Consider the following 144,179-nt stretch of genomic DNA (forward strand, 5'->3'; position numbering starts at 1 on the left):
AAATGGTGGTACTTGAAGTGTTGACTAGATGGACGAACGGACACACAGACAGATGCATGGATGGGCGCACCGATGGATGCATGGATGGACGCAGGGGCGGATGCATGGACGAACACAGGGATGGATGCATGGATGGATGTGCGGATGCACGAACAGACGCACACACGGACTGGCGGATGGACACACGGACGGTCACACTGACGGATGCATAAATGAATGGAAGCTAGAACGAATGGACGGACGGATGCTTCGCCCACTCTCCAGCATTAAACCCGTGGATATGCTGCCATTTTTTTAATACTGAAATTTTGCTGCTGATGTAACTTGACGTTTCTTTTATAGAAGCAAGCTTCTTATGCTCGTTTCTTGTTGCACAGCGGCGCTCGGCGGCTGTCGTGTGAACCACTGTTTCGGGCGTACACTTCTTCAGTCGCCACTCATAGCAACGTCGGTGGTGATTCCAACAATGCCCACTAAATGGAGCGCTGTCGGCAACGGTGGTAAACAAAACGTCGCTTTTCTATGGCCCACGTGCTCGTCTTCTCGCGACTACGTCTACTTCCTTCTCGTCACTTTGTAGGCACGGCAGCACGGGGGAAGTTCTTAAGATGAGTGTTACGCAGAGGTACCCATATTCTCTTAAGGCCGCCTGCCTGCCTGCTTTCAATCCTGTTTAAAACAGCCTGATACCTACTCGTCCGACATTTATGAGCGGTAGACATTTGACTCGTGGCTGTGGTCAGTATGGTTTCACGGGCCAGGTGATTAACGTGCCGATCATCGTGGCCAACACTGTGCAGTGCCGGCCGCGGAACTTGCCCGCAACGCTGCCTTCGACGTACACAACATGAACCGGTTCAATAACAAGCCTTGCTACAGAAATGGCCTCGCCAAGATCCGCACGATGCACCTCCGAGGAAACTCTTCTATCATCATTCCCTTTGTGTATATGGCAGTGATGTTTCTGAAGACATAACTCCAGGGTCATAGACAGAGTTCACATGCGACAAAAAGTCAAGTATAGTCCGGTGGCCGTATTCGCAAAACTTCGCGCACGTAATTGCAATATGTCATTGGTCAGGTGGCTGCCACAATATAACCTCCAGTGTCAGAATGGCTAAGAATGCTCCTTTCTGAAGTATATTTAACGTAAGGTGTTTTTGGGCAGAGGGCCTACGAGTATTCCTATAAGACGCGCATTTAGCATCCCATATAACGCAGGTACTCAAAGGAAGCAGACCTTGCATCAAATCAAAGGATGCCGACTCAACGCATGCTAGAGTAATGTGACTGCATTTCAAAGAAGCGGTTCAGGAGAAAAAAAAACTCTTCCTACCATTTCCCCGAGGAAATGGAGGTACAGAGTCACTATACACATAGTCGCAAAGTCGGTAATCTAAGATGCGGAGCCTACTCGGCCGTACGCCTGTTCTGCAATGCATGCCAGCACTTACGTAAATGAAATCACGCATGGAAATTCCCGATGGGCCAGATGCACTGGGTCCTGCATTAGATGCTCAGGTATCTACCCCCGCTCCCACCTTCTATCGTGAACGTACTTTCTAAAAGAGTTCCAGTCCCACTGCAGTCACAACAAAGTGTTTCGGTGATGCTACGTTTGCCGATCCGTTTGCTACACTTAAACGACGCAGCTTGGGTAAGACGTTGAGATTGTGGATGCTTCACTTTATCCAATAAAAGTACACGTGTGCTTAAGAACTTAGGGACTGCCACCGGCTAATGCAATAGTGTTGTCAGGTGTGCGTAATAAATTTTAAAATAGTAAGTGTGATTGCGAATGCTGCATACTTTAAATACCTATTAAGGACCCTCTACGCTTTTGGTATAGTATAGCTTCGTTCAGCGTGATAGACGTAGAACTTTACTCTCGTTGTTCTAATACTCCAATCAAAGTAATGAATCCCGCAAACAAAACAATGACAGAAGGGAGAGAGGAGACGGCAGAGAGATCATAAGAAACGGGCATTGCATTATGTTTGTTAACGTCTCTTCCTTTAGTCATTGTCCTCATTGTGCCATTCAACGCTTTTGATCTTGAACTGGCACGCACAATTGTCAGCCATTACTCGCATGAGGACAACTGTTAGACTTAGGAATAGAGAGCGTATATACTCAAAATGCTGTTTATCCATCACGTATTCGTAGACTATCGTATAATTTTGCTTGAGAAAGTTCAAGTATACGAATAGCTCGAGAAACGCTTGTTTATTCAAAGGACTAATTATGCTAGCCACAGCTAGTGATTCGCCGCGAGGTTTTAAGCACCTGCCTCCGTAGTGCTGACGAGAAGAGGCATGTAATTCTCACTTCTCAGAGGAAACATGTTTGTGGTCATATTTATAATGGTATATTGGAGTGCAATATTACAGTTTAAGTCACAACCCTATAATATATGAACTTGAAGAAGCCTCATTGTCTCAAGGATGAAAAATCTGCACTTTGGTATGAAAAACGGTTTTATCTGTATACCCATACAACAAACAATGGGACGCGTGAATCCATTGTACTCTGTTTGACACCATCTTTCACATTTGTCAGTTTTCAACACCATGCGTTCACAACTGAAAGCCTTCTTTTCGGACAATAGATACCATATCGTGAGGGGTGACAGCAGGGCTGCCTGATTTCTAAGTATGGTTGGGTTTATATTTTCTCTAGATATGACCCTCAAGTGGTGACACCTATAAGGTTCACCCATTCCTACAGTCGACTCGGAATTTCGAAGACGGAGCCTGTCATACGCCTTCTTATGGCAGGCCTGAACAGTTTTATATAAGTTTAATCACCATCCTATGAGCATCCTAACGCAGCCTCCTAATTTATAGCGTCGCCTATTCACATCTGTAGAGATTAGACCGAGGGAATAATCTTACTGAGAGATGTCAGGTGATTGAGCTGACTCACAAAATGCCGAACATTGAGAACGTTTTCCATTACTCAGCCCGATGAAAAGTTTGGGAAAGTAGATAACGCAAAGAACAACTGCATCACAGCCAATTATATATACGCATAACATCTTTGAAAGCAAGATACCATAAAGAAAAATTATGACAGAGTCAATCACACGTGACTGCCTTTTGCGAACTTCTAAATAGGTGGATTGAAATATTTTTTAAAGAATGAACATGAAAGTGAGGTTATGACCTCTCGATTGACGCTCGTGCAGTAAAACTACACCTACGGGTAGGAATGAGTCAGCTTAGGCGTAATAAAGTGAACTCTCAAACACGGATATCGGTAATTTCATCATCATAAGTTTATTATGAGAAGGTAAAATCCATACCAAAAATTTCATATATATATGTCGTCTCCAAAATTCAGCGCTTGGCGTCCCAGGTGTATTTGTCGTATTTTGCTGACCTCAGCTGAGCGTATTTCACTAATTGATTTGATTGATTTGTGAGGTTTAACGTCCCAAAACCACCATATGACTATGAGAGACGCCGTAGTGGAGGGCTCAGGAAATGTTGACCACCTGGGGTTCTTTAACGTGCACCCGAATCAGAGCACATGGGCCTACGACATTTCCGCCTCCATCGGAAATGCAGCCGCCGTAGCCGGGATTTGAATCCGCGACCTGCGGGGAGCATAATTCGCTGAAACTTAATGTATGAAAACTCTGACTTCTCCAGAGGACAGTGTAGCTCATTTCCACCAAGTACAAACTACATAGTCTTCCCAAAGTCTCAGTACACGTCATCGAAATCGGGGTCACTTTCACGGGGAGTTTGATAAAGTGTCACCATCCATGTTTTCTTTTCGGACGTTTTAGAGCGAAAGCTGTTACGAGATCAAAACTCGGGTCACGAACGGCGCTATAGTTGTCCGCTGTCACCACCATCACCGGTGTCCGTAAGCACGTCGCACAAATCTAAAAAAAAAAACTCTAGTACAAATGTCACAGCGGGGCTCGAGCCCGGGTCCGCTGGGTGCCAGCCCAGTATTCTACCACTGAACCCCGCCGGTGCCTGGGACTCCCTCGCAAACTTGCCTTAGGCAGGCTTTATGTCGGGAAAGCAAACACGTTACTATGACTTATAAAGCGTTTTGCAACAGCGAAAGAACAATCAGTCGCCGCAAAATGCGAATAGCGTCACCAGTGGGTCCAACAACAACTTGTCGCCAGTGCCAATAGGGCAGTAGAAGCCAGAGGGTTCCTGGACTAAGGAGTCCTCCCACCTCAGTGTGACACCGGGCATATCATGGGGCATTGTTTCAAAATAAACATTTACTTCTCTCTCTCTTCTCGCAAGTGCCTAGTGGATGCCATGATTCTCAGTAGAATGACGAATAATAGCATAGCGAATGCCAGCCTACTATCCAAAAAATGTGGCAGATCCCACGTACCAGGGAATCGACGTAATGAGAAGCATACAGATGGAAAATGACCATGTTGCAATTTTTTTTATTCAGCGACACGTCATTTCATGACGCTAAATATATGTACAAATGTTGCACGCAAAGATATACGTTGAAGTGTGGCAGATGTTGGTATAACCAGCGTGCACTCGCAAAACGATGGCAACTGGAACATGCGTGTTAGCAACCACAGAAGCCGATATGAAGCGTTCATTCTCGCGAGGATGTTGGCCGTGGACACTGCTACATAAATCAACTTCAGCGCATGAAAACTAGCCACAATTGACGTTAAGCCGACGTGACAGCTGTATCAGAGGAGTACATACGCAATGTTTGAAAAATTGGGTAGGCAGCACTGCAACGTCTATTGACCTTTCACGAAGATTAGCGTCTATTTGGAAATAGCTCCGGCACCTGGCGTACATTTGTGGAAAATGCTTCATTGCCACGCAGAATGCTAGGGTTTGATTCAGCTGGAACCCTGACATTTGTTCTTTGCATTCGTCGGGTAGACGCTACTGATGTCGGGTATATTTAACTCTCGCACGTGAAAATTGCCGATCTGACTTCTCGTCATTCCTAGGTAGATACTAAGTGTCAATCACCTGTGGCATATACCCGCACACCAGCGGCACATACCCACTCGTGGGTATGTGCCACTGTCTGGCGGGAAGTCTTTGACAATGTAGGTGACGGGATTGTGACATTATTCGTGTCTTGATCAGCGAGTCGTATTCGTCAAATCATCTTACCCTCCCATGCTAATTTTGGTTCCCGCCAAGGGGGTGACCACGAGAGCAGCCAAACGTAAGCGGCTAGATTGATCAATCAACCGATAAATAGATAGATAGATAGATAGATAGATATGTAGATAGACAGATAGACAGACAGACAGACAGACAGATAGATAGATAGATAGATAGATAGATAGATAGATAGATAGATAGATAGATACGCTCAAAGTCGCCGAAGTTCGCGAAGGAATGCTTCGCATTCAAAATTTTTAATAATAATGCTGTAGTTGGTATCGAGTAAGCGTGCTTGCAGCAGTTACCCAATGAGTATTTTGAAAAGCTCTGAAATACCGCTCTTCTAGCTTTCACTGTGACTCTGCTGCGCCTTCAGCGCAGGCCTGGCGTTTTTCTCGCTCACCAAACGTCTTCCCGTCAAAAGCATGGTGACCTTGGTACTGTGACACACTATCTTATTAATAGAAATATTCCATTTCCTCCTTAGCATCCCTTTACGCTGTATATGATGAAGGAGCTAAAAAGTAAAATGTTTATTTGAATGTAGGTTGTCTCGATCACAAATCTTTAAATTGGTATTATTACTTTCTTGTAACTTTTCTATAATTCAATATATAATAATTTTATATGCCATCCCTTTTGTTTATCAATTACTCAATACATCACAAAGCGCCTAGAATGCGTGTGAGTATTACATATGAGCCACTGCTACCACAAGCACCACCACCACCACCATCATCATCATCATCATCATCGTCATCATCATCTATAACAGCCAGAAGTGCCAGGACAGAATGTGTGAGCCTTTACGCCGCCTATTCGGTCGTTAAGGAGTCACCGTGTTTTCTCACATAAAACGATTGCCACGGAGTGAGTAAGCTGTCATAGAACTTTACTGGAATTGTAGGAGATGCTTATATGCATGATTGGTATAAATCACTTTAATAGGCAGAGGATTATGTTCATAATGCCTTTTTAGTGCCGTCATACACTCATCTCCACCTTCATGCCTTCATCATCGGAGACTAGCTGAAAACGGTGCTCGTGATCAAGTATGGCCGCGTAAAAGGCGAAAGGTCATTTTGAGGCGCATCTTACTTCCTCGCTTGGGCGTGTGAAGGACACTAACCCCCGTATTCAGAAACGCTCCTTGACTTGCCACCGCCTTCAATGCAGCGCGTTTGTGCTGCTTTGGCACCGCCTAAGGACCGCGCATTCGAGATGCATTTGTGCTGCCACTGAAGGCGGCGGAAAGTCGTGTTCAAGTCAAGGAGCGTTTCTCCATGCGAGAGTAAGTGGAGCTGTGAACTGAGCTCTCACTTTCTTTTCGTGCTCGCGTGATGTACGTTGCTCGGCCTTCTCAAAAGACTGATCATAAATTGCCCACTCATTCTTATTCTATTGTAATATAGTTAGAGTTCTTTTTTAAGAAATACCTGTGTGAGAGGCGGCGCTGTTGGTTTTCAGTACAGAATCGACGTCTTCAATGAGCGAAAGTTCACGATAGATGCAAATGAGCAAAGTATAAGTATGTTTGTTTTATGTGAGAATCGAACCATTGCCTCCCGCATGGCGAGCAAGTGTTCTACCAAACCACCACGCTAGTGGGGGAAGATGATGCGCAAAACCCTATAATAATGTATGTATGAGAGGTAGTCTCCAAGACGGCAAGTAATGTTACGCTGCGGAATCATAGAATCGTGCCAGGCATGAAAACGAATTGGTTGCGCCACGAGTGGTTCCTTAAAGCTGCCCACCAACAGCAAGAAGATCAGCTGCGCAGATATGCTCGGCATTTGCAAAAATAAAAATATGCATTCAGCTGCACGCCATTGCGCCTGGAGTTAAGGCGCGTTCACACTTGGCCTCGAAGTGAGCGAAAGCTGCAGAAGTCCCACGAAATTCACTCGCTTCGCCGACGGACAGGCCGCAAAACCACGCCACGAGGCCGGCGCAAAGCAATTGGTCCGAGACTGGTTTTTCCGCCACGCGATACCGGATCGTCTTTCCGCTTTGCGGATTTGGCTGCACCAGCTCAAGTCATATTATCTAACTAACCGGCTGGAAATACAACATGGTGTCAAATCAGTCGGTGGCGGCTCGCGTTGGTGCGATTGCAAACCACCCGTGCAGCGAAACAATGTTGAGGGCCTCGACAAGCATGCGTTAATCGACGGCCTGGTTTGAATTAAGATCATCGAGAAAACTAGAAGTAGAAGATGGAGCACCAGCAACGAGTCAGCATGCCCCAACGTATCTCATTTTTGCACAGACGGCTGAATCCGCCGTCAACGCTGCCGGTGCATTTGCTCGGGTCGTTCCTGCCGGTTTATCTCCCGAAACAACGTTTGAAGAGGTGCAAACTATTTTTTAAAAACAATACTCTTTCTAGGGGACCTTCAGCGCCGAAATATTGGTCTGTCTGTCTGTCTGTCTGTCTGTCTGTATACTTGTCTGTTTGTCCGCGATAACGATACCCCAAACAGCACCAAACGATACCTCAAACGGCCAACCCCATCTGCAGCGCCCAGCAAAGTTGCTCAAGATTCAGCATTCATACTTGTGCGATTGTCAATTAAAAAAACACTTATTGCGTATATCTGAGGCAACATAACAACACGTTGATATTTTGCATGTGTGTCTTTATAGTAGAGGTGGTACACATAAGTAATTCTAAGGACCATAGCGTTTATCACGCTGCGCTCACTGTGAAACGCGATGCTCAAAAAGGCAAGTGTTTCCAACGCTTTGTTAAGGCGACACGGTGGTGGTACCTGCCCGTCGCTTTGCGTTCTACACCTCATTGCCTCAGAGACAGGCGCGCACGTCTTCCTTCGTTTTCGAAGATAACTGCCAGATAGCACTCATGTCTCCCGTGTGACGTGACTTGATGCGCTCGTTCGCCTCCGCTGCACGCTCGAGCCACTCTAATGCAGCGCTTCCAAAATACAATTATTTCACCGATGTTCTCGCGCAGAACATTAAATAAACTTTTTGTTCACTCTCTCCACACGCAGGACTATCGTCTTTCGACGACATTTGCAGTGAAACATACAGATATGCGGCCAATTTTTTAAGTGCGAAGCATTTCTTAGCGAACTTCGGCGTCTTTGAGCGTATCTATCTATCTATCTATCTATCTATCTATCTATCTATCTATCTATCTATCTATCTATCTATCTATCTATCTATCTATCTATCTATCTATCTATCTATCTATCTATTTGTCTATCTATCTATCTATCTATCTATCTATCTATCTATCTATCTATCTATCTATCTATCTATCTATCTATCCGCCTACAATTTTTAACTCTCCTGGCCTGTTTCAATAACGGTATCGATACCACAATTGGTATGGCATAACGTTACTGTATGACGAACATATTTGACCAGTCAAAACATCAAAATTATGACTTGTATGTCATGAATGTCATGCTTTACATTTCATGGTCCTGCAGCTCCTGCGGTGGTTTCGTTCACACGGCATGTTGCAAAACTGGTATCGTATGACATGATTCCATGGCAAACACAAGCGACAGACCTTAACATGAAAATCATGACACGCAAGTCATGTAACAACTTGACTACATGACACGCTCATGATGCGCTCATGGCCGTTTCGCTAGCGGTGCATATACCAAACTTGGTATTACGGTACGTGAATGGATGACGAATCTATATAACTGCTGCAAATATGGATGATTATCATTAGATGCTTGTCATGTAACAACACGACTACATGCTACGCTCACGATGTGCACATGGCCGTTTCGCTAGCTTCACATGTACCAAAGTAGTTATTACGCGACGTGAATGGAATACATAGGTAAATGACAGATCCATACATGATAATCATGACTTGCGTGTCATGTAACAACATGACTACATGCCACACTCATGATGTGCTCGCGGCTATTTCGCTAGCTCCACATATACCAAATTTGGTGTTACGTGACGTCAATGAATGACGAAATATATGACCAGTGCAAACATAATAATCCTGACACACGCTTCATCTAAGAAGAAGGCAATATACCACGCTCATAGCGTGCTCGTGGCCGTTTCGCTAGCTTCACATATAAAAAATGTGCAAATAACGTCATGTATATAGATGACGAAGGTAAACGACAATCTCAAAGTAGCTAACATGGCGGTGGTGGTGGCATGCACGCGTGGCAGAAAGAGTGCGAACATTGTTAGTGAGCGCGGATTCGGTTTACGGGCCGCTCTGCCGTTTTCGTTTTCGCTTTTCTTCTCAAGTGCGAATGTGCTAATAAAGTAGATATTCTAGAATTATTTGTTATAATAAATTGTTTGGACAAACGCTTGAGCACGAGCGTTCAGTTACTTGCAGCGTGGTTGAAGACAAGTTCTTAGGGGCCTGCGAAATCACGTGGGGCGTTCTACTCTTGAAGGTGAAGATGAAGCGTCCTTCAAACTTTGTTTGTTTAAAAATTGTTACGTGTCGAATAAAACTAGCAAAAGCGACCATCTGCTACTTTGGCACTGGAGTCGGCGTCAACAATATAGACGTGCAAAGAATATTTACCAAGCAATGATTTCCGCCAATGATGTCATAGGCTGATGATCTCCTTCATGACAATGGCGTCTACAGTAGGTCATGGTCATCACTAGAGGCCAGATTTACAGGCACTAAAAAGTGTATTTTAGCTGCCAAAGACAGGCAAGTAAAACAAAGCTTTACGCCTTCAAAGTTCTAAATATAGACACAATAAATTTCCGAAAAAGTTGAAATTACTTAAAACAAAGACAACGGTGACTTGCGTTTACGACAAGAAGAAAAAATCATCTAAAGATAGCACAAAGGCACCAACGGTTGAACTTGGGCATGCATTTCCCGTGATTAGCATATTAAGTTCTTTCATTTTATTGTCTAGCATTGTGATCCAAGTGACCAGCGTCCAATAAATACTCTCCTGGGAGTCTTTCCTTTCGTTGTGGCTGGGAAGGGCAGCACTGGAGCACATGACCTATTCACTGATACCCCAGAAGAGACATGCCAGGTCTAATCACGTAGGATCAATTTCTCGCCTGTCGGTGAACGCCTTCAAAGGCCCCTCACTAGGTTTGATTATTTCGAGCTGACAAGCGTAATGGATTCACTGGGCCCTTGGGATTGTGCCTGTTAAGATGTCCAACGCTACATGTAGAAGAAAAACGCTAAACTTCTACTGATTGCCACTTGCCCTTCTCGCGGGCATGCACCCCAAAACGGAGGCAGTAACGTACAGCAAGGAATGGTCCTGCTTTTACGCCACTCCTTTACGTTGAAAGTGGCGCTCTGACGTCGCTCACCGTACACTCTTTACCAGAACTTGGTTTAATGCTAGCTTTATCTACAAAAACAGACGAAAAATGCCCCGTCTCTTGAATATATCTGCATGCATTTTAAACGGTACATTATTAGGAGCGTTGCACGTTACAATACTCTAGCTGGCATGTGTACTTTGTGTGTTCGGTTGGTTAGCATGACTGAGGAGTACTTTGGTTCGGGCTAGCTGCTTCATATCATTTTGAAAAGGAAGCGAAAAGGCAGAGAGAAAAGAAAGACGGTGCTCTTTGTCCTTTCGTTCTCCTGTGTCTTTGCGCTGCACCTTCAAAACGGCTGTAATGAATGAAAGCTGAGAACAATGATAAAACACGCAAATTGAATGTCAGCTTGTTATTAGTTTTATTTTTGTTTTCAATGGCCGCGAAGGGCTATACACTGATCAGCCCTTGTTTCGCGTGCGCCTCGGTGTACCAGGGGCTGCGGTGCTCCGCTTCTGACCCGAATGACACGGGTTAGATTTCGGCCGTGGCAGGCTCATCTAGATGGAGGCGAAAAGGTAGATGCCCGAGTAATGCGCAATGACAGTGCATGCTAAAGAACACCAGATCGTCAAAAATTACAGAGACCTTCGTTACGGCATCCCTCATACTCATATAATGTTGTTTTCACGTAAAACCGCACATACTACTACTGATAATACTGATACTATATACTAATGCTACTACTACTACTACCCCATTTCGCTTGTGATCATCTTCTCGTCGTTCCTGCATCATGCCTTCGCAAACCCTGACAACGCTTAGTTTCTGTGTTTCGTCTCTGACCACAGTTTCAGCGGAGCGACATTCGTGTATCGTGGTCACGATACATGCCAGCCTCTACAAACGTACGTGCACTGACTGATCCATCCCAGACAGAAACTGGTAACACACAACACAGAACGCCAAAACGACACAGCATCGATGGCGTATATACGTGCACAACTAGGCTGGGGCACGTCATGCACGCGTGACCTTGCTTGCGCAAGATGTTCTTGGAGTCTATGCATCATGTGATCCTCCAGCCCCGATCCTGAAGACAGCAGGGAAGAAATTAGGCTCGCGATGGCTACACGGGACAAGAGGCCAGGGATTCAAGCTTGTCTCTTCACATCATGATGTTGTCACTCGTAGCGAACCAATTTGAAAAATCACCGTAATAGAAAGCTTTTCATTGGGCCTGCAAGAACTTCTAGTGTCTAATTACAACTTTTTATGTCAGCTAGAAAGGGGTGCTTAAAGAAGTAAAAACAGCCACGTGCACATCACATTTGTTATCCGAAGGCGCTGCAGCAGATGGGTTACAATGTCAAAGAAAACACGCCTTCATTGACGAAACAATATAAATGTTAGACCTGATACAACATTCTAAAATCCTGATTACCATGGCATGCAGAGGACTGTTTAGGTACATTGATTTATGAATGCGAGTTTTACCGTGAAATGCTTGACATAATAGCTGTAACCGCAGCTTAGTTCAGCGTTAATGATAGTTAATCCTGTCCTAGTTTATTTTTTATTTTGGTGCAGCCGTCCTTTTTTGAGTAACGGCTTAGGACGAAACTTGCAGCCCCGTTCTGTATTTTTTCAAGTTGGTCACTTGAAAACATATGCCAAGGATTCTCATACGGCACAAGCGTATTCAGGTATATGATGATAAAATGCACCGCTGATTGTAAACATGCCGGCACCCATCTCAGGCTTCGCTGTATAAAGTACAATGATTTGGCGGCCTTCGCTACTACTGAATCAACATGAAGTTTACATGAATGACCCTTCGTAGTTCTTGATTCGTGGCCACGTATAACCGCGGCTGCACAGAAAAAACTCGCAGTTATTTTCCCACCGCAACACCCCGGTTTTCAGGGCTGTTCTTCAGTTCCTTCATGACATTGTACAGCTGTCTGTAGAGTACGTAGTCTGTTGAGTACGAAGTTCAGTACGAAGTACTCGAAATTGTCAAACACTTTTTCTAAATATTTTTCCCCTATATTTATTTCTCTCTTCTCATTCGCCTGCAGACGCTGAGACGTGCATCTACTCAGGGCTGCAGCAACAGCCTTTTGCACTTCTCATGCTCCTCCAGCAATCGCTCATGTCAGCTGTGTGGCATATGGTGGACAGCAAGTGCCATTTCACTGCAGTTGGTGGTTGTTTTGCGGAAGTTGTTAGAACTAGAGGCTTTCCTTCAACCTCGTAGTATTTTTAAATACCAATGGTACCTTTTTTACATGAATAACTGTTTCAAACCACGCTCGACAACAAAATTTGAGCCTAAATGGCACTCATATAGGCGCTGATTTGGGAAATAGGCATTTATAGGCACTTATATGCATTCAGGCACGAACACTAAAAATTGGCAATTATAGGCACTATAAAAACACTATAAGAGGCCTTCTTAACCCCTAACTCAAGCTCGTATATCAAAACGGCACAATAGGAAGGCAAGGAACAAAACAGGCATTTGCCTATAATCCGGTCTATAGTCATCACTGAGCCCATTGCGGACCAAATGCCTCTTCCATTTTCCTCCAATCAATCCAATGTAGTGCTTTCTGAAGAGATCTCATTGCCCACCAAACTTTCTGCCACATTATCGTGGATTGTGTAATGCCATCACGACGTGACTGTGACTTAATATAACGAGATGGTACAGGACGATGTCACGCGTAATATCATTTCCTGTACAATGACAATCTGGTTACGGAAGCAATGCAAACCTACGGGAGGTGCGTACTACTTCCAATGCCGCAGTTCTCAGAAGCAAAGTAAAAGTTACGTTGGGTGGTGGCAGCTTTAAATGATAAGGGAGGGGGCTAATACAGATGACTGAGAAGAAAAGATGAGGACGGCTTTCTCCGTCAAGTGATCTTTGTCACATACATAAAAACTGTGTTCGTTTTCTTTTTTTTTGCCAGCTAAAATCTCTTGTGTTGAGGAGTGGGTGTAAAGCGTAGGGAGGATTTTTAGTGTTTGTGTGCTTAGGGGCCTCCTCGTCCAGATTTCTGTCCTCAAAATAAACTTTGTAGGCGCAGTGCGTTTTTTTAAAGTTTGCCGCAGTGATCTCGCGTGTTCAGAACAAACAAACTACAATAAATAAAGACTGAAAGTTCGTTGAAGTAGTGACGTCGACGCGAAAGATCGCTCTCGAATTCCGAATCGAACTCAGCACCAGCCAAGCGTGCACATCTGCAGAAACTAAAATAGCAAAAGTTGGGAGCAAGTAAAGGCATCTGCCATGCACGTGAAAATGCATTTAAACTAGGCTGCTGACGCCGGCCGTAACTTTGGTGCCATTGGCGCACTGCTGTCTGCGATTCCGTAAATCAGGGTTCCGTTCCGGGAAAGCCTGAAATACAGAACATCAGGGCAAGGGTGTTTCTGAAAGTGAAGTTAGGCAGGATAAAAAAAACAAGAGGAAAACTAAATTGCGTCTGAAAAGATTTCAAGGTGGCTTTTCGGTTCATTCCACCGGCACCGGCTAGGTAAATGAGAGCAGAAGTGTTGCCGGTGTAAGTTTAGGTGAACGAAAACTGGTATTGGTATAAAGGACTGGAAATAATGTAGTTAGGGCACCGTTGAAAAGCACTCACACTGTCGTTAAGACTAATTGTGATTTACTGATTGTGGTGAATGCAGCACACAACCTGATCCGTAAGCAAGCATTATTTTGAAGTTAGTATTTAGCCGCAGACTTTCCATCAGAGAGAATATATAGTTGCGTTATTTATTCGACGATCTGCGACATCCGCCTTATTTCCCCGTTAGGCTTTTAGCACGACAGCGCAGTGCTCTACCGCAGTTGACTACGAAGTACTCGAAATCGTTAAACACTTTTTCTAAACACAGCGCCCTCTCTCGATAAAGTACCAAGTTCTGTATATTGTTACTACTTTCTCCAAACAAGCATGCCTGAGAAACCCTATTATTTACGGGATTTCACATGGAAAGGCACAGAAAGGTTGTATGCCACGTCATTGGGGATGGTTCCGGAATCCGCGACCGTATTTTGTCCTTCAACGTAAATAGGTGAAGCGGTGTACATGAGCTCCTAACATTAGGTCGGCATATAATGTCACCTTCTATGGCGGAAGTCGAACTGGAGACCTTCGGGAGAAAAGCCGAGCATCATCAACACTAAACCAGCTAGGCAGACATCTTGTATTCCTTCATTTTTTTGTCGTGTGTCGAATGTTTACGCTACGTTATCGCATGCCCAACCTCGTGCTCCTGTCAGATAGGAAAAAGTTGAACAGTACATCTTGCTTCAGACGATACTTTGACAAGTCAACTTGCCGGTGTCATAGTAAGAACTGTCTGACCCTCGCGAAGCATAGTTTACTTCTCGTAACCTTTCCGCAAACAAAATTTTTCTTGCAACATTTTTAAAATTTTTTCTTGACGAGTGCCTCAACAAACATTCGTACGCAACAAATGAACAGTCATGTAGATTTTTTTTATATCTCAATAAAGAAACTTTATTCACTTTTACATTATCAATTATTTAACAGAAAACTCCTCGCAGCTTCCCAGTGCACTACTAAGGTTCTGAGTATTGTTATATAGAGGAAAGATGGTCTATGTTCGACTACACGCCACCATTTACTGGGTAAAGGTTATGGTATCGTACTGATGCCCGCATACGTCAAAGTGCTGTATCGCGCTGACTTCGGAACTACGTTTGGGCTCATCAGCCGCCTCGTGCACACAGCTCTTCGTAGACTGGAGACGACTACAATAGTATGCCTTTGGATTAACCCCTGTTGTTACTTGTGGTCATGGCCCGCGCTCGCTACGTTACTTCACTACGGAACGAGAAATAACTGCTCGCGAATGTCTTTATTTTTAGACAAAGTACTTGTCGTTCTATCTGTTGAAAAAATGGAGCAGTGCCTGAAATTCTATACGGATGAGTTGATAGAGAGGCAAACTGCTCCTATCGTGCAGGTACCAAGAAGTGAGAATGTAGACTAATTTTGCCGTCTAGGAGGCAATGATGGCGTGATATGGTGACGCGACCACATTAGGATGGTTTCGCAACATTTGCATTACGCCTCCGAGAGGGAACGCCGACGCAAGACGCTGGTCAATTTTCACATTTGTTTTTTATAGCATTACAAACATTGCACTTATGGACATATATTTAGTTTTCAACGTATGCTACATTGAAGCTGCATTGAAACGTTGCCTGGATACCACTAGCGACCACTTCCTGAACATCCGCCGGTAGTAATATGTGTATTGTCACTTGTAGAAGTTTATCTTACAGTTTTCACTACAAATATGGCGGTAAGCAGATGCACAGACGACAGGCAGATGTACGTGTAACTGGTCCTAATGTACATATCTCTGCCTAAGTGCTGTTAAGTATACTCGGAGTCAGATGTTGTATAAGTGGGATGATTAGCCTTCTAGATGTGATGGGTCTGGCGCTTAAATAAGCTGACCACATAACTGCACCAACCTAGTGGTAAATAGGATCAACAAGTCGAGTTTGGCGGTTGCTTAATGGCACGTGCTTTTGTCGATGCATTGCAAAAAATAACAGTTAGAATGCCACTTTCCCGGATTAGTGGCAATCGCCTTATTTAGGCCTAGTGAATGGCAGTCATTAGTTCGCGCAACTTCAATAATGCAACACAAGTAACGAGGAACCTGAAAGTTTACACCGAAGAAGTCCCGGACAAAGGAAGTCGGCTAAGCCATTTGCGGCCTAATTGCAACGCGGTACACGTTCACAGAAGGCCCACACGTGTGATTCTCGTCCAGGCTAAGAACCTTCAATGTGCACCCGGAAGGGCCACTGGTGTAATTGCGCAAATGCCGAGTCACTCATCATAGGTCCGCCGTTTTTGTCGTTTGCAGACCGTATATATCCTGAAGTACACTGCAATAAAATACGGTAAATTAGTTTTGACATCTTCCAGAGGCATAGCCAGGGAGTGGCGCACCAGGCCTGTGCCCTCCTTCCCAATATTCTTTTGGCATGGCAGGCAGAGTAATTATTCACCAATTCAGCCCCCCCCCTCCCCCTCCTAGTGGAAAACATTATGCCTACGCCTCTGCCCTATGCACACCCCTTTCTAACGCTTAACGTGTTTTTTTGCCTAGATTTCGTGAATATGATTATAATTTATGTATTTCTATGTTTATCAGACGTTCAAGGTTGCAGCTGAATCGGCGCTGCGGAAAGGTTCCCATTCCCATGTATGCTGCGGCTGCTCTTACTCAAAGCTTTTGGGAAAAAGAAACTTCTCTCACACCAGTGATGCAGCGGACGAAACGGAAAAAAGACACTCGCATGAATAGAACAATGAGGAGCCTATGCAGCACAAACTTTTCACTGTCAATGTTTAGAAGCGCTGTCTTAATAATAGGTGTAAAATATCACTGTTTTACGATGTAGAAATTGAACAGATTGCGCGAGAAATCGCTTTCAATACTGGTTTTGCTATCGGCTCGTGAGTTTTGTACGAAAATGAACCGTCAGCAACTTAATAACTGTGATTTAACAGCAGCGAGCTGTTTTTTTTTTATGCGACGCATTTCTCAATGAACCGAATACTTTTCGAGAATCGCTATCTATCTATCTATCTATCTATCTATCTATCTATCTATCTATCTATCTATCTATCTATCTATCTATCTATCTATCTATCTATCTATCTATCTATCTATCTATCTGTCTGTCTGTCTGTCTGTCTGTCTGTCTGTCTGTCTGTCTGTCTGTCTGTCTGTCTGTCTGCCTGTCTGTCTGTCTGTCTGTCTGTCTGTCTGTCTGTCTGTCTGTCTGAGTGCTGTCGTGTGCCCTCTTGACACGGTAACGACCAACATTAGCACAGGAGAGCATGAGGACACGCCGAACACGATTGTCTGGTAAGAACATGAGTAACTCGAAAATACTGATGTGTGTTTTGAAACATTTTCCTCCAATCAGGTGTGGCACGTACCCGGAATATACTGGCCATAGCATGCAGGTGCCACAGGTGATTTTGCCTAGCCAGGAACGGCGTAGAAAGTGTTTCATTTTCCGAGACTGTGCAGTGAAACAATATAGTGTGGAATGGCCGAACAGTTAGCAGGTAAACAGTAGCGCAGACGTTCGCGATGTTTGCGTGTATTTAAAAAACGTTTTTTCCCCGATTCCGCATACTTTTTACTCAACTATGGCAGACCGATGACTCGTCTAGAAACACAATGCTGCAGGTCTCAACAGGTATTGAACCAAGACTCTCTGCGTGGCTGTCAAGTTTTCTTCCATAGAACAACGTCGAGCTTTTACACTGCTATTGAAAAAGGCGCTGAGGGCGAGAATCATGTAGGCGCATCACGGTTGTTGTGGCGGCTGCGTTTTTAGTTCTGGCGTGGTAATTTTAAAACGAAGTAAAAGAAACATTCCTTTCGTGCTCCGTGATGCAGGTATCACCTCTGCTTCAAGTGGATATCGTTCCAATAGATAATCTTTTTTTTATTACACTCGAGTAAATGTGGCAAATGCACTCCTATGACACAGCAAACTATGGAATAACGAATGCGACACGAGACTTTCACACCATCATAAGCGAAATGCGAATAGCACCGTCGTATGCGCTTCGTTTTAACGAAGCTGACGTCTATTCTGTATTATGTATGCGGACGTTAAGTAGGACGATAGCTTGCCTATTTAACTTGAGTGCCGTTAGGTCGCCTGGTAAGCGCACGATCAACACACAATTACTCTATTGGCTAAAACAAGTCGCTGCACTTTATAACGCATGAGTACAAGCCACAAAGAAAAGTGCCGCACAGACAGCTACTGAAGACTGCTTAACATGAAACCGATTCCCAGAATGCGAGGGATCTGCCGAGTATTTTGCAAAGTCGGAATCGGTTATATCCTGGCAATTAGACTTTATAATTTCCAATGCGTGCCTGTTAAAACAATTTTTTTTAAGAGTAAAGTGCTCCAAGGTCGGGGACACAAGAAGAAAATGACATGAGCACTATTTGTGAAATCTTTTGGGAACCTTTGACACAAAATTTTCTTCTTCCTGTATGTATGCTTGTTTGTCCGCTTGTGATGGTACCTTAAACGGCACCAACCGACACTCCAAACGGTCGACCCTATCCGCAGCGCCGACCAATATTGCTCCAGGTTCAGCGTCCATACTTGTGGGATTGTCAATTAAAAAAAGCAATTATTGTGCATATTTGAGGCACCATAACAACACGTCAATATCCAATATGTGTGTCTTCTACTAGAAAAGGCATACGTAAGCAATTATAAGGACCGTAGCGTTTATCACGCTGCGCTGACATTGTAACACGACGCTCAAAAAGGCAAGTGTTTCTAACGCTTTGCTAAGACGACACGGTGTCAGCACTTACCCATCGCCTCGCGTTCTACACCTTATCGCCTCCAAGACGGGCGCACACGCCAAGCGCTTCGTTTCCCAAGATAACAGCTAGATAGCGCTCATGTCTCACGCGTGACGTGACTCGATGCGCTCGTTCACCTCCGCTGCACGCTCGAAGTGCTCTGACGCAGCGCCTTCAGAATACCATTAACCGAATTTCTCGCGCAGAAAATCCAATAAAGGTTTTGTTCACTCTCTCCACACGCAAGATTGGGCAATATTTGCAGTGTAAAGTGTCGATAATGGCCAATTTTTCTTTCTTTTTTTCATTTTCATACATGTAGATACGCATACTTATACGGAGAGTGACGGCGACGCCGATGCCGGGGGGAAAATCTGGCCGAGAGTGTCCATTAATTGCTATCGCTATAAAACAATGAAGTGAGGGGTGGGGAGAGAGCTGGCGGCTGGGGCACCGCCGAGCGTAATTGAATCATGAGGCGTTGGACGGGAGGAGAGAGGAGTATGCCACCGTCGTAGTTCCACATGACGAATACCCATGAAGTAGAAGTGCGGTTACGCGAAGAATAGTAAAAAAAAATATCTCGGTGACACAGTATATATACTGTAACGACACAGTTGTAGAGGCGTGTTTCTTATTATTGTGCCACATGCGCTTGTAATCATCCAAGCTGCTTTAAAAATAGTGCGGCATTGTTAAGTTTGACGCTCTGACTAAACAAAGTTTGAAGTTTTAAAAACAGCGTCTGGAATAAAACGTGCTCTATTTTCGTAAAAAGAGGTAATTTCATTCCCATTGATTCCGTGCTGAAGGTACTTAATTCCATTGTCATTCCAGTCCTCCAAGTGTTGTGCTCATTCTATTCCCATTTTATTCAAGGGTCGGGAAAATGAGGAATTATTCCGGAACCATTCCAATCATGGAGTGGCAGCTTTGAAACACTGCTTTCTACACAATTAAACTTGGAAGAAATTTTCTAACACGTCTGTGCTTCGAAATATCTCGTCACAAGGTTTAATTGTGAGTTTCAAGATTACGCATGCAAGACAGCGAGAACTGGCGAATAGCTCCTCCTCAATGGGTCGCGTTAGTTGAGTGCATCGTTTAATCTGACAGCGGGTCGAAGGCGTAGGCACATATTATAATTGCTACCCCTTTACTCCCAAATGGCGATAATAAGCATAGACGGTTCGTCACAAGGGGGCGGAACGTTGCGCCTTTCTTTACCGCCTTGCATGCAAATACGCATGCAAGGCGGTGAAGAAATGCAAGCCACAATCACACTTTGCCGCGGCATATCTCGGAGCACATACACGATAAGAGAATTGTTCCAAGTGTAACTGTGTAGAAAAGCGACGGCCTTCAACTTTTAATACATATATGCGTGCTTGCTGCAGTGACTGAAAAGTTCATTTTAACGCTCAGTTATTTGGGTTACCGAGAGTCACAGTTATTGTATCACTTTGGGTCCCCCTGAGTAGAAAAGTTACGTATAAAGACTTTTTTGATGTTCTTCCTATGCAGTGCTGAATTTTAAGAGAGACACAAAGCCTAACTTTCAATATCCGGTATATATAACATGACACTTCAAAGTTTTCACATTCTCATTTTGCCCTGTTAACGAATTTCTTCATCATTTAAAACGCCTGCTCGTTGTAGTCGCAGCAGTCAATTATGGGCATGCCGCTGCGTGTTTTGGACACTCAATAAAACCAACACTGGTTGCGTCTCTTGATTAATCCAAGCCTCGCGCGACGCTTGATTGAAGCGCGCCTCGTTAGGGAGACCAGTGCCCAATTTGGCATCGGATGTGCATTTTCATCATGATGACAAGAGCGCGGAACGTACCATGAAAAGCAAGCAGTTGCCGGGGAAAGTTTTTCCGGAAAAATTATATAACTTGCTTGCTCATTTGCAAAGTTGCCTGAATCAACGATGCTACGAGTAGCCATCGTCGAGATGCGAGGGATATTAAAGTGAAGCAGCAATATTGCTAAGTAAAGCTGATGGAGGCCACATACAAAAAAAGCTTGGAGAACCAATTTTCGGCTAAATTAATAACCAGACTTGTTTAGCGTATTGGCATCGAAAAAAAATGGAGATGGCGCACAAATAACAATGCATACAGGCGTATAATGTCTCCGAAAATTCGGCGTATACCACGTACCATGAGAATCGATGTTATACGAAGCATGCAGGGAGAAGGTGACCGTGCTGTAATTTGTTTCTTGAGTGATTCGTTATGGAACGACGGCAAATACATGAGCAAACCCTGCACGCGCAGATATATCTTCAGCAGTTGTAGATGTTCTTACAACCAGTTTTTTTGCACTTGCCCAACAGTGCCAACAGGCACAAGAGTATCATCGACACCAGAAGCGATAGGCTGAAATAAAGCGCTTCCGCTCGCGAGAAAGGTAGCTCTGGACACACTTATATCAACCAACTTCAACGCATAACACCTACATGCAATTGACGATAACGCTACGTGATGGCTGTATCAAGGGGGTACATACGTAATGTTTCAAAAATTGGTAATCTAGCACTGCAACCCCAATTGACGTTTCAGAAACATTAGGGTCTGTTAGAAAAGTAGTTCCAAACCTGGCGTGGCTCTATGGCGGAATGCCTGGTTGCTACGCAGCATGCTTTTGTTATATTCCTGTAAAGAACCTGACATTTATTCCCTTGCTTTTGTTGGGGGAACACTGCCCCTGTCAGGTTTTTCCTAACACTCACGCGTTAAAATTATCCGCAGTTTATCTCCTAGTTCCTTGATCGATACTAAGTGTCAGTTACGTGTGGCAGATACCTTCATACCACCAGTGGAACATACCCGATCGCGGGTATGTGCTACCGTCTAGCAGGAAGTGTTTGACGATTTCGCGACAGGATTGCGACAATATTCATGCATTGACCAGCAAGTCATATTTCTCAAACCATGTTACCCTCCCATACTAATCTTTACTCACCCCAAGTTTAGGCGGTAATCACGAGAGCATGCAGACGTAAGCGGCTAGTAGGATAGATAGATAGATCGATAGATAGATAGATAGATAGATAGATAGATAGATAGACAGACAGATAGATAGATAGATAGATAGACAGATAGATAGATAGATAGATAGACAGATAGATAGATAGATAGATAGATAGATAGATAGATAGATAGATAGACAGATAGATAGATAGATAGACAGACAGACAGACAGACAGACAGACAGACAGACAGACAGACAGACAGACAGATAGATAGATAGATAGATAGATAGATAGATAGATAGATAGATAGATAGATAGATAGATAGATAGATAGATAGATAGATAGATAGACGTCAAAAGTGCTTGCAGTACGCGAAAAAATGCTTCGAATTCAACAAAACCGATAAATATAAAAGATTTCTCCTCAAAAACAAGGTGACTTCTGTATAAAACAAACATGGATCCTGTTTTGTTCGTTTCAAACAATCGCGTTTTGGCGGTGAAGGGGTTTAGTAAATCGTCAAAGCGTTCTTTGTGAGTTGATTCAAAAAGTTTCATCATCATAAACGTCCATGTGCCACAAAAATTGAATAATTCCCAATATCGACAACTGGTCCAATAAAATTGAAGGAGGCAAGATTTTGCTCAACAAGGAACGGCTACGAAGCGATCCCAAAAACCCCGAGTACGTAAATACGAGAACATGCTAGGAAATAGGAAAGACAACGGCGACTGCGACAAATCCCAAACGCCATGCGAGGCCTACACGAAGTATTATGTGCTCGCAGATGTATGACAAGTGAAAACGCTTGGCTGTGATGAGATCATCTTTCTCTAGAGTTTCAATAACCGTATCGTGCCTGTGACTGCGTGTGGTTTACCTAAAACTCTCCGCACAAAGAGTCAACGTGGAAACATCTCATCGCGTCACAGCTAAAGCATACCAACAGCCAAGAAGCAGCATAGAACCGGCGTCACCTGACTAAGTCTAGTAATAACCTAGAAGCGATTGAACTTGTTTTAAGAATTGTCAAATTTAGCACTACATGAAAAATGGAGATGTTTTCGCTAAGCCTTGCGTGGCTCAGTGCAAGCGTTTACTTTTTTCTCTTGCTTTTTGTGCGAAACAGGTTTTACTTGAAACCAATGTTTCTGGCTGTTGATTAGATAATATGCATCGTGTGCAAAAGGAACACCGGGATTTTTGAAATTCATTTTATTTTCTCGATACTGACAGTAATAAAAATGAAATCGCAACAACCATTGTCACTGCACGCGACTCCCCACAGTGAAAGGTTTTTCGGCTTTCGTATTGGTAGCAGTAGAAGGGTTTTGAATATTGTTTAAATCTACAAAAGCTCATTGTACAATTTGCCTTAATAAGTGCAAAATAATAGCCACTTAAATTTTGAGAAGTGCTTTGCAATGAAGGTGATGCAAAGAGAGACTTAGTGACAGCTTGTGTGTGTTGTCTGCTAGTGCCATTTTTCTCACTTCAGACAAAGAATTATTTATTAAAGCTTTGTATAACATTTAGAAGCAAAGTGTATTAGTCAATGTACCGGCTTTATGTTTGATACTAACGTTTCCAGGCTGGTCAACATGCCTGTCTTTTCTTTTGCCCCTGTTCATTCCTAACACTTCGGGGCGAAAGCCACAGTATGACTGAATCAGCCATATTTTTTTCAAAATATGCCTAAATTACGGTAGGTAATTTTTTTCATTATTTGTGGCCGCTGTATATATAGTGTATAGTATATGCACATATCTAATATGTAATCTGAATACAATGATCTTAACAAGTTTCGAGCTTTGAGATAAATGCGGGAATTTTTAGCCGTATTCATCACGGTCGGAAAAATGTCGGTAGGCATTAGTCTGTCCAGAAACAAACAAACAAAATCATTATTGCTGCAGTTTGTAATGTTCATTCCTAGCTAAAGGTATTGTAATGCAGAAAACAATAACACACATTTCAGATTAAATACGCCGGCCGTCAGATGTTATAGAATGGATCAATGCAATGTAGCGCAATGTAATATTAATCTGCAAGTTATCTTGCACTACAGTTTTGCTTGCACGCGGCGATGTCGGCAGTATTTCATTGTATCACGCACGGTTGTATGGAGGAAAATATCGCTTTGCTGAGTATTTCTCAAGTCAAGGTATATTTTCCTCGGTGTGAATAATGTAGCCCGGAAAACAAACACGTGACTTTAGATATGCTGCTATACGCCAGTAATTGAATTTTCATGATTTGCATAGAGCCGGACTAGAAAATTCAAACAGTAAACGACAATAAAACCGAAGTGTATATTGGTAAATAGGAACTATTTGCATAGAGTTGGAGTAGAAAATTCGAACAGTAAACGACAATAAAACTGAGATGTATGTTTATATATACTAACTATAGGGTTCAAATCGAGAGAAAAAGTACAGCTGGAATCAACAAAGCATAAATGCGTATCCAGAATCATGGCTTAAAGCTGGGAATTTGTGCAAACTCAAATCGTTTCACCTCACAAGCGCAATTTTTTTTAATCCTCGAACCGCTACTCGCAGTTTGTAGTATTGATTTTTGTGCACCGTTCATTCTTTCGGGAGGGGAGCTAACTAAGCCAGCAGACGAAAGGAATTTGAATACGTTCATTCTTTCGGGAGGGGAGCTAACTAAGCCAGCAGACGAAAGGAATTTGAATACTTAAATAGCGGAACATTGATTCGTATAGTCATTACAAGTTGGCAGCGCAAACAAACGGGACCAAGTGTGATGGTTCCACTGCCAAGTTGTTAGAACAAATGTATTCCAAACTAGTACGGCAGTCCACTCTTCTGCAAAACACCGTATGTTGTATACTTAGATGACCCAACCTTATGTACACGCCAGAGTTAATTTCACCCGACCACCAATATTCACCGCCAGAAACACAGGCAGACACACTCCTTCTAATTAAAACTTTTTTTATCCAGCAGTCATCAGCTCCAGGTGCGTGTGGGAGGAGGTCTTTCCGATGCGCTTACGCAGCGTCGAGCAAGCTCTTTGGGGGTTGGGTGCAGCCTTTGATGCGCGCCGATAGGGCTGAAATATCAACTATCGGCGGTAGCATAACGTGTAACTCAACTTGAGCGTGAACTGTTTTCCGGAGCACGGCTTCATGAACACACGCGCACTGCAGGGAATGAAAGTTTCGGCAGCGCTGTTCGAGTTTACCTGAAAATGGTTGTGGATAACACTAGCCCGCCTAAAGGTATTTATTGGTACAGAGCTTGGAAAACGGGGGGATTCGAATGAGTTACGGAGATTGCAACTACCGTTGCTCCGTGGCGTCTGCCTAGCCAGCGTCACTCCTCATTTCTCTATATGTAACCTCCACCACCCCCTTCGAAAGGAAGACAAATAGTCGCGAACCAGCAGCCCTCTTGCGCAGAACAGGGCTGGAGTCTTTAGTGTGGCATATTTCTATGGTAGCAGGCCCTTCTTTTATAGAACTTGGAACCAGCGAGCGATCATTTCAAAGTGTCACGAAGAACGATTCACGGCCTATGACGAGCTGCTGATGACACGCGCACTTTCATTCGGAGGCGATGCGTATGAGAAATCGAGCCTCGTGGTTTGAAATGCTGACTTTGGGCATGTCAAACGGGAAAACTTTTATCGTGCACGTGTGATGATATCATGCGCGTAGATGTGCAATCCAGTGTGTGTGCCCACATAGTCTAACATATGCGGGATGGAAGCTTCATTAATTGGTTCAGTGAGCAGGCTCAGGAATGGCCTATTGCATGACTTGTACTCAAAATCATCGGTTAATTTGCCCCGGTGTTGCGTTATGATGTAGGCTCCTGGGCTCTGCCAGCCGATGTCGAAACGTGGCGCGTACACTTCCTCTGGCTGAGTGTGACACAAGCCCAAGCCATAGCAGCACCTGTGATCCGATTCAACCTACATCCGAAATTAATGAAAGTGAATCGCCGCGTCTCAGCCTGCGTAAGCCGGGATTACATTCCCGGAGTCGTATAAAACAATAATAGCAGTGACCTACAGTGCGGCATGCGATAAGCGTATGTATTGCACCGAGAGAAAAATTGGAAATTTCGAAATGTCATTTTTATATGTATGACGCATAATTATTGAGAATATTTGGAATATTTTTACCCTACTCACTAAAATCATTGTCATCGTTACATGCATTCAAACATGAACTTGAAAAGTTTATCTTGTATAACAAGGCTGATAAGAATAAAGTTTTATAATGTAAAAGTGTAATTAGAAACTTTCAGCTTGGTTTTCTTCTATGCCCTGCTTATTGCACTTCGATAACTGAATATTTTCTACTTGTGTCGCTTTGAGCGTGTTAAATTGACAGCATTTCTTAGTGAACTTCGGTGACATTGAGCATATCTATCTATCTATCTATCTATCTATCTATCTATCTATCTATCTATCTATCTATCTATCTATCTATCTATCTATCTATCTATCTATCTATCTATCTATCTATCTGTCTGTCTGTCTGTCTGTCTGTCTATCTATCTATCTATCTATCTATCTATCTATCTATCTATCTATCTATCTATCTATCTATCTATCTATCTATCTATCTATCTATCTATCTATCTATCTATCTATCTATCTATATATCCGCTTACGTTTGCGTGCTCACGGAGTTACCCCCTTAACTTGGCGTGAACCGAAATTAGCATGGGAGCGTAAGATGGTTTGACGAGTATGACGCGCTGGTCAGGACATGAATAATGTCACAGTCCCGTCGTGTATGTCTTCAAACACTTCCTGACAGACAGTGACACATACCCATGAGAGGGTTATGTGCCGCTGGTATGCGGGTATGTGCTACAGGTGATTGTTACTTGATATCTACTCAGGAACAACGAGAACACACATGGGCAATCTAGCGCGTGAGCTTTAAGGAATACCCGGCATTGGTAGCGTATACCAGACGATTGCAAAGAATAAGTGTCAGGGTCCCAGCTGGAGTCAAAGCCACGCATTCTGCGTGGCAATGAAGCATTTTGCCACTGAGCTACGCCAGGTCTCGGAAAGTGTTTTCAAATAGACTCTAATCTTCGTGAAACGTCAATCATTTATTGCACTGCGGCCTACCCAATTTTATAAACATTACATAAGTATTCCTTTTATACAGCTGTCAGGTCAGGTTAACGTGAATTGTGGTTAGTTTCCATGCCTTGAAGTTGATTTGTGTAGCAGTGTCCAGGGCCAGGATCCTCGCGAGCATCAGCGCTTCAGATCATCTTGTGGTGTTGCTAATGCGCATGTTTCGGTTGGCATCGCTGTGCAAATGCAAACAACTGTTTATATTAACATCTGCAACTCTTCAACATATGTCTGTGCAACAACAATAATATTGGTTAATGACTACGTATTGAGACTGTGAACCCAAGTATGACTTCATTAGGTTAATGGTGTAGCCACGTACACCATAGTCCTCTAATGCCGCTAAAAGAATGTGTTAATTTACACAGTCATGGGCTTTGCTGAAATTGACAAAAATACCAAGAATTAAAAGCAGTACCTCATAATTATTTAATATATGTTCATTTTGTAGAAGTAGCGCATGTGCCGTAGAGCTGTTTTGTGTTAAGCTATATTGACAGACAGTTATTATGAACTTTTTCAGAAAAACCGTTGAGACGAATGCTGATTAGTTGCTCTAAACCCTTAGAACAGTATGGAAGTATAGACACTGGCATGCGGTTTCCCAATTTGTTCGCATCTCCTTTCTTTATAAGAACGCCCGCTAATTGCGTATCAGCAGAAAACTATGCTGGCGTAAATGCGGTGTTATATATTTACGTTAAACATGGCGTAATAATGTCGCAAACATAGTTCATTGGCCGACTCTGGATATTGTGCGCATCAACACTACCCGTGTTTTTCATCTTTCTACATGTGAAGAAGAAAAACCCTTAGTTCAAACCTGCTTGTTTTTATAATAAAGTTTATTCTCCTCCTCCTCATGTGTTGGTGTGAAAAAAATATAAATGATCTTAGTTTGTCGAATCCAGAGATTTCCGCATTGAACGTCAATGCAAAACTAATATCTGGTCTCCAAAATATCCACTTGGATCATGTTAGTCATTAAGGGCTCCTTTCCGCGTTACAGTATTGCTCCGATAAATATGCTGCAGTAACAAAATTTTTACTTTATTTTTTGTGTATTTAGTCTTGTTGCCACGCTCTATCAAAGTTTGTTTCAGCAGGCCTATAGTGAACGTAACAGGCCAATTCTTTATAATCAGCTTGCAAAGTGAGACGTATTCTTAACAATATTAACATAGGCATTGTTCAGATTGATGAAAATGTATTTATTCATTGTGAATCAATTAATTTCTACTCATCACAGCCAACCATGGGCTATCTCTGGAGTGATGACAAAACACTACATATTCATTGCTGGCAGAAAACTGGTCATTGGCGAAGAGCGAAGAGTTTTCAGGGGCCATGCGTTTGAACGTCCACTTGGTGAGGGTAAGTGGCTATATATTTGTATATTGTGATTTTAGAGGGAGATGAAAAGGCATTTGGAGTTTTCAACTACAGATGCAGCTATATGCAGTAAATAACCACGCAGAAACGAGTGTGAGCAGCCACATTATGAATATGCAAAAAAAATCTTCTACAGTTTTTGTTATAAATAATTTTACACGGTGTGGTGGCAATCATATTGAGAAAAATTTTGTTGCCAGCAAATTACTACGTGACGTCTCTCTGGGGCAAACGAATTAAAACTAGTACTCCCTATGCTCGTAGTTTAGCTCTTGGAGTTACTCAGCTTGAGCATTTTTTATCATTCATCCCTCGATCTGCGTCTAAACCACTGCATGTATCTCAGCGATGCCATGTGCCGCGCAAGCCTGAGATCGAACGAGCGCGCCGCCGAAAAGTCTGCTAAATCTTTGCAGAAGTTGCCTCGAGATGACGCTGCAGCCACTGCTTGTCGGCGCGCCCCATTGGTCCATAATCTCGCAATCGTTTTCCCCTTCGCTCGATTTTAACCCTCCTCCACTCCCGGTTCTTGCGCTCTTGGTCTGAACACTTCCCGAAGCATCAAGTAGATCGTGGCCGGCAATGCAGGCGCACGAAAGCGCAAGGGAGCACCAGTGACAACGTAGCAGCAGACGACGTGATCCCGCATCACAGCCTCTCTGCTCCGAGGTGCCTGCTCGCTTCTACCACTGAGCATTGATTCATCCTGTCGTCAAAAGTCAGCTCGGAAGTCAGCTGCGCTTAGTGACAGGACATTTTTGTACAAGTACAGCTGGCTATGTTTTGGAAGTAGGAAAATTCCGAAGTTGGGACTTACAGCTGGGACACATAAACTGCTTGGTGGAGACAAAAGAAACTGAAGTTCTGAGATAGCCGACAGTTTTGTTCAAGTGGAGCTAGGGACTTTGCCGTAGATTCTGGCCCATAAAGGACGTGAACTTTTTTACGCCACTGCAACGGTTCCATATTTGTTGGGGCAGTGTTGTGTGAAGCATACGTCAAGAAGAGACAACTACGTGGAACGTCAGTGACAAGCTCTGCTTATTCTGTTGGTCCTTGGGCCATCGCCTCGTGGAGGTAAGCCTTTTATTATGCACCAAAGTTAGAGGATGCCGCCATGTATTCGGTGTTGTGACAAAATATTTGACAGCGATGAACGTAGACAATAATCTACGCAAAAGACATTGGTAGTGTATTAAAGTACACCTTACGTGCCGCTGGCCTCATGTGCATTCCGAAAAAAAGCAGAAATGGGGAAGATTTCACGATGCCAATTTCTTATCGCTGGTGACGCAGTTTTTTTTTCTTTTCTAAGCACCTGTTTTATTTTTTCGTTCTGAAGTTCTTTCGAAGAATAAAGAAGTTGACAATTATCCCATTCAGGACAACACAATAGTCTCAGCCTCCTTTTTTCTCAATTTAAAAGTGCTAGGGCACCCACTCATGAAACCGTGGTGACCGCTAAAAAATGCTGCTGTTTCTGTCAGCTGCGTTCGCTTTTTGTACATAAAACTTATTCCTTTTATCTTAATTTTATTCGGTTCGCTCTTGCGAATTTTAGAAGGAGGGTGGTATTTCATTGCTCCGTACGAGTAGGCTTTTTCACTTACCGTCATTGACAGGTGGATTTTCACTTACGAAACTGTGCTTTATTTCTTTGCAAGCCGGTGGCATGAAAGTATTTTTTTATCTCCAAAATGCTGCAATGCAAAAAAAAAAACTAAGTGCACCATTTTGACCAATTGAACGAAATTCGTCCAGCAAAAAAAAAAATTATGGAAGGAACGTTTACGTTGGAGAAATTGGCTATGATAGGAGAGAAGAGAAAAGAAAAAGCTAATATGGATGAAATGATTTCATTTATATAGTCTCATTCAAAAAAGTGAACCTTTGAAGTGAATAGGATGACTTTCACTTTTGCAAACGTTGAAGTTTCGCGTCCGTCCGCAATGGTAAATGCTCCATCTTCACAGGAACGCGTGTTATCATTCATTAACACTATGAAATATATTATTCAATAGAAACTTCCATAACATTCTCTTACACTTACCAACATATTTTTATGTGAATAATACATTTAAAGCCGCCAATATCTACTTCGTAGACAGCACACACTTAAGGGTGTCGATAATTAAACACTGTCGGTTGAAAGTAATCCTGAAATGCGTTGTTTCAGTGTTGAAACAAGACCAGAATTAAATGATACGATTGTCGTGTGATATAGTTGATGTAAATTAAATATTATCTCATATCAGGCTATATATAACTTTTCCTCCAGATCTAAAGCCCCAAACCCAATGCAGGGCATCTCCTTTTCTCCCATGCATTTCAAGCTCGCTCGGTCAAAAGTGGAACACACGAGGTGCAGTGACTATAAAAAAAATGAATCGCTAAACCATGCTTAGAACTTTGAGCGAATTCAGTTTCTTTACATAAATTAACATTGAATACTTTGATACCACTCAGCAGTCACGTTTGGAATTTGAAATTGCTTTCAAGCCGGATACTTTGAACCTTGTAAGCTGAATATTCAGTGCTTCGAACCAAGTAAGAACACGAAAGAGCCTCATTTAGAAAATTATAACGTGACAGCGTATTATAGCCCTGTTTGTATTGCCTTCGCAATCACAAGTCCGCCTTCCCTTTTCGGTACACACCGCAACAGTGCTACAAGGAAATGGACGACTGAGCGCGGGGCACTGACCGTTTCAAGCTATTATATATTACTTGCTTCAAGCACAGCGTTGAAATGCGTACTACATCATGATGATTCCTTTTACAAAATGGCGAAGTAGGCACTACGCCTCCGTCAGGCTACAAGCGTACCTGCACAGCTTCACATACTGCAGATGCTGTTTGCTGCTCATCAAAACTAATCACACCTGTAGGCGTTGTCCTAGGTGTAGCTGTAAACCACCAACCCTTTGTTCCAATTCACATGTCCTGACGCCCATCGCGATCATGCGAGTCCCCCACGCAACAATAGATGCGCGAACGCGTCTTCCTTCAACATACAGTACGTGTACGGTTCGTTTCTTCCAGAAGCTTCTTCAAGCTGTAGCATGTCGCTGCTGTTTTAAAGAGCAACTTACTGCGTAGAACACCTCTGTTCTATTCGTGCCAAAGCCTAGGATTTTTATTATCATCTATCTTGAATTTTTACTCTCGGAGATTGGAGATATTGTCGCTGGCCACCAAAGACGCCGACATCGACACGGGAATTTCTGTGGAACGAGATCTTTAACGCTATAGTGTTAAAATAGACTCCTCAAGCATATAGTTGTTCTTCGAAGCAAAGTAAATAAGGTTGCCAAGAACTATTTTTTCGAATTCAATTGAGAAAGAACCCAGTTGGGATGTTTTTCGCGTTCGTCATACAATTTTGCTTATAAATTCATGAAAAAATGTTAGTCTTGTTAAAGTGCTTCCACACAGTGCTGGGTAGAAGTACTTACTGAGAGAAGTATTGAGTAATACAGAAAACGTAATACATATGCTAGATTTTCAAATGCATATATTGTGGTAACTTTGCTTTGAGGTAAGGGGATATTTCAAAGATACATTTGCAACATAACGAAACAAAGTATCTAAGAAATCATTTACAGGAATACAGAAAGCGAAATACTTATATATTTCAGGGATGCTGAGCTTGCCGAAACACATTATTGAAATGCATCATAAAGCTGCCAATAATGTTTCTGTGTAGTGAAGCTTGTAAGCAAAGAATACTGCTCTTTTAAATACGAAACCTGAGTAAATATAGATCAAACAATGATTTATTTTACGCAGATGATGTGCTTTGCTGACAGAGATTTCCGGTTATTTGCATTTAGGCAAATGGAGTTTCTGAAGTTTGACGTCTGTTGGCAGCCTTGGTTCAGATTCGAGACAAGACCCGCAAACTGATGGAATATCTGGGCACCTGAAAAAAATTGGGGCTGCTGCATCAACTTCAAGAGATGAAGACTTTATCAGTGATACAACAAATATTCCCACTCTGATTCGGCGGTTCATGCGTCGAGCGCATACCCTTATAAGCCAGTTCGTGCGTGTATGGCATTTTCGCCACCCTCTCTTTGTAACCGAACGATGTCATGCCTTTAGTTAACCCCTAAAAGTCTTCCTCTCCCAGTTTCAAACACGTCATATCATTTCCTGCAAAAAGGGGTAACGAGATAGCCGTGTCCTGTAGAGTATCACGATACAATTCGTACAATGTTTATGTATTTGACGATAAGAACACATTATTTTCAAATGTATCTCGATATAAAAGTACAATTACTCAAAAGCATCACCAAAATATTATCACAAAGCTCTTGTATTACTATACAGCTTAGACCTGCTTCCCCATTAGGCGCGCTAAGCAGTGTAAATCTTGAAAGGGATTGCTACAAAAAATCACAGAATGGTTTCTAAAGCACGGATATAAGGTAACATTTCTTGAGAACACGCGAAATAAACGCTAAAATCCCTGCCCAGACTTAAACAGACTTAGACAGACTGTCCAGACTTAAATTGAACAAATTTCTTACGACAAATGAACATCAGCGAGCCGACAAAAGCGGCAGTTTCAGAACGTGAAGCACGTTCCATCATCCCCCTGTTCAGCGCCCTGTTTGTTGTAACTAAGAGCCGGCCGCAGATAGTTGTGAGTGCTTTTTCTATGCACCAGCAAAGCAAGAAAAGCAACAGTGCCACCCATAAGGACTATAGGAAGGGTTTGCCATTCGTCGCGAGGCAGACTAATTTTCCGGCTTGCTGAAACGCCCATCACCCGTGAAACAGAGACGCGATTGTTGGATGATTGCGCTAATTAAAAAATTTTTCTCATTTTTCGCCAATCTACCTTCACTCTAAAACGAGGTTGCGGTGTCCAAGTTCGCATATGCCACAGAAAAAAAATCAATAATTTTTTTTCGCTGTGAACAAGGCGCTGCGCAAAACACTCGCACGCGCCCAAGCGCAAAAAGACGAACGTAAGAAACGTTCGAAGGTGAAAAACAAGTGCTTAAATTTTGTGAGTAATGGTGTTTTGATTGTATAGCAACCACACCCTTTAACTCTCAAAATATGGCCTTAGCATTAAACACACTAATCAGGAATATACTTTGGTACGTTCAACTGTGACATCGCTTTCCACTTGATTTTCACCGGTTCGCATTTGTGTAATTTCATGCGTAGTTGTGCGCTTATTTAAAAATTGATTTTCGTCCCTGGTAATGCACACGCGAAAGTGTTTTCATTTGACACACTTTTAGCAAAGTACGCATGCGCGAATTTCACAGGCAGGCCCTATATACGTAAGTACTATTCATTATTGCTCCACTTTAGAGCCATTCGAAGTTGCTTAAAGGGACACATTCTAGGCTGCTTACAGGGCGCAAGTCAACTATATAGATAGATATGTGGAGATTAACGTCCCGAAACCACTATATGAATATGAGAGACGCCGTAGCGGAGGGCTCCGGATATTTCCGGCACCTGGGGTTCTTTGACGAGCACCCGAATATGAGCACACGGACCTACAACATTGCCGCCTCCATTGGAAATGCAGCAGCCGAGGCCGGGATTCGATCGCGCGACCTGTGGGTCAGCAGCCGAGTATCTTAGCCACTAGACCACGACGGCAGGGCAAAAATTTGAGGAAAATGCACAAGAACACATGCTCCGCAGTAGGCCATTGTCAAAATGATTCCGATGTCATCAGACGGACCACCTTAAATTATGCGCTAGCAATCGGTCTATCTATACTAACTAAATAAAGAGCCTTCTGCGCATGAAGAGACGCAATAAAATGCTGCTTGTTCACTTCTGTTTGATTTATGAAAAAAACAAACAACGTCGGATGTTACTACGGAAAAAGGCGCGAATGGCTCAAAAATTCAATTTTCGCGGAGTCGCACTACACAGGTGGTGCCATCTAGCAGAACGCAGTTTAACAAAAAAAATGACTACATTCTCAGAGCCAATGTTGGGAAACTGATCAATGGCCGTTGTTGCTACTGTGGCTTCAGCTGGATTTGGTCTGCTGCTACTTGCGCAGTAAAGCCTGGCAACGTTGTGCACTGCAACAGTGACGTCAGTCGGTCCGGTCAGTCCACTTCTTGAGGCGGGTAATTTGAAGTGCGCTAACCCGATACGGACCAATCAAACCTGGTTATATATCAAAGTAGTCCTTTCTTTGCACAAAAGTAACACTACGAGGTTTCCGGATCACTACTTTAACAGTGAACGTCGACCTAATAGTTACCTTTAGTGTCTATTTAATATTTTCCTGTCGCAGATAAACAACGTGGTATTCAGGGCAGCTTCCTACATCTCCCTCCTCCGCCTTGGTTTGGCAATTTCGACTGCCTGCGTATGAATGCGTGCTCTATTCGTTGCTAGAACTCACCAATGTTTTAATAAATCACTTGAATAACGAGCGTAAACAGTGATTGTTACAAAACGCTACAATTAGTGGCAAACTCAAGCCTCGTTTGTTTTCTATAACAACAGGGTCTCACAAATGTGAGATCACGTAATACTTCTCGTATTTGTCAGCAAGAAACACATGCGCTGGGATAGGTGTATAGCATACGACGCCTCCACCCACTTTATGCTGCTTTGTGTGGACATGGTTTATGTCCTCTCCTCGCTATAGAGAGTGAAAAAAAATATTTTTATGGTTAGAAAGTACCAGCACATTTTAACGGCCACTTCACCTCCTCAGAAGCTAGCGTTAAATACTTGGGTATTACTTTCCATAACGACCACACATAGGCTACTCACGTTACCAATCTTACCAATGCCACTAATCGTACTTTAGGCTGTCTTAAGCTAAATCTAAGACATGCATCTCCTCCAGTGAAATTACAAGCCTCTAAAGCACTAATCCAGCCTAAATTAAAATATGATTGCTCTGTCTGGCATCCCCCTGAACGCGTTCTAATCGATTTAATAAAATCAGTACAAAACCAAGCGACGAGATTTATTTATTCTGTTTATTTTTACTCGACAACTCTAGCTTAAAACAAAAGACAGGTCTAACTACTCTTCCGGAAAATCACAAGGCTTTCACTCTTTCATAGGTTTTTTTCATGTCCTACGTAACTGTTCTCCCATTAATCCAGCTCATCGCATCTCTCAACGCACCAGCCATGATAAAGCCCTTACACCCTCTTCGTGCTCGCACCGCCATGCATCTGCAATCATTCTTTGTCAAGACTGCCCTCGACTTGAACAATCTTCCCACAGACTCCGTCATTCACACCAGCCATGCTCGATTTCAACAACTCTGTTGAGTCACACTTTGTAAATAATAACTTACTTGTTTGTTTTTCCTACTTTCCATGTAAAACGCTGTGATGTGTACAGAGTCCTTAAGGTATATTCAATAAAATAAAATAAAACAACGTTTGCACAGCTTTTTGTTACAAATCTTCGGAAATGTGTCACCCAGACGCGTGCATATACCTTTATAAAGAAACAATACGCGCAAAGAGAAACGCGATATTTCAGAACAAAACTCTGTAAGCGCTGACTATATCCATGAAACTACACTTCTGTGGTGGCCCCACCTGCCATTTCCACACATGATGAGGCTCTACGTGAAAGAAAATGCCCTGAGTCGTTCGTTATTTTTTCTATGTTGGTTACCTGAAAGCTTGATCACGCATGTGCTTCCACTGGTCTCGCTATGCCAGGCCACGTTTCGTCATTCCACAATACTCCCCAATACTCCACAATACTGCGCGTTCACGACGGGCCTTCATAAACAAGCTCGGCTTCCCGTAGTCCTCTCTCATTTATTTAACCGTGAATTGTCGTTACATATGAACTGCAATGTACCCAGTACACCCCGTGCACGCGAACATTCTTCTGCGCCAGGAAGCAGCCTTAAAACGCAATGGCCTTGTGAGAGAAATGAGAAAAAATTGGCAGTTCTCACGTACCTTGGAATCGACGCTAAGCGAAGCATGCGCAGGGAAGGTGACCATGTTGCAATTTTTTTATTTTGAACGACACGTCATGAAATTACGCTAAACATATGTGCAAAAGTTGCGCGCACAGACATATGTTTCAGAGTTGCTGTTTATATAACCAGTTGTTTACACTTGCACAATGATATCAACTGGAACATGCGTATATTAGCACACCAAAAGCTGATATGAATCGCGGATGCTCGCGAAGATGCTGGCCCGAGACACTGCTAAATAAATCAACTTCAGCGCATGGCACTGAACCATAATGACGTTAACCCGACATAACCGCTGTAACAAAGGAGTAATATTTTTAAAAGTGGGTAGGCAGCACTGCGACCACTATTGAAGTTTCACGAAGATTAGCGTCTATTTGTAAAGTAGTTCCGAGACCTGGCGTAGCTCTGTGGAAGAATGCTTGACTGCCACGCAGAATGCTTGGTTTCGATTCTTGCTGGAACCCTGAAGTTTGTTATTTGCAAACGCTGCTTATGTCCGGTTTTCCTTAACACTGGCATTTATTCTATGCCTTCATTGAGTCGACGCTACCAATCTCGGGTATTGCTTAGCGCTCACGCGCTAAAATTGCGCATGTGTGTTCTCGTCGTTTCTGGGTAGATACTAAGCGTCAATCACCTGTGGCACATACCAGCGGCACATACACGCTCGTGGGTATGCGCCACTGTCTGGCGGGAAGTGTTTGACGACATACGCGACGGGAAGGGGACATTATTTATGTTCTGACAACCGCGTCATATTTCTCAAGCCATCTTACTCTCCCATGCTAATTTTGGTTCACGCCAAGTTAAGGGGGTGACCACGAGAGTACCCAAACGTAAGCGGCTAGATAGATAGATAGATAGATAGATAGATAGATAGATAGATAGATAGATAGATAGATAGATAAATAGATAAATAGATAGATAGATAGATACGCTCAAAGTCACCGAAGTTGGCTAAGGAATGCTTCGCATTTAAAACTGCAGGCAGACGCTGTGACATTATCGAGCACCACGGCGGTGTAGCGGTTACGATGCTTGGCTGCTGACCTTAAGGTTGTGGGTCTGACTCCAGCCATGGTGGTCGTATCACAATTAACACAAAGTGTTGGAGGCCCGTGTACTGTGCCATATCAGTTCACCTAATGGACATGAGATGGTAAAAAAGTTCCGGAACTTTCCACGGAATTGTCCCTGAACCATGTTGCATTTTCCACGTACCATTCTAGACATCATTATTATCGCATTATCCTTGACTTCTATTACGAATCAGTTCAAAAGAAAAGTGCAGCTATTTGAAAATTTTTAAAAGCACATGCAGAGCATGCGATGAGCTATGAACCACGCAGTGCCTTTTCGTGCTTTTCTTAATCGAGTGACATCTTTTTTTTTTACAGTCCTAGCGGCCTATGTCGGTAAAAGTGGGCTGAGAAGTGACAGCTAGATAGTGCCCTTTGGCCACTGCACGGTGTCCATACTTATGTAAGGAACGAAGAACAAATGCATAAAACAAGCCCACACACACAATCGTTGATTGGCAGGATGGCTAGCTACGAAGCGTTTATGGCTGCGCCGACACAGCACGGAACGAAGAAAAATTACGACAGGAGGTTTTTACGAGGCCTTTCCCGCGTGTTCCGTTTGATGTGCCCTCAATTGTTTCTTCTCTATGCGCGGGCCACTCTTCGTGCCACCACTGAGGAGATGTCCGCACCAAAAAAGGCGAAAAAACAAAACCTGCACTCGTCAGAAAAACGAACAGCCATTTACGGGGGCAGGCCGTATACTCGCGAACGGACGGATGGTCGTTCATATCGTCCAGGATTCGCTTCACTTATTATTTTTCCGGCAATGCGAGCGCACGTGCGAAAAAAAAGATCGAGCAACTGAAGTGGGAAGTAAGAAGACCGTTCTGAGAACGCAACACACGTTCGTGCTTTGCACTGTACGTCCGCGGTGCCCGCTGCTTCGCTGAGAGGATTGCCTTCGCGCGAGAGGAAAAGGAATCGGAGCAACAGCCGAGTCGGTCGTGAAAGTGCTCATTTGCTGTTCGCAACGGCCGTTTACGGCATCCAGGAAATGACCTTTAGCGGTTCACGCTTCCTTACTATCGTGACACCCTCGCCTACATTTCGTTGCTTGAGATTTAGCCAGGTCTTATAGCGCCGCCAAGTGTTCTTGTAACGTGTCATGCCGTCCATCGCTGCGATCTGTTTGCCCTTTATCGTGAAATACCTAGCGAGATGATAAGACTTAGAGAGAGATGGCATTGCCAGTGAAACATCGCGAAGTCACTTACTGCTTCCCACTTCCGATATAAGCCACACGGAAATCGATACCAGAGTCACTGCACAAGCTCTGAATGCTGTTGGAGGTTAGTTTGTTGGCACCTCTCAAAATTAAGGCTCTTTAGGCTAGACGTCCTATGCTTTTGTAACCCGACTGTTGGGTTCTGTGCGCCATGTGAATCATTCCCGCGAGCTAGTAATATGTGTATCACACGAGAACAACATGAGAAATGATTGGCGGAGAACTGAATTTCGACAACCCACCGTGGAGATCGAGTGATTAAAGCACTACACTGCTGGCCTGAAGACGGTAGAGTCGAATCCCTGCCCTGGAAGCTGCATTGCAACGGATGTGAAATGCTGCCGGTCCGTGTGTTCAGATTCAGGTGCATGTTAACGAAGCCTGAGTGGTCCTAATTTTTGGAGCGCTTCATTGCTGCTTCCCACATAGTGATATTGTGACTTTGAGATGTAGAACATTGTAATATTGAAATTTAACATTCGTATAATCTTCTTGAATAAATATATGAATTGCGCTCGGAAACATCTCTGTATTTGAATGACATTTAAATTACATATGCTTCTGTAGAGTAATTACGAAAATGTATAAAAATGTGTACATTTTGTAAGAAAAAAACTTTATTTTGTGTAGGAATTCAAATTTATATATTCACGTAAGCCTTATAAAAAGCAGATGAAATTATGTGGAATTTCAGAGACACAATTACAATTATTGGAATGGTATTCAAATTTCATGCGTGGCCACAAGAGTCCACCGCAAATAGAAGAAAGATATATTCATTCGAAAAAAACATGCCACTCTCGTAATAAGAGACAGATATTTTCACTAAAAGGCGGTGGGTTTGTTTCGTTCTCGTTCTGTATGCCCATTTCGGCCGTATAGCTTCCATGAAACCCTTTAATGAAGAAATCTAGGCGTTCGAACAATCACACTGAATACAGACCCCGCCAACGATCATTTGAACATTGTGCCATGCGCAATCGTACTTTTTGCAATCAACTTTCCCCACACATTTTAATTATACGTTTTACCTTTGTTACAATATGCCGGTGACGTTTACAAAAAAGTGACGGCTATGACTTGGAGAAGGGAGAAGAACAATGAGAGAACCCACAGGAAGGTTACCGAGGCATATGCCCGGTCGGCTGCCCTATGCTGTGGATATGATAAAGTGGAGAGAGAGGGAATAATGTTAATGGGGGGCTGGAGAGGTTTGCCTGGTTTTTCACCTGACAGGCTACTCCTGGTACCGGGTGATGACAATGATATATACAATGATACACACACAACACATACAGTTACATACACGCATAACAGTCACAAGCGAAGTGTAAAGATGAGAAAGAGAGAGCGGAGACACAGAAGAAAAATAGATGAGAAAATTGTCAGTAAATGGGCTGTTGTAGCGTGTGGTACCACTGCTGCATAAGCAGCTGCGGCCCTCCACAAAATTTAAGGGCGTTCACATAGGCCCCTAGTCTCCAGATAGTGCAAAAAAGGCTTTGACTGCTTTGTGAACCCAACAAAATAGAGGACGGTGCTCCAGCTGCATCTTATCTGCCAACGAGGAGGATCATACGTCTTGGATGGCGTTAGGCTTGCACCGAAACAATTCTGTTGTAGTTACTGGGTGCAAAAAGGTCACTGCAATTGTGGCACAGCCTACGTTTGCGAAAAGGGCGTGCTTTTCAAACACAGCGAAGCAACAACTGAGACGCTTATTTGCGTTCATCTGTACCTGTGAGTACATTGCGTGCGTCATTTGTGAGTCAGAAACGCGGGGCACGTTTCAATCTGCTTGCCAATCTGCGCGTGACCTTCCAATTTGTACCTAACGCACTCATTTCTTCATCTTTGCGGGAAACCTGTGACTTTTTTTCTCAATCCTAAAAGCCCCCGTAAAGAACGTTATCGAGGCGCACCTTAGTTCATTGCGCTCACATCTGGGAGTCGTCAGATTTAACAGAGAGTTTCTCAGTATGTTCAAGGACCGTCGTATAGGTTGAAAGTGGAAAACAAAAGTTGCAGATAGTCTATCATAGTAGAATTTAATGCGAAAAGCAGGGGCGAAGAACTTCACACATACCGAGCGATGTGTAGACTGATGCGTGGCAAAAAATGCGTAACGAGGTTCACTGTCACGCTGGATCCAATTAAAATAGCTTTCTTGAACGCCAGCCACTAAATGCACCCTTCTTTGTTAACATTCGTATATCATAACCATTTACCATTTGCACAACTTATATGTGGATGTTCCTCCATAAAACTGTCGTTTCCGAGCGTTATTCGCGTGAGGTTCTTCCTTCAGCCCTGTTTTTTTTTTTGCGGTAAATTGCAGTACTCTGAGGCTCCAAGTCACCCGACAAGCCTCTATTAGTAGCGCACATCTTTTGTGCAATAGATGTCTATTTAGGAAGAAAAGATAAAGAAATGTCAACGATGACCGGGTGTGCGGGTGAGACACAGATGGGATTGGCCGCGCACACACTGTTTTTCTAACCTTGACTCGAAGCAGCCCCCTATAGGCGAGCTTCAAGAAAACAAGTCAAGATTCCCTATCTAGCAAGCCTCTTCATCATGCGGTCGTTCAATTACACAGCGCTTCATGGCGGTTTTTTACCATTGTCCTTTTGGCCTACTTGGTGTAGTCATACAGGGATGCTCGGCATTCTGGACGGGTAACACGGGGGCGTGTCGCGATTGAATTTTTCCCTTATGATCAAAGAGGCAGTGCGTCCATTCCTTTATGAATCGAATGACGACCCTTCCTGCGGTGGTGCATGGCAAAGCACACAGTATTAACTACTGTCCTATGCGGAAGATGTCGATGCCCTGGAAGGAACGCTGAAGTAACAGACGTCATCGGCGAATGTTTACTCAAGCATATTGCCTCTACCTTGCCAATCGAATCTTGTAGTCTGGGCTACTTGATACGGGATGGAATAGAGGAAGAATGTGGAGAAATACAACGCTGGGTAACTCGCCCTTGGTAATCAGACTAGTCTTTTCCAATAGCATCCCGACTCACGTTGCGCGGGTGGCGACCTCATTACGAGAGAGAATAAAACGACGTGCCCTTGCTTTTTATGGCGCACCGAGTAACATTATTCGGTGCATTATTGGAGTGCCTTCTGTTCAGCCTCTTCTTTTCTCTTTGCTGTATTACATCGAGTTTCACGGCATCGTGCCTCAAATACCTTTCGCTTTAGATTGCTTGGTTTTCTTCACCCACCCATCGAGAATGTCGAGGTTCTGCCACAAATTAACTAAACAAATCGCAACTTTTTATTTGCGGCTACTGCGTATTACTTTGAACACCGTTATGAAAAATATGATCCCGGACTTTGATCACGAATGTCCGACGCTGTGTTTATAATACCGCCTGTGGGCTTGTGTTGATGAGTTATAATTGTCACACATTTTTTCACACTGCATTACATTCCTTGTACACTCTTTCATGAGCCCATACTAAAATTCTCGTCATCTATGTTTTGAAACTTATTATACTCTTCTCAAAGAGTTGTGTGAGACGCGATGCTCCTAGGAGTCTCGCATCCCATGATGAAGCGCATTAAGCGGCCTTACTATTTCTTCATCTCCTCTGCAACACTACGCTCTAAACGAAACGGGGGAGCGAGAATGAAACAGGCTTCGTTTCTCATGTTGAGAGCAGTGACTTTTTCCTTTGCGGACGGCTTAGGCGTCGTGACTTCTTGGAGCGAACGTCAGCAGAGAAGCGTTTATATGTAGTCATGCGCACGTGTGCTCACGTAGAGTTACGCAGTGTCTCCGTGCATAGCAGATCAGCAGAAAATTTTCATAATACGTACGGCGGCTTCTATATTTCCACATCTTTTCGCGCTAAATGAGAGGTCTCAGACTATCTAGTCCTACCCGGCGTCGGCCTGTCAAGTGCGATTACCTGTGTGAAGAAATTATGCAGGCAGTGCACGAATGACGTTTATTGTTTTGTTTTATGTGTATGCTAGTATCTGCGCGTTTTAACCACGCAAGTATTTCACGATGGTGTACACCAAGACATCGCGTAATTTCGTCACTAATATGGCGTTACGCATTCTCTTCCAACGTATTATAAAGAAAACAATTACAGGGAAAGGTTCATTTGGCAGGCATCAAACTCACGCGCCTTCACTCCGCATCACGCGGCGAAAAACGACTAGGCCACAAAAGCTACGTTTTTCAGCATACTAACAGGGTGCATTTATATAGACCTTGTACTGCTTATTGCACGTAAATCTCGCAGACACTTTTCGTTATTACTCGTGACATGGCGCGAAGAGCCCGAAAGCCACGCTTTAAATGGCAACCACGCCATTCCTCTGCCCTACAGTACGTCGTCGCCAGTGGGCGCACACTTATCTGCTGTTGGGAGTAGGTTATTGGCATTTTGCATTCACCACAAGTTTTCGTTGATAATACAAAGTATACATGAAGGTCACTTCGCTCACATGTATCGGGCGCGTTTCATAAAGCAGGCAGCAGCTCAAACACGTAGAACTAACAACTGCAACACTGGTTTGCGCTTAGTCTATGTGTGTTCTTTCAATGCGTTCTTCGTACTTGAGAAGTTTGCTGAATGCATCGAGTTGTTTGCCATTTATGGTGTAACATTCAGATTTGTAGCTATTGCAGTCATTGCTTCGTCCTTGCAGCGAAGCACTCCACAATAAATGCTCAATCAGCTCTGTGAAAGCACGTTTCACCTTCATGTTGCCCCGCTGCAGTGGTGTAGTGTCTCAGGTACTCAGCTGCTAGCCTGCAGATCGCGGGATCGAATCCGGGCAACGGCGGCTGTATTTTCGGTGGAGGCGAAAATGCTGCAGGAAATATTCTCAGAATTGGGTGCACGTTAAGGAAACCCATGGGTGGTCCAAATTTTTGAAGCCTTCACTAAGGCATCTTTCATAATCATGTTGTAGTTTTGGAACGTGAAACCCCACATATCGATCAAATCATCGCCTTCATGTTAAAACGATACCTAAAATGGAAGGATCAGCCATATTTTTTCTCACTCGTAGTGCGAGGTGCGGTGCATCATTTCATGTGTCTCACGTATTCGTAAACGTTCGCACACAATCTCGTTGTAATGCCTGCATCACAAAGCAGTTGTGCAACATATTGGACACTTTAGAATGTGCAGCATGCTTTCTGATGTTTCTTTTTATGTTTTTTTAGGCTTTCACTAGAATGACAAGCGCCCGCACCTTTAGTTTGACCAAGTCTTCTTTTAAAAGGCTGGATTACAAATGTAAGAAAATTTTGTGGTAGTTTTGGCATGTTAAACCCCACTAAATTATCAATCAAAATATACAAAAAACGTTAAACTGCATCATGATTCTACATTACCAAAAAAAAAATCTAATCACTTTGCGAAATCAACCATCAATTTCAGTTGTATTGAATTACGTGCTCCATGACCAAAAGCTATTATGCACGCGTGCATAATGTAGCTTTCGTGAACGTGACTGTTTCGGCATTTTGAATTTCAACAAAATGCACTTTTAGTTGCAGCTACCCGTACTAGAGCCCTGCTAACACTCACTCGCCTTTGTGGAAAGTTAATTCAAATCAACAGTAGTAGTAACCACCATGAAAACAATAATGACGGCGCATGTTGACCTCAAGCTGACACACTAGGCGAATGCCATGACGTAACTGTAGGGAAGGCGTATGCAGATATAAGAAAATAAATGATTACGAATGAAGTCCTTAAGCCCGCACGATGTCCGTTGACTGTGTCGCCGAAGGTCGCCGTCCGACCGAAACGCAGGTGTTACCTATATATACCATACATGCAGCGTTCCTACGATGGCTATGGTTTGAAAGGACACCACACCTTGTTCTTCCGTTTGTCCGTCTGGCCATCAGTACATCTGTCCGTCCCTCCTCCCTTTCGTCCGTGCACGTGTTCTTCCGTTCATTCGTCTATTCATCCGTTCGTGCATCTGTCTATATGTTCGTGCGTGAATCCGTCCATTCGTTCATCTTTTGTCTTTTGTACTATTAGGTGACTTCAACGTATACATTATAAGCCATAAGACCTAGCTAGCTTCGCTCCTTCATCAGGAATAACTTCGTGGATCGGCTGCCACGTTTTATTTATTTTTCTGATATATGTATTCTTTCCGTGGGGTGTTAATAAATTATCTCTGTCCGCCAGAAGGACATTTGGTTGTATAGCGTATATATATAGGCCTTCTCATGCATTATTTTTTATAATAAAACATCTCAAATACGAGGCTTCTCCGGTGTTCATTCACGGCTACATTATGTGGAGGAACTCTCGCGTAACGTACCGTATAGTCAAAGCATATATTACACACACAGCAAAAACGTTCTTACCACAGATTGTTATCAAGATTAATTGTGACGGAACAACGTAAAACATCACAAAGCACAAACCCCATAGTTGTCGGCGACTTCATAAATATTGTGCTCTTTAGGACCTAGTTTCGTCCAAACCTCTCGATTCGCTTCGTGGAGATGCGTGGATTTTTTCAACTAGTTTTAAATCGCATAAGATGGCGCCAGCTACAACCTACTTTATGGCAGTGGTGTTCTCACACATCTAGCTTCTCATTTATCGTAAAACATCCTTATACCAAATTATTTCTCTGTTTAGGAGAGCAAGGGCTACCCCATTTCTTTTGTTAAGTTTGTAGCAGAACGCTGATCCATTTAGCGGGAAACATGTATTTGAGTCCAGGAGCTCGAGGCAAATGCATTCAAGAAACCAAACTTGTTCCCAAAATCTCACACTCTTAGAAAACAACACACTTAGTGATAACAAAAGCACTGGCAGGTAATGTCCTGAAGGCATCTCGGAGCTGTCCGGAGCGGTCTCGCAATGCTATTTCTGATCCCAGAGGCATCATGCTCTCACTTAATGATAGCGTGCTCATTTAGCGCCCACGTCATCCATGAAACTGTGTATAACGGTTCTTAAAGCAGCGCCACTTTGTCGGCGCTGACACATATTTGCACTGATCACGCGTTTATTAACGATCGTACTCGTAACACGTCTAATGGGCACTAATACTCACGTCACTACGCATGTCTCCATCAGTCCCCTTTCGCCGCTCATTCTGGCTAACGGCGTCGTAGAAGACGCGACCCTTCTTGCAAGCTCAGCTCTACGCGGGTAATCACGTGAACAATTTGCGGAATGTCCTTCAGCAAAACCAAAATACTCTATAGAAGTGCACACTGTAGCGGTGGCATCAATGAATCTGCTGTCTTATAGTATTTGCAGCCGCCATTTATTAGTGTTCGGTAGGCTACGCAGAGGTGTTTTGCAAGTGATAGGATGAGTCAGCTGATTGCGCTGGTAATACGGGTGTGCACAAATTCTCTATCTCACAGAGAAAAGATATTGAGAGACAAGGTGGTGAGCCAGGTTGAACCAGGTTTGCTACCCCGTCTGCGGCTTCTTGCGTGCTTGCGGTGTCTTTTGATGGTCGCTAATTCTTTTGTGCGCGCTCCATCGCGGTGAACCAGCGCCTGGATTGCACGCCACCGTTTGAAATGGGCAACCTGCCCTTATTTGAGTGCTCACTTGTGAAATTGATACAGTCGCGTAATGAAAAAAAAAAGACCTATATCGCTTTCATGCCCTTCATATATTACGTTGAGTGTGCACGATGGCGTAATATTCTTTCCTTTGACAGAGTATGGTGATATAAAATGTTGAGGGCACAAGGAAGAGATTGCATTTGCATGATACATTCCGGGCATTCGCACACGACGCGTCGATTGATTTCCTAATTTCTGTGGTGTATCGAGGAGGCCATCCTTTAGCGGAACGCATACACAAGCGTAAATGCGACGCCCAACAATGGTAACAGACTGGAAAGTTCAACGGACGGAATAGACATTACACCACTAGTTTACCGTCTACCGCGAAGCAATTCAATATATTCTAAAGCAATTATATATATATAAGAAAGTTTGATTAGTTTCAAAAGTTGCTATATTTGTACGTAATTCCTTTGAAAACTTTCCCTCCGTGCACCTTTACCGGCGCACTTTTGGTGAAATGTGCCTCGGTGGTTTGACACTATATACAATACTGATGTCTACCGAGGGCACACGAACAAGTGCTGACTTGGAAGTTGGGACAGAAAGTTTTTTACGGGGAACATACTGTTACGGTTAGAATGAGTTTAACTATATTTACAGGAGAGATCAGGCGACGATCGGCAATGATGGCGAACGTAGGCCGAACCAAGTCACTTCCTCTTCCTCTACCTTGTCCCCAAAACCATGGCCCGGCTCATACCGTATCATTCCCCGGTTCGCAGACGAAGCCCGCTGGGCGAGCCGAATCATTGACGTAGTGTGGGATGGAACTGCTTGAGACGAGCTACATGCACCAACTGTGTTTGGCTTGACCGACGACCAGCTGACGTCAAGCGTGCCACAACGTAGGTCAAGTCACTCAGGCACTACGTAGGTCAGTCACTCAGGTCAAGTCACATAGTGCACTAAAAATTTCTGGCATAAGACACGTTTGCGGTGAAGGGTCCACAGTCACACGAGGTCCCTCTTTTCGAATGGAACGGTGTCGTGGCGTTGATCATACCTCTGCTTGGAGCGATCTTGCAATGCCAGTGTGCGAATATGGGCAATTTGGCGGGCTTCTTCACCTCGGCACAGTGTTTGAACAACTGAATCGTCCGTATGGAGCTCGAATGGAAGTATTGTATTGAGGCAGCTGCGCGGTTGTCGAGCGTAGAGTATGTAGAACAGAGTGAAGTCCGTGGGTTCATGCTTCGCTGTATTATAAGAATAGGTGATGAATGGCAAAATCTCATCCGGGTTTCTGTGATTTGAGGATACATACATAGCTAACATATTAGTAAGCGTGCGGTTTGTGCATTCCATGGGCCATTCGTCTGGGGATGCGTTGAATGGGGAACCTGCGAAGTGCAGAGACAAAGCAATTCCTCTACAGTGTCGGCAATGAACTGGCGACCGCGATCACTGAAGATGACATGAGGTGGACCACGGTGAAGAACGATGGATTGTAACAGGAAAGAGGCGTCGGAATCCACTGTGGAAGATGGTATCGCAGCAGTTTCAGCATATCTGGTAAGGTGATCGACGTAGACTATGATCCAGCGGTTGTTCTTGCAAGACGGCGGAAAAGGTCCTAGCAGGTCGATACCAACTTATTCGAAAGGTGCTGTGGGCGGCGTTGTAGGGTGAAGGAGGCCATGCGGACTGCTTGTAGGACGTCTGTGGCGCTGGCGTTTGTCGCAACTGTAGACGTATTGCTTCGTACATTGTCGCATTTTAGACCAGTAGAAGCGCTCTTGAGTTCGATGCAAAGTGCGGATGAATCCAAGATGGCCAGACGTCAGGTCATCATGCATGAAATAGAGGACGTCGTACCACAGGCTTTGGGGAACCACTAGCAAATACCGCGCACCATTTGCCAAGAAATTGACCTTGTACAACAGTCCATTGCGAAGACAAAAGCGACCCCTGCCCTTGGGGCTTCTGACAGTGGCGAATAAAGAGTCTAAAGTCAAGTCATTGCGCTGTTCTCGCTTGAACGTGGTGACATCAAGAAATGCGCGTGAAACAGTTGCAAAGCAAATGTCGAACGTGTGTGTATTGTCGTCAGTCGTAGACAATGGAAGACGAGGAAGACAATCGGCGTCGGTATGACGCCGTCCGCTTTTGTATGCAACATTAAAGTCAAATTCCTGAAGGCGTAGAGCCCAGCGTGCAAGGCGTCCAGAAGGGTCTCGGAGAGAAACGAGCCAGCGTAGAGAATGATGGTCTGTTAGATTCATTAAAGGACGCTCATACAGGTAACAACGAAACTTCTGAATACCAAATAAGGCTGCCAAGCATTCTTGTTCGGTCACAGTGTAATTTTTTTCAGCCTTGCTGAGGGGACGGCTCGTATAGGCAACGACTTGCTCTCTGTCAATATGACACTGAACAAGAACGCCTCCGACGCCAATACCGCTTGCGTCGCTGCGTGCTTCTGTAGGATCATATGGGTCAAAATGACGGAGAAATCGCTCTGATCTCAGCAGAAATTAGAGTTGACTGAACGCAGCATCACATTCAGATGTCCACTCAAATGCACTGTCTTTGCGCAAGAGGCTGGTCATTGGGTAAACGATTTCCGCAAGCAAATTTAGGCACAAAGCGTCGAAAATAAGAACATAACCCGAGAAAGCTGCGAAGTTCTTTTACAGACGTGGGTGGCTTAACGCGCTGACCTCTTCAATTTTCCGGGGGTCAAGCATGACCGCATCTTTGTTTACCAAATGGCCAAGGATCAAGGCCTGCCGTTCACCGAACCAACACTTCTTGGAGTTCAAGACCAAGCCAGCCTTTCCCACAGTCCAAAACGAGGCTCAAACGAACGTTATGGTCTTCGAATGTGCGGCCAAAAATGACAACGTCGTCCAGATAGCACAAAGAGATCTACCGTTTGAGTCTATGAAGGATCGAGTCCATAAATCTTTCAAAAGTTGCGGGGGCATTGCATAGCTCAAATGGCATCACATTGAACTGATATAGTCCATCCGGTGTTACAAATGCCGTTTTCTCCTTATCAGCAGGGTGCATGGGGATCTGCCAATATCCTCATCGCAGATCGAGTGAAGAAAAGTATAAAGCAGAATTTAGAGAGCCAATTACGTCGTCGATCCGAGGCAGCAAATATACATCCTCTTTTGTCAAGGCATTCAATCATCTATAATCAACGCAAAACCTCCAAAAACCGTCTTTCTTGGGAACTAAAATCACAGGTGCTGCCCACGGGCTGCATGACTCTTTAATAACGCCCTGCTGCAACATGTGCTGAACTTGTTCAGCTATAACTTTCCGCAAGTATGACGACACCCTGTAAGGTTTTTGCCGAACCGGATGGGCAAAGCCTGTGTCAATGGTATGCTGTGGTCGAGAGCATGGTAAAGACAGTTGCTTACCGTTTTCTCCGAAGTCAAACACTGACCCATGTCTTTGTAATAGTTGGACCAATTGTTGTTGTTCATGGAACCGTAGCGTCTTGCTAACCATACTCAAAATGTGGGACTCATGGAACGTACACCGTTTAGGGGCGCCCACGCGTTTCTCACTTTCTTTGTCGATGATATCGACAATTGAATTTTTCGTGACACCAAGGAAGAGTGCGAGCTTCATTTATAGAAAAAGAATAATTGGCGCAGACGAAGAATCAAGTACCCACAAAAAGCGCAGCCATTAGTAATTGAAATAATTGAATGAGGCACGATTGCATCTTTCTTTGCACACTGAACCTTGAGAGGTTGAACGACGGCATCAAAGACTGATACTGCAGCTATTGGAGTAGGTACGGCTACTGAATTTATAGACCATGGTTTTAATGTCAGATCTTTGGAAACAATCATTAAGTCTTCCAGAGGCAGCGGCTGCTCAACTAGGGCGGGAAGGACATCCCCACCGCTAACAGAAACTTCATCCGTACCACAGTCGACGAAAGCTCCACACTCTTGGAGGAAGTCAGTGCCGAGATTACCATCATGTGTACACCATTTCAGAATCAGGAACTCAGTTGGGAACGCCTTTCTCGCCAACAACACGTTGACGGCACATACTCCTACGGGTTGAAGTATGTCCCCGCCCATGCCACGAAATCTACCAGAATCCTGATAGGAAAATATATCTTTGCGGACTAAGCAATCTTTAAACAAACTCCTCATAACAGAAACTGTTGCACCAGTATCCACTAAAGCCGTTGCACACAATCCGTCTATTGACACACATATCCGGTTTTTCTTCATCGTAACTGGCGGAGATATAAGAGGTGAATCCTGTTGTGCGACCTCACCTCCATCGCCCGCGCCGGCTAGTTTTCCCGGCGGTGTTGGTGGCGACCGCCGCCGTAGAGGTGAAGGAGAGCGATGCGTTTGGCCAGGTGGAGGTGTCAAGCTACGGTCTGAAGCAGGGGAAGTTCCACGCCGGCTCCCTTGTCATCATGTGCTATTGGGATACGTGGACCCCCAAGGATCGTCATAATAATTGTGGCCGCCGTGAGGAGGTCTTGACGATGGCTCGTATCTCGATGTCATCTCTCTCTGCCGATGGCAGAACCGAGCAATGTGTCCTGGAGCACCACTGCTGTAGCACACAGAAGGTTGACGATATGCATTTCGGAAAGCATTGCGAGGGCGTGGTGACACAAAGCATATTCGTTCGGGATCGTATAGGTGGCGGCCAGCTGTCGAGGGTAACTGAAGCGGCGCTGGTGTCTGGTGTCTTGTTAGTGACTGCGCTGCGGCCTAGGCGGTGTGCCAGAAACGTAGTCATACTTCTCGATGCCTGCTGCAGCAATGGAAAGAGGATGCTGATGCTGGTCTGGAACCGGCAAGAGTGTTGCTTCGCAAGGCGCCGCTCGAGTGTGTCCACTGAGTTCTTCACGCACGATCTCAAGTATTGTAGACGCAAGATTGGAAGGCGCATAGTTGTGAACACTCGCTGCCGTGGTCACATCAGGTAATCGACCAAATTTAGGAGCAATGCGCCTCATCTTCAGCGTCGCAAACGTGCGACAGTGCCGTATGACATCGGCAACTGTACCAATGCTGTTTTTGCCGATAAGAAAGTAATAAACATTCTCTGCGATGCCCTTCAGCAGGTAGCCGACTTTGTCCTCCTCGGACATGCAAAAGTTAGCGGTGTTGCATAGCTTCAGGATCGCCTTGACATACATCGTGCACGTTTCGCCTGGGACCTGGGCTCTTTGCAGCAGTGCTTGTTCAGCTTGCTTCTTCTATGCCATGGTGTACCCGAAACACTCCTTGATTTCGGACACGAAGCCCCCACGTTTTGAGGGCGTCCTCATGGTTCTCATACCATGTGAGCGCCGTGTCCCTCAAGAAGAACACCACGCTAGTCAACTGAGTTGCTGCGTCCCAAGAGTAGTAGTTGCTCACCCGCTTGTAATGTTTGAGCCACTCGTCCACGTCTTCACCAGATTTGCCCCCGAAAGGACGGGGCTCTATCAGATGCTGACGCTTCCGAAGACCAGCCGCAGCTGAGGTCGGTAGTAAAGGTGTCGCTGGAACTGGCGGTGCAGTGCCGTCAGCTGCGGGGTTCAGCGTTTTCTCTTCACCGTGAAACATCTTGACCACCAGCGGTAACGGGGGTAGCCCAGCAATGCGGCGGCTTCGGCGTAGCTCTGGTTGTTGCAGAACTGTGTTGCTTGGTTAGGTACCCCACACCTCCACCATAAAACTGTTACGGTTAGATTGAGTTTAACTGTATTTACAGGAGAGATCAGGCGACCATCGGCGATGATGGCGAACGTTGGCCAAACCAAGTCACTTCCTCTTCCTCTACCTTTGTTCCCCAAACATGGCCCGGCTCATACAATATCAATACATTTATAAGTGCAGGCACACAAGCAGGGCTGCGAAACTTTGAAAAAGAAAACAGTCTCGAAAAGAGTGTGCAACACTGTCCTGCCGATTTCTCTGTCGGTTAAACACAAGTTCTACGAGTCTCCGAAGGATACTGCGATAGTAACGGGACAGCGGTAAATTATTGAAGTTTTGGCAGCCCAGAGTGGTTCTTTTGTACCCCTTAATATTGTCTTCAGACACAGTCGGTCCATTTCAGACACAGTCGGTCCAAACAAAAAACAGAGCAACTGCATGTCTGAATATTCACAGAGCGGTAAAACTTCTCGTGCCATATGAGACGTGCGTGGCTGCGCAAGTGAGGAAATTGTCACGTCGGTCGACCCCGCTGCCAGCACGCCCACCCGTCTGCACTTATACTTCGATTTCCTGAGAAACGGTCCTACTGGCCTCGGTCTCCGCAATATACAGAGCCTATAAAAACATTCAGCAAACCAGAATACCGACACGAGCGGCGCATATTTCAGTCACAGGTTCTCTTTTATGAAGCAGAGAAGTTTAAGAATGGGGACGGTTTCCTATTTTATAAACCTCGAGGTCGCCATTTCCACTAGGCGTGGTTTGGGAAAAAAATATTGCCTTTAAAAAGCTCGCCGAGTTTTCGTGGCATGTTGTTCTGCTGACTTTGAATACTCATTGTAATAAATCTTCCCTGACGTGCTTTAAATCACACGCAATTTTGTAAATTGGCCTTTCTTATACTCCAATACTACTTGCGTGGCTACACGTGCACCCGTCATATTGCTTTTGAAAGTATACGAATCGTGGCATGCATGCTTTACGGGGCTTAAATACAGAGATCACCGCACAAGTCGCGGTCTATTAAATAAATGAAGATTTAAAGAGATCCAAATCGAAACAAGGTCTTCAACAGCTACCTGAGGAGGCATGTCACCATAGCCAATTTTTTTCTTATTGCTTAGGGTTGTTGCGTTCGTCAAGGCTTTGAAAAAATAGCCACTGTAGAAAAGAATTTGTTGTGAGAAGGAGAAAAACAAAGTTTTTTCGGAAAGTCAGTCAATAACGTCAGACATTGATCGTCACTCTCAGCCGCCGGCCAGAATCCGAGAAGAAAATGCAGGAGCAAAAGCTTCAGTGATAATATCCTGCTGGATATTGGGGTATGAGCTGCGGAGCACGGCCACTCAAGATTTCACACTTTGATTAATTGATTGATTGATTGATTGATTGATTGATATGTTGGGTTTAACGTCCCGAAACCACCATATGATGATGAGAGACGCCGTAGTGGAGGGCTCTGGAAATTTCGACCACCTGGGGTTCTTTAACGCGCACCCAAATCTGAGCACACGGGCCTACAACATTTCCACCTGCATCGGAAATGCAGCCGCTGCAGCCGGGATTCGATCCCGCGACCTGCGGGTCAGCAGCCTAGTACCTTAGCCACTAGACCACCGCGGTGAGGCAATATTTCATACTTTGTAAACCGCCGCGATAACTAGGATATGTCGACATGATGTTCACCGAATTTGCCAACTCATCACAAATTCCATCACTAGGACTGGAACTATTCTGGGTGACGCTTGTTGTAAAGTATAGTTTCGAAAAACTTTCGTCTGTCTTTCGCCACTTAGCCTCACCTCTGTTACTGGGCGATTTGTCTACTCCGGCATATACTTACTTATTGAGCCTGTAGTGTGCTACAATTACATGATGGTAGATTTGATCGTGAGGAAAAGCAAATGAAAAAGAGAGGAGCAGATAAGAACATACCAAGCAGCCCTTCCCTTCCTCGTTCTTTAAAAAACATATTTTGCACCTCAGTCAAGTGCACCCCAGCAGTGTAGGCACCAAGTGAAAAAAAAAAAGGCCTTTTGGTGAGGGCAAGCCAGTGCTTTGTCGAAAAAATGTCCCCCTTATTGTGTATCCTTCTTTCGTCGCTTGTTATTGCTAGGTCAGTCCTATTGGGAGAAGTTATGACAGCCAAGGGCATCATTTAACCATATGGTGTAGTAGCGCAAATTCACGGGGACGAAGAGGACAAGAAAACACGACACTCGCTACACTCGCAACTAGTTTTTATTTCAGAAGCAGCACTTCATATATAACCCATAACCCTAGCCACACAGAAAAGAACTACGAACACTGAATCATTGCCAACAGAATATTATTGTCGAAACGTCGACATTGTATTGATGTTTTCGGACTGTTTTAATATTTCGCTTGCACAACTCTATCTATCTATCTATCTATCTATCTATCTATCTATCTATCTATCTATCTATCTATCTATCTATCTATCTATCTATCTATCTATCTATCTATCTATCTATCATACTATCTATCTATCTATATATCTATCTATCTATCTATCTATTTATCTATCTATCTATCTATCTATCTCATTGTATGCAATGTAAAGCTTACGAGAGCACATATCAAGGGCGTCAATTGATGGATGCCATAAAATTGATTCCCTGTACTTTTAAAAGCCCGGCCACCCCTTATAGAGGAGGTTCAATCTGTGGAAAAGAAAAAAAATTCCATGTGCCGTATTTGATATACAATGTCATATACTGGCATTGTTTGCCTTATCTGAAATCCCTATAGTTTACAAGTACAAAAGAAGGGAATAGAGCTAAGTACCGTTCTGTTGACATGGAAAGAAAGATCGCTAACGTATATGACCTGCAAATGGCACGTAAAGCCGCAGAAGCTATTATTATTTTAATTCACGTCTAGGAGTCAGTTCAGATTCTCAGATGGAGATCTCCAGTATTTCGGAACAAATACTGGCGTAATTTTCGCTGCTGCGAATGCCGATATTTGACGCTCAAAATGCAAGCACCTAATCACTCATGCTCATTTATCGATCTTGTTGAATTATCTCGAAACCAGAGGGATCACGTCGCGTTTGTACAATATGGGCACAAAGTAGAAATCATTTACGTGAAAGTATTGGCAACTAAGCAAAAAGTATTTCATATGCACTAATATGCTGATTCCAAGTTATAAAATGTGACAGCGTGGCCCAAAACTGAACATTGGTGCCCGCATCTAGGTGCATACCGGCAACAAACCAATTGCCTGAAAGACAGGTCGGGCCTGTCTAAAAGCGGGCAAATCGCAACTCTTTGCAACAAACTGCCGTTTCTACGCTGTAGCTATAGAGGTCACAGAAGACACGGTTTCAGGGACAGACTGACTGTACTTCTTAGTACATGCAGTGCTCGCTTTCTCCTTTTCCCTCCCCATTCACTTATGTCCAGTGCAGGGTAGCAAATCGCACGTTCGTCAGGTTAGGCTCCCTGTCATTCCTTGTCTCGCTTTATCTCTCTCTCTGTCTCTCTACGGCGCAGCTACACTTAGTGCATGGTAATTGTTGGGCCTTGACGACGTCGCACTTGCGACAGCTACATCCTCACAGACATTCCTTTTCTTTTCTTGGAACTTGACCGGGAATTATTTTTGGCGTTGCTTCTCTGCACGCACTGTTTATATAATGAATGGATGAAGCAACTGCCCTCCAAAATCCCTTTGGACCCAAATTAATCGTTATTCTCTTTTCCTCTCCTTGCGCTCCCTACGCCGAGAAACCCTGTTTTTCTAGCGAGGTTCTCCCATTTCCACGGCGCTCCCGCGAGATATCCGAGATGTATGGTATCGGTTAAAGAGAATCGCGGGTAGCAACGCGCCACTGGCGCCGAAGTTACGCCTTGCGTCAAGTGCGTCGCCTGAATGCCTTTCCCCATACACGTCACATGCCTTCACTTGCTCCCTATACTGGCTTCTATTTTTTTTATTATTCCGCAATATGTCTTCGCTTGGCTGCTACCAACTTCGATCCAGAGTCCGACAGCGATTGTTCGTAGCAACTTCCTCTTTTGCTTCGATGAGCTTCCCGTTTCTTTATACTCGTTCTCGATCATTTCGAACACACGAGGGATCGCTGCATTCTTGGAAGTAGTCCGCAGAGCAAAGGCTGCCTGGTGGGGCGAACTTTTGCTTAGAACACAGAACTAGACGCATGGACGTAAGTAGCGTAGGAAGGCGAAGATCTGGCTAAGCTCAACACCCGTTCCTTTAGATGCCAGTTCAGAGCAGGGAGTACGAGCAACGAGCCTGAATGGAGAATGTCCAGGCATTTTATTTAAAGGCACCATCGAAGAAGTTGCTTTAGCAGCGCGAGTGAACTATCGGTAAGAATTGAATCTTTTTTTTTTCTTTTTACCGAGAGCCAGCTCACGATGGGAAACACTTAGTGTATACTGAACCTGAATTCGACAAAGAATGCAGAAGCATGCCGGTTTTCTGTATCTTTTACTTTAAATTATTGATTTCTTTTTCAAAAGTGTGATATCATAACATTCACAAAAATGCTCCGTTGTTATCTTGCTATAAATATTTTAATGTAACATTGAAAGATAAACGCGCACTTAGTTTCAGTGGTTCAAATGAAGAAACCACACAGTTATTTTTTGTTTTGACATCAAAAGAAAGAGAAAGGAGTAAAAAGGAGGGCACGGAGGCCAACCAGATGCTAAAAATTATGCGCTGCCAAGCAGATGAACAAGTTGATTTCCAATACCTGTGAAAATATTTTTTTGACGTCCTGGTTGCGTATATATGGGATACGTGGCTGGGATTCTCGTGTTCTTTTCTTTTGCGACGTTGTTTTCATTTCGTATTTCCGTCTACCAAAAACTTCTTCGGCAATATTAACTCGACGGGATACAAAGCGCGCATTTTAGGGGCATTTAAACTTATCTCTAATATAAGAAAAAGCCGGATTTGACCTGATGTGGAAGTATGTGAGCAGCTGGTAGTAATGTAGCAGGTGGCAAGGCAGAGTAGTTTAAGCCACAAGGATAGGATAGCATTGACGGACAGGTTTCATGGGATGGCAAGAATGTCTGCCTACTTTCCGAATTGATGGAACTGTGCACTTTTGGAGAACGTTGATTTCAAAAACGAATGAACTATCCTCATTATAATCATTCCCAGCGTCACTCTGAATAATAATAATAATAATAATAATAATAATATTAACATCAATGATAGTTGAGGGAGTATATCATGATAACTTCACCTACACGTATTGGTGCGTATACACGATTGAAATCATCCCGGTCTTGTGAAGTTTTAGTTAATTTTCTTTCAGACAATGAAATGACATACAAGAAACTTCGCAAGTTTCTTGTATGTTATTAGGGTACTTTATACGTCAATACCCTTATTGCCATGTCATGGCCGAAACTCAAGATTGTGTGGACGCCGGCTCATTTGTAAGGATTCATTGTGAGTACAAAGCTCCTAAAGCAACACGTTCCCAGAAGTACTCATTCTTAGCCTCTGTGTATGTGTCGCCGTAAGCGCTGTGTATTCAGAATTATACGGCAAGACAAAAAAATATACAGAACACAAACTCAAACTTATCCGCACACAATTATCAGACATTGCAAAAGACAGAATTTTTGTTTCTTTGGTGAGTAGTTTTAGCGCTCTCTACACATTATAATCAGGCAACAGCTACAAAATGTACTCTTTTATTTTAAAGATTTTGTCGCAGAGCAGTTCAAGCCAAGGCAACAGCTACAAAATGTACTCTTTTATTTTAAAGATTTTGTCGCAGAGCAGTTCAAGCCATTTCCACCATAGTGGACATTACCCCGACGAGTCAAGATCAAATTCCCTGAGTTTGCAAGTTCTGCTTCCTGCGAGCAATGTAAACCGGAGAAATCCCTGTCTGGGTCGCTGGAGACAATGCAAACATTGTTGTGATGACTTGTACTACGAGCGGATGGCAAACCTGCCACTAGTACATCTAGAATCGCTGTCCATCTTAACGTCCCACGGCCACGACATGTCGAGGAGAGGCCACTTTGCGCTGGACATTAGTACCGAAAGTGTCAATTTGAGGTTGTGGTATTGAATACATAATTGCGATGCACGTCCAGGCACTACAGTGTTAATTTGAAGCTTCTCGTAACCCGTCTTCAAAACTATAAAAAAATACCACAATATTTGTTATTCGTGGCAGTATTGTTTTAAAACTCGATTTTAATGTAACACCGGCTGTTGCCTTTTATAAACATTCAAACGCACAACTGCAATTAAACTGAGTTCTTGAGCCCATGACATTCGGTTTTGAGGGCTTAAGTTTCAATGCTCGGAGAACTTTACCGCGATAGCAAAGTCGCATACGCTAAGAACGGCAACGCAGCTGTAGAGTCTGAACGTTATATTCGAATGTAAGTCTTCGCTGCATAGCAGTGTACGCGTGAAACGTTCTGGTGCGTCAAAATACAAAGAGCTGTCATGAAAATTCAATAAAGAATAACACAAGCGAAGCAGTGGAAGGGCCAGCTTTTGAACAGAGACAAAAAAAAGTAGCACTTATTTGCACTGCATGAAGAGGAAGCCGTCATAGTTAATCTTCTCAAATCTACGACGAAGCCCAATTCGTGTCAGTGTTTCTGACAGCTGCACAAACACGAACACGGTACTTTACGAAAACCTTGTTTCTTTAAATCAATATCCTGTTGTGCTCTCGCTGATTCGGCTACTTCTATGATTACGTTCATTTTGTTTGATACTCGTTTTTCTTCGCAGAAATGAACGACAAGGGAATATTTTTATTGTTAGCAATTCTTGAAACGCGCATTGTAGTTACCTAAAAATGCTTACTGAAACGCAAAAAAGACGGACAAATACACAATAAGCCCTCTTGCACTTGAACAGTCTTTATCCGCTGTGTAAAGTCCTATCGATGGTGTGAGGCTCTTTTCTGAAAATCTTGACATTGCATGCGTCCCGCAAAAGGCGGTTAGGCCGATACAAGCCAGTGGACGGCTTTCGTTAGACACATCGCTCGGTATATTCATGTGGATGATGCGATAGTTTATGCACAATCAATATTAGAAAATAAGCCCATGGAAGCAAGAACTCTTGCCGGTTCACTCGGTTCTGTGTATTAGATGCGTACAAAGTTCAAACGCTACCTCTAACAATAAATTTATTAGAGTAGGGCATGATATGAGCTTAGCGATATATCCATGAGCACATGGATTCTTGTCACGTCGAAATCACGTATTAAAAGCACATGATGGCTTTTTTTTATATGGCAACCAATCAATATCTTGTAATTTAGCTAAACCAAAAAAAAAAATAAGGGAGCGAGCTTTCAGAACTCTTGAACACTCCAGGAGTTCTAAAAATACTGCCGAAATCACTACCACTGTGAAAATACTACCGCTCTGGAGGAACCCCATTCAGCGTTCGACCACTAACCCAAGCAGTCGGCAGATAGATGAAAAACCGCCGGCTTAAAACAACCTCAGCAGTGATCTAAAAACGGAAAGACTACGCATGGTTACACCAGGACTCGGAGAAAAAAAATCAATCTTACGAAAGGATGTCACTATGCAGAACGTTTACCTGTAATAAGGGGGAGATGTGCTGCTTGTATGTGCACTTGGAGATGCACTATGCTTTTTACAATCTTCCAGCGAAGGTCCCCAATAACGTAATTCATACTTTTTATTCCTGTCCTTTTTGTTTATTTCTGTTCTATACAACCATGTTGTCATATTTGCAAACCCGGACGTACAGACACACACAACGCCATCTATTGATCGATTCAGAAACTAGAGGTGGCTACGCATTACCACTACTACTAATACAGAGGAGAGAACGAGCCAAAGCCTACTGAGCTTCACCGCTAAACAATTTCCAGGTCATACAGGGGATCGAAAGCAGGCCGTTGCGGGGCAACTAATTGTACTGCCACACACTCAAGCGGCTTTTTTGTTCTCTCTTACATGGTATTTATATCACAAAAAAAGTTTACTTATATTCATAGCGTACAAAATACTAAAGGTCACCTCGACAAATGTGTGTGGTGTGTGTAGAAAATAAGGAGACAGACATGCCGTAGCAAGTATAATCACAAAGTAGCAAGTATAGGCATCACAAAATCAATTTTATGCAACACACTGTTCTTGAAGGGTAATTGAGGAAGGCAATGTTTGAGCTCTCGATACCAGTGCAGCTGAAACTGCAGCTCATAAACGTCTTATGGCAGCACAGTTCTATGTACGGCGAAAATAATTTACTCTGCTTGAAAACACAGTGAAAACAAGTTTGATGCATTACAACCACGCGCGTTCTCTGTACAGGCTTCAGAATTCAACAGGTGATATCCCAGCAATATTTGGTGGTACAAGCGTACATTGAGATTAGGAGTCCGGACATGCCAATATCATAATGACGTCGTAGTTTGAAGTCGGTCATCCACTACAAATGGCAAGCATGTAACTGCGTGTGTCCCCTTAAGACCACTTAGAGTGTGCATAAGAAGTTCAAAATCATTTCACTTACACAATTGCTCGTACCGTAAAGCATGCTACCTGTTACACAGAAAGCAACCGTATGCGAAAGTATTACTGACTTAAGCCACTTGCAATTTTCTCGAATTACAAGCTCAACTTCTCGAGTAACACTATACATTCAAAGGCCTGAGCTAAGTGGATGAATTACGCACTAGGGACAGGATGTCACTACCGCGTTCGACTCTTGTAGGTGAACTCAAGGATTTCTACCTTTATTTTTTCGGAAATTTTGGCTGCCTTTGACCTTTCTACGATTAAGATGCCAGTGTATTCTCTAGACGAAGCATTGTGGAGCCATTTCAGCAAGGGATATGTGGGGCTGCACACAGGAATTGAGTGAATTATGTGAAAATAACTCCTCAAATAGAGGCAGCCACGCGTCGAAGATAATGCGAAAAGAACGAAGAACGTCTTGCGACAGAAAAAAAAAGAAAAATTTATAGATGTGATTTGGAAAGCGCGAGCATTCACTGACAGTTATATGAACACGCTAAGTAAAAAAAAATTGAGGAAAACATACTCAACACGTTACGAAAGCCAGCATGAATGCCACAGGTGGCAGCGCATACCACTTCTTTTCATCAGATCATATGCATAAAAGCAGGTTGATGGATGAACCACTTGCGCAACACCGCTCATTCACCCAAGCAGGGATAAGTGAAATCTGGGGGAGCCGGGGAAAGGCTGCCGTCTCCACGTTTCCTGTTGATCGAGAATCTCTCGCACAAAAACAGCCGTAGGCTGCTGCGTGTTTGCAAGCATTTGATGTACGAGTCTCGCTGTGCGGAGGGTTCACCAACCCACTCATTTCTTCACACTTCAATGGAAGGAGGCATATTTCTTCGTGCTTCAATGGAAGCTCATGATAAAGAGGATGCAATCCCTGAGGCTTTATTTTGTCTGCTATGTCCTTTATTCTTCACTGACCATCGGTACTATTTTTCGACCTTCTTAGAGTTCACTGACGGTTTTTTACGCCACAAGTCCCGTCGCCACTCAGCGAGCGCATAGCATTTCGGCCCTCGAAGGTATCCTGCCCCCAAATGTATTTCAACGTGCTATTTTACAGACGATAGTCCTTCTTTGGATCCTTCAATGGGAAAATTTTGGCTTGGCTGTCTCTCTTTCGGCCCGTTTGTCGGGTGGCATGTCTGTGAGTCAATCGAAGCGGCTAAAATTCAATCACATCCGCAACGCCCACCAATATTGATCTGGCTTCCGCGTTCATAATTCTGCGTATTGTCGATTGTAAAGAAAATTGTGAGCATATTTGCGGCGCAGCCTTCAAAAGTCAATATTCTGTGGCGTGTTTCTTTATAATATAAAAGGCATACATAACTAATTCTCAGAAACGGAGCGTTCATTACGCTGCACTGACAGTGCAACGTTTCACACGAAAAAGTAGGTGTTTCCTAAGCTTCGCTTAGACGATACGATGGTGGCACCTTCCCGTCACTTTGCATTCTCCAAATTGTGGCCTCCGTAATGGCGTGCACACGCCGCGCACTCGCTATATCGGAGGCCGTCCTTTCGTTTTTCAAAGTTACGGCCAGATGGCGCTCATGTCTCACGCAGCGCTTTCGGAATCCCATTCAGCGATCTTTTCTCACAGAACAATAAATAAACGTTTTATTCACACCCTCGAGACGGAAGATTATCGCCTTTCTACGAAATTCGCAGTGAAACATGCAGATACGTGCCCAATGTTAAGTTTTTTTTTTAAGTGAAGCTCGCTTTTGTCGGTGTTGCGCTTTTTGAAATGGCAAAGCGACTTTCTATTGACATATACTGTCGTTAAGAGCGGCCAGATTCAATTGATGCCTTTCATTGTGGTATTTTACAGCCACACGCATCATCGGCGTTGTAGCTTGCACCGACATAACTGTCGTGTTCAAAGCATCTGAGTGAAAGACAACCTCGCAATGAATGATGAATTAGTTAGGCCGCAGCAGTAAGCAATCACACAGTAACAACAAAAGAAAGAAAGCAGCAAAGAAACAAACAAATGAAGAACAAAGCAAAAATGAACCAAGGAAAACGAATGTTGTATGTCAGACAGACACAAGCCAAGCTTCGCTTGTGCTCACTTTCTCTTAACGAGACGTGCTCCTGAATTATTACAGAAGTGGTGCAAGCGTATACTTTCGGCGTCCCCAATACCCACAGTGGCTCTCAAACTTTTCCTGATTTTTCAATCGCTGGTTGAAAAACAAAAACAGCACTTTATGCTGAAGGTTATGACAACCCTTTCAATGGTTCATGCCCAGACAACGCGTTTCTTATGTCCTCGCTTTAGTTAGGGGCGGATGGCAACGCGTCGAAAGAGAAAGCCGCTCGAGGAGACTAACATGGCGGCACTCAAAAGTCATCGCGGCCGTGATAAAAATGGTATGTGACAGGCGCTCTCCTTGAAATGAGAAGGATGACCGGGTATTCCCTTTTCTTGAGACAACTCTCGCCACCACTGCAGCCCCTTTGCATGGGGCGACGTTAATAGAAGTCGCTGGGCGGGAGGACCATCTCTCGAGAAAATTAATGTCCGGCGCCCTTCGGGGCCACTGGTCCCAACTTCCAAGCGACCGACCCATCCTTCTTTTCCGCCTTCACTCGAGCACACGTTCTCGTGAACATAACTTTGAGAGGTTTGCAGTTATCAACGCCCGACGTTGAAAAGTGAAAAAATTTCTGAAAGCCCCGCCAGAAGTTGTAGAGGGCTGGTTCCACGAGCGCAAAATTTGCTTACAGATGAGAAGGTCCCACAGCTTGAAATTGAAACGAAAAAATACCCAAAAGCGTAACAGTCTTTTTCATTTGAGGTTGCGCAGGGCAGTAAAATGGACACCGCGTCGTCGTACAGGACCGATCTGTGGTTATTCATATAACAATTTCTTAATGAGTGGACAGATGATTGCATTCCTTTATTTGCACGAAAAAATAAAGGGTCAACTGCGTTGCCTACTATCACTCTAGCAACGGTAGAATTAATGAACTTTTTAAAAAGCTCGCTAATTTGACGCTTAGTCATTCAGAGAATTGTGTAATGTAGACGAGCTTCACGGTTCACTCTAGTATATCTATTGTTTAATGGCATCAAACTATCTATAATTCGATCCGATCTGGTTGCATACTACGTAGTTATTTCAGATGGCTCTCAGTTCGCGCCAGCATGAAACGTCCCGAATCTGTGACGCAAAAGAGGAAAGACGGCGTACTCGGAAAACCAAGAAAAAAGGACTGTTCATGTTGCTACCTTGATCAGTCATTAACTACGATCTTGCGCACATGCATATCCGAAACCCACCACATTCATGCAAGCTCGATGGAAGGCGCACGCAGTGCCAGAAAATTCAAACATGGCTGAAGACTTTGACTAAGCGTAGCATGGCGTAGCTCACAACCCGCTCGGCATTCTGACACAAAAATCTTTTGCTACACTGTTATTAACGAACTATCAGTTGCCGGTCACTTTGCCTCCAAACAACTAATAAGGTAATCAGAAAGTGATAAGAAGGAAGGGCAGAGGACGTTTTGGGTTAATTGAGCAGGAAACGCTGCCGACGTCGCCATATAAAGAACACTGGCACAGTATCCCTAAGTTTGCGGTGCTTACACTGGTACGCTCTACAAGCCTTCGCTGTGATATATGCTCCACTTACTGCACATGCTGGGCGCTTTCTAAAGAATGTCCAAGTTTGCTGTATCTGTGAAAAGAGTTGACTTGCCAGGAATATGGTTCGCCTATTTCACGAGGCAAGATCCACATGCAGCCGGCGTCTTTCTCTGCCTCGTTCCTCTTGGGGATGTAAACAAGTCAAGTCTAAAAACAACATCGAAACCGCACGTGCTCGCACTTACCAGAATAATCGCGACGGTTAAGTCCTGACTACCCTCGCTGCTGCCTTTCAAACAACAGGTATTCTCTAGTAGGTGTTTTCGATAGATGCGCGAAGCGTCGCTCCACAAAGACTTTGCTCAGTCATATAATAAAACGCGTCTAAGATCTAGCTTTCGAGACTTACCATGGCCAAACAAAAAAAAAGGAGCATCGACTTTGTAGGACTTATCGACAATGTCTCTGCCAGAATAAAAATGGCCACATCACCAACTACCAAACGATCCAATTTTAAGACAGTAATGCAGAATGCACGTTTATTCAACGGACGCTAATCTTCTTGCAGAATATATAAATCTTACTGGTGTTTTATTTTGATTCTTCAAACTTTATTTTGGTACTGATACATTTTGACCATATTATTGCTTCTGTCAGCGTATAGAGAGGCAGATGATCACATTAGGAGCTACCAACTGACAAATAATCATTCGCACACTACCTGGGGGCATGAAGTCTGCCACAACGAGACCTTCACTATAACTCAAAGAAAGACGTAGAAATTTAAGGGCTCGTTTTTTGTTTGTTAGACACAATATTAATGAGAACTAATAGATTTCGTGCTGCGCAATGCCAACAGGCTGATTAAGAGTGTTGCACACTCGGCTGTCATGGCTTTTAGCAGCGCTGACTAACATTTCTAGGTTTGAAGTATACATGCATAGCCCATGACGTCGAAGGATGGATGCGCGACGCTGTAGCTCTGTTGGTAGGGAATTGGACGCCTTATTTGAAGGTCGCAGATTCAGGTACTGTCAGCGGCTCGTCATCTTTTCGTCAACTTTTCATTCCTCATATTTACACTAAAATTACTTCTAATAACATCCCCTATACATTGCTCGGTATGATTTTCTGTCAGTTCTCATTCATATTTCGTCTAAGACAAACGAACGTTACGTATTATTTTTAGGAATGTGATTTTCATTTCAGTCAGAGACTGAGAGCCAAACGACAATATACCTTAGAGACGTTAAAAAATGGTTTCACTGTGGTTGGCTGCAATGGCATACTGAGGTGAACAATGCTCGGCATGCATCCGCAGGTGCGAATCACACAAGAACGCAAATGGACGAAGATCATGCGCATAAAAAATTGTAGTGCCCAAGAAAAATGCTGTTAGTGCGTAAGGTCCTTTTTCGTTTTGTGTTTTTGCATCATGCACGTCTATTCGTACACGGAGGAAATTCTTGCAACAATTCTGAGAGTTACACTTGCTTCACAATTTTCTTTTCCCTATATTACTTCAAAAGCATTGCAATTCGGATGTTAATAGGACGTGCTGCATTTGGCAAAGTCTTGATCATATTGATAGGCTCTTGGAGCGTGGAACAATACTCCACATAGTGTTCTACCGTGCAAGTCAGCTACTTTCTACAAGCTGAAATATAATACAGTGTTACCGCTAGTAACATTAAAAAATATTAACGGCTCAGGATACTGATTCTGGATGATAGGAAACGTTCGACACGTGTGTTTCATATATTCAAACATTATGTCGAGGTTTTCTTGACGGCAAAACTAAGTCATAAGACAGAGCAGAACTTCTTGTAACAATGCAATTTGATTTGAAATGCATCACTGGGGTAACAGTATGTCAGATACATCAGAGTGCATTGAATGAGCTGGTAGTGTGGACGTACTTGTGACTTTGCATTTACGAAACTACCGAACGTACTTTTTTTTACTTGAGGGAAACTTGCCGCGACATTTGAAGGGTAACTAGAATGAATGTACCAAATAAATTCATTTATTTTGTGAGATAGTGTGGCAATTCCCCGAAATGTTCAAGTCCTTCATCAGCAGGCAAATTCACACCATGCACTGCAAAATTAGGTTATAGCTTGGCCACTCGGGCAGGCGTGCCGTATTATGTAGCCACTTCTTTGTATAGTTAGATAGAGCACAACGTAACTCTCTTTGCCTCAAAACAAACTAATATCTAGCAGGATTCACAATACTCTTGTAAAGTAATGATAAACTTGGTAATGAAGCCAGGAAACGCTGAACCGCAAACCACACTTCGCTCTTGTAGAGTCAGGAGAACTTACATTATGCGCGGTGGTGCCCTCATAAGCGTTCTCATTTGCTCGCATTCGCTTTGAGAACCACACTTTTTTTTTCTTTTTACTAAGTCGCGCACGCCGACGAGTGCATGACTACAATGCCGCATTCGGTGATGGGAGTCGCCCAATTCCCCACCTCACCTACCCGTGGTGTCGTAGGCAAGATAAGGGCAATCTAGACGTCATACCGGAGCTCAGCACCGTACGTAGTAAACGAATCGACGAAAGAGGCATTTAGAAAACACTTTTTCCGCTGCGACTACGTTAGCACCGGGACTACTTCGGAAACATTGCTATACGGGAAACAGCGTTGAAAGCGGTAGATACATTAGTACCGGAGGCCAAGAGAGTGCAATTGGCTCACAGTGAATTCACGGGTTCGACTTCATTTAGGTGAGTGGCGTCATTGCATTGTGCTATGTGTGCACTACAGGGAAATGCCGCCTTGCTACACTTCTTTAGTAGGAGTTAAGAAGCGAGAAGAGTTTCTTCCAAGCGTGGCAGTCCATTTATGCGTGGTCGAGTTTGCCGACGTGCACTCGAAAGATTATCACCGTTTCCGTTTGCGGCGGGCTTTTGTTCACTATGCGATACGAGATTTCAAAGGTTCCGCGCATGAAAACAAAATAAATATATTTGGTCAAGTAGTTTCCCAGCATCAAGGAGGCTTTCGTTGACTTATTCGCCTATAAAGTTGTAATGCCGTAAAAGATGGAAGTTTTCAAATCTGCGTACATCTAATATTACAATCGTAGCAATCACAAGTTTTTCATATTATTCTAAAATAACAAGTATTCCTAGACTTAAAGTAATGCCAGGAATGAGAAGTAACTCAAGGTATATGCTCACTACGTAATCCGGAAGAAAGAGAATATATATAAACTACGTTATAATAGTTGTTTTTCCTTAGTGATATGCACTATTTGACTACGGTCACCATATCAATATTTAAATTTTTACCCATGAATTCTCGCTTGAGCGCAATGATCGATTTTCGCGAAGCTTTTGATTTGTGGAAGATGTCTTCTTTGCCAGGCCCTGCCAGCTTTTTGTTTTTCAAGTATAAATCAAGGTTACCGCTACAGGGAACCATTTCAGCGTGACATTTTTATGCGAATGTGAGGGGGTTCGCTAGGTCGATTACATTGTAGTGTGAAGTGCAGGAGCCACTTTCCTGAACAGTACTACTGAAGTGTCTTTCTTTTGTGGCAATAATTGAATAAGCTCTTAGTAAACACGTTATGAAAATGCAATAAAATTTATATGTATTTAATGTAAGATCCCTTGTAAATGTACTCTGAAAAACTTGGAAAGCCATTGGACTCATTAGAGAGACGTGTCGAACGTTTTAATAGAGCTAATATTAACACTGAAATATGAATTTGTAGACACGTATTTTTTTTTCAATAAAGAGGCCCTTGAACTCATTTAGAGCATTCCTGAAAACACTGCCAATCGGTACTCGAGGCTCACAAAAACGCGCGAGCCAAATACAATAAAAGAGCACGTGATTTGTGGTTTACAATAAATTGTCTGTCAGCTGAAAATCGCTTTCTTTTCTCTCGAAAATTCACGCTATGGTTTCAAAATTCGCTACGTCACAGGTAAAGCAACACTCATTGGCTCATTTAGGCACTGCGTGCCCTGTCGTTACTGTGGATGCAGCGGGAGGCGGCGACTTGTTTCCGCGTCGGAAGACTTGTTCATTGGAACAAAAAAGAAGAGCAAAAGTGCTCAAGGTCTTGACGCCTGCATGTAGCCTTTACTTATACCCCGTGAAATCTTTTCCGGCTTAGATTCCTGCGCCCTCATCGAGACGAAAGAAGGGAGAATGCAATCGAGTCATATGTGGGGTTTAACGTCCCAAAACCATCGTATGATCATGAGAGATTCCGAGAGAATGCGATTGCAGCGTGCTACAAAGCTTTTACTCCACCAGTTCTGGATGGATTCTGCAAACCTTTTCGGTGGTGAATTAGTGCGGCAATAAAGCTTCCTTAGGGAGTTCATTCCATGGTTCCTTGAAAAAGTTTTGCGGAGTCCCATTTGAAGCATTATTTCAAATATAAGACGATTGATGTGCGCCTAAGTATCAGCGTGCGTGCATGTCACCAGAAGGTGCTGTAGCTTCCAAAACCAGGTTCGCTAAAACATTTACATATGAATGCGCAATAAAAAAGCAACTACAACCCTGCGAAGCACGGCTAGCCTTCGCGTCATATCGACTGCCATGACAAAAGGATAGGCCGTTTTTCCGGTTTTTTCTCAGTTCTACTTATACTCAAATTACAATAAAACTGGCACGCGAAACATGCCTGACAAAATTCTCGACAGGCAGTTTTCACCTTTTCGCTATCAAAATGAACCGATAAACGATACTTAAAAAAAAAAAGCTGAGACGTGCTAGCACAGCTTGATCGATGATGAAGATGTTCGAAACTCACCCAGCTGTCAGCGCTACTTCAGTGCTTTCTGTAGCAACTCCAGCAACTTCCCCTCTCTTTGATTTTTCATGATTCTGCTTCTTCGTGAAGACCAGCGACGTCTGGCAACAACTCTGCGCTTATTTGTAGTCTTGTACAGAGAGATAAAAAGAAAAAAAACACAGCTTCATTGCTACACGAAGGAAGGTTCTTAACTGCATTAACCGAACTTCAAGAGTTTAAAATTGCTGATACGGAGTAGTGCGACACGGTCCAGGAGAATTTCCAGCCGCCGTTCGAAGATCTCCCTCATTTCTAGCTCACTCTGTTTTTTTATGTAGTGACAATTTTTTTTAAATAAAACAAATATATATGTAAGACTTAGTGAGTTGAATGTTTTGAGGTTTGGGCTGAGTCCAAGCTGTTACGAAAACCAAAAATAAAAACCTCACAATGATGTAGGAGCACCTACAGACCGCAGGCCGGTGATGTTGGCTTGTCTCCCAACTCTAACGACAACATATATATATATATATATATATATATATATATATATATATATATATATATATATATATATATATATATATATATATATATATATATATATATATATATATATTCGTCTTCTTACCAACGAGTATGATCGAAGAGGCGGAAGTAAGGATCGCGTCGAAGAGATAAACTATTGTTTTGTTATTTATGGCAAGCTGTCTCGGAAACAGTCACGGTGACGCTTGGAAGCCATATTTTCTTTATTATGGTTTTTAAGAGTGTGTATTGGCAAAATGCGTCGAATATGCTTGATTTGGTCTTTGGAAAAGTAGGAAAAAAGAACCAAACGTGTACTGTGACCATTGACGACTATAAAAATTACGTTATAAAATTAAAATATATGTCTGCAGTTCACACAATTTTGACCCATGCACCTCCACTCTCTCTCTCTCTCTCTTTCTATATATATATATATATATATATATATATATATATATATATATATAATAATTTATATATATTTATATATATATATATATATAGGTCAAGTATATCCTCCGTGAGAAAGGTAACAACGGAAGCGTTTATTTCGACAATTGCGGCCTTCGTCTGGCCTTCCTCATTCCTGACGAAGGCCAGACACTGGCCGAAACTGTCGACACAAACGCTTTCGTTGTTACCGTTCTCATGGAAGACGTACTTGACTATTGGCAACGCTACGGCCAATTTTGCAACCCGGCCAGCCTATATATATATATATATATAATGCATCTGCAACAGATTTCCGACAATATGGGGAATCCATACAGACTGCCAAGGGTCCATATTCAGCCAGTCTCTGGCGGCTGCTTTGTATCGACATGCAGAGGGTACATTTGTTATGCAAACGTTTGTTGGCGCACACTTGTGCATACCGGCTACTTCTATGGCTAAGCACAGTTGTAGGTGATATATGTGGCGCAGTGGTCACGACAATCACCACACTTGAAGGTTTTCGCATACATTTTCATTTGTATTTGTCTTAACAGTTGCGTATCTTCATATCTTTCTCCATAAAGTTTGCATTTAAACGAGTCGCACACACTGTAACTAAAGCCACTGTTTACTTTGTTTAATTGACGTTAAGCCTAGGATTTTGTTATTTCCCCAGCATACCGAGTCAACGTTTAATCCATAATTCAGTTCCCAAAATTAAGTCACTGTCTTTCAAAAAAAAAAAGACATGTTCGAAGATTTAGCATGTCGATCTAATAAGGAATCGATGCAACTCGGTTAGTAAATCGATGCAGGCTTGAAAAGTACGTCACAACTAAATTCCGCTCTAAGTGAAGTTAGGATGTATCGTGGGTATACGGTCTCGAGCAGCGAGATGCCCGCTTTATTCGAAAAGCATACGGCTCGCATAACAATCGCACTGGCAGGAATCGATACACCCTCATGTGTGGAGGCGGTGACGATCCGATCAATGATTCTGTGGCAGACGAGAACCACACAGTCTGGCGACCATCGAGACAAACGTTAGCAGCATTTACTGCGACAGTATTTATAGATCGGGCCTCCATCAAACAGGCCTCGTCGTGTTTACTTGCAACATAAAATCTTGCTTATCTTTTTCTAGGGTTCAGAACAAACGAGTTCCCAGAAAGAATTACGAACGCTTCATGTTCGTCCAGAACAGAGTTCTGACTCGGTACAGCGTTGTCTCCACCGTCATCGGGCTGTTGTGACTGCTGCCGTCATCCATAATGCGTGCTATTGTCATCGAGGTTGTTTATCTTTTCGTTTCAGCCGCTACTGTGATATGTGGGACTTAACGGTGTCTCTTACGTGCCGCGCTTAGCAAAGAGGGGTTGAATTTGTTAGGTTACTCGGAGGTGTTAACTTCACCTACTTCGTTGTTTTGCAATGGTGGAATTCACGTGTAACAGAAGCCATACCTAACACTCCGCGCCTTGAAGGTCACACTAAAACTATTCACGCCTTCTACGTGGATGAAAAAGTTAGAGCTTAGATTAAGAATGAAAGATACATTATTCAATTATTGGAGATGATACCGATAATAATAACTGTTGGATTTAGACATCCTGAAATTATGACACTGTTTTGAGGGGTGCCGGAGTTTAAAAGGCTCCTGAAATTTCGACCACTTTAGGGTCACTAACGCGCAGCTGAGTCTACGCTCATGGGCCTAAACCGATCTACGTCTATTGAAAATGCGGGCACAGCAAGACTGGCATACATATTATGACCTTTCAGCAGTGCTGCGCTACAGCCAGTACACAACTGTGCTCGGAAAATTGACTCAAAGAATCGCCGCTTCTCGCTAAGGTTTATTCAGCAGAACACACACAGTAGTACCAAATACTTACGTCGCTGAACAATAAATATGAAGCAGCAGCTTACCCAAACACTCACGTTTCTAATTGGTGTAAGCTGTACAAATTTATCTATTTATTTATATGGTGGTTAAAGAAATATCTGCGAATAAGGTGCCTTTCCTGTGCTATTACGGAATCTACCTTCTTATAGGTGAGGGCCCCGCCGTGGTGGTCTATAATAGCTAAGGTACTCGGCTGCTAAACCGCAGGTCACGGGATCGATTCCTGGCTGCGGCGGCTGCATTTTCGCCTCCGTAGAAAATGCTATAGGCCCGCGTTCTCTGATTTTGACACACGTTAAAAAACCCCAGGTCGTCTAAATTTCCGGAGCCCAGTTTTACGGCGTCACTTATAATGATATGGTGGTTTTAGGACGTTAAACCCCACATATCAATCATCAATTCTTGTAGGTAAGTTTATACGTTTCATTAAAGATGCCATTATACGTTTCGTTGAAGGGCTCGGGTTGACTGTGTGACTCAAGCAATCAGACAACCCCGTAAGGGTTAGACACACTTATAAATCACTTGAGATGGCCATAGCAGACGCGTACGTTCTATTGACTACATTTATTGTAGCCGTATATTTACTTTTTACCCTGTCATCAACGACATTGTTATTCGACATCCTTCATTGGCAAAGGTAAAGGTGCTAGATGTAAAAACCAGCACCTCTCAAGACTGGAAACTTGCCATTGATAATCTGCGACGAGGTAGCATATCTCAGTAATGGTAAGGTGGCTGGACAAATCATTCATTAATTTCGTCATTCAATGCCTTCCGCAATCATCGGAACAATTGAATGGACACATGCACTGAAAAGGTGACGTTAATAATTGGGTATTGCCTTACAATTGGGCCGCAAATTTTTACAGCAGCAAATGAATAAATGAAGGAATAAATGAAGGAATGAATGAATGAACCCACCAAACAGTAAATCAATCTGCCAACGTTGCTCCATTGCTGCCTCATCATACTTGTTCCCGGGAAAGGGACCCCTATATTTCTTCCTAACATCCTACTGCAACTACTGGACGTTGCCTTGATTACACGCTACGCTGCTAGAGAACAATATTACTTGCTAAATTGAAACACAAATCTTATACCAATCAGTCTCATTTGCATTGCTTCGAGAGATTTCATTGAAAAATTGCCCTTAATGGATTGGCGTCTTAAACTTTTCGCCTAAGACTCAACCACTTGGCACAGAAAAAGCCCTGACTCTTCGAAATACGTGTGCGAGAAACATGCATGCTTACGCACGATAATCCGTACTAAGCTTCACCAAGTACGAGGCCCCGCGTTTACAGTTTATGCGAGCGCGCCATCGCACGCGTGCGGCCTTCGGAGAGTAAGCCAAGATAAGAAGCCAGCCCCTCGCGAAAAAGCTGCATCCTCGTTGAGAAGCTTTTGCAGATTTCTTCCAGGAGCCTCCATCACGCAAAAAAGGGGACACCCGCTACACCATCTCCCGAACTGTGTTAAAGATTACGACGCTAAGCCGTCAGGTCCCAAACGAATGAAAAATAATATGTGAGCACCTCTGTGAAATCTTCTGTTGTGTGTGAGCGTTTCGGGTGCGTTAATCTCCGTAATTTGTAGACTGCTCTATTTAGTGAAATGTTTTTTCTCATAACCATATGGTCGTTTTGGGAAACCCCACATAGCAATTGACAATTTGTTTTATTGCAGTACTGGGAGGAGCACCACGTGTGTTAGATGCGAAGTAGCTCTTTGACTCAAGTGGGTAACGCCGTACGTACTTGCGTCCGTATGAATGCACTGCAACCCGTTCTCTTCGCAGCAGGTGTTGGAGCAGTGCCAAGTAGGTCACCCTGCTGCTGCGCGTTGACTTCACACTCTCCTCACACGCTTTCCTCATAGGCGCGCTGACGTGACTGTTTCTCTCACTCGCAGCACGCTCGCCGCAGCGCCTGCAGCTGCTGGCTCTTCGACCCACTTGCAACCCACTTCTCTCTCGCTTCACCCTCTCTATCACTCTCAACGCTCGACCACACGCCGAGTAGAAACACTTTTTTTGGCTCGGTTATTTGCGATGAATCTTATACAAAACCCAAGCCGCCTTCCGTGTCTTTGCTTTTCAAACAAACGTCTACTAGAGCAAGCGCTACACCAATTTTCGCTTCATACCGTTCTTCCAGCATCCACGTCAACGCCAGTTTCAACCCGATCAACGCCACGCGCACTGCTGCTGCTCTGCATCCCATCATGTTTGCCTTCGGGGAGATCATCCGTAATTTTGTTTCTTCGTGTTCCAATTTGCGCAGTTTTGTGACCGTCCATTACATTACGGCAAGAACCAAAAGCATGAGAAGACGAGTGTGCGGCACCAGTGCGCCTTCCTAAATAAATGTATTCCTAAATTAATTCAGGATACCTCGCACTATTGGCAAAGTGAGAGCAGTCGAAGCTTGGTATGTTCAACCCTGGTCTACTAGGCTTCTTTATTCACTTTCTTTCTCTCTTTCTCTCTTTTTTTGGTGTCTCTGTTCCTTTCTTCTTTTACTTTGTATCTTCATATTTTTCCCTCTCTGTTTTCTTCTCACTTTCTCGCTGCCTGTCTACTTGTAGCTTTACCCATATGTTTTATGCTTTTCTCGGTTTTTCACAATTATTCTCTTTCGACTAATCTTCATCTCTATTTCTAAAATTTTCTTTCTTGTTTATTTTTCTCTCCATTTCTCGCGTATGCTGTCTCTGTTTAGTTTTCTGTTTTTTTCCCCTTCCGTGCTTTTTTTGCCTTTCTTTGAATTTATGTTTATTTTCTTTCTTTGTGCTCGTTTTCTCACCCATCCGGGATGTCGCATCCCACGACGGTGTTCCAGGAGCTAAGCAGAATACGAAGCAGGAGAAGAAGACTGAGAGAATGTGTACAGATTCGTGACGATGATAGCTTCCTGCTCGCTCTTCATGGGCTACCGGGCTGCTTAAAACAGCACCGCTGTCAAACCGCGGCGAGGAACCCTGACATATCCAGCACGTGGAACAGCAGGCTTAGTCTTAGCATTCCGCTTTTGGTCACGTGGCAGAGACATGCCATGATGCTCGGAAATGGCCTTGTCGGTCATTGCACAGCCAAGACACACGACCCCGTCCTTTTGATGGCGTACTTAGTCGCAGCCGCCTTGCCCGTTCCGTTGGCAGTCCAACGCAGCACCGCTTATCTTACGAGCAGGCCGTTTCCTTGATGATGCGCAAACCAAGACAACGAACGCCTTCGGAGACTCGCGTCCGTGCCATGAATTCTGACTAATGCGTGCACTGACGGCTGTCAGTGAAAGCCGTCTTGAGACGAGGTTCAGACTCGCCAAAATCTCGAGCGGCTCCTGTTCAGGCGTAATTACACAGGGGCAATGAAAGAAAACGCGAGCGGCTGGCTTGTTTGATAATTCGTTTCGTGAGCGCCCAGCTGAATCCCTACTCGTGGGACACGCCATGATCTATGGAAGGGATGACCCCGCTAGCTTCCGCTTACCGCGAACGTCCCAGTCACGGGGTTTCTCATAACGCTATGGGAAGGCCGACGGTGTTTACTTTTTTTTTTCGGTGTGGCATGCAAGGCAGATTGGTAAAACTGCATTCACCCTTGAATTTAAAGTCATAGCATGTGTTGCATATTGCTTGCTATAACTCTAATGTATTTGTTTAAAAGAAAGTTTGTGTCACTACCTCACGATCCAAAAACGTAGTGGGTAAGTGTTGTTCAACGGAAATTCTCGGGATCACCCATCCATTCGCCTAAGACGATTCGAAGGTCAAAGTAATCTTTTTTTTTTCTTCTGGCATCAATGTACAGATTCAATACCTTCTGTGGCTGAATTTATTTAAACCCTCTAGTACGTAGGGCTTCGTAAATATATTGGAGATTTCATTCGTTAATTTGGAAAAATTATTCTTATTCTTTTTTATTCTCCACAAGAATTGGAGGCTTCCCCGTTGACTTCGGGAGTCACGGCCCTTTCCTACAACATGGTTGAAATGATGTTCTGCGCCGAGTACACTAATGCCAGCTTCGCGCACTCTTTCACTATGTTAAAGAATGCGCGAAGCTGGCATTAGTGTCCAGGCTTTAGGCTCTGTCGAAGAGGTAGCTTGCTTTTTTATGCCACATTTAGAGACGCCTACCATGGACACCGATTGTGTGCGCCCATTCGCCAACCTCACCGAGGAACGCTTTTGCGATGTAAACCTTGGTTAAAGGAAATCTGAAGTGGTTAGAAGTTTTGTCAGTGTTTAGGCAAGGGCCTCATCAAACTATTCGCACCAAAATCTTTGCGACACACCGTGTACCAAGGCCGCTACGGCCAATAGTATCATACCCTCCTTCCCACCTCTGCCTTGAATTCTCAACTCATATGAAACGCTGTCATCGCTTGCGATTGCACAGCTCCCATGAGCGCACTCGACCATTTGAGCTTCGCCCAGTAACGACCTCTGAGACTGCACGCAAACAGGTTGCGTGCAAACTTGGAGACCCTTAGCCCAGTGCGCCCGCCAACACGCACGCTGTTTGTCACCAGAGGTAAAGGTCGCGGACTGGTTCATATATGCTCTGGCTGGGGCCACCACCCTACCAGCCGATCGTCCGCACATTTCACACTCAATCATATCCGCAGCCTAGACGACGTCACATTTCCAGTGGATGTCGTTCTGTGGATAGGCAGTTGAATACGCATTTGCCTGAGCGGCCGTAATTTTCGGCCATCCACCGCTCTAAAGCATTGTAAGGAATTACACAATTAATGTAGTGCTTAAATAAGCCCGTTAATGACCCTAAAGACTGTTTCTACTGGTCTAGTGCGATTCTACAAAACGTAATTGAACATCGGGAGCAACGCCTTCTGATTGCTAGCCTGCTTCGATTCTCGATGCACACCTGTACCATGCCGTAACGACTGTGCGCCAAACATTGGCCGTTTAGAAGCATCATTGAACGCCGAATGCAAGCACTCTGGTTTAGTGCGGACAACGCCAAAACGATTCCTCTTGGCAATCAGCGGAGGGTCCCATTATGCTCCCGTAGGGCGACGTGCAAACATACATTGCTGTTCGCTTTTTTCATGCTTCTGCTGCTGATGATTATGTCCGAGTGCTTTGTAATGGGTGGGCCTTTGGAACACTTCCACATCGCTTGACTTCCTCAGACTTCCGATTCAATTTGACGCTTCAGACCCGCAACATCACATGCGTTAGGAGACTTTTTACGCTTTGTGACAAACATATAGTGTTTTGTATTTTTTTAAGGTTTCAACAATAATTGAGGCTCTGTGGGCATAGTTTTCTGCCCTAACGTGGGGTTGGAAAAGTACAAAGACAAGTTGAGATATAATAATAACGTATGTTCCCACAATTACTGAGAACACAGGCGAGCTGAACTCGCAACAGCAATTCGCACAGGCCTCTGATCTACGTAGCCTTGCACATATATCAAACTGCTAGCCAACGTAGCGTAAACTTTTTACTGTGGTCCTGTCTAAAAAGTGGGGAGCTTGGCATCCAGAAGACTTCTTTGAGTTCGGTAGGGGCGGTGGGATAAGATGCGCTGCGAAAAAGAACGCAAAAGACCCAATAAACTCATGTGTTGCGTACCACTGCCATGTTACTATCCCTTCTGTGCTTCATCACTCCCAAGAGTTATGCAGAATCTTACTTAGTACCACATTTTGAGAAACGATCGTAAACTGCCGTTACAAGATATAAAATAGTTCCCATGCACCATATCTATAGGTACTTGCTCTAACTACAGTATGCCAAAATGCAATACAGTAGGCGAAAAAAACTCCGCAAGAATGACAACGAAAGATAATCGTTTCTGCGAAGGTTATGGCGGATCCCTCGGGGTAGCGTAGCTTAAGTTCTTTCTTACTCCCATCGTCTTACGACCCCCAGGGGCGAACTTCGCCGTGTCCTTGCTGCTAAGACGTAGCCAGCGGCCTTCCCAAAGCAATCTTATATAGTTTAGTCTTTTCGCGTATCGAAGTGAGGGCTATTCCTGAACAGTTGCACTGGGACCGTGTTAGCTCCTCTATGCGGCCAGTACCGGAAATTTTTACGACTCACCGTCTATGCCGGCTTGACTGGTGTCCTTTTTTTCATTTTTATTTGCTTTATGCATGACCAGATGTAGAGAGACCTCAGGTCAAGAGTACACAGACTGCTCGATTGCTCCTTTTTCATATATGTGACTGCGAAGGAGTGCTCGTTGCCAAATAATCAGAGGCTCTGAAAAGAGCAAATAAACATTAAATACCAGGTTCTATACTCGTCTGTGAACATCATGGCCAGCAGTTGGATCGTTAGAACACCGTAGGCGGCTGCGGCTTCACTTGTCTCGGCGTTAATTCACGCTGCTCTGCGCTTTGAAAATGCTTCGATTTTCATGTCTTCTTCCGCCTGCCGAGTGACTCATTTGCGCCTTATACCGAGTCGAAAGTGCTCATAACAGTGTTATTGCAATCACTATGTCGCAAATGCTGTAGGCCCATGTGCTAAAATTTAGGTGCACGTTGCAGAACCCCCCCCCCCCCATATCCCATATCCATAATGGTGGTTTTGGGACGTTAAGCCCCACATATCAATCAGCGATCACTGCGTCACCACACGAAAGGCCCGAATATTAGAAGGAAGTGCTAGAGCCGAGCTTCGCGCCATTGTGACAGGGTTCGCTTGTGTAAAGCAAGTGAGGGCATCTGCGTTTATGCAGTTTTAACGGAAACTGATATATATTCGAAGGAGGAGGGTAAACAATTGTTTGGTGCCATATACAAGTAGCTCATGTTTAGCGTGGGAGAGTCCGCTGTTTGTAAGGCAGCCAGAAAACTTTGGTTCCTGGCAGCTGCCTCAGCCTGCTCCGTGTTCAAATTTGTGCTTCCGACTTGTAGCTGAGAACCGAGTTTCAAGAAGTCCATCAGAAATTCTAAAAAAAATCGGCGAAATGACAGATTTGTTCGGCGACATCATAATTACTTCTGCTATAGCCGCAACTGTTTTGAAACGGTTAGAGAAATCATTTGAACTAGTAATGAAGAAAGTAAATGGTTTGCCTTTTGATATGGAGAACTTTGATGGTTTTATCAAGTAGCAGAACCGAAATTCTTTATGCGAAGGAATCGTCGCAGCCTTGAGGTTTCGACAAAGCGACCTCTAATGATAATCCCAAAGTATTGAAATTCATCCGAATAAAGCGGTGAAAAAAACCCAAAACTCAGAAGAGCCCAACTGCGATAGCATTATAGACGTCCAGAATGGGCGAGTGTCCTTTTGTATTCTTTGTTTTAAGCGCTGTGCGCGAGTCGAGAGTGAAATAACGATCGAAGCGTCAGTTACGTTTGTATGTGCACTGCCATTCGCAAACGAAGCTATAGATTCTCGCTGTTACTCGTACAATGAAATAAATACGACATAAATGCGGTGAACAGTGAACATTAGTTAATAATGTGAAGTAGCACAAGCTAAGAAACGGCAACTGCGTATACCTTGGAAATTTTAAGGAATATATATCCGGAACTGAATTATTGTTTTAAAATATTGTTACATCTTCAATTGCTAGCCATTCTCCTGATTGTTGGTGGGCAGCAGCAAGTGCTGGAACCTTGCGGTATGTTTCCCACTAACATAAGTATCCGAGGTTTTACGTCCCGAAACTACCATATGAATATGAGAGACACGGTTGTGGGGTGCTCGCGAAATTTGCACCATCTCCTGATATTTACGTGCTCTAGCATCGCACCGTACACGTGCCTCAACCATTTCGCCTCCATAGCAATGCGACTGCCACGGCCCGGATAAAACAAGCGAGCTTTGGGTCAGCAGCAAAGCACCCTAACCACGTTTCACTGAGGCGGACTACGTTGCATTTCCCCATTAATAAACTAAAATCTATAGGGCGAACGTTTCCGCAAAGAAGAGTTCATGAATGAGAATTCAATACTCACTGGAGCCTGCGCAGACAAAAATTTCTGACAATTTCTGCTCAAAAAAGGCAGTTTATATCGTTTTTACATGCGGAGCATGTTATACTAGGGGCTAGTCATGCGCCGTCGCCGTCCGCAGCATGCCCTCCTCCTCCGCCAGCCATCTGTGCATCCTTCCTCCTCTCAAAACAGCGCGCGCTACGCTCACTTCGACCCTCCGCGCGCCGCGCGACCTTTAATTTTACGTGCGCCAGCTGTATGCTAACGCGCGCATGCGCAGGCAGGGGCCGGCGCTCGCTATAGATAACCGAGTGTCGGGGCGCACCGCCCTTCATCAGTTGGTTTGTGCGGTTGCTCCACGTCCGATATCACTGGTGAATATGTATGCTAACGAATCCGCAAACACACTTACTGACGTCCCTTCCAATATCGTCAGCCAATGTGTTGGAGGAACCGCAAGCAATTCCGAAGACACTTTGTCCGTGGACTCCACGCGGAGGTGCGAGACGTCATCGTCGAGCGGAGGATCCCCAACGCGAAGCAGCTGCGATACGTCAACGTCCAGCGGAAGATTCCTAGCTTCGAGAACGCGAAGCCGCTGCGAGGCGTAAGCATCGGCAAGAGAATCCGGACGGTGAAGCCGCGTGCAAGCGTCGATGCCGCCGTGGAACGCCACCGATGACGTCGACGTTCCGGCTGCGTGCCCGCACGGGTTCCAGTGACCTGCCGGTGGCGTGGGAATTCACGTCAAGCGTGACGACGTTGACTCCGTCAAAGACCTACAACTGTGGCCCGGCGCTCAACAACGCGCCAACGGCGAGCACTGCGTCGCTAGCTTCTGCGGAGTCGACGTCATGACGATGTACCTCGTGCCCAACCTATGGCGTGCCGTCGTGGAGAAGTACGTCGACGAAGCCGCAGAAGAATACCTGAAACAATGACCGCTACGACGACCCTTCGTGATAGTTGGCGATTTCAACGTCGACGTCATCAAGGACGATTGGGTGGTCGACTACATGGAGTCGCGGCACTGGCTGAAACGAGCAACGCGCGACGGCAAACATCATCCGACCACGGTTCACGAGACGAGCATCGACCACATCTTTGCAAATTTCGACCTTCGACCGCTGCAACTAGACCCACTCACCCTTCACTTTACGGACCATAAAGCCATTTTGCTCAAAATACCCAAAGCGTCTCGTCAATAAACATTGTTTTTCGCAGCATACGTGCGTGGGTGTTCACTCGTGTTCACTCATAACACACACGCATGTCGCAAATTACAAAACACATTTATCGCAGTTCATCATATATGCTCCGCATACTAACCAGTGTTCCCTCTCGGGAACTGCGGTCATTTTTTATACTGCTTATTAAGACGGATGCTCGGGCTAGTTGGTTATTTGGAATCAGCATATTTGCAGAGCGCAAAACAAATACTAGTTATAGCGTAACCACGGATGGGAAAATGCATTTACAGGAAACTTTCCTGTTCATGTCTCTTCCTTCGGTATTGATGCTGTAATTACTCGCTTTTCTATGCTGTCCAATTGTGTTTATAGCGCTGGTCTGAAAAGCATTGGTACTCCTGAAATAAATAATTACTCGTGTTTAGTTTTCCTGCCTTTATATCACTGCGCAAAAATGATAGGAGCTTTCCCACATGCCAAAGACCATAGGGGCCGCTATTTCTCTGGTAAAAAAAAATTCAAAATTTCCGCATATTTACATGAATATTCACTTGTGTAAACCGAGGTACAATTATTTTATCTTATTTTACCGTTTAAGCAATGCAGTTTCATTTTACTTGCATTAGAAATAATTTATTATTAAGAAGTTTTTATTCGTTAATTTTATTATACAGATAAGTTTTCAGCTTTTGAAAAGGCTTGTTTGAGAAGGTATAACCGTACTTCCCCGCGTACCCGGCGCAGTTATGTAGGCCTCAAAAAGTTTTTTTTGAATTTGTAAATAGGTTAGTGAATGACATAAACAAAACGCACACACTGTTGTCACCAGAGCAGTGAGTGCAACACGAGGGGGAAAAATGGCGCACTGAATTAAAGGTGACATACTGAGCAGACACGGTTTATCGCACGCATCGTGATAGGGAGAATGCAACCCAAAGCTTGCCCGGATATTCACTGTTTCATTGCAGCAAATGTATGGACAATAGACCTAAGCTCTCGTGCTTGTGCTGGGTGGGATACGTGTACATGGTAACTGCTGATGGCGATGTCGTGCAAGAACTCGTGTCGCGCTCGCATTACCGTTCGTCACTGATGACAGGATCGCTTGTATGGGCCGTGCGGTCGTTCTCATGACAGCGTAATCCTCGCAATATTTCGTCTATCTTCTTTCAAGATCTCCCATTTATGTTCTGGGTGGTACAAGCTATAACGGGAGAAAAGAAGAGAGCGAGGGTGGAGAAAGGGGTCGTGTGCCGCGAAACGGGGTGTTTGGTCTAAGCCATTAACTGCCCAGGCCTCTTCCTCTACACTAGCTTATATTAAAACAAATGAAAATAACCTATGAAATGATCATAATAAGACATGAAAACCTGTTTCTAAAATACAGCAGCGCTATTGCAACTCCACCGAATAGCGTCGCGCTATTGCAACATAGCTTGCGGCAATGGCGTCATAAAACTGCAGATTCACGTGGTGTTTCCTCTAAAGGGCTATGCCCACAAGCCTGCGCCAATGAACGCGCACCCCAGAGTGACGTCATGAATGGGACAGCTGATAACCCTGCCTTCGGAGTACATGGTTTAGTACATGAGGGGGAGAGAGAGGGAGAGAGAGAAACAAAGGAGAAAGGCAGGCTATTTAACTAAACTTGCCTTGGCTGATTACCCTACAGTGTCTAAACGTAGGGTAGGAAAAAGGTTATTATAAGACAAGACAAGACATTTGAACGGTGACGCTCCTGAAATTTTAGGCTGTACCCGATTATAAATAAACCCAACTTTCTGGGCCATGACAGTGCTGCGTTGTTGGAGTATAGGACCAATAGAATTTCCCATAACCTTTCAAGATTTCGCACAATAACTTCAGCAGCCGGAGAGTATTCAAAACCGGGAACAATACTACGATCACCTCTGTTGCGTAAAGGCAAAAGAATCTGCACAACATAACATAAACAACAGAAAATTTTCAACAAATCGCTGACCGTTCCAAAATCAGCTGCGATAATTATAACATGAAGCAATAAACAAATAAACAGTGCAGCAGTTTCACGGTGTGCCTATTCAGTGGCTCGTTAATAAAAGAAGGCCAACGTGCTTACTTCTAGTCGCTGTAGATAGAACCTTATTAATGAGGCAACTCAACGTTGCCTCATTAATAAGTTAAAAACAAGTTCATTAATTCAATTTTTTCGTCATTATTTCTAATGAAATGCTTGTAATATTTTTGCTATGAGCAGTTGGTAATAGCATCTCTTGAGCAAAATCTCGATAGATTGTCCCACTGGGGTGGGCGATTGAGAAAAAAGCTTTGCCTTCGTTTCTGAAAGGAAATCGGATGCAACCTATCCGGAAAACGTCGTCATATTTATTACTCCAGGGACGCGATTCGTAACGATATGCAGTTTTGCCATTGGTGGGCTGATCAGTCATGCACCAGGAATCACCAGAACTGGGACTTAATTTAAAGAAATGCGCTGCAAGGCACCTGGTAGAACGTTATCTCTCTATCCTTTCTTAAAAAAGGAAATGCGAAAGCAAATCGTCATTCAGAGCAATCGCCCATCCATCATGAAGGGACATGCCGCCTACTACAAAGTGGAATTCGTTAAACGAGGATGTGAGCAGAAAACATATCGTCCCTCGACACCATACCATTCGTCAACATATGGAGTCACGGCGCGCACGAACCGAACAATTGTAAACATGCTCTCCGTGTATGCTTCATTCAACGACAAGAACTGGAATGACGAACTTCTTTATTATAACGTATGCGTTTTACACAGATCCGCATGCGACTACCGGCTATAGTCATTTCTTCTTGCTTTATGCGCATCCGCCCTGGCACACTCTCCACAAAATTGTGCCTTTCTCTTCTCGCGAGAACCTCACTGTGGTCGAAACCCTCTGCATTGCTGAAGGGGTGCGTCGCGTTGCTCGTTTACCGACTTTGGCATCGCAAGACAAATGAAAAATGTGCTACGATGGTCGCCACCGTTCTGTGACTTATTGTCCCGGTGATTTAGTGTGGCTTTTGACCTCGGTGCGGAAGCGCGGGTTATGCCGGCAGTTTTTGTCCGGAAACGTTGGACCCTTTTTTTATTCTCAACAAACTCACCGAGGCCACGTACACAATGGCTAGCCTCACGGTGAGTGGTCGAAGAGCTGCTAAAACCCAAGCTGTCCATGATGCTCGCTTGAAGTTCTTCACTCCAAGATGAATCGCCTAACTCACCCGGTGGGCTTCGACTGCGACGAGGAGAAAAATGGTGTACGGATCCACGACAAAAACGAAGACCAGTGAACGTGCTGGCTACCCTGAGAGGCAGCTACAAAGAAGGCGAAGACGCAGCTGGAATCAGCCTGTTCGCCGCTGGCCTTCGCGGCCTAATAAACGGTCTCTTCATTCGTACGAGTCTTGGTCTCCTCTGCGCGTAACAACGTACCTAATGAAACTTTGGACAGGGATTGACTGAAAGGCACAAAAAATGCCACAATGGTTGAAGAGATTTTTCGCTGACCATACGCAAAAGTTAGCTTCCACTGAACAGTTTAATCAAGAACAGTTATAGATACACGGTGACCACTACGTCAGGTTGTAGATGGTCATACATAGTAACACAGGCTGTCCATGGTATAATTTTAAAAAATTCACTTGAGTAGGACCTTTTAAAAAAATAATACCACTCGCTGCATACTTTCGCATATCTGGAAATTATGGTCCACGAAAAAAACATTCCTTGCAGCAAACAAAAATGAGGACAACAGTTCAACCTTCAGAAATATTCAGAGGGCGAAGATATGACGCTAACTAACTAAGCCTATTCATTACGAAAACCATGTTACCAGATTCGAGGCTAAATCGTGAAATTTCATTACTAGTGTAGCTCAAACATCTAAAACAGACCTAACCTGCGAATGCGAAGTGCATTACTTCTTGCACTTGAAATGTCTTTTACGAGGCTTGTATCTGTAGGCTGAACATTCAGAAATAGATGTTACGTTAGAGCATAGCTGCGTATAAGCACTGTGCAGTCTTGGTTCTGGTAAATAATTTTATTCTTGGGAATAATTCACGTACTATTACTGAGTTTCAGATTATGACTAATTGTTCAAGGTGACTCACTGTACTCATAGCACATCGGGTTTATGGCCATCTTTTAGCTTTCTAAATGCTTCCAGTGGCAATGCCATCACCTATGAACATGCCGTTGTTCTTTTCTGCACTGTAAATTAAATTTCGCTGAGGGGTTCAAGCGCATCGGCTTTCAAGATCAGATAGTCGTAAAGTTGTGTTCAACTTCACGGCAGTACAGATTTTTTTTTTCGCCAGTGCGAGCCACGAAAACTGATATAGTGGACATTTAGACGTCCCCTTTTGCCGGAAGTCCTGAATCTTCGGGTGATTGGATTTTCAATTATGCAAGCATTTCTTCCTAAAGCATGATCAGCAGAACATGAGAAGTTGCGCACTGGGAAATTCGACGGTCGCTTAGAATTCGACAGTACTGATATTAGACTTAGTGTGATATCCCTTAGTCATCCATATCAGGACGAGACAATGCATCCCGCCAAGCCCAGAAATTGCGGTATAAAAACTTAGGCCTTGAATATCTATCTATCTATCTATCTATCTATCTATCTATCTATCTATCAATCTATCTATCTATCTATCTATCTATCTATATATATATATATATATATATATATATATATATATATATATATATATATATATATATGTGACGTAAGAAGGCAGGGATGGTTAGGAGAAGTAGAGAAGGAAGAAGTTAGAATAGAATAAACATGGGGTATGAGCCAGGCCACGTCACCCAGTCATCGTAGCGTCACACAAGTCGACAGGATGGAGACCTGCATGCCCCTTCATCAGTCGCTCATCATGAACGCAGTTCCCCACAAGACACCCTGACCATAAATCATCTACCGATTCATCTTCAACGAGGACACAACGACCAGCACCATGACAGATTCATCGGCCGACCTTGACATCCCCAAGTACACCGGAGCAGCGGACGATGGACCCGTGCAGGACTGGTTCTACCTGTACGAGCTCCATGCTACCGCTGCATCATGGTCGGAACGGGAGATAATCATCAACTTTACCGACTACATCTCCGGTGAGGCTTTCAAATTCTACCTCACTCACATATTTCAAAATGACGAGTCATGGAAAAAGATTAAAGAAGAAATGACCATCCGATTTCAAGAATACAATGACGATTATGACGAAGACTCGCTTATAACCAACCATCCACATGCAATCGCACTCGGTTGTCAATTTCACAAGCAGTCTTCAAGCTCACGAATGCTCAGCATGAATCGACCACTACCACAACAAAAAGTAGAACATGAGTACACTTACAAGCGACCAAGCGTATTTCGGGAAAACCACAGCCATCGCTCGGGCCTCCGTTTTACACGCAAGACGGCACTTCCAAAATCATCGCTTCAGCGTATGACACGAGACGTTGCCCAACCACGCCATGACGACTCGAAAAGGTGTTTTTCATCACAAGACTTTATTTCGATGGCTCAGCCAAGCTCTGGCCCTTCTGTGCAGATGCATGCACCAGAAGAGCATGCATCGTTCGTTGCACAGAAAGACAGCCATTCCCAACTGGAATTTGACCAAACCACGCCTGATGCGGCGTCGCCATTGAAAACAAAGCCATCTGAAAGCCCAAACACAGGAGGCTCGGAAGCGACTCCAACAGGTTGCCAGGTGCCAGAAGACTACGTAATCGATGCTGCCGAAGGCGCCTCTGATGTTCCTCCAGTCAAACCTGTCTTACCAACTTCGCTGCCTGAAAAGCTTTGTAACAGCTGCCAACTGAACAATACGTCAAATCGCCAAGAAAAGCATTGTCTAATTGCAAAAAGGCTGCCACCTCATCAACACTTATCGCAACATCAGCAAGGTCAGAACAATGAAATCGCCCAGATTAAGCGTCTTGTTATTCGACACGGACAACTTGAGACGTCGGAAGAACACACATGGTGTCAAGGAAAACGTTTACAAACGACTCAACCGAAACGACAACATATTCAAGATGCCTCACTCGAGACAAAGAAAGCATCGAATCCCAGACGTTTTCCCAAAGGACGTCGAGTAAGTTTTCTCAAGCTGAGATCAATACTCAGGCAACATGACATACGACGACAGAAAAGGCGCAAATCAACACCCTGTAGCCCGGAAGGACGCGGAAATCACCGGAACAACCTTGGTCAACAAACATGCAGACGGGTGGCCCTGCATGTGTACCAATCAAGGCAAAGAGCACGACGCTTACGCAAATCAAGCTGCTGGTGCTCCAAAGCCTTCACACTACGTTCATTCCTTGCCAGAGTACAAACAGTTTCATCGTCTGCAGTTTCCACGTTAAAGGTGTACTTGTGTTCTATAGTACGCAACAGTCAGCCTCGCCCACCAGAACTCTAGGACTAACCGGACTGCTGCACTCTCCCGTGAAGCTAGTGTGTTTATGGAAACTTCCTGGGACATGGAACAATCTTCCCTTTTTTGACTGTGTTCACTTTTTAGTCCTGCATGTTCAGTTTATAATTTCTGTTAGTCTGACGCAACTTCTTTCGGGGGGAGGGGGAATCCTGTGACGTAAGAAGGCAGGGATGGTTAGGAGAAGTAGAGAAGGAAGAAGTTAGAATAGAATAAACATGGGGTATGAGCCAGGCCACGTCACCCAGTCATCGTAGCGTCACATATATATATATATATATATATATATATATATATATATATATATATATATATATATATATATATATATATATATATATATATATATATATATATATATATTTATGGGGGGAGGAACCGTGTATGAAAGATCCACTCCTTTCTCAATAGATGGTCTTGGTCGCAAGCATAATCGCAGCCAACTTCGCTTTGGCACCTAATGTATTACAAAGCATGGAGTTACTGCTACATAAGTGGATGCGTGCCTAAGCCAAGGCACACAATAAAATATCACTTCTCTCCCCTTCTGGTGCGAAACGTTTTGGATAGTTCTTTGGACAAGTTAGGAAGGAATGGCTAGATACATTGCGCGTAGGATCAACTGAACCTTCTGCCTTATTACACAAATATGTTGTGTATGACCGCAGCCGATTACAGTGATGAAGGCACTAATATGTTAGACAGGTCACTCGACGTGACATGCACAAGAACCAACTTAATTTGTAATATTTTTTGCTCGAAATTAACACAGCTAAAGATATCTTGGTGTGCATTTTTAGCTGAAGTTGTCCCTGATTCTGTGTAAATTTAAAACAGGACGGAGTGCCGGATATTTCAGCATACAAACTTATGTTATTCAACAATAATTAGTTGGAGCTGACTACAAACAACTACTTCTCTTTCCTTTATTGAAATATAGTACGCAGTGCCTTCCTACCATGTTTTGTGAAATTTAGACCTTTACGAACAGCACACCATAATTCGCGCCTGATGGTTTACGCAACAATGACTCGTTTCTTCTGAAATGACGCAAGACTTAACTATTTATGCATCGGCGAATTGCATTGATTTACTCTCCACTGGGCAATGTTTTCCACTTGATGTTAGTTGTCCTGTTTACCAGAAAACGCTGAAAAAACTTTCACGCTTGTCCTAAAGCTTTTGTTTTTCACGCGATTTTATTGAAAACATTGCTATTGATAGTTAGAAATATTTTTAAGTTGGGTTACACAGTACTATGAAAATTTTCTGGCAGATTTTTGGGTCGAAGCTTAAATTCTTGAATTTACCAACATTGACTACCTGGGTGTATCTTATTTAACCACACTGTTTTGAATGTCTCTATTTTTGTGCAGGTGCCCCATGGAGGCTACCTACATGAGCAATTAGGGGTAACCGACAGCAAAAAAAGAAACATTTTCGGGACACTCACACAAAATGGATCAATCAATCACAACGGTATCACCAGCGACACCACTTGACGTGCTGAACAGAAGTGATCACAACGTCCTTCTAAATCCTTCCAGTAGCAAACTGCCACCAGCTAATCCACTGGCGGCCCTCACATCCTTCTTAACGCTACTGGCCCAGAAGGCGTTACTGAGAGTCCTCAGCGCAGCACCTTGCAATGGAACCATTTGGCCCTGTCAGGCAGGAATAAGTGACAACACATCCAGTGCGACGCCTCTCGATCATCTCGAACACGTCGATTACGACAGTGACGTCGATACTAGGACAGTCGAAGAAGTCCTAGCCATCGCCGTGCCCATCCTTTTTGGTGCCATCGCGGTGATCGGCTTCTTTGGCAACGCCCTGGTTGTTCTTGTGGTGCTCTGCGACCCGCAAATGCGATCCACCACTAACAACCTCATCATCAACCTCGCGATGGCTGACCTGCTCTTCATCGTCTTCTGCGTCCCCTTCACCGGATGGGACTACACCCTCAACTACTGGCCGTTCGGTGATGCCTGGTGTCGCATTGTCCAGTACCTCGTGATCGTGTGCGCGTACGCAAGCATCTACACACTGGTGCTCATGTCCCTTGACCGGTTCCTCGCGGTCGTCCATCCGATCACTTCCATGTCTATCAGAACGGAACGAAACGCCAACCTCGCCATTCTCTTCACCTGGGTCGTCATCCTCGCCGCCTGCGTTCCTGCTCTCTTCGCTCACGGGGTCGTGCTCATCGAGGAGAACTACTCGGCCTGCACTTTCAGGACCGACATGGGCTACAACATAGCAGCCTTCCAGATATCGTTCTTCATGTCCTCCTTCGTCGTCCCATTGGCCATAGTGTTCGTGCTGTACCTCCTGATGTTGAAGAGGCTCTGGCTTGCAGCCGCACCTGGAGGCCGCATCAGCGCCGAGAGCATGCGCTCCAAGAAGCGCGTCACTCGTCTCGTCGTGGTCGTCGTGGTTGTGTTCGCGTTGTGCTGGTGTCCCGTGCAGGTGGTGCTGGTGCTCAAGAGCGTTGACTTGTACGGGCGGACCATGAACGCGCCACGCATCGTCGTCCAGATCGCCTCACAGATACTTGCCTACACCAACTCCTGCGTGAATCCGTTCCTGTACGCCTTCCTCTCAGACAACTTCCGCAAGAGCTTCCGTAAGGTCATCTGCTGTGGCCGCAAGACGCCATATGCACGTGGTTCTTCGGGGAAGGGCAGATCGCGCACCGTCGACGATGCGGAAAAGACGAGGAAGGAGAGCTCGGCAGCGTGTGTCACAAAACTTACCAAGGTGTCCAATGACATACTGTGAACGCTCTAAAAAGGTTTGCTGATAGAGAGGACATTCAATCAATCGTTGTTCGTTACTGTGTGGGATTATTCGACTTTAGTATTACCGTCTCAAGATGAGAGAAAACGAAAAGGCCTGCAAAGAACTCGATTCACGGGAGTCATTGGTGCGCGTCACTCGACAAAGTATTGAGGGCATCTAGTGCGCCATGTTTTTTGCGCAGCCCGCTCTCGAATTTTGCTTGAAAATGTACAGGATGATCAACACCAGCAGCCATAACTTCAAAAACCCGCGAACACACTATCACTTTGAACACAGGGAAATGAAAGCACAATATTCTACTCAACAGTTACTTTGTATTTAAAGTTTTCTTTTTGAACTTGCTGTCTTGCCTTGTGAAGTTCTACTTCGAAGACATCTTCACGGGAAAAAATGATCGTAAATAATAAATGATCATGACACCAAGTGAACATGTGACCAGTGTGGGCCATCAGTTATGTAGGTTAATGGCGTATTTATCGAAAGATTAACCATCGTTTTGTAAAATCAATAGGCAATGCTTAGTTTATTGAATGTCATTTCGGCTCTATGCAGTGGCAATCCTTGTTTTGTGAAACGCGCCGGCAAACAGCATGCAAGTTTACCGCAAATAACACAGTTATAGCATTATCGCCGCTTACACGTCACCAATAATTGTGTTAGCGAAGACTGCTCAAAAGGATTGCAGTACAGTCTTGTCGCGATGATATTCAAAAAGGTATCGCTCAGTGAGATTGGTGCTTGCGCGTAGGAGACCAAATACGGCAGGGTGGAATATATAAGTAAGAACTGGTTGTAGTTTTTGGTGAAAAATAATAATGTCTAACCAACTCGACAAAATTAAAAACTGTATTTTCATTTGTCGATCATTCGAGGTTCAAAAAGAAGGAATAGACCTAACGGTACGCCCTAGTTGAAAGAGGAACGCATCTAAAATTTTTTCTGGCTCTATCATGTTTCCTTGGTGCCACGGTTTTAAAGAGCATCACCTTATTGTAGAAATGACTACCCCTCAGAAAGCCCAACAGGGTGGTTCATTAAACAATGTTTTATGCGCTGAATGAAATATATGAAGTCATGTTGATGCTCATGCAAAATGTGAACGCAGATGACAAAACAGACAGGCAAGCTTGTTTGTCGTCATTGCTAACTGAATTCTGCAGCGCAAAGCGTCTATTCAATTTAATATGTATCTGTGCTGTAAAATTCAATTCTTCATAGGTGAATGCTGAACAAGGATATTGTTACTGCTACAACTTACCACATTTTCTTTTGAAAGGTAGAATCCTTGCAACTCCTGCTACCACAGTTGTTGTCATAGTTGTTTTGCTGCATTTAAAGATAGAAAAGAAACATCAACCACATAAAGCCTACAGTAGTCTTAAGCCCTTGCTGTTAGAATGATTGACTCTACCGGATAAGTTTGAAAAAGGGCACTGGCGTAGTAAAACTTACAGGACACTAGCGTACTTTCGGGGTAAGCTGCTGTACAGCAGCAGTTTCCGTCCTTGAACCTCCTCCGCATCACTGCTTCATGCAACATTTCATGCTTCTCACCGAGTATAGAGGGTTGTTGAGTAGAAGAGACGAAAAGTGTGTGGCAAGCCGGAATGAGAATGGCGATTTTTATTCATCGTTATTCGGAATACTCATCGATAAACGAAGCATACAGGTTCTAGATTTTCAGACCAAACCAATATTTCAGAACAATATTTCGCTGAATAATTCTGACAAAAAGTTACCGAAAGCACATCATTTGTATTGTAGTCTTTTGTGGTGTCTCGGACAAAAAAAAAAGAAATGCACTTGAAGAATGTGTACCCTATTAAACGATACGCTAGGGCTTCCAAAAAGATACATAAGATTGGATCAGGCTGAAATCGCTTGCAGTGGCGTCGATCCTTTTCTAGTTTGCGTAAATATTAAGTGAAGAGAGCTGTGCATAGCATTATCCGCTGCTTTGGGAAGAGTACGAACGTACACTTCTTTATTAGTATAGCCATTATGCTACGCCGTTGGGAAACTTCGAAAGAAAGGCTGTTGTGCGAGGAAGATTGCAGAAAAGCATAAAGAAAGCATGACTAGAATACGACAGCAAAACTTTTGTAAAGGGGCACCACGTTAAAATAAAACAAACGAATGGTGCACTATTTTTTTTTTCAAGAAGGTAATCATGAGCCATCGTGTTTGCGGTTCCTTTCGTGTCGTACATCCTAAATTTTTACACCCTTAAAGGCTCAACGCTGAAAATTGTTCGAACTTATACAGACTCAGTAATTGGTTCGTGTCAGTTTCATAGACATAATAATAATTGCCGTTAGCTAACTCATCTTTACGTCGCCCTTGATTGTCACTTGTAATGCAGCCCACAGAGGCAGTGTGATAGTCAATGGTGTTTCTACGGTAGCCTTTTTTTGGGAATGACAAAAACCATTCATAACGCTTCATTCTTCAGCTGCTTGAACTATCTTGTTGCCATACACAAAGTCATTTTAGATTTTAAAAATATTGTGCACCACAGCATAAGCATCCTCGCGATAAACCGCGATTGGCCGATGGAAAAAATAAAGCTCAGTGCTCAAATTGTTGAAAGCAAGAAAGAATAGACTGCACCCGCCGAAGTGAAGAAATATTAAATTTACTCGTCGTCTATACCTGATAATCTTCTCTGTCACACAACAGCTCTTTTCAGTACCGTAGATGTGGCTTCTACAAGATGCGGGGGCACCCAGCTGGACTGTCGAAAGAGTAATAGGAAAAGCGGTCTGAGAACATTCGACCCCCGTCCTCGTTCTCCCATTTTACCTTTCACATCACTGGGACATTAGTCCCTAAATAACGTCGTTGCGTTGAAACGCTCAATGCGTGGCGCGCAGATGAAATTACCAAAGAGCTTTTTGAACCACCTTGTCGGAGTTACATTCAAAGCGCGTTGAAAAAATGTTCGCAGTTCGACGAGCGAGCGTTCCCAATGTTTCAATGCGCATGCGCCATGTTGAGAGCCCACTGTCGCGCACAACGTGACCTGCATTTCAATCTACTCTGTGTCGCCTTCTTCACATATTTTATTTTCCGCACGTGACGAGTGCCACAGATTCTGTGTAGATAATAGGCATGTTCACGAGGGTATTCTCAATCATAAATGCCTTGGGAAATATCACCCTTTACGAAAACCCAATCGATTATCGAATTGGACAAAACACAAAGTCTGCACTGTGACTGCGTATTATGATGAGGTAATATCACGCTAAGGTGAATAGGCAATTGCGTCATCGGCGCCACAGTACTGCTAGAAAAAAAAATTGCCCGCAGCTTCCCTCGGGGGAACACTGAGGAGGATGCGGACCATATAATTGGTTAAGGGGGTGTTAAAGTGCGACTTACTTGGGTCGATAGCTAAATTGGTTAACGTGGTTGTGAAATGGGGTGTTAAATTGCGGCTTACTTGGGTCGATGGCTAAATTGGTTAACGTGGTTGTAGGAGGGGGTGTTAAATGAGTGAACACGTACACACGTATGCGAAAGGGCGGCGCTGGTCGAAGGGACGTCGATCATTGTGTTTGTGGATTCGTTGGAATTCATTTCACCGCGACCTTGGACGTCGACGCGCCGTACAAACCAACCGACGAGCGGCAACTGAGCGAGCGAGCGCCGACCTTGAGTATATATACAGCACGACGGCGCATGCACTGTCAGCTGTTGAATGTTCTCGAAGCGCGACGCCACATGCGCGTCCACTGGAGAATCAGGAGAATTGTAGATGTCGAACGCGGTGTGTAGAGGAGGAAAGGTGCACAGATGGTGGAGGAGTGAAGCGCGCGCGGTGTGTAGAGGAGGAAGGGATGCACAGATGGTGGAAGAGTGGGCGACGGCGCGACGGCGCATGCGCGCGCGTCAGCTGTCGAATGTTCGAGAAGCGGTGCGGACGGCGCACTACAAGGCGCGAGTATAAGATGCTCCGCATCTAAAAATTGCACCATTTCTCCAAGGAGCTATGGGGTGATGGGGGGGGGGGGCATCGCAATTGTGTGGCGCGAGTAGTCCGTTCTTTTTTTTTTCAATCAAGGAACTCGTTAGGAAACGCTGCCTGCATCGGCTTTGCGAGACACCGCAGGAAATGCCAGGAGGAGAAGGGGGAGTGAGTGTAGGTAAGCAGACGTCCCCTGCCTCAGCGTTGCTAATGTACCTAGATAAAACGAGTATTTTTCATCTAGGAACCTTAGGTGTCGCGACGAAATAAGGGAGAGTGTATGAGAAGAGAGACAGAGAGAAGGGGACGTTCATGCGCCATGTGGGAGCGAGCGCAAGCAACGCCGACTAAATCGGCGTTGGCGCAAGCAGGTGGTGGAAGAGAAGTGGAGAGAGTAACTCCCAGATGTTGTAGAGAAGAAAGGAGGAGAGTCGCGCATGCGTACTGTGAGTGTGGACGATGGACACGTGACATACCCGCGAGCAAGAGATGCTCCACATCTAAAACATTTAGATACGGTTACCACATTGAAGTTCTAGCTGTAGTTACTGTGTCGCCAAAACCAGGAACGTGACGTCTTCTGAGCGTTCGCTATAACAAAGGGTTGTTTAGACTGATTTATCAGCGCCAAAAATACGACACATTCAGGAAGACACAACACACAGTGCTGTATTCACAACTGGTGTAATATTTAAAAGACAGGGCCTTCTTTTATTCAGTTGTGAGTACAGCGCTGCGTGTTGTGTCTTTGTGAATGTGTCGTCTTTATTGCGCTGACAAATAAGTCTAAATATTTATGAACTAACTCGCCCAAGCAACAGTTTTAACAAACGGCTCCCAAGAAAGTGATTGAGAATGCCGACTCGGGCTGCTGCTCGTTTTCAATATCTTTTGAATGACGTTTCGGCGTATAAAATCCCGTGTAAAAGAAGAGACGCGAACAAGTATAGACTTGTAATTCCTAGAACCTTCGTTATTCCATCCTTTAGAATGTTCACCAATGAATAGGTATGAAGGCATACTGTATTATGATTGAGAAAATTGTGCCATATAGACCACTACCGAGATTACGTGTATGTTAATCATTGTTGACGCAATAAAGATATATTTCGTGCTTAGTGTTATTACTGGACCTACAAGCTTGACCATCTTAATTTGTCATCTCAGGTGGGTAAATGCAGCTGTACTGAGAGCAAAACTATAGTGTAAGAAGAAGACAGCTCGGACACTTTCTGGGCTGCATTTAGATGTTCTGTTATTTCCAGTATTTCCAGAACATGTGCTTCTCTTTCCACACATAAAGGCCTATGTCGCTGCAAATAGGAAGAAACCAGCTCATCACTGTGGAGCTCTAAGTTTCAAGTCAAGTGTGGGCCTTCCTGCCTAGGATGCAGCGGTGAGTCTTAGTCTTTCTGTCCCTACATGTGAACATCCACGCGCTTGATGCCTTCCCTGGGGCTAAAAATCAGATACTCTGAGTTTAAATAGGTAATTCTCTTGTCTGCATGTAATTTCTAGCAAGTGCTCACATAAAAAACACTACAAATCATCTACATTTATTGATCGGAAGCATATAAAATGTTGAAATAGCGAGATACTTTCCTGTACAATAGACAAAGCATAACTGCTTAGAGTGAGGTTCTAGCTTCATGCCTTAGTGCACGCTTCACGTTTGCCGCGATGTACACGTCCTTCGTTGTTATGTATGTGACCTAAACAAGTTTCCGGGTGGGTAAATATTGAGCAAAACAGTAATAAACCAGTGATGCACCAACGATAAACAAATTTGCCGTAACCTGCAACCCTAAAGAGCCGGTATCATTAACTTCGGTGTATTGCGATGCTAGGTATATCCTGATCCAAAAATCTTGCTTAAACAACACAATCACTTTTCTCAAAGAGCTCGTCTTTAAAGCAGCTAATGCGCAAATGTCCAGTTGTCGATTTCTTCCGTCAAATGAAAGGCCGGGCCCTTCACAGGCCAGGAAGTATTGTGGTCTGCGCAAGTGTCCCATGAACGATTAACTAGCACAGGATTTTTTCCCTCTTTAAAGCGAGTTTCGTTTCAAATCTACACTGACTTCACAGCATGGTGTGGGCTCCTTACGCGCTCACATAAGATTTCACGACACTTATTCAACCACTGAGCTTCGTGTGCTTGTTGGTGTAGCCCAAGTTGCTATCTCGTATGTTTTTGTACCTAACGCCACCAGAGCTGACCATACGTGTGCGTGGACTAACAAACGTTAACATAGTGAGCTGACTTCACGCTAGTTTCAATGTCAGAAGGCCAGCGCCTGTGCCACTACATTCGCTGCATTCGAGTACACTGCGCCTTTGCGGTTTGAGCCACAACCAGATCCTGTATTTTCTTGCAGTGCAGCACATTGGCTCCCTATCGGGGCCTGCAGTGAAAGCGTGTAGACTTTTCGTGCAAGACCGACATCCAAGACTTTCGCCAAAGCAAGTGATATCGAGCTGTCAGTCGACAAACACTGTATATTCACGTTCAACGACGGCGTTTTTTTAAAAGTTCATTCGTTTCAGCGTATCTCATTTTTATTCTTGTTTGTTTTCATTTTTTTGACCCACTTCTACCTGGCACCGAATTGTTTTTTTCAAGGAGACAAGCACCGTGGCAGTGTTATCACGTCAGGCAGAAGAAGCACCACTGCTAAGTGTTAGCAAAGGCCGGAAAGTATGAACGATCGTTCATAAAGGCACGTCACCTGCTAAACGCAGTGTGTCATCAATTTACTAACAAGGCGACTTTTGCCTGTGATATGAGGCATAAAAGAAGGGCTCACACAGACTTGGTATATTTATTTCTTTTTAAAACGATGTCATCGGCAGATAACCAAGATTTTAATTTGTAGTAGCAAGTTGCAGGCTTACGCGTCAGCAGCTGTCCTGTACTAAGACTCGTAATGCGTACAAAAATGTCTACCCAGTAAATTTGCAGAGTTGATATTATTTAGCGAATACGAGCCAACGCTTTAACAGTAATGTTCACTTTAGAAGTTCAAGGCTGTAGTAGATAGTTTTCTTAATATTACGCCCACTTCGTGAACATGACAGATTATTCTGGAACCTAGGTCGCCGCCAGTATTAAAGCTAAAATATGCAATGTCAAGGCTATAAATGCCGACACGCTTCGCCGCTTGTCAGTTCATCGACGGCCGACGCTCCGTTCGCCGCTATCAGTGCAAGACATTCCGTTTTCCGCGCACAAGTTCCCCAAACGCACAGTTTTTTTATTTGACCCGCAGTCTTCTTCATTCATTCACGTCACGACTTCGTGACCATAACGGCGCTGAGTGAGATATGGACGCCATCTGGCAGTGTCGTCGGGAAACATGATGTTTTGCAGAACGTTGGGTCACCATCAGCTGGCAGCACCATATGATTTACGAATTGCTTTTTCGTGTGAAGTGCCGCTTTGTGAGCGCAGCGTAAGAAACATTAGCGTGTTTAGAATTATATACCAATTTATTTTTCAGGACAGGAAAACACTACTTAATGCTTTCATATTCACCTTGCGCCTGAGGTAAACTTAATGCTTGCTTTTTGATCGACAGGGTTTTGATCGACAGAGGCCCTTCATAATAATGTTGTGGAATAGAGGAGAGATAACTGCCGCTTGTGGGATGCCTTTCACCGCTGTCGCAATGAGCGATGTGAACGCCTGCCGTTTGTGTGGCAATAAACAGTAAACATCTAGAAGAAATACAATATTTTTAAGCCAGATTTTGGGGATGATTTCAATTAAGATAACCTCAGCCTTGGTTTCGCCAAGCTGTAGTTTGTGTTCCTAAAAGGAGCATTCTCATTCAACTAAGGTTGTAAAACCCCACTTCCCTTTTTCAAGCATCGAGACGAGTCGATAGCCCGGTGAAATTAGCGCATGACCGGAAAATTCTAATAGCATAAGTGTGGTTTGACCACCTAAGAAGCAACAAAGTGCAGCAGCAAAGCCCTCTTTCTTCTGAAAGTAGCACAGTTCCACTGCCATACAACCTGCCTATTTGTTTTCCACGCCATAATTACTAATCTGACTTAGCCATTCTCTTGTCGGGTTGACTGTTAGGCGACTGTGCCCTGCTCAGGTCCATCGAATGCGAGCTGCCTGTAGCAAGCGTTGCCTGCGTAGTTTCAAGAGGTGACACCCTTTTAAGAAGGGGGGTGCTGCTTCAGCAGTTGTTTGATCGGTTACTGCATAATTTATAGAGCCTTGCTGATCGACTCTGTATCCATAGCATCCCCCTCCACTTGAGGAGCTGAGGCCCTACGCCTACTGAGAGTGCCTTCGCATCCCCTGGGGGGGAGGGGGTATCTGCTGTCCCACCCTGCGAGGAAAAAGATTCGGGAAATGACTCATGGTGAGCCATCACCTGCTAAAGCTCTTACTTGAGGCAAGAATTCTGTTGTATCAATCAAGCTAGCCTGGGGTTTTCCTTATGCTCTGGCAAGGGTGCCTAAGTTACCTCTGGTTGCAGCGCCACTGGCTTCTGCTTAACTAGATCCGCCCAGGTAGGCTTTTCTGGATCCGAACTCGGGAATGGGCGTGGCCCCGGGGGCGACTGCTCCGGCGGCCAGCTGGCGTGACGGAACGCCCCCGACTGGGAGCACTTGATACGCTGGAATCCCGCGAATGGCTCTCCGGGACCAGCTTTTGCCGAGTCCCTTTGGCGCATGTTCAGCGCAGTTGTCTTCTCCGCCGCACGGCGTAAGGAACTTGAAAGCGTTCTTTCCACGTTTTGTTCATTGTATGTTGTCGTCCTCCTCAAAGGGCACAATTTGGCGAGCACTGGTGATCGTCGATAGGGGAGGTGAGCTCACAGCTTCTGCACATGGCTGACACTCCTACATGCGACTACTGCGGAGCTGAAGAGACCATCGAACACGTCCTGTGCAGCTGCGCTTGTTACGACACACAGCGATGCCAGCTCCGGATGATTTTGAATCGACTTGACCCCGGACCATTTCGTGTGCAGAAGATACTAGGACCTTGGGCATCTGCCTCAGTTGCGCAGAAAGCAACTAAAGCACTGCTACTTTACCTTAAGTCAACAAACCTGAGCGACCGCCTGTAGACTGTGTGTGCTTGCTCCCCGAGTGTGCTCGTGATTGTGTGTGCCTTCTCATCTTTCTGCAACCTCTTTTCTCCCCTTTATCCCTTCCCCAGTGCAGGGTAGCAAACCGGATGTGTGTCTGGTTAACCTCCCTGCCTTTCCTTGCATCTTTATCTCTCTCTCTCTCTCTTTGGGGGTTTGAGACCAACGTAGACCCTGTGTCTTAGGCGTCCACACGCGTAACACATGTCATTTTGTAGTTGTAGAGCGTGCATCGCAGCAAGCTAACGCCGCACACAACGTAGTTGTGCACGTTCATAACGTAGTTGTGCATGTTCAGAACCACCGTGGTGGTGGTCTTGATCATTTTAACTTCTAGGGCCTTCAAATTTCCCTGGTTGAACATCGTTGGTTGGAGCTGGACCTCGCTGATTTCAGCATCCACTCCTTGAATGACTGTTGGAAGTGTTATCAGGGTACGCCATATATGCCACCACATAGTACATTCATTCGTTTATCCAGAATTGCTGGATCCCTGCGTAGGAGCTTGCATTCTTCTGCAGCGGTATGGAAATGACGAGAATATTCTGGGCAATCTTTGGGCAAACGATGTCACCCTCAGTCTCGGCCAGGCTTATAGCAGCTGCCATGCCAATAGCCTGCGCAAGCCTTTTTTGGCGTACTTTTCTGAGGTGAAGTCCATTTCTCGGCCTAACGATAATTCGTATGTGGTCCATCGGCGGCCGCTAGAGCCTAGATGTGATGCAGCTGTAAGATTCGGCATCGAGCTTTGCGGGGTTGCCTCTCTTCGAGCCCACATTGCCCATCAAAACTGGCGTTTCAATACGAGCTTCCTTGTTCCTTCCCGGGGTGGTCGTCCAACACGGGTGGTTCGCTTCTCCATGAGATATTTTCTGTCCTCCCAGCATCTCTACTCCGGGCATGTTGTCCCACTTCTTTCGTGTCTCAACGTAGACGCTAGACTGAGCCCAGCAAAGCTAGCCGCGCCATGGTAGGTTCCTCCCGAAAAGTTCTGCTAACTCGGCAAAAAATTACTCACCAAAAAAAGTATGGTATGGACGTGATCCTCGGATAAAAACAACGTCGAACGAAATGCAGCTTGGCCACAGAAAACAAAATTGTTCGCAATGAAAATAATATAGAAGCGGGTGCCGAACTTCTGGCGTCCGCACTGGAGGGAACCCTATTCCTTTCTCCACAACACATAAAGGCACATTTTCTGTTCTTTGCATTGCGTCGTCTTCTAATTTGTTGTGGCATCACCTTCAGTACAACGGTGAAAAAAAAACAGTGTGACTCACTTGCGCATAACCCGAGCACTGAAGTACGGCAAAGAAGCGTCAAACTACACTTCTTTACAATACATGAAGTATTCGTTCACAATAAGTGCACCAGTATTTAAATAATGGCTAACTTAATGCCTTAAGTGCGTTTAGATTTCACGATACTGTCTCTTTAAATTTGCCGGAATACCATGATACACTACTAGAACACATTTTATTGCTGATATCTGCAACAGGTTCATTAGAAAACCTATGGTTACAAGTAACATTTACTGCCGTAGCGTCATTGCTTCAAATAGTGCACAAAGCAGACTCATAATATCTTTTTTTTTCTAAGCATTGCACTCCAAAAACTACATGTGGTGGGGCCATGAGCAAGAACTTAAAAGTCGTCTTGACGAAGCCCGCGGTATCTTGAAGTGTTCGAGTTTTACAGTACTCTATCTCATTACACTACAAGCACACGTTAAAGAAAAAGTTGTAGCGCTTTCAAATGCCTCTAGCTGGCATGAAAGTTGCAGTATGAACGGTGTTTGCAGCCCGTTTCCACCATTCTCTTGTCAAGGAGGGCGGACTTCAAACGCACCGTATGCACCTTCATATTTTTTTCTGAGTGTTTTGGTTTGTGTACACATAAGAAAATTCTAAAACCTCACCTAAAGAATAACGAGTAGGGGGCCCAACCCTCTCCCCATATGCTTACGTCAGTGTTGCTGAATAGTGTAGGAACTAGTGAGTTTGCATTCCACGACACTTTTATCTCCGACTCTCCGACACATTGGAAAGACGTCTTTGGTGGATTCGACAGCAGTTAGTTAGAAGGAAAACAGCTTCACTGTACACGTGGTGCTCCTGGAACGCGGAGCATTCAGTGTGAGTAGTTTCGTGATTCTCTTCTTTTCTACTCATGCGGATGTCACTGCCCAATGCACGGAGGGCTCTTGACGTTTACTCTTAAAGCAGGAATCCGCCACGCTTTCGACAAAGAAATCTCTGACAGGCAAACCAGTAATTACGTTAGTGTCTTGCAGATATATTGACACAATGAAAGGCAAGTGTAATGTGAAAGCCTTGTGATTGGATCTCATTCGTCTAGCTGTTGCTTTAGTCCGACTATTTGCGCACGTGGCGAAAGGGTTTCTCGTAATTCCTTGGAAAAGAAGGAAAACATCCCAAGGAATACGAGGTTAAGAGCTTTTCTGTGTGCTCTGGCTCAGACGCACCTATTCACCCTGTACTGAAAGAGGCACGCTTTCTTTGCACTAGAAACGTTTGCTCATGAATGGCGTGCGAAAATAAAGGCTTAGTTGAAAAAAAAACCAAAAAAAACATATAGGAGTGCAAAATGGAAGCAAAAGAAAAAGACGACAATTTTAGTTCAATGAATACGTATGTCAAACGCGGTGGCTACGTTACGCATAACCGAACGTTTCTCTCCTAAAGTGTGCCTTCTATTTCATGGGGGAATGCTGTAGAGCGGGTTTAAAAAATGCCTCACCGTTTTGTTGAGGTGATAAAGAGCTATTGATTTGCTGATGCTCCTTCCAGCTGCGTCCAAACAGAATCGTTAGCGAAGTAAACTTCAGGGTTTCTGGTAAGAATCAAACAACGTTTTCTTTCAAAAACATGCGAAATACTTGAGCAAGCATAGACGTGAAATAAATGTCTAAGGTAAACTCTGAACGAATGTGTTCCTTGACTTTACCCCAATGACTGTACTGGCTCCTTGCTTCATTAGGCATTGAAATAAATGGATTTCTCTAAGACAAAACTTCGTGGAGCGAAAGATCGCTTCACTTTCTTAGAGACAAAAAAGCAGACCTCACAGATAAATGCGAAGCGAAGGTAAGTGAAGTTTTCTGTTGTCTTTGAAGTTTGTGGTGGTAGAAAACATTTTATAGCAGAAATTGACAGAGTTGAACTATTATCGTAATATTTTATAAGGTGATATATTACATCAAGGGGTGCGAAGTAGAACGAAGGAAAGTAGAATGGCATTATCCCCTGCTTGGCAGCTTTCCCAATATTCGCGCCATTAGTGCATAGCTGCCATAATTCTGTTGTTGAACTGCACAAAAAGATCCAGAAATTCATTCTACTTAGCACCCAGCGAAAGACTCACAAAGCTACAATAAATAAGATAAACCAACAAAATCACTGGTACAGTTTCTTATAAGAACATAAGAAAAAGCGATAGAAATTTTAGGTGTATTGGGGAAGTGACAAGCTATGTCTTCTTGGCCTATGTACGCAGGTGTACTTTGTTCTTATATGGCTGCGTACAAACGCAAGCTTCTTTCTACTTTGTCTCTTAGCACCTTAGAATGAACTAGTTCGCCCCCTGATACTTCGTTCCCGAGCAAATATGAGAATTCAGTGTATATCCACAAAATCGTTATACGAAACAGTAAAGGCCATAGTAACGTGCAAGATCGCGGACGTAGGCAAGAAATCTTTTCCTTAAGCTGAAAAATATGTCCTCAGGGAAACTGAATATACCATTTCTTTATACTTTTATCCAAAAGTGCCCTTCCGTGAACAACTTATGATACTAAGAGAATGGTGCCTCTGGTGATGTGTGCGGCGTAACATGAATTGATCGGTTACTGGTTCCTGCTAGAATGCTATGTAAACACACCACCACAGGAAAAAACGGGGATTAAAGGCAAACATCGGCCCGTGTCGTCTTCGCACTACATTGCGTGTTTGGTGTGCTGCTATTCAACCACGGTGGTCTGTAACAGGCAGTGTGGTATAGCACGCTGTTTGGCAGTGAACACTGCAGCCGCCATACTTTTTTTCTTTCAAATGACCCTTCGATGAACGTGTAATGCGGAAATTACAGTTTTGCCCAAGGCAGTGACCTGTTCGTAAAGCGGGGCAAGTTACTCCAATATCCCTTTCCTGCTGACAGCGCGGGAGTGTTTGACTTCCTTCGTCCGAAAGCGATGCCTGGACAGGTAGTCCATTAATGTCAGAGGCGGTGCAAATTATGGTCACGCCAAACCGGCATGCAAACAAAGGCTGAAAACCACGGTTAATTTTCCTCAGACAGGCTGGCTGACGTTTATATAGGTGGACCTACCTTTGCCAAAGGCTACCATGCTATATTTGACGTGTTATATTTGAGAGTTATATTAAGAAAGTTGCTCGTCGTTACAGGTGACAGCCGCATTTTTGGCCAAGATGTTCGCCACTAGTGCCCTTCAGCAGGGCCATAAAACTGTCAAGACAAGGGCTGCGAGGGCTGGTGTGTCAGCAGTGAAATGAGATGCCAAGCAAAAGATAAAAGCTGCAACGAACAATATCTTGGGAAAAGCAAGCTAAAGTGCCTTAGGGTAGGTTGCTGGTTGCAAGCTAAGTAGCAATGTATGTTCGAAACCCAAAAGGTTGTACACCAATGTTTAATAATACACGTGATATTGCGCAAATACTTGTAATAAAGGGGCGTGCCTGATTTGTTTAATCTGCCGAACCAGAAAGAAAATACAATCTAATAAGTATTTGTCATGTACGAGTTAAGAAATGTTTGGATAAACATAACGCAACTTAATCAAAGGCTGGAAACGCAGAAAGATACACATGAGCACTGACTTGACACTCAGTTTAGTTACACTTTTATAGGCGTCTTCATGCACTATCTGGCTACATCACCTGAACCAGTGTAAATAAATATAATTCCATGTTAACGAGTAGGAAGATATCTTCGTGCAGATTCCCACTGATATTACATAAGAGAACCGAGTGTATACATCGCAAGCCTGACACTCCTGAACTATACTTGGAAGACGCATTTTCTTGATAGAAAAACTGAACACACCCAGAGTGCTCACGGGTATCAATCTAGATACGGAAATTAATCGAGAGGTTGATTCTCTGGATTGTCTTTTTAGTTGTGTCATCATCACGTGTTTCGCCCTGTTTTTGTTAGTCGCATGTTCTTTTACTAGCGTCATCAAAGTTCACAGTAGTGCTGTTACCACATGTTTCAATTTTATTGTTCTTTTCAGTCAGTGTATTGATCCGTCAACGTCCCTGTCCGAGAGATGTCTGCATCAAACGTGCTTTCCTACTGCCTTTTGTACTGGAGGAAGGGCACACTCTCTTCGCCTCACTTCGCCGTGAACTGCGTCCGTGATGAGCCGCTATTCAGAGCAGCGATGATATCATGTGAATGGCGTCATCTTCCTACGTCACGTTAGGCTATGTGATGAATAAATCACTAAACATTATGGTCTTTCACAAAATGGCGTCACTGGTGGCTGGTACCCTGTGACGTCATGTTATGCTTTTTCGCATCCCTCTTGTTCACGCTCATTCCACCGACGCTCAGTTTTCGCGATTGATGACGTACATAGGCATTCGGCGTAAGTGACCAGAAAGAATAGGAGGTGCAGACGATAGATATTAAAATGCAGCTCTAAAATACGGCGTGCAGACATGAGCACAAGAGGCAAGTCAGCACACCTAAAACACAAACTAACCACTCGCAACTCGCACAGCGACGGAAAAGAACAAGAAGCACGAAAGCATATGTGCACATGCCCATAGGTTTGTATATTTAATGTGCACGCGCCCATACGCTTTCTTGCTTTGCGAATGCACACCTAATATTCGAACCTACGGATTTGCGCAGGTATGTTTTCCTGCCTTCTTTTTCTTTCCGCAGCTGTGTGCATTTTCGGCTGTTAGTAGATGTTAGTGGTGTCGTGACTTACTTCTAGTGTGTGTGTTTGCACACTTTGTCTCTCAGGATGAATACGTACAAGCTAGATCACCTTTCTGTTAGGTAAATAAGTTATTTTAGCACTTCAAGGAAACATCACCGTTTCTTTTTTCCAAAGAGCCACGCGTTAAAGACGCAGCACAAAAAAAGGTGTTTGTAACTTTTTTTCATTACGTTAACATGACATGAATGACGAGGACTAGCTGTTGTATAAAATATGCCCTGCCTTCAATAAATAGAAATGGAAAATGTGTGCTCTTACCGAAGTGCACGTAGGTGTGAACTAATACAAAGTATATCTTCAGCCTGGCATGTCACTAAAGTTTTCGCCAATTCGAGATAGACGATTTGCGTATATTTCTGCCAAACACACTGAAGTTAAGATTTCAATATTAAAATTCCAAAGCAAACATTTCTGCTGCGACATTCATCACTTTTAATGATGATGAAGTTCGGATTTGTGAAAGTTTTCATGTTAAGTTTGTTTCATTTATTCCCAAAGAGTTCATGATTATTTCATTCGAATGCACCAGGCTGGATTAATCATACAACGAATTATGCCTCCATTTCATTCAAAAGTAACCAGCAGCAGTCCGCTGCACAGTTATTGGGCAGACGTGACATGGTTTTTATGACCTATGAAGTAGCCGTACAAGAAATAGGAAGTTTTACATTCATTACTGGAAACCGATAGCTTCTGATTTGGAAGCCAACTTGCATTGTTCTCGCATTTGGCACTGGTTAAGTTTAGTCGTGTGCTAAACTGGGCTTCATGCTTCATTTTAAAAGAGGTGCGAATGAGCACCGAGTCTATATTTTCACTTGCCAAATTCTAGTACTGCTTTATTACTCATTCATTAGGTTGCGCAGCTGTTGACAGGACGCTGACTGCTTGCCTCCGCTAACAGTCGGAAATTTTGTGCCATTTTTTTTTTGTTCGTTATCAATCACATTTCACAGGCCACTGAACGTGGTACTTATATTGATCTATAAGCGTTACTCAGGGGCCTGTTTATGTGAGTAAAAAATTTCGTCATTCTAGCATCTTGTTTTTGTGTTTTATGTTATGCGTAAAAACACCAGCCATCTCTTTTTTCTCGTTTCCTTGGCCGTGGCGGACATGCCGGCCTACCATTCATTGCAATATAAATAAATAATCCCAGCCCACAAGCAACAACAACAAATGAAAACGAAAAACTTCTTGTGTAATTGTCGGAAACTGTGATGTTATAGATTGCTCTTCTCACCTGGTTTGCGCTGGTTTGCACTTGTCAGCCGATTGTTGAGAAAGTGGCTGACTGCTGACGGCAGAGTAAATTACTTCTTTGTTTGACCATCGGGACAAACGCGCTAGAGAGGTACTGTCAGCGTTTTACATTGACAGGAAGGGGGAAAGGTGCGTGAGCAAACCGTCGGTGGCCCTTAGTGAAAAGGAAGTTCTCTACTTGGGTTCAACACTGCAGCCTTCAAGTGGCTATTTTCGAGGGCGGTTCTGTATATGTCTGCGTGTACTTGGTTTGACCATTTTTTTTCGGGTTCTCACACAAATGTTGCATTTTGTCAAGACTAGCTATTCTTATCTTCACCCTGATTTTTTTTTTTTTTTGCTGCGAACAAGCCCCGGAGTACCGCGTGACTAGGTCAGCTGCTTGATATATGCGTGTGTCCTTTCGAAATGTCTTTAGCGGCAAGTGAGCGCCTGTGGCTTGTCTTGCTTAGTCCTCGTCTGTTCTGTGCGCTTTTCCCATCACAAGTATAATCCACCAACTAGCCCAAGTTTTCCTTGTAGTGCATTTTAGGGTCAGTTTTGTTTCTTGATACGGCCTAACGACTGCACACCATGAGATACCACTTTTGCGGGCTGCACGTATCAAAAAAGCGGCGCATCGTCTATGAGGCATCCTCTTCCTAGACAAGGGGACCTCTATACAACACGAATGGCCGGCTGCATTTGGGAAATCTCATGACTCAGCTCATGGGACGCGCAACAGGCACAAGGGTATGTTGGCGAGTGCAAGTAAGTCCCTTATTTTGTCCAGCCAACATGTTTTGCCAGTACAATATGCCCGAAAGTACAATAAGCCCCAGATTTTATAGTATGGATACGTATTACGTTGTCTTATCTTATACATACGTATTATTTGGACCTATACTCTACGTGGGTTGTTGCTGGACCAATAGAGCAAATACCCAACTTTTTCGACGCACATAACGGATCATGTAAATTATTGTTCCTATACATACGAAAATTTCAGTGATGCACTATATACGTATAGAAAGGTAATTACATTTGAGTAGACAAGAAAGAGCCTTTAGAATAAAAGTTGAAGTCACGCATAGTTTTTATTTCTAGAAACACAGTGAGCCAGGTTTCAGCTACAAACAAACCTAACACTCGTTGTCACAGATATAAAGATTTAAAATTAGCTGATATTGAATCGAACGTGTTTTATTGAGCACATATTTTAAAGAGGACCCAAAACTGCTTGGGCTTCTTACGTTCCTCAACGTATCTTTTTCACTCTTTTTACATATGACCATTCATGATTCTTTTTGTTTCACAAAAAAAAACTACTCTTACGTTTCGTTTTCAGGAAAAGGTTGGCAATAGTTGCAACAAAGGCAGCAAAACTTTCCTCGGGACACTGGCCGAACATTGAAGCCGTGATGGTTACAATTTAGTACCGAACGAAGCGTTCATTTTGAAGAAACAGCAAATACGTAAGCTATGAGCCCAGCTAAGCTGTCTAAAGGGTTCTTGCTGTACCAACGAATAGATTTCCGTGTTCCTGAGTTTATGGCAGACAGCTTTTTATTGCTTTTGCGCTAAGAACATGTTACATGAAGAATATGGTTTAGCGTTTTGCTACCTTTAATGAATTGTTTATGTATGAGTCGTTGTGTACAAAACAGTGCACTATAATAAGCAGTCATATATATATCACGAAAGCAACTTTTCTGAACTTGAACTACCGCACCATCCGCGAATAACATGTTTTATTTATTTTAAATTTAGCTTTACCGATGAAATTTTGCGAAATGCAAATGTTTGGTATTTGAGGGTTGATAGGACCACGTTGAAATAATGTGTTGGCTTCTTCTTAGCGATAAAAAGTTGTTCCTCTTTCATTTCCCGACAATATTGTTAGGCATAGCAACATTTCTAAAATTAGCTCGATGTTATTAAAAATGGCCGCATATCCACGAAGTGAATGATGGAGAGTGGGGCAAAGAATCGTCCGTCCATTCGTTCTTGCTTCCGTCCGTCTATGCGTTCGTCTGTGTTACCGCCCATGCGTCCACCCGCCCATCCGTGCGTGCGTCCATTCGTGTGTCCGTCCCTGCGTTCGTCCATGCATCCGCCCCTGCGTCCGTTCATGTGTCCATCCATGCATCTGTCTGTGTGTCCGTTTCTCCATCTATTCAACACTCCATGTACCACTATCTCGCATCTTTTTATCATATATTCCCCATATAGAAGCACCGCCATCCAACGGACATTCCGAGAACTAAACAAGAGGTGGCACACGCACACTTTCTTACGGCTTGCGCTTCGTGTCTACTTCCCACCTTTAACCACCTCGAGTTCATGGTATATACTAGTTCACTGTCTTCATGACACTGTGGCCTAACGCTTGTTAAAACCTTCCTAAAACCAAGGGGGTTACGTCCAGCGAGTATAATGTAGCAACCTTTTCCTGTCGGATAGTGCTCAATGTACATGCCAATGGCTGCTGATGGGGAATGAGAGACAGGAGCATTCGGCTTTTAGTAAACGCGCACACTGCGAATAGTTTTTTTTATTTTTCAACAACGCATATGAGAAATCTCCCAATGGCACCACCTTGGAGGTCAAAATGTAACACTTGTTACACACTACGACGACGACCACGAGAGACGAACTGGTGCCGCTATAAGGAGCTTCGCCCCTAAAACTATGGACTATCTCCCCGAAGCGAACCCTGGTGGGATGTAAAGCAGCAGTAGTGCGCACAGCGTTGACCCAGTTGAAAAGGACGTCGACGCGGCTGCCGAAAGAATGGTTTGAAACGAAACTTGGTGTAGCGTCAGTGTTACCCTCGACCCGTCTCTATTCTCGAATGTAATCGGTGTTCTTGTCCCGTACCTCATCAGTGTCGTTGGTCTTCCAATACCGACGCTTGCGTTCGGCTTTACTGGCTCGCACCTTTTCGGTGTTCCAGGCTGGACGTCGTCATTCGCGAACGCTATTAGCTACACTATCCAGCAACGCCGGTGACGGCTTAGAAAGGTACGCGCACACTAGCGGGAAGCATGCCCCGTTGGCACCCCACCTGTCGCCTGTCGGCGCGATCGCGCGGCAAGCAGCGGCGCGCTGTCCACATTTTGTCGGTGCCGCGGCACCATGGCAGGGCTAGATAATCGCGAGCGAGCACGCGCAGTGCGCCTACCCGCGGCTTCATCTCACCGACAGATGGAGAGAGGTGGCGCGGGAGATGTGATGATGCTGACGTGAGGAGTGGGCTCCAGCGTTGCGAGTGATGGAGAGGGTGAAGCGAGCGAGATGACACGCGGCGACAGGCTAGAGAGAGTGACGTCGCGCGTGCTCACTGCGGAGGAAGGTGTGGTCTACTTGGCGCACCCTGGTGTGGAGCGACAGTGGCACACAGGCTAGTCAAAGGGCAGCTCGCATATAAAAATTCAAGTAATGAATTGAAAAGCTTTATTGGCAATTCGGGGCTTGAAATAAGTAATGATTATAGGAAATACGCATATGCTTTAATACTTTTAGAACGATATGCGCTGATGGGAAGACCATCAAGTAGGAAACATTAGAAAAGCAATGTTTCATGTGTTTTTTAACTTTCACATAAATAAATTGCATGCGATCTTAACCTATGAATCTCAATGAGAATATATTGTTCACTGAATGTTAAAGTTATTTCCTAAAACTCCAGTTTCACAAAAGCAAATGTCTAATCTAATATAATTGTCATCAGATCTAATACTATTGATTCATCCAACATTGTCTCGTTTTTAGATCTCACTAATAACGTTGTTTAACCCCTCAAGCTGTCACCAAGCTGTCACCAAACTGGTTTGGACGAGTAGAGCTCCTAATGGCAGAATAGGTACCACCCCCTAGCGTTCACACAAAGAAGTACGCATTTATGGGTTACACTGCGTGTCGTTTACTAGATGGCAGCATTTTCTCGAAAATTTAGTTTTCTGCAGTGGCAGGAGCGCAATTTTGTATGAAAAAAGGCTGTGCGGGGGTGGTGACCCATTCATAGGTGGCTCGTGAACACGAAAAAGAGGGTATACTCGGTTTTATCATCTTGTTTCAGTGATGATGATTCGAGTACAGATATTTCAATTGTGTTCGGAAGGGAAGACAACAACAATGGTAAATGAGTAGCTCCTCCGCTGATGATGATGACAACTCGGGTGCGAACATTGCGGGTACCCGCCATTGAAACCACCTTGCGTTATTCCACATTTAGAAATTTTTTTGCTCAGCCCGATGCTTCCAAACAGAAATACCCCAAGGCTGCTTAGCCTACGCAGGGGAAGAAAGATGTGGCGTCGGTAACTGTTTCGTTTTTAAGCCTTTTTATTTTATTAGTGGGAGGTAGGTCTTCTTCTTTTATGTATTGTTGAGAAATAAACTTCATTCCGTTGGTTACTAAGTATGTGGTGAAAATGTTTTTCCAACATCTACTAGCTACTTTTTAGTACAGTCATAATATAAATCAGCAGGGACATTTTGACGAAAAATTTTCAACAAAAATCACCATTTAAGGTGTTATGAGGTGTAAACAACTTACGGACTTGATTGTGGACATGACTGCTGTAGATACGCCTATAGTTATTTAGAAACTTGAAGGCCTCATTTACTTTGGCATATAAGGGTACATTTCTTCGCACTTTTATGGTATTTTGTGTCAGGTGAAAGCATTGATAACGTTCTTTTGCTATAGTCAGTGTACAATACTTTAAAATAATTATCTCTGAAATCCTACAGATGTTTTTGAAATGGTTCTTTTGCAACCTTAAATTATTCAAACGGCAATCAACCCTTATTTGCATTACACTCGATAGGAATATTGACTATTTTCAATCACCTATTTTGAGCACATTAGTATTCAACCAATAGTGATCGACAGAGGGTGCGAGAACACCATTAGTCAAGTTCATTTTCACTCTATGTCGACAAAAAAAGATCTATGCTATGACAAAAAGATTGTGCATCTTCAAAGGAACATCACAACAGGTACAAATAAAGACGATAGGGACTGAACATGATGGATACTAGGGAAAGTCCAACAACAAATCACCAAATGGTCAAGTTCGCACTTCTCAATTTCTACCCGGGACGCAGCGGACGCAATTAAATATTTTAAAGTGGGAGATAATAAAAAAACAATTGAAAAGATGACAATAAAAAGTTCCATGCGGACCGGTTCAGCTGTACACGTAGGGGAGTTGACGGGGTGCCGCTGAAGATCTCGCCAGCTTAGTCCCTCGTAGCACCCTCGTAGTCCAGGGTGCAACACCGAGCACACTCGACTATGAGGGTGCTCGGTGTTGCACCCGTCCGAATACGTGTCGCGGGACACTCCATGCTAGCCGTCTACGTGAGACTCGCGACGCCAGCGATCGCCCTTCTCGCTGGTTGAACGTCAATTGCCAAAGGAGTGAAAATGTCTTTGGGGCGTACACAACCCCCCATATGGTCATTCTTCTTTGAAAACGACGTGGCCGCCTTTTCTTGGAGGTGCAGTGATGACATGCCGGCGACGTTGTCGAGTAGTTTGTGGCCAGAAGCTTCTCCCTAGACACAAAGGCGCAAGTGGCGCACGGGTAAAACTGTTAGATGTTTGGGACTTAGTGCAACATGAAAATGAGGAGATTCTCTTTTTTTAAAAACACGAAAGAAAAGTTCGTACAAAAGGAAATATATCTAAACAAGCATGTTAACTTGTTAATAAATCTTCGTCTATTTACCCCAAACAAGATAACAAATAAAAGAGTATGTAAAAAAAGAAACCCAGAAAAAGTTAGTTAAAAAAACTAAGAATACTACAGAGTGCAAGGTAAACACTGAATTAGATGTGTGATTTGTACACGCCTTTGCAAACGCCTAAATATGTAAAAATGAACAATTTCTATTCATATTGCATTAAGGGCATGGTACAAGACAGCAAGCATATCTTGTTATTTTTCTTCTGATATTTTAGTAAAGCCTTGCTTTGAAAATTTACAGCCATATGTGTATTTATAGTGCCCGTTACAATTTCGTACGACAATTCATGCTTTTCGTGAGCCTTCGTGAAAAAGGTAGTCGAATTGTGTGAACACGTTGGCCAGACGAAGCGTTGCTTTGACAACAATGCTCTCAAAACTGCCCACGTTTTTTTTTTCAAATAAGCTCTGTACGGGAATATAGCAGGTGTGTGGGAACTTCAATGTGCCTGGTGTATTCTCGTACGAACAAGAATAAAAGGAAAGCCTGCGAATACACAAACTAACAGACATCATCGTTCCAACTACAGCAAAAAAGCAGCTCTTTTCGGCTTCTTTGTCAGTAGAGGCGTGACATCAGCTCCATCATTTCCCACACAAAACTTTTCAACACATTGACAGCGTCCAAAGTGATGTCATAATAGTTTAGATGTCAGCTATAATCTACAATACCTAATTACGTACAGTTCACCACTACTAACCAATTGCGCGATCCTTAAATGATGAACACGACCCAGTCGAGCGAGACGTGCCGCGAGGTCTAAGATGGATCACAAAGCGCCCGGACAAAAGGATTCGCACAATGGAAACCTCAACTGAAGGGAGGCTCAAGGAAGCGAACTGGCTTAACTAGCAAAGCCATTTCCTGCTTCATAGCGTCAGCAGTAGAGACGATTTGGTATTTTGAGTGGCGTAGCCCGTGCTAAATTAGACCGTGCCATGTGTGTAATATTATTTTACAACTTTTTGTGAGTTTTGCACGTATTCAAAAACGACTGGTACGAAAACGGATCAGTAATTTACTGTCAGTAGCCCTGGAAGGGATCAAATTGAGCTAAGCTAGTGACGGGCTTCTGTTTGACAGGTGTAATTAGAATTTCAAGCAGCTGACTCTCCACGTAGTTGAGTAGAATTATCAGGACAGACGTGAAAAAAAGCCATTCTGCAAGTAAAAATAGTAGTCGAAAATACACGTGTTGAATCACGCTACGGTTACGAAACGCACCGTATTGGAGGATTCCGGAAATATTCACAATCTGGGGTTCTTTAACTTGCATATAAATCTAAAGATGTTAGCTTCCAACACTTCACCTGCATTTAAACGCAGTTGCTTCCCCCAGGATTGTATCTCGCGACCAGTGTTGTGCAATGGGCATCTCCATTCCATTTCGGTTCTGTGCCCTAGAATTAGAATTTGCTGCAACTTAATTATTTTCTATTTCTTCGAATGAAAAAATTTGGACCATTTCCACTCCCATCCAGGGAATGGCCGGGCAGCTCAGTTCTATTCCTGTAATGCCCCAACGTAGAAAATTTATATTCATTGTTTTATCGAACTATAGTGACAGCCTGAAAAAGATTATGTCAACTGATTCATTAGGAATAGCAAAAGTACACAAAACGCATTACCAAGATCGTTGAAAGGCACTTTGACGACATATCTCTTGCAGTACGACCACCCTACTGGTTCTCATTTGACAGTTCTCTCATTATCATTAGTATTTGCTAGGTCAGCCTGTTTCGACGAATGATGATGTTTTATTATTGTTTAAACATAGATGTGTTAACGCTAAACTGACGACATGATGCATTTTAAAGCTTAAAATAGTAATGTTAAAGAAGTCTAAGTGGTTTTGCGACGCCTGTGAAGTGGTCGTTATTAAGAGAAAACTACGCTTTGGTTAGTATAGTACAGAAACATCCAGACTGGTTGCCAATAGCTGCACCACTCGTCAGCTGTCACGCTTGTCTAACTCTTCTCGCAAGCTCATATAGGGCGAGGATAGCTTTCTGCTGCAGAATCGCAAGTCGGGCGATTCGGGGGATGTTCGATACTGACAGCGTCCTTTTCTTCACACCTTATCTAATTCGTTGCGCTCTCAAATATGATACGATGAGAGCTTCTTCGGTTCATATGTGTACAACCATGCAATGTCTTTTTGGTCGCAAAGGTTATTCACGAGTGCCAGATACTAAACTGCTCATTAGATAAAGATGAACCGTGTACAGTATTTGCCACTTTCGTGTCGAGGTGTCAATGTGAACTAGCACACAGGAAAAATTTGTTTCTGCTTGCAATACCTGCTGGGATAATGCATTTGTTTGTATACTAAGTTATACTTCGGTTTTTCATTTACAAATTGACAGATCACTCACACTTTTACATCATGCCTGCCCTTGGCTCTGGCTAACTAAACGTGGACCTAGGAAATGCGATGTGTTGTTCGACTTCTAAGAAAACTGGTACTCAGGGCTGCATGACTGACATGACCATATTATTACAGTATAGTAGCAATCAAAGACGCAGCAAAATACATTCTTCACTGATGCCCTCATTGCATGGCAGTACAAACACTGGTATGTGCCCAGTCGTGGTACCAGAACGAATAAATAAGGAAAAAATAGGTAAGACCCCCAAGACCTTGAAGTAAGACACCCAAGACCTTGAAGTGCGGGCTAACCAGTTCTCAGCTAGAGATTCAACAACGCCTCACCTTCCACGCTAGAGTGGCAAGGGTCACTGACATCTTTTTCAACTTAAAAGTGGCCACCCACCTCTATTTATCGGTTCAAGCAAATTCTTTTAGAACAACAATACGTCCGGCAATTGTTCAATTGTTATTCGGCAATCACTACATCACAAAAATTGCTTAGGTGTCCTCGTGATTTTAACAGCTGCAATAATCATTGCAAGAATATTTAGAATACTGAAATAATGTTGCAATAAACCGAAAATAAAGAAGTTGAGGCAGAGGTGCCCCCGAGGAGGAAATATCACAAGGCGTAAAGGGGAAGGGTGGTATGCTACCGCCTTAATACCGTACGACGGGTACGAAGGGTATAGAACTGCGGTGACGGGGAAAAAAAAAAACTTCGGAGCAACACAGTCTGTATAACAACAAAATCGTAGTAGGTGCATTGCCTATAAATGCACTGCGCTAATAATGAGCGAAGCTATTTTTATAGCTACTGCTATATTGGCCAATTCAAGGCTCCATTTAATAATGTTTCAATTTCAAAAACTGTGCGTTCTAGAAAACGTGATATATTTCCTGAAAAAAAGGCTTCATTTCATTCCCATGACGTTTCGCACGAAAGAAACTTCATTTCATTCCCTATGTTTTCCCTCCTAACATTGTGCCCGATCACTTTTCATTCCATTTTGTTCTGTTGTCTCGAAAATCTGCAATGATTCCGGAGTCATTCAATCCAGTAGTGGCAACTCCGCTTCACTGCGGAGTAGCCCCTGCGGATTAGCAGTCAAGTGCTGTCACCAATTGACCACCATGGCAGTCTTCTGACAAGTAATACTCCAGAAATTATTCCGTTGTTTTGTAATTGAAAACATCCAACTTATGGAAAATAACTGCTTGCAAATGAGCCTCTTTCAGCCAGCAAGGAGTGAAATATGAACTTTTTTTCTTTTCACGCACTCATATTACGCATGTTTCTATAAGCTCGCACTTTACGCCTTCTCAGACTGTGCCACATATTCTCATCGTGCACTTCGAGTACGAAACTTCAATACGCGTAGAAGACTTCCAACTCTTTTTGCAGAGGCTACTACGCTAGGCCTATTCAGCTGGTTTCGTGAAGCGTGGTGTCATTTCCATAAGCCGATGTAAATGTATCACAGTTTCGATGCTTGAACAGCTGCAAATGTCGGTAATTGCTTTGGCTTGACATGCTATTGATACCGTGAGTATATAAATATCTCGAGCTCACTAGCTCTTTAAAGGCATTTTAATGCGAGACGGTTTCTGCATTTGTTTGAGGTGTGACCTACTGGAAGTGAGTCCAAATTATGCGTGTCCAAAAGCAAGAATAATTCTCCAAAGCAGTAAAATAATGTAAGAATATTTTTAGATGTCCAGGTAAGCCAACCGTTCTATGTGCCGAAAAGCAATGAGACAGCCGCCAGTCTTGTCTTGTCTTGTCGCCTAGGAGATCTTGGCTCATACCCACAAGGAGGATTTGACACACTGTACCTTATAATAGATATTTTTTTTGTACAACGCTTGCTAAAAAACAGAGAAGCTAGATAAGAACAATAATAATGTTCCTTTGGAAAAACGTGAAAAAGTGCAGAAGAATTCGATAAACCAGAATACATAAAACAAATTAACAAAAACAAGGAAGGCGGACAAAGAATCGGATATATCGTTTCTCAAGAACCAGCACGAGCCTCAGCCACAACAAACGTCTTCTTCGTCGTTCCTCCAGAAAGTGCCCGTATTAACGCGATAGCGTTAGAAAGCTCGTGTCACAGAAATTCTGCCGTAGCCGTGGGCATCCTCGGTTGCGAGGGAAAAGTCGTCCATGAGCGAAAAATTGAGACAGAAGCAAATAAGCCAAAGAATAAATTTTTCAGTCCCATTGAGGATCGAATCCGGGCAATTCGCGTGGCAAGCACGTGTTCTACAACAAAGCCACGATGCGTCCTACAATAAAGCCACGAAGCCACACAGTGCCCGGTATACGGAGCGTCATACTTGGGTATAAAGTTTGAGGGGACGCCGGAGGCAGATGATGGCACGTGGAGCCACACGATTGTTCTAAGGGCGTATGACGAAGCGGATGAACTTCAGTCATGAGAGGGCTTCCTGGCCCTTGATCGTGTGTGGTAAGCCAACGTGCTCTAGCTATACCGACATCTTTCAGCGAAAGTGGCGGCTTCGGCGGGAGTCGTCGATTCCGAAGGTTTCGGGTGGCATGAAAGGATAGTGTGCAAGAACGAGGAAGGCTCCGCATCATAACAAAGGAAGAACGAGGAGAACCCAGTTTTAGATTTAATGGCACTGTTGTGAGCATAAGTAACAAATGAAGACGATAATCGGAAAGATACATAGAGAGCATGTCACCTAGCGTGTGAATAAATTTCTCTGTCAACCTGTTGCTTTGGGGATGATATGCGGCAGTTTTTTTATGCACGATGATGCATTCGCTGACGAAGACTTCTACAGCTTCGGACAAGAAGAAATGCCCACGGTCACTGTGAAGCTCGCGGGGTGCACCATGCCGAAGGACGCGGTTGCACAGAATGAACAAGCCGGATTCACAAGCGGTGGCTTCGGGAAGCGCCCAAGTGTCAGCGTAGTGCATAAGGTGGTCCACGGCTACGATTACCCAGCCGTTTCCACTTGGTGTGTATGTTAGGGAACCGTATGCAAGTCAATTTTGATGCGGTCGAAAGGCCGAGAAAGACGAGGCAGTGGCTGGAGTGGCCCCCTGGTTGTGTGAGGAGAGCTCTTCCGGCGTTGGCACAAGGAACACGAACGGACGTACTGCCAAACAAATTAGTACATCTCGCGTCAGTAGCATTCCACCCCGAATGGCCTACCCTGCTTCCCTAAGTATGTGTTTAAGGAAAGCAGGGTAGGGCATACGGGGCGCTAATCAATATCAAGTTGTTTGAATAAGTTTGACTACTATTCTTGTTGATAGCAATCTGCTGAAATAAACTTCGCGACCGAGAAAATTTGAGAAAATTAGAATAAAGTAAACAGGGAAGCGGGTGAGTACGCTTATATTTGCTTTATTTGTCTTAGCGGCTAAGAACTGTGCAAACAAACGGACATCCCTTTCACTTCACCTCTGCGTGGAAACAAATTCGGCACTGTCCCTAATCGTTGACTTCCGTATCTGGTAGCGGACCGCGCACCGCAGTCTTCGTCGGCCTTTGTGTAATAATTTCGTTCACTGCGTTTCCCCGTGTCACTGATATTCATCACGAAGATAACGCAGGAAGGAACGCTTGTTTGAAGTTTTTTTCACCAGGTATCGTAGCAATCTCCGCCTCTCAAAAGAAAACCTATCGATCTTCCAGTGAAGGCCTACAATTTCCATTTTTTTTAGTTATTTCGACAAGTATTTTACCCGTGTATTGTCCGCCGTGGTTGTGTACCGGCTGCGGTGCTCGGATGCTGAGAGGAATGTCGTGGCTTCGATCCCGTTGGCGGCCGCATTTTGATGGAGGTGAAACGGCCACTGTGCATGCAATGTGAGAGCACGTTAAAGAACACCAAATGGTCAAATTTTTTGGAGCCGTGTACTTCGGCGTTCTCGATACTCATATCTTGGTTTTGACGCGTATAACACCAAATATCATACCTAACCTTTATATTAATTACACTTCTGCCGATGTATAATTTGCATCAATTATATTTCATAACTAGTGCCAAACATATAGATTTCGCAGCAGTTTTGTTCTCGTGAGACTTTATACGCAATAATCGAATGACTTTAAAGGGCGCCAAAAAAACCTTTGAGATTACGATGAACGAGTGCGCCATTCTACACCAGGGTTTCCTGTCTTTCGCTACGTACAATTCGTGACGCCACCCTCTTCTTCGCGTCACGTCAGGACGAAATAAGCTCTCGATTGTTCGGTACAGGAGATATATGTGCAGGTCATGGTCTAGTGCTGCGTATTGCCGTGCAGTTGCGTGCCTGTTCTTCTTGGTCTCACATGATAACCGTGCATATAAACTGATTTCACTCCTTTTTTTTACATTAGTGACCTCGCGAGTGAAGATAACAGCATGTAGTATGATAGTGCAAAAGCTTATGCAATTGACGTTGAAGGCGCGTTCACACTTCACCTCAAAGTGAGTGAAAGTGGCAAAAACTCACTGGAAGTTCACTCGCTTTGCTGCCCAAGCGGGCAGATATTCACGCCATGAGGCCAACGAAAAAAAAAATGTACCGTAAACAATTTTTTCGACACGCAAAAGCACATCGTCTTTCCGCGTCACGGCTTTGACCGCACTAGCTAAAACCACGTGATCTAAACAGCCGGCCACAGATTCAATATGGCGGCAAAGGTGGCGGCAGCGGCTCGCATCGGTTAAAATTGCAAGTGCCCTGTGCAGCCCGACGAAACTTCACGGCTTCAACGTGGACGCGTTCATCCTGGGCCTACAGTGGAAGTAGACAGTGCAACAGCAGCGAGTCGGCATGCCCATCGTGGCTCGTTTTTCCACGGCCCGGTGAATCCACCGCCGTCATGCCGTTGCGTTCACTCGTGTCAATTCTGCTACCGGATTCCTGAAACAACATTTGAAAAGGTACGAGCTGCTTTTTTTCAGTACTATACGTGAATAACCAGAATTCAGTGTGAAGTTTAATGATAAAAACACACTCGAAATCGAATGGATTATCAAAGTAGCAAAAACGGTGGTGGTTGGTGTTGGCTTGCTCAAACGGTACAATCAATGTGAACGTGTTCGACGCACGCGTACGTGGTTTTCCAGCTTCTATAGCGTTTTCGCTTCGCTTCTAAAGTGTTAATGTGACATGCGTGCTGATGTTCCACGTGTTTTTGGAAAAAAAATCAGTGGCGTGCATAAGATATCACTTGTAGGAAGAGTAGTGGGGGTGAGGTAGAAACTACTCTATCACCCTCTTCGTGGTTTATGGCTTTTTAAGCCAGTGCCTAATTGGTCACGCTTGGGAGAGAAGAAAAAGATTGTCGCTCAGTACCCGCGCAACTAAAAATAAATGGAACATTCGCGAACACTGAGGCTGTAATTGCCAGTATCTTTGTCATCAACCGAGTGCCTGCCCTGTTATTCTCTGACGGCAGTCGTAAAACTCTGTCACCTGAAACCCACTACGGCCCTCCACTACGGCGTCTCTCATAATCATATGGTGGTTTTGGGACGTTAAACCCCACATATCAATCAATCACCTGAAACCATCACGTGTCTGCCAACTTCCCAATTTCTTCCCTGCCACAAAAACCTCTGTCGTCACCAAAAAAGTGGGAACCATGTTCCCCTGTCAGGCGTTTACACCAAATCACCAAGGGCTGTGCAGTCACTCTAGGGCTGGCTCGCACTGAGCTTAAAAAAGCGCCAGCCCACGCAATGTCCAGTACATTTCAAAATTGGACATTGCAGTGGGGTGGTCGGAGTTGGCTTGGTGCCTGGAGGACTATGCGTGTGGGGTGCGCGACTGGGGCGGTGAATGCTATGGAGAACTGCGCGTGCCCGGGATGTGTTTCGGGGAGGTTAACTCCTCCTATTGTATTCTATTAGTGAACCCCCCTTTTAAAGTTGGCATCTACACCTCTTGCGTTCTTCGGAGGAAGGCGGATCAAATCCTAACTCGTTCTATTACCACTAATATTATTAGGGGTTTAACGTCCCACATTCACGATATCATTTTGAGATAGGCCGCAGTGGAGAACTCCGCAAATTATGACCACCTGAGGTCTTTTAAGGTGCAACTAAGCCTGAGTCAATCAAAAATGCAGCTGCCGGGCTTCAATCCCGCGACCTTCGGCTTAAGATTTGAAACACTACGTTACCGCCTTCCAAGTGTGATGAACAAATGGAAACTAACAACTGATAATCTGCGTATATTGTCTAAAACTGAAATGTTAAATCGGATGTGCTGATTGTGTTGTAAATGAATGTTGGGTGATTTCTGTAATGGTTATTCAGTTTTTATTCTTTCATGCATTGTTTTGTTTATGAATATTTTTGTATGTATTTTAGAGTTGTGATTCTATTATTTGCTGTCATGGGCCACACGCGTGTTTCTTTTGGTATAGTCGCTTTCCGCTGCCTGTAATGTTTGTAGTTTTTTGTAAATTTGTAGTTTTGATTTTTTTCTGGGTGAAGGGGCCAGTCAAGCTGTAAAATGCAGCTTTTTTTCCTTCGCACCAAACCACGTATACATTGTGTTTTCATGTACTTGTCACGTGGTTAAATAAACTCAAACTCAAACTCAAGTAGTCGAGCGCAATAGCCACTAGACCACCGTGGCAGAGCCACCCACAACTTCTAAAGTGTAAATGGTGGTTATTCAGCCATTCAGTTGAAACTGTAATGTACAGCGGTAAATAATAATCTTCCACGTTTATCACGAGTGCAGCAGCTTCGTTTGACTCGGCCACAAAGTACGAAATTGCGCGGGTGCAGTGCGCCAGCTGCCTTCCTGTGTCACCGTGCAAAATGTATGTAGCTGAAACTTAATAATCTCACGTGATCCCTTAAGAACTAATATGACACGACTCCAAACGCAAAGTCACTAATTTATTTCGCCTTGTCTTCTCAATTGATTTTTTTATCTCCCTTTTACCTCCACGTGCTTACTGTACCTAATGTTATTTTGTGATTCCACCAGAATCAGCCACATTCAATCAAACGAATACTTAAAGTATCCGTAAAATTGCGCTGCTGAAAGCGTGCGGAACCGAGGGCAGCCACCCACAACTACCTGGTTGACGTCATTCTAAGAAGAGCGCAACTGCGCGGACGCTTATCAAGGCAAATCCGTGCAAGCTTTCATAGGACGGACACTGAATCAGATAATCGTTTATGCAGGTGCACTCCTCTAACCACCTTCGACATCTTTGTGTACCAAAGGCTGTTTTTTCGTCTAGATATGCGGTTTTGCTATCTTTGATAAAGTGACTACATCACGTGATGACGTCGTTATGTAAAATTACTTCACATTGCATCTTATAGATGTCATGAATGTTGGCAATCAGGGAGTTCAGTCAGGGGTGACGTGACTGCGTGATTGTGATATTTTATATTACTCCTGTAGGCGATGCTGATATTCGTGGTGAAGTTTTCCATTCGATCAAGCATCCAAAGCATTCGCCTCGCGCAAGTAGACGGTCTTCGCATTCTAGTCGTCATAACCAAATGAGATTTCAGGACGTTTTTGAAATTCCAAAGAAGTGGCAGATTCCACGTGCAGTGGGAATCCGTAATATGCGAAGCACGAATGAGGAAACTTGATATGTCAGTTTAAAAGCAGAACAATGTTACGAGGCGGAGGTAAATTATGCCGTACATGACTTCCCAAGTCATGATTATCATGTTTGCATGTGTCACTTACCTTCGTCGTCTATTCACGTCACGTAATACCAAGTGTGGTATATGTTGAGCTAGCAAAAAAGCCGCGAGCGAGCTATGAGCGTAGCATGCAGTCATGATTACATGACTCATAGATAGATATTTTAGATGGCGCATAGAGAGATAAATAGATAAGCTCAAGATCGCCGTAGTTCGCTAAGAAATGCTTCACATTTAAAAGTGAAGGATGCTTTATAAATTCCAAATCGTGTTCGGCAACCCCTTGTGTCTATCGAGGTGCCGTGCAGTCGAAACGTAACGTTATGCGCGTGCCTCCCCGCTTGGATGATTGGACCATGGCCACTATCGCACACGCGGTGCACAGATATATTACGCAAGCAAAGCTCGAGTGTTTTAAACTACGGCATCGCCAACGCGACTGATTTCCGTTGTCGCACCCCCACGGCCACCTTGCACAATCTCAGTGCATGACGCATGAACCGGTTCGACGAGAGCATACGACATTGAAGGTTTCGCCTTAAAAAGGACCCTTCGACTTTTACTTTCTCACACACAAAGTGACCTTACGGAATCAAGGTAGTCTAAGCTTGGGGCGAAAGACAAATATTAAAGACGGTAGTCCTTCTTGGGGACCTTCGACGGAAACATTTTCGTCTGTCTGTCTGTCTGTCTGTCTGTTTGTCTGTACATTTGTCTGTTTGTCAGCCCTAACGATACCTCAAACGGCACCAAATGGCGAACCCCATCCACAGCGTCCACCGATATTGCTCAAGGTTTAGGATTCATAGTTGTGCAATTGTCAATTAAAAAGCAATTATTGCGCATATATGAGGAGCCACAACAACGCTTCGATGTTTTCTATGCCTTCCTTTATACTATATATAAAAGACACACAAGTAACTCTAAGAAATGTAGGGTTTAATCGCGCTGCGCCGCCAGTGAAACGCGATGCTCAAAAAGGTGTTTCCAACGCTTTGCTATGACGTCATGGTGGTGGCACCTGCCCGTCTGTTAGAGTTCTACACCTTATCACCTCCGAGACTGGCACGCATCTTTCTCCGCGTGCTGCACGCCTTTGTTTTTGAAGATAACTGCCAGATGGCACTTGTGTCTAATGTGCCTAGATGCGCTCGTTCGCCTACGCTACACGTTCGAGGCACTCTAACGCAGCGCCTGCAGAATACCATTCACCGATTTTCTTATGCACAACATCAAATAAACGTTTTGTTCACTCTCTCTAGACGCAAGACTATCGTCTTTAGACGACATTCACAGTGTAACATGTAGATGTGGGCCAATTATTTTTTTTTTGTGTATGCCTCCAGCGCTGTTACTCTCCGATAAAACGCGTATGTGTAAAGCGAAATGCATTCCAATTGACTTGATCAAAAGACAACTATAGCGCGAAGTAAGCTCAAAGTGTTAACGAACTCAACTAATACTTCTGTACGAATCGTGAAGGTGATGAATATTGGGATATACAAAACGTAGTGACGTTTAGTTTAACCTCATCACTCTCACTTGGAATCTGTTTTACCAGTTATTCACGGCGGAATATTCGTCAACACACCCTCTTCAAGTGTGAGAACCATAGTAGAGTACCGAGTGCTCAAAAAATTAACCACCTTTAAATGTGAAGCATTTCTTAGTGAACTTGGTGCCTTTGAGAATATCTATCTATCTATCTATCTATCTATCTATCTATCTATCTATCTATCTATCTATCTATCTATCTATCTATCTATCTATCTATCTATCTATCTATCTATCTATCTATCTATCTATCTATCTATCTATCTATCTATCTATCTATCTATCTATCTATCTATCTATCTATCTATCTATCTATCTATCTATCTATCTATCTTGCCACCTACGACTTTTAGCTCTCCTGGCCATTCCGTTAATGATATCAATACCAAATTTTGTATGGCATATTATGACTGTATGGCGAACTTAACTGACTAGTCACAACATGGCTACCATAATATATATGTCATGAATGTCATGATTTACATTTCATATTCTTGCTGCTCTTGCGGTGGTTTTCGTTTCATGAAAAGTTCGAAAACTGGCACGGTATGACATGACTGTATGGCGAACACAAGTGGCAGACGCTAGCATAAAAACAAGGACGTGCACGTCATGCAACTTATGAGTCATGACTATACGTCACGCTCATGGTACTCTTGCAAACGTTTCGCTACCTTCACATACACGAAATTCGGTGTTACTGCACTTGAATGCATGATGAAGGTAATTGACTGGTGCAAGCATGATAGTCATGAGATTCGTGTCAGGTTAAAGCATTCCTACACTCCACGCTCATGATGCGCTCGAGGCCGTCTCACTAGCACCACATATACATAGTTTGGTATTACCTGACGTGAATGGACGACGAAGGTATGTAACTGGTGCAAACATAATGATGATGAGGCGCATGTCATGTAACAACATGGCTACATGCTACGCTCATGATGCACACGGGGCCATTTCGCTAGCTTTACGTAGGCCAAATTTAGTATTACGGCACGTGAATGGATGACGAAGGTATGTAACTGCCGCAACCATGATAATCATGAGGTGCGTGCCATGTAGGAACACGACTACACGCCACAGTCAAGGCGACAATACACTTCAACGTGACCCTGCGCACGTACTCGCCGGCGATCATCTCGTCGCGTCACGCCGGCGATGCCACGCCAGGCACTGATCTGCCTGGCATATACTCGCAGGCGTGCGCAGCGCTGCGTTTCTTTAACGCATGCGCGTGTGAGCGTGGCAGGCGTTTCTCCATCACGAAGAGAGGCAATAACAGTGCTGTCTGGGTAACGTAATCGGCGCGAAACGCACTATGTCGCATTTCGCGCCGGTTGCCGCCTGGCCGCGCCGACAAACGCTAGTCGCGCCGGTCGCGCCTGCGTTCAGATTATAGAGTGCTCGCGTTGCTCACGCAGCGTTGCTGTGCCCAGTGTTCAAGCGCGTCAGCATTCCATCGGAGTGTGTTGGGCCTTTCATGATTCGCTTGTGGCCGCTTGGCTAGCTCCACATATAGAAATTTTAGTACCAGGAGACGTGAATAGATGATGAATTTAAATGAGACGTTCAAACATGATAATCACGACAAGGAAGTAATGTACGGCCTAATTTACCTCTGCCTCGTAGCGTTTTCCTCATTTTAAATTAACATATAAATCTTCCTCATCGTGCTTCGGATATCGTAGATTCCCACTGTACGTGGAATTTGCCAGTTTTTTTTTATTCTTACCTTTCCACCGAGTGTTCATGGTCAAAAGACCTGGAGCCCTCTCTGGATTTCGTACCAACCGGTTGTGCCCCCGCGATCTCCGACGGCAGCGCAGCTCTGACCGACTGGGTCGCCCTACGCCATCCCCTGACGCCGACAGGAGCTCTCACTGAGTGGTGCCTCGGACTCTTGTGACGGTGTTCATATTTCCTATGTTCTCCATCGTATGTGGGTCTCCCTGTCTCGGCTCCTATCTCTATCCCCATCTCTTTTCTTACACCCTATCTTTCTTAACCCCACCTTACCCCCATCCCGTGCGCAGAACTGCGGTGTCCTCCATTGAGAGAGAGCCAGTAACGGAATAGCGCTTATTTCTTCCTTTTTCTCTTCCAAAGTTACTTCGCAGCCCTCCTCTGCAATGTCTCTCGTAATCATGCCGTAGTTTAGGATTGTGAAACGCTACATATTATTAAGATATCGAGTATTTGATTGATATGTAGGGTTTAACGTCCCGAAACCACCATATGATTATGAGAGACGCCGTAGTCGAGGGCTCCCGAAATTTTGACCACCTGGGGTTTTTAACATGCACCCAAATTTGAGCACACAGGCCTACAACATTTCCGCCTAAAATAATGACTAGGAAAGACTCCAATGTTTGATGCTTTAATGCTAAGAATAATTGCTGGACACTTGAGCTTTGCCTGTAAGAGTTGAATGTGATAGCGCATCCTGTCGCAAGCATGCATTCGAACCAATGACTTTTTATTGTATGATTTTACTCGTGAAGTCCAAATTGTTGACTACTACAATGCAATCATTAAAGTTAAAGTGGCTTGTGTCAGTGAAGCTGTCGCTACTTTGCCTTAAAGAGAAACCAAAGACGTTTTAGAATTCGATATATCTTCGTGGTTAACAAGAACCGACGTCATTGTCGATAACGTGATTTTTTCGCTGATTTAACAGCAGCAGCTTTAGCCTACGTGAAAGAAACGTTTGTCTCACTGCACACCCGCGAGTGTGCCGAAAATGTGGTCATGGAAACCTACGTCTTCTTCGATTTCTCTCACAAAGCAATTCTTCACTCCGACGTACGGTTCACGCTCTCACTATAGACCCATTCACTCTTTACATACCCGGGCCCTTGATGACATCTCATTTCGTCCAAAGCCTAATTATCATTGGTGGACAACAAGAACTTCAGAAAAAAGCCTGCTTATTTTCTATAGTTTCTTCCTTTGTTTGGCAACATTATGTTCAATTGATTGTTCTGTTCAGCTAGATTAAAACTATAAAAAAGTTCTTTGTACGTCACGCACGTTTCTCTTATGTGATAGATAAAAGAAAGGTTTTTCTTACCCTTGAAAAGAGCTAAAAACATGCTTTCAATTTGGACGTTAGTACTTGGAAAATGAGTTGACCGGAAGATTTTTGTGGTACAACGTTTGCAAACTTGAAACTGTCTATACGCGTGTTTAGCTGAGAGTCACGTACACTCAGCTACGTGCGGATATATTGTTTCGAGACAGTGCAAGCAAGGTAGTGCAGGGCACTGCAAAGATTTCGCATTTTTAGGGGCGAAGCTCCTTAAAGCGGCACCCGTTCGTCCCTTGTTGCAATCGTAGTTCGTAACCAGTCTTACCCTTTGAACTGCAAGGTGGTGCCGGTGGGAGATTTCTCCAGTGCGTTGTAGAACAATAAAAAATTCGCAGCGTGCGCGTTAACTGAAAGCGGAGTTTTCCTCTCTCTCATTCCCAATTAGCAGCCATTGGCATGTACATTGAGCATTATCTGACAAGAAAGGGTTGCTATAGGGTTTATTCACTGGCCATAACCTTCTTGTTTTTGGAATGGTTTTAGCGAGCGCTGTGCCGCTGTGCCATGAATATAGTGAACTAGTCTGTACCATGAACTCGAGGTGGTTAAAGGTGGGAAGTAGACAAGAAGCACAAGCTGTAAGAAATTGTGCGTGTGCCACCTCTAGTTTAGGCCTTAGAATGTGCTGGATGGCGGTGATTCTATATGCGAAATATATGATGAAAATGTGCGAGATGATGGTGCTTGGAGTGTTGACTAGATGGACGAACGGACACAAAGAGAGATTCATGGAAGGACGCACAGATGGCTGCATGGACGGATGGAAGCATGCATGGACGCAGGGGCGGAGGTATGGACGAACGCAGGGACGGGGGCATGGATGAACGTGCGGACACACGAACAGACGCACGCACGGACAAGCGGATAGACGCACAGACGGTCACACAGACGGACGCATATATGAAGAAAAGATGCGAGATGGTGGTACTTGAAATGTTGGCTAGTTGGACGAATTACGCACAGACAGATGCATGGACGGATGCGCGGATTGCTGCATGGACGGATAGAATAATGCGCGGATGCAGGATTGGATGCACGAACAGACGCACGCACAGAGAGGCGGATGGACGGTCACAAAGATGGGCGCATAGATGGACGGAAGCAAGAACGAATTGACGGATGGTTGCTTCGCCCCCACTCTCCATCATTCACCCTGTGGGTATGTTGCCATTTTTTAAAATGCAAAGGATTTCTTTGGGAACTTCGGCGAATGGGAACGTATCTATCTATCTATCTATCTATCTATCTATCTATCTATCTATCTATCTATCTATCTATCTATCTATCTATCTATCTATCTATCTATCTATCTATCTATCTGTCTATCTATCTATCTATCTATCTATCTATCTATCTATCTATCTATCTATCTATCTATCTATCTATCTATCTATCTATCTATCTATCTATCTATCTATCTATCCGCCTACGACTTTTAGCTCTCCTGGCCGTTTCGATACTGGTATCAGTACCAAATTTGGTGTGACACAATGCGACTGTATGAAGAATTTATCTCACTATTCATAGCATGAAACGCATGATATGAATAGTGAGATAAATCATGACATTCATGACATGTAAATCATGTCATGAATGTCATGATTTACATTTCTTGGTCCTGCAGCTCTTGTAGTGGTTTTGTTCACATGGCTTGTTGCAAAACTTGTATGGTATGGCATGATTGCACGGAGAACACAAGTGACAGACCCTTACATGAAAATCATGGCATGCATGTCATGCAACAACATGAGTACATGCCACGCTCATGATGCGCTCGCGGCCGTTTCTCTAGCGTCACATATACCAAGTTTGGTATTACAGAACGTATATGGATGACAAAGGTATGTGACTGGTGAAAACATGATAATTATCATATGCGTGTCCTGTCACAAAATGAGTACATGCCACGCTCATGATGCGCTGGTGGACGTTTCGCTAGGTTTACTTATACTAAATTTGGCATTACGGGACGTGAATGGATGAAGAAGGTATGATACTGGTGCAAACATGAAAAACATTAGATACAGATGCGTGTCATGTAACAACATGACTACACGCTCTGCTAATGATGAGCTCGCAGCCGTTTCACTAGCTTCACATGTACCAAACTTGGCGTTACGCGACGTGAACGGATGACATTAGTAAATGACACATCCAAACATGATAATGCCGACATGCGTGTCGTGTAACAACATGACTACGAGCCACACTGATGATGCTCTCGCAGCCGTTTCGCTAGCTTCACATATGTCCAATTTGGTTTACGTGACGTCAGTGAATGACGAAGGTATGTGACTGCTGCAAACAAGATAATCATGAGATGCGTGTCATGTAATAACATGACTACATACCACAGTAAAGGCGCCAATACATTTCGACGTGACTCTGTGCGCGTGCTCGCCGGCGTCAATTTAGTGACGTCACGCCGGCGTTGCCACGTCAGGCACCAGTCCTGCCATATACTCGCAGGCGCGCGCCGCACTGTGTTGCTTTGACGCATGCACCTTTCGGAGCGTCCATCGTCCCTCCGTCACAAAAGAGGGAGACTTAGTGTTGTCTGGGTAACGCATCGGCGTGAAATGCAGGCTTTCGCATTTCGCGCCGGTTGCCATCGGGCCGCGCCGACGGGAGTTGGTCGCACCTGCGACAGAGTATAGCGTGCTCGCGTTTTGCTAACGTCGCGTCGCTGTTCCCAGTGTGCGTGCGTGTCAACGCTACATTGGAGTATATTGGGCCCTTCATGTTGTGCCCTTGGCCGTTTTGCTAGCTCCACATACACCAAATTTGGTGTTACATGACGTCAATGGATGACAAAATATATGACTGGTGCAAATATGAAAATCCTGACACGCGTGTCATGTAAGAACATGACAACAAACCACGCTGATAGCGTGCTCGTGGCCGTTTAGCTAGCTCCACATATATTAAATTTGGCATCACGTGACGTGAATAGGTTACACAGGTAAACGGCACATCCAAAGATAACAATCATGGCACGGAAGTCATGTACGTCGTCATTTACCTCCACCTCGTAACGTTGGGCTGACTTTAAAGTTACATATCGGCATATCTCATTCGTGCTGCGCATATCGCCTATTCCCACCGTACGTGGCATCTGCCAATTTTTGACGTCCGCGTTTCGATGAGACGTGGTGACCTTGGCTGTAAAGCAACGGCGAAATGAAGTGGATGCACCTTCACCCTGCGCTCAATCGACTTCGTAAGCGTTTAAAGAAATCGGTTCTGTGTTCCAAGCGCTACCTGAGCGAGCACCTCTCATGTCTTCAACCGTGACTCACAGCCTTATAGGAGTCAGTCCTTAGCTTTAAGCACATCTTTCCTTACCTGTAGGCGGAAAAAAAGTGGTTCTTTACTGTCCCCCAAAATAAATAACAAGTTTTCTGCTTCGGTGTTACAGAGTGACAATTCAAGTGACCGGATGTTTGAATGTGTGGTTCTTATATAAACAGAAAAGGCACCTAATTTTTGTCTGCCTGATTGGCGACATGGTACGGTGTCTTGTAGGTGTTCGCAGAAGCGGATAAAAAGAATAGTTGAAAAATAAAGAAGAGAGCACTAGAAGTACAGGAGCGACAGAAAGAATAGAGAAGAGATAGGAAAGATCGGGTACATGGTCGAAAAAGTCCGACGACGAGGCACCGCTCGGCGAGAGCTTCACGACGTCACAAGATCGCGCGGGCTTATCAACGACAGCTACGCTGGCGTCGGAGATCGCGGATGACAGAACCATTCAGCGGGGAATCCTGTTCATCCCTTGATGACACGTGCTAATTCGGTGCAGAGCTGACTGACACATTTCGCATAGTCTGAGCATGCCAGGGAAATCTCTCTAATTCCCACGATCCCAACTCCGCGAGAGAGGACTGTGAGGCGGATTGCTCGGCTGTCAGGACCTGAAGGCCCAAAAAGGCCCTGGTTCAATGGACGCGGGCGCCGTTGCTTGCCAATGAAGCTCCGGAATAGGGCTTCCACCTAGTGCTGTGAGGGAAGGAGTCCAATAAGAACCTAATCCAATCAATCCCCTGAAATCATTTACTGGTTCTTAAATGTTTGGCCAGCACCACCACCACCACCAAGAGACTCCCGGAAGTTTCTTATGAAGCAACAAGTGCTGCTGCTTAACCGAACCTACAAACGAGTGATCGGTGGAGAGAATCTTGGGTGTGTCTCCGAATCGCAGCAGTGCTGCCAAAAGCGGCGTCTCTTACTTTGATCAACCTCTCTCTCGGCCATGGAATATCTTGCTGGCGCGCCGGCTCTCCTCCTGTAAAAGATAATCCTGACGGCTAGATTCCACTCAAAACGCAAGCCCTCTTTGTCGGGGATCATAAAGAGTTCGCACATTAAAAATAAAGGTTGGTCGCTACTGCTAACCTACTTAGGTGCGACAGAGCAACAATGGGAGAATATTGAAAAAAAATGCCAGGATATTGAAGTTTCCGAAATGAAACCAGCGACAGAACTGTGGGGCTGTACCGTGACGGAGGTAGAGATATCTGTGCCTGAGCTGATAGGTTCCAGCAACCGCTCCTGATAACGCTGCCTGGATCATGCTTCTATATAAAGTACTAAGGGATTTAAACCGTTAATCCTTCTTCTTCTAAACATACCAACGTGAGCCGCGAACGTGCTGCTCTACTCTCAGATTTTACTTTCCTCCTTCGGTACGCAGGCCAGTGCCTGTGGCGGCAGGCCCCTGAGAACACAGCAGTGCTCTCACTGTTGCCTCCGAGCAGCCGTGATATCACATGACCAAGCGATAGGGTGACAGGAAGCTTTAGACTAACGTTTGCTGGCGCTGCGGGCGTCATGTGACTTTTAAATAGCGTTTGCCCTCCTGCAAACCGCAACGCACAATCGCTTTGACGTAGCCTCCAAATCAGCGTTTGCAGGCTGCACACGTGGCCGCTATTTTGGATTTTTTTGCGGGCGGGCCGCGAACGGCCACTGGCGTTACGACGCATGTGCAGTAGCAGCCACCACACCGCAATAGCTCACGGTGCGCTATTCTGATACTTCCCAATTGTCACTTGACTGAGCGGCACGGAGGCGAGCGGTCTCACGCGGTGGCCGGTCGTAACACGCGGCAAGAGACATGGCCTCAGAGATTGTGCGCTGGCAAGAGACTTCCAATTGAAAAGAGAGCGACGTTCCAGGCATAGTTTTTTTCTGGGAGACGTTAGTCAGAGTCAGACAGCACTAAACTTGCTGGGACTAAAACTGTGAGTGCTGTGAATTTTTGTTCACAGGGCCTAATTATGTGTGAGGACCACAGGACGGCTTTATGCTCTTCCATAGTAGAGTACCTAGTACTCTAAATCGTTACCCTCTTTTTTTAAACCCACGGATTTTCGCCTTTTTGTTTAACATGCAATGTACATATGTCTAAAAAGCTCATTTAGTGAGCCTGTGCATGCTCTGTTTTGTTGAAATGTTCTGTACAAGGGTACTTGATTTCCACTGTCTCGAGAATAAATGTTTCTGAACACAGATTTCTGGTCTCCCGTAGTAGAATACCAAGTGACAAGTACTCTGAATAGTTCAACACATCTTCTACACACTCCAAAAGTGGGCTTTCGCTTTGAGAGTTGATTGCTATATCCGGTCCAAAATACGTACTGTAAACACTTGGGGCACACTATTTATTGTGCGTTACTACTTGAGAATCTTGAATTATGAATTACTACGACGTAATCGATAACTTTGAGGGTCGCTTGTGTCAGTGAAAGTTTTGCAAATGACTGCATTCTGCGTCAGGGGTAGCATGCTTCAAAACACGAGCAGTTATGCGCATTAAATCTTTTCGAATTTGATATGCATCCACTATGTGGTCCTAAGAATATGCGCCCAGTAAGAGGTGCACCTCTTGTGATGGGTGGCTGGCTTTAAACCATGAATTCCTTATGATAACCGTATGTTCTGATGCCCCATGGCAATGTACACTTGTAACACGCAATATTAAAACGATATTACATGCTGTACTGTGAAGCTTGTACACAGGACACGTGTGTTTAATTGTGTTGTGTGAACGCTAGTTTCACTGCATTTCCAAGCGTAGGCAGTTATTTTACCTTTTTTTCCGGAGTTTTTTTAAGTTCACAGCTCAATTGCACATTTAGATTACTATTGTACAAAATTAGTTGTTTAATGCATATTGCGTACTTCTCGAGGCAGCCTTAGGTACGCATGTGTATATGTAAACCACATTTGTAATAAGATGTAAGGGAAAAAAATCACATGTCCATGGAGTGAATCATAAGTGCGGCAAAAAATAAAGCCTCACTATTATTATTACTACAAATCCCATCCGTCCATCCGTCCGTCCATCCGTATGTATGTATGTATGTATGTATGTATGTATGTATGTATGTATGTATGTATGTATGTATGTATGTACGTACGTACGTACGTACGTACGTATGGATGGATGGATGGATGGATGGATGGATGGATGGATGGATGGATGGATGGATGGATGGATGGATGGATGGATGGATGGATGGATGGATGGATGGATGGATGGATGGATGGATGGATGGATGGATGGATGGATGGATGGATGGATGGATGGATGGATGGATGGATGGATGGATGGATGGATGGATGGATGGATGGATGGATGTATGTATGTATGTATGTATGTATGTATGTATGTATGTATGTATGTATGTATGTATGTATGTATGTATGTATGTATGTATGTATGTATGTATGTATGTATGTATGTATGTATGTATGTATGTATGTATGTATGTATGTATGTATGTATGTATGTATGTATGTATGTATGTATGTATGTATGTATGTATGTATGTATGTATGTATGTATGTATGTATGTATGTATGTATGTATGTATGTATGTATGTATGTATGTATGTATGTATGTATGTATGTATGTATGTATGTATGTGAACACTCCATGTACCACCATCTCGCATTTTTTTCATCATATATCCATCATATACAAGTATATCCACTTAGCGGATATTCCAAAAATTAAACAAAAGGTCTTTACCTACAAATACTTACATCGTGAACACACCACCCACGGCTTAAGAAGCTTCGCTCCTCAAAGACAGATAGCGTGGCTTTATGGCAGAACACCAGCTTGCCACGCAATCACCCAGGGTTCAATTCTCACTAGGACTCAAAATGTTTTAATTTTATTTGTATTTTTCTCGACTTTTCTGCGACACGCACGATGATGATTTTTCGCCTCCAACCACCCACAGCCACGACAAAACTCACCCAGGAATGTCTGCGAAACGAGTTCTTTAGCGCTGTCGCGTTCACAAGAGAGGCCTGCTTGTGACACCCACCACCCTAAGCGTACGCAGCAGTACGGCCCTTCACATAGCCCGCTGTAAGCGTTAGTTGTGCGCCAACTTCTCTAATGGTTGTAATCATGTAATACTCAACTGCTCTAACAGTTGTTATCAGCTCGTAGGGTAACAAACTACGAACTGATAATCAGCATTTTGCGATGCAGCGAAGGCCGACCTACACATCTGAAGCCTGACACGAGAAACCGGGCGATGGCCACCGCACCGAAATGCGGCCGTCGATGGTGCGTCAGTCACATGTGCACTTGGATACGCCCTTTTCAGGTAACTGACGCTCTGTTCATCGCGTGTGTATCAGTGCTTCGCCATGTCTGATATGATGATATTATATGTTGTCCAGAGTACTTACTTTTCACTCAACTTGCCCATGCTTTATTCCTGCCTGAACGCGAACGCACGAGTATGGTTGTTGCCCGCAGCAGTAAAACTATCGCGCTGATCTCCAGCATCTAAAGAAGTACTACTCTTTGCAGGCAGCTTTGCGCAGTGTAAGATAAATAAAGAAAGAAAAGAAAGGAGAGAAAGGAAGGAATGAAGGAAGGAAAAAAGGAAGAGAGGAAGGAAGGAAGGAAGGAAGGAAGGAAGGAAGGAAGGAAGGAAGGAAGGAAGGAAGGAAGGAAGGAAGGAAGGAAGGAAGGAAGGAAGGAAGGAAGGAAGGAAGGAAGGAAGGAAGATTTTTTTATAACCCCCCTTTCCGTTGGAGACAAAACACATCAATTTTTTTTTCACTCAGTAGTTGCATGTTTTTATGTCAAACAATAACCTACCTAAGTCACCTAGTGATTAAATATTCTTGAATCTATTCAAGGAATTTTAAGAGCTAGTATGATTGTCCCGCTGTGGTGTCCTAGTGGATAAGGCGCTCTCCTGCTGACCCGCAGGTCACGGGATCGAATCCCGGCTGTTGCGGCTGCACTTTAGGTAGAGGCGAAAATGCTGTAGGCCCGTGTGCTGAGATTTGAGCGCACGTTAAACAACCCCAGGTGACTGAAATTTCCGGAGCCCTCCACTGCTGCATCTCTCATAATCATATGATGGTTTTGGGACAATAAACCCTTCACATCAATCGAGCTGGTATAGGAATAAGGACAGTGCTATTGATCCTAGCAGGGCATAAAAGTTCTAGGCTGAGCTAGTGCAACTGAATCAAGTTCCTTGATTTGGAGCGGCAACTCCGGTTTCCTTACAAATGCTGTCTTCATCTTTGAGGCCGGATTTTCTTGCTCTCTTAGCGTTCAGTTTCATAATTTGTTATGCCTTATTGCTCTTTCATGCTCGATGCGAGTGATCTAACATTATTTGCCACTCTTATAGGTTTATGCTTAGTCATGCCAGCGCTTCTTAGAGCTCAGCTCACGTCAGCATAAAGCTGTTGCTTTAAAGCCTGCCCTTTTCAGTTATACGGCTCATACCCCAGCATTTATTGTTGTGTTATTTGGCGTAAAAAGGAACTTTGTTCTCGTATTCTTCACTACACCCTTGATTTCTTTGTGTTGCGTGCACCACTTCTGACACCGCTCACACCTCTGACTTTTGTCTGTGCATCTGCTAAGCCAATTCGTCCCGATGCTATTCCTCCAACGCCTCCGATGAAGGCGTGATTTGGCAGTGCATCCTCTTTTCTCGAAGGAAATATGGTGCGACGTAAGTTCTCGAGAAGAAGCGTAGGTCGCGGCTAGTGCCTTTTATTTTGTTCGCTTGGCGACAAGAGAGCGAGTTGGTTGTGTAAGAATATTTTATAGTTAGGCTTTTTGTATGTCGCGAACATTTAGGAAAGTGAGAATGACATCTTTCTTAGGGAATATGGATCGCGGATTGAGATTGATAAAATGATTGAAATACGCCACGCAGAATTCGTTTTCTTTGTGTTCGAGAGGGAAAATTAAAGCCCCACTCGATAAATAATTCTTGGACACCAGAGCCGCCGCTGCGTTGAGTTTACATTATAGCTTCAGAGAGCTAGCTTGGAGGTTTGATAGTTTGTCTGCTATTCTCGAGTAGTAAAAACATTTTTTCGGCTTTGCCTCTGCTACCGAGAAAGCTGAATCGTGACTGGTACATATGAGAAGTGAAATATGCGGCATATATAATTCAAGGCGCTCTTGACTTATCATAAAATTAGTAGCAAGTGAAACTTTCAGTACTACCCCTCTTCCTTCCTTCCTTCTCTTTTAATTTATTAGATGCGGAGCATCTTATACTCGCGCCTTGTAGTGCGCCGTCCGCGCCGTCCGCACCGCTTCTCGAACATTCGACAGCTGACGCGCGCACATGCGCCGTCGCGCCATCGCCCACTCTTCCACCATCTGTGCATCCCTTCCTCCTCTACACACCGCGCGTGCTTCACTCCTCCACCATCTGTGCACCCTTCCTCCTCTACACACCGCGTTCGACATCCACAATTCTCCTGATTCTCCAGTGGACGCGCATGTGGCGTCGCGCTTCGAGAACATTCAACAGCTGACAGTGCATGTGCCGTCGAGCTGTATATATACTCAAGGTCGGCGCTCGCTCGCTCAGTTGCCGCTCGTCGGTTGGTTTGTACGGCGCGTCGACGTCCAAGGTCGCGGTGAAATGAATTCCAACGAATCCACAAACACAATGATCGACGTCCCTTCGACCAGCGCCGCCCTTTCGCATACGTGTGTACGTGTTCACTCATTTAACACCCCCTCCTACAACCACGTTAACCAATTTAGCCATCGACCCAAGTAAGTCGCACTTTAACACCCCGTTAACCAATTATATGCTCCGCATCCTCCTCAGTGTTCCCCCGAGGGAAGCTGCGGGCATTTTTTTCTTTTCTCCTTTTCCATCATTATTTGTGCGTTCTTCTATTTCTTTGTTCCTTCTATCCTTGTTTCTTTCTTATTCGGCAATACTTTATTCTTACTGTTCAATCACATCGTGCCAGGAGTCAGAGCTTCGTCTACTTGCTGATCAATGCAACACTTCAATTCTACATAAGTGGCAGCAGCAACGATTATGCGTGCAAATCCAGGAAAATACCAAATGGCGCAACGAAAAAGGACAAGTAACTACTTTGACAGGTCAGATCACCGTACGATTATTGGCTTTTCAATCACGGAGGAGCACACAGTCAAGAGAGCGCCCGTTACTGAAAAACGGCACATGCAAACACGCCTGTAACCGGTGCCACTTTGAGCGCCGCCTTTCCCTACCTTCGCCGGTGCCAGGCTTCTCACGTATGACCACATCGTTACCGCAATTGGTTTTTCTCAATGTGTGAGTGCCACTCTGTTCTCTGTATAGCGCCTAAGCTAAAGCCTTTTAGCGACCCTGCACTTCGCGCAAGTCCTTGTCACGCACAATGATGTTGTTTTGTTCGGCACCTTGGTGTCCACTTCGTTTGCTTGTGAGAAAATGAACTTTCTGTTTGTGTGAGAATGAATTTTCCTTATTCCCCAGGACGGCTCACTCATAGAGAAGGAATCTCATAGTTGAGTTTGATTTACTTAAAATCGGTGAACACTATTTTTTAGACACACAGGGCCTCATCAAGTGTGAAGCCCACGGGACGGCTTTAGGCTCTCTCATAGCAAAGTACCTCGTACTCCAAATCGTTACCACCTTTTGTACACATGTACCACGGAACAAATCCTATAGTAGAGTACCAAGTGTTACATACCGTTAAACGCTTTTTTAAGCACAGTTCTTTCACACTCTGAACAAAATCTATTTACATTATCCCGAGCTCAGCAGTTAACGAACCTGCCGTTATCAACGAAGCAAGCCCAGTAAGAAATCGAGCTTGCCGGCGTTGTCATGGTCCCTCAGTGCTAACAGTTGGGATATGAATCGTAACCCATATATGCCCAGTGTCCTACATCTAGGACGCTGAAACTTTGCAGCCTAATTCAATATTTTTTTCGGTAAAAAAGGTAGTGCCCCCTAACGTGTTTTTATGATGACGTCCTGCCCTGGTCACATGCAAGTCTAGGTGATCGCTGGGCTACGAATACCCACGTGCTTGCAGATAGAAAATGGCTATTTCGCGTGCGTGTACCTGAGCTACAGTGAACTAGAAGGGGCAGTGGGCTCACTCTCCGGCAGAGGGTATGCAGAGCGGCGGCTCCAGAAGTGTCGCACGTTTGTGGTTCTCTGGTCGCACGAGCGGCGGCGCTGGCATCGCCATCAATGGAAGAATTTTGGGAGGAACTTTGCAGCTAAGCCGGTTGTGAGCCGGTCAAGTATTGTAGAGCAACAGAGCTTGAGCCACGTTGTGTGGCTGTGGACATTGTCGCGCCGAGTTTTTGCCGTCAGCTTTGAGCGTTACGCACCACGCAAGATGACAAAATTCTTTACAGTGCATACTGTAACCATGCCGCGACAACGGCAAAACCACTGTTAGGCGCTTGGGTGTCTAACAGGCAACGTGTTCGTGAAGAGTAAGCAGGACCTGTCATTGTTTGGCGTCCTGAAGGATGAAAACAGGCCGAAAGAATGCTAGAAAAACCAGCACAGAGTGGACAAGCTTCTTGGACAAGATGAAGTGGACAAGATGAAGTGGAGTTTGCGAACTCCACTTCATCTGTGCATCTATGGAAAAAAAGTGCGCATACCTCACCCATTATCCACACCGAGGCTGTTTTCAACTTGTTCGGCTGACCAACTTTTCTGACCGAGGAGGCCTCCTTCGTCCCTCAAGTCAGCTGTACAGCTTCATGAAAAAGCTCGAGGATATTTTCGCAGTATGATTTTTCCAGAGTAAGCTGCACTCTGACAGCATTATGCACGTGCTGGAAATTGTTCAGCGCAGACTCTCGATTGAAGTTGATTGCAGTGTGCACGGAGCTACCCTCAAAGCGAAAGTAATTATTTTTACGTTGTCACACGTCTTCATTCAATTTGAAAGGACTGAACACTGACAATTAGGCAGGGAAGTGGCAGAGGACCAAGCAGCGGAAGATTAGCCGTCACACATGAAGTGAATAAGGTGTGCCAATCAGTGGCTAGATGGTGTACTTCAGTTCTTGCAAATAAGAACTTCATGCCAGGAGCAAAAGCTTCGTGTGTATATTTATTTAGTTTTTTCACTATGTCGCTCTACATATGTCTAACATGCGTGTATCTGCGTTACTATGATTATTATTAACCCCTAGAAAACTGTTGTGCCAGGGTCTAAAACTGAAGCGGAACAAAAATTATTCGTGCACTACGATTTCACTTTATAATAAAGGCGAAAACCCAGCCAGCACGCCGGCATGTTAAAGCTTATCTAGGAAGTGAACGTGCACTGTTTTCTAATTATGTCGCGAAAGGTCGGGCATAATCTTGTTGCGAATTCTTTCTAGGTTCGGTCTACACAGCATGAACCGTACGTTTGGTCACTGTATCAAACCATATAATTTGTGGGATACATCATCCTTTTCGACGAGGTGTTACATTCGAGGAAACACGATGTGGCCTGAACAAATATAGTGCTTATCAGGAATACTCTACTAACTCAAGCACACACCCTCCGAAACCCACACACCCACAAAAAGCGTTAGCTGCGTCGCACTAGACAGGAGAATGCACAGACTGCACCGGCTGCCATCGGACTAATTTTCGGGAAGCTGTATCGCAAAAAAAGGAAAAAAAGTGAAGCGAAAGCACCAGAAGCTCTTAATATAATCAGAGGGCAGTCAAAGCATGCAAGTTTATTACAAATATTGAATGAATGCACGTTTCAACTTTTACGAGCGGCCATCGGCGAGCAGCTTGCAGGTGAAGCTTCCATTGAAGATGCCTGTGGCGCCATCTCTCTTATGGGACACCGAAAGCGTCAGAGTAGCTGTGGAGTAAACCCACGGCCCTCTCCTAGTACACTGTACCTGAGCTTCATACCGTGAAAAAAAATATAAGTAATATAGAGTCGTATTCTTCTCAATGCTGCTGATATTTTTGTTCATTGTTCCTTGTTTATGGGGTGTGCAGTAACTTTCGCATGACAGTGATAAAAGTAATTGTTTTTTTTTTGTTCTTGATATGTCGAATATTAGTGCCCTAATTATAGGTCGGCTGAAAAACCATTGTTTGAAAGAGTATTTAATAAACGTTTCTGGAATCAATCATTTTGCGAAAAGAAATTAGTTTTGTTAATTTTTCAAAGTTTGAGCATATATGAGCTAATTCAGCGAAACTGTAATATCGTTTCCAGCCCCGTGGTATGCGTATTCAAAAAAAGCCTTAGGTGAGCTTGCCACCTAAATGGGAATATTACTTTTACTTCTTCTTTATGTGTGTTTTGTCTTTCGTGTTTGTTTTTTTGTGTAACGCCACATGTGTGTACAGAATTATTTTGTGTGTTTATGTATAAAAGTTCAGTTGAGAGATTGCCGCTTTTGTTTTGTGTATTCTCTCATGTTTTCGTGTTGCTTAAACGGCGCCGTTTCGCAATTATCAACAAAGCAAGAACCTCTGACTACTCTGCTTACTTCGATGCTAAAGAGGAGCATGATCCCTGCGCTCATTGCGCAAGAACGTCGCTCTGCAACCATGACGAAAGCGAAACCAGCCAGAGCTTTGGCAGTTTCGCAAATTGATTCCGCGATAACGACGCCTCATTATGGGGAAAAAAATTCTACCGATCATGCCCGGTAAACAAGAGTTCAAGTTGATCATTAGAGAACAAAGCCGCTTACGTTGCTGAAACCCCGCCTCAACGATTTCTTTTAACGAGACGCTGCGGATCAATGAAAGCCGGTTGTTCTGCAAGTCGCGTGTCCCACCGTGCTCGGATCTCCACTTTTGAAGCTTTATAGTGCGGCCCAATCTTAGGAAAACTGTGTGCTTTCAGCTAGAAATCGAGACAGCGAACATAGAGTGTGGCACAAAGATTACACCAAATCCCACTAAACGGAACCATTAGTGACATGCGAAGCAGCACATGGGTCGACTCTTCGTCGCGGGCACTTGTTCACGCGTCCTTGCAATTGGAGCACACCATGAATTCACTGCACTTTCTGTTGCTGTTACACGTCGCGAACTCCTGTTGGAGCACGCCACGCTGGCTCAACGCTGCGTCACGCCGCTCCATGTGGATTCTCGTTCTCCGATGCCATCACATGATTTCGTTGCCCGGTGTCATCACATAATTGCTGAGAGAGTGTAAGGGGAAGAGGCAACGGTGACTTACCCAACACCTTGCGTAGGTTAGAACGCGCTAGAATGAAATGGCTGAAATGCTCTGAAATGGGCTGTTTTGCGTGTGCAGCGAAGGTGGTCACGCTCTATACCAGATGGAACTCCATTATAAGCTGGTTCAGAAATAAGAAGATGCAGACTACGAGTATAAGCATATGCAGCATGCGTTGCTAATATACTTGGCGTGTGCCAGTGTAGCGTTGATGGCTATATAGGTTAATGATGTGGTGCTGCGATGCCGAAAGCACACGTCCTTCTCGTGATTCACTGTAAAACGTGCTGGCGAGTTGCTGCAATTCATGATTGATAGTAACTAGAATGACCCCTGCAAAAATTTAGCATTTCACAAGCGGGAATGTGTAAAAGCAATGACGTATCTTCAATGCTACACCAATGACAACAGCGGAGCGCTTGCGGGCGTGGTTATACCGTGCACCCGCCAAGAGTTTCTTGGAAAAGTGCGTACGCTTGTGCTTTAAAACAATTAGGTAATGTTAGGTCGTCGTGAAAAATATTGAACATATGTATGTGGGGAGTGAGATGTGTACTGCAAGGGTTCGAACCCATAATGTGTGTAATAAATATGCATTAGGCAAGGTAGTGGACATTACCTGAGCTTTTTGAAACTTAGTGAAGAGGAAGTGAGCAAGTGGTTTGAAAGGTGCAATCAAGTACTACAGTTTACTTTCTGAGCTCATCGCAAGCCAAGAATGAGAAAATTGTAGCAGAGCTTACGTACTTACTATATGCATGATTTGGGCGGCTTGTTCTTAGTAGTCATATTAGTGCACCAGTTTTAAAATGCTGGCAGAAGCCGATGTAAAGAACGCTTAAAGTGTGTAGAATTGTCAGTTCAACGTTCATATATGTTATGAGGGTGAAAATGCTGCAGATTCGCGCGCTCGAATTTGGGTGCCCGTTGAAGAACCCCAGGTGGTTGAAATTTCCGGAGCCCTTCATTACGGCGTCTCTCGTAAACTTTCGGTTCTTTTAGGACGGTGAACCCCGCATATCAAAGTTCATAAATGTTTGCGGACTGTATAAGTTGTACAATAGGAAGTCTTTCAGCAGCTTAATAGAAAGTTTAACAAAATTTAACGTAAACTCTTAGTGGGCTACCAAAGACTGTTTTTATCAAGCCTGCAGAGCTAAATTGAACACCAACTTCAAGGTGCATCTGCAAAGCGCTCTGCATCGAAGGTGGTAGGAAGTCAAGTTTAAGTCAAGGAACGTTTCCGAATACGAGGATTATTGGTTTATTCATGCTCCCCTTCAGTAGATTTCCTCAAAATATGAAATGGCGAATGAGCACCATTAAAACTACATGCATGTTAACAACAAATAATTGAAATTTTAGAGTGCGAAGTATTCCACTATGGGAGATCAAAAAGCTCTCCCAGGCGCGATTTAACGTTAATAATATGTTCAGAATAAATTGTGAATGTTTTATAGCAGAACACGCACTATGAAAGAGCTATCAGGGGTCCCCTTTGACATAGTGGTGGTTTTAAAAAACGTGGTAACAATTTTGAGTATTTGTTACTGCACTACTAATACATATGTACCAACAAATCAGATATACAAATGTGTGTTTATAAAAAGTGCTTTACAATTAAGAGTGCTTTGTAGTCTACTATGGGAGACCATAAAGCCGTCCCGTGTGCCCGGCAGTTTCGAAATGTGCCATCAGAAGAGAACATGAGTGTTTAGAAAAAGTGGTTAACGATTTAAAGTGCTTCGTGCTCCAGTATGGGAGAGCTGAAAGCCGTCCCATGGCAACTATAACGGTGTGTTTAGAAAGAGTGGTTAACGATCTAGAGTACTTGGTTCTCTACTATGGGAGAGCACAAAGCCGTCCTTTGGGCCTGACACTGACGGCACGACGTGCAGTTAAGTATCCACCCTTGACGGTACCCTAAACGGAATAAGTAGCTGGAAAGTTGTGTGGTATGGGCGGGAGGGGAGGTTAGAAAAACTGGGTAACGATTCAAAGTACTTGGTACTCTACAAAACGCGATAAGGACACGAAATAGCGCTTCAGTACACTTCTCGTTCCAATAGACAACCGTCTCGGATAATCGAACGTAACTGGTCTTGTTGTCACCCCTCAGTTACTTCAAAAGCCCCCAGAGTAGTCCTGGTTATTACGTAAACCATCAGGACCTAATTATAATAGGTATTTATTTATTTATTTATTTGAAACAAAACCCGCAGCGCCACTTAGGCATTATTGCGGGGGGCACAGAGCCTCATAAAATGAATCCGCAGTCTTGCGGCCAACTACATCGGCTGGTAACGTGTTCCATTCAACAATGGATTGCGGAAAAAAAGAATGCTTAAAAAGATCCGTTCTGGGGTTGTATGGCCGTACTTTAAATTTGTGATCATGACGGGAGGATTGATAATACGCTTTTTTTAAATAATCTGAAGCATTAATGCCCGTTTTATTGTTATATATCGAATAAAATAGTTTTAATCTTAGATTACGTCTTCGATCTTGTAAGTATTGCCAATTAAGTTCTCTTTTCATACAACGGGAGCTTTCAGTTCGGCCATATTTTCCCAGAACAAATCTTGCTGCCATCGACTGAATGCGCTCTAATTCATGAATATGTATTTTGTTAAACGGATCCCACACAGGACAGGCGTATTCTAGTATTGGTCTCACATAGGCATAATATGCGGCCTGTTTAACCTCCTTGGTTACATGTTTAAGATTTCTTTGTAAAAAGCCTAGGGCTTTTCCCGCTCTACTTACAACATTGCCAATGTGCTCAGACCATCCCCCATCCTCAGAAAGCGTGACACCCAAATACTTATATTTGTGTTCATACCTAATAACTTCATTGTTTAAGATGTACTGATTTGTAAATCTA

General features: G+C 44.1%; 1 pseudogene; it reads left to right on the forward strand.

The window, feature by feature from the left end:
* Window positions 1–28,917: 28,917 nt before the first annotated feature.
* Window positions 28,918–95,120, forward strand: LOC119179573 (allatostatin-A receptor pseudogene; annotated as a pseudogene).
* The last annotated feature ends 49,059 nt before the right edge of the window (window positions 95,121–144,179 follow it).

This window comes from Rhipicephalus microplus, chromosome 7 (genome assembly GCF_043290135.1).
Source record: "Rhipicephalus microplus isolate Deutch F79 chromosome 7, USDA_Rmic, whole genome shotgun sequence".
Lineage (NCBI taxonomy): Eukaryota > Metazoa > Arthropoda > Arachnida > Ixodida > Ixodidae > Rhipicephalus > Rhipicephalus microplus.